This window comes from Canis lupus, chromosome 3 (genome assembly GCF_003254725.2).
Source record: "Canis lupus dingo isolate Sandy chromosome 3, ASM325472v2, whole genome shotgun sequence".
Lineage (NCBI taxonomy): Eukaryota > Metazoa > Chordata > Mammalia > Carnivora > Canidae > Canis > Canis lupus.
Genome location: NC_064245.1, coordinates 87261408 through 87405586, shown reverse-complemented (window position 1 = coordinate 87405586; position 144179 = coordinate 87261408). Strand labels below are relative to the sequence as shown.

At 40.1% G+C, this 144179-nt stretch overlaps 1 protein-coding gene and 1 pseudogene across 1 annotated transcript; one reads left to right on the top strand and one right to left on the bottom strand.

Moving 5' to 3' along the window:
• Positions 1–27878: 27878 nt before the first annotated feature.
• On the top strand, positions 27879–139093 carry LOC112653664 (cytosolic beta-glucosidase). The gene is made up of 5 exons (XM_035714671.2): positions 27879–28029; positions 66112–66339; positions 76857–77653; positions 78376–78499; positions 138113–139093. The coding sequence occupies exons 1-5, from the start codon at positions 27888–27890 to the stop codon at positions 138313–138315; spliced, it is 1494 nt and encodes a 497-aa protein (XP_035570564.1). The 5' UTR covers positions 27879–27887; the 3' UTR covers positions 138316–139093.
• On the bottom strand, positions 42699–44709 carry LOC112654164 (tRNA-dihydrouridine(16/17) synthase [NAD(P)(+)]-like; annotated as a pseudogene).
• Positions 139094–144179: the final 5086 nt, after the last annotated feature.

Genomic DNA, 144179 nt, shown 5'->3' with positions numbered 1-144179 from the left:
ATTACTCAATACGAGTGTACAATTCAGTGATTTTTAATAAATTCACAGAGTTGTGCAACCATCACCATAATCTGGCTTTTGAACATTTCCATCAACCCCAATAATTCCCTTGTGTCTTCTTGCAGCCACTCACTGTCCCAACCCTAGTCCCAGGCAACCATTAATGTGTTTTCTGTCTCTGAATTTGCTTTTCAGGTAATTCCATTTACCTCCTACAATATATGTGGTCATTTGTGTCTACTTCCTTCATGAAGCATAATGTCTTTGAGGCTCATCCATGTTGTAGTCTGTAAAAATAACCCATTTCTTTTTATGACTGACTAGCCTTCCATTGTATGGATGTACCACCTTTTGTTCATCTGTTTATCAGTTGATGGATACTTGCATTGTTTCCAGCTTTGGACAATTATGAATATTGCCACGGTGGTCATTCTCATCTTAGGGTGGACATAAGTTTTTATTTCTCTCAAGTAAATACCTACGAATGCTGGGTAGTATGGCAGGTTTATATTTAGCTTTTTAAGAAACTACCATATTGATTTCCAAAGTTTTCAAACTGTTCTCTCACCAGCAAAATGTAAGAGATCCAGTTTTTTCCATATCCTGGCTAATGTTTGGTATAGTGCTTTGGTCTACAGCCATTTCTAGCTGCAGCATAGTAGTATCTCATTTGGTTTCAATTTGCCTTTTCCCTAATGATTACTGATGTTGAACATCTTTTTATGTCCTTATCACACACGTGTATATTTATCTTTGTATTCACTCAAATTTTTTGTCCTTATTTATTACTTATTTATTTACTTATGTATTTATTTATTTTAAAGACTTTATTGGGGCACCTGGGTGGCTCAGTCATTTGGGCCTTCAGCTCAGGTCATGATCTGGGGGTCCTGGGGTTGAGCCTGCCTCAGGGTCTCTGTTCAGTGGGGAGTCTGCTTCTCCCTCTCTTAAATCCTTAAAAATAGATATTATTTATGCATTTCAGGGAGAGAGAAAAAGTCTGTGAGGGACGCCTGGGTGTCTGCCTTTGGCTCAGGGTGTGATCTCGGGTCCGGGGATCAAGTCCCACATTGGGCTCCTTGTGAGGAGCATGATTCTCCCTCTGCCTGTGTCTCTGCCAATCTCTCTCTCTCTGTTTCTCTCATGAATAAATAAATAAAATCTTTAAAAAAAAAGTGTGTAAGCAGGGTGGGGCAAAGAAAGAGGGAGAAAGAGTCTCCAGCAGACTCCACACTGGGTGTAGAGCCTGATATGAACAAGATCACAACCTAAACCAAAACCAAGATTTTGGTGGCTCAACGCACTGAGCCACCCAGGACACCCTCTTTGTTCATTTTTAAAATTGGGTTTGAATTCTTACTGAATTTAAAAATTCTTTTTATATCCTGGATACAAGCTCGTTTTTTTCTTTTTTAAAGATTTTTTTTAAAATCCATTTATGAGACACACAGAAAGAGAGAGAGAGAGAGAGGCAGAGACACAGGCAGAGAGAGAAGCAGGCTCCATGCAAGGAGCCCAATGTGGGACTCGATCCCAGGACTCGATCCCAGGTCTCCAGGATCACACTCTGGGCCGAAGGCAGGCGCTGAGCCGCTGAGCCACCCAGAGATTCCCCTGGATACAAGCTCTTTATCAGACTTTAGTTACAAATATTTTACCCCAGTTTGTGTTACCTTTTAATATTGAACTGTATGTTGTGAAGAGTGAAAGATTTTAATTTTGATGAAATTTATAAAAATATCCACTTTGTCAAATTTTTATTTTACAGATTTTGCTTTTGGTGCAATATCTAAGAAATACTCATCTAATCCAAGGTCACAAAGATCACCTTCTCTGTTTCATTCTAGAAGTTTTGTCATCTCACATCTGACATTTTGGTTGTGTTCTATCTTGAGTTACCTTTTATACACGGTGCGAAGTGTGAATCAAAGCCTATATTCTTGGCATATGAATATCCAATTGTCTTCACACTTTCCTTTCTCTATTGTTTTGCCTTGGAGTCTTTGCCAAAACCAATTGACCATAATTGTGAGGGTTTAAGTCTTTATTTGTTACATTTAATCTTCTTTCTGTTACATCAAAAACTCTGTGCGTTTTCCTGCATTATACACAGTTTCAGGATTGCAATACGAATATGACCAATACCAAAATGATTTTCTGTCCATTTTTGAAAGTGATGTTCTGAAAAGCTGACTGGAAGCTCTGGACAAGAGTGGAGCATCTCAGGTGTGCTCTTCTCTTTGGTGTGACGTTGCTGGACTGTCACTGAGGAACCTCTCTAATGCCATATCTACGGGTCCTCCTTCTTGGGTTTCTGTTTCTCTGTGAAGGGATTCTCCAGTAGTCAGCCAGTGAGAAGTTCTGGAAACCAAAAAGAGAAAAGGACTGTACCTTGACTGCATTTCCCTGTGGTCTCCCTTTTCTGTATTGCACATCCTCTTTAATTGAGTCTTGGGTCCCTGGGTCTTATGTCCCTCTCAGGATCTCTCCATAGACTAAGTAGCCATTCCTTAGCTGCAGAAGGAGAAGGATAATTTCCCTGCGGTTTAATAGGTCAAATTGGAGATGTGCTGGAGCCAGCTTGAACCAGTTTTCAGTAGATGACTGTGCTTTCTTACCCTAAGTCTGTGTCCAGCATTGTTCTATTCGTTAGTCATGGTATTTATGTGGAGGTATTTACACCATGGAAATTGGCAAAACAGCTTTTTGTGGGGTGGTTAGGGAGGTGGGGACCATCATACTATTGGCTCCTGCCATATTAGACAGATCTTCAATAAACTCTCCAGTTTTTAACCCCCTTGACAACCTCACTTTTAGATTTTGGGATTCCGGGGACCACATCAACTTGCTTCTGGGCTGCCTCTCCTGTGTTTCTCTGTTATGCTAAGTCTGTTACTACTTGATCATCTGACTTCTATCTTTTCAAAATGTGTTGCTCTTTTCCCATTTTCTTTAGTTTTGTGAGTTTATCCCTAAATTGTTATTTTAATAGAATATTTAAAAGAAGCATGGATTGAGTGCAAAGTAAACACATACTCATGGCACCATATTTAATTGTAAGTCTCCTTTTGGTTTAAAATGTTCTCTTTGATTCACTGAACACATGCAAATATATATAGATGACTTGCCTCATCTCTTTGCTCCCTTGGATCTACCCTGTAGACATTAAAAATGGGCTTAAAAGCAGTCATTTTGTGTTTTAGTGAAGGACACTGAAGAAAGATGTAATGAAATGGGCTTCTTATGTTTAAAAGAACAAAATATAACATACTGACAGGATATACTCCAAGATGAGAAATCCTAACTACCTCTGTGAGTGGGATTTTTCTTATTTTTCTTTTTGCTTCTCTATTCTTTCTAATATATCTACAATTCTTCTCCTTCTTCTTCTTCTTCTTCTTCTTCTTCTTCTTCTTCTTCTTCTTCTTCTTCTTCTTTTAGAAATAGAGAAAAGGAGGGGCGCCTACCTGGCTCAGGTTGGTGGAGTGTGTGACTCTTGATCTCAGAGTTGTGCGGTCAAGCTCCACATTGGGTGCAGAGATTACTTAAAAATAAAATCTCAAAAAAAAAAAAAAAAAAGAAAGAAAGAAGAGAAAAGTAAAGCTATTTAAAGTTGACTAAAACACATACACACACCTGATTCGGCACCATAGCACAAATACACAGGCGAAAGAAACCTAAAACTGTTAACTTAGAATTATTTGGGGATTTACTGAGTTCAGAAAAGCAGATGTGACATTAGAACCTAACTTGATTCTACTAGTCTAATTCTAAGTCATATTATGTATTTCTATCCTGTCCCTTCATTTCTCAAACATATGTACTCTGGGGTTTCTAAAAGCGGAAGGTTGTTAGATGAATGGGGGCAGCAGGTTGTAAACTGTTGTCCCTTTCAGGTTCGCATATCTCTGAGTAAATTGAGGTAAACATTGTTGTTCTGCTTCAGCAAGTGAGCTACTCCAAAAAAGGTTAAGCACATGTGCACAGGAACACAAAAGCTTTCAACTTACCATTGTAAACACCTAGGGTGGCAATACCATTTCCCCTTTTGCTGTAAAAGTGTGGGAGTTTGGAACTCAGGACCTTGTTTCTTATCCTGAAGTAAAATTAGGAAGAAAAACAAAATGAAAAGGACTTTGTAGTTCCTGGTAATTCCAGTTTCTTAGCTCTTGTCCCTCCCATGGACGCCCAGTGTTTTCACTAAAGTAGTTTTCTAGGCATTCCCTGCTGCTCTGGTTCTGTGAATAGCCAGCCTGACAGCTTTCTCCTGACTTGCTAGTATTAACAGCATTTAGTTAGAGTACATTTGAATTGACCAGAGAACGGATGGCCAGAGTCCATTTGAGTAAACAGCTTCCAAAATGCTGCCGAAGATATAAAACCCAGGCAGAGGAACAGGTAGGATTTGTGGACATCAAAGAATATGGATCTATGTGTCAGCTGTCCCTAGAGGATCCCTAGAGGATCTCCTCCTGAGATCTCCCCAGGAGACTAGTTGTTGACGTCCTTTCTTGACTTCACTCCTGAGGCCAAATGCCACCACTGGCTAGAAGGGAAGGGTGTTTGGAGGGGTCAGACAGTCTGCCGAGGACTCCACAAGCTAAGAGCTTGACTTAAGGTCAGATGGTTGGTTAAAAGTAGTATATCTCTTGTTTAAATGAGAGGTGGTTGGGGCTGGTTACTTTTGTCTCAGTAGATCTCTAAGGAGAGAAAAATTAATTCGCAGAACCTAAGCAAGGGAACTAAGCTCCATGTGCTATGATTAGGGTCTAAGGCGTGGGTGGTCCAGCAAGAGAAAAGGTAAGCGGAGAGGCTACATGATTGAATGGAGGACCTCCCGGCTCCGAGTGGACACTCCAAACTTACTAGAATCACAGCTCACATGGGGTGAGTGGAACGACAACGCACACTTGTGTTGTGATTACTAACATAAAAGGCATCAATATGGGGCACCTGGCTCAGGGCCTGACTCAGGTCCTCATCTCAGGGTTGTGAGATTGAGCTCCAAGTTGGGCTCTTCACTCAGCACCGAGTCAGCAGCACCCAGGCAGCTTAAGACTTTCACTCTTCCTCTGCCCCTCTTCCCTTAAATAAATAAATAAATAAATAAATAAATAAATAAATAAATAAATAAATAAATAAATAAATAAATCTTAAAAAAAAAAAAGCAGCATCAATATAAAGACTGTGTTATAGCAATGAGCAGCTGTCCTCTGCGGTTTGATATCTAAGGGCTCCCTTTAAAGGCTCCCAATCTTAATCTTTTCTTTTTTCCTCTGAGCTTTTAATATTTTCTCAAAAGTCAATCTTAATCGAACCTCTTAATCAGGCTAGCTTCTCTTCTTTGAAATTACTTCCCTTTGACAATATCTTAATAGTAACTAAGGCATCCATGCAGAAAATTAGAAATGCATTGCCCGCCCACCTCTCATCATCTTCATCCCCCACACAGCAAGTGGGCCCTGTTGGCTGGAGCCCAGGGCTTTTCAGAGAAGCGGGGAGATGCCTTTGGAAAGAAGAACTCTCCGAGCAGTCACTACACCTTACATCTTACAATCTACCTCTTCTTCCTCCTCCTCCTCTTCCTTCCTTTTCTTCTTCATCACAAATATGTATGAAGAAGCTACTAGATAAGAGATCCTATATTAGGTTTTAGGAAGAGATACAGAAATCAGAGCAAGATACTGTTTCTGTTCCAAAGAAATACTCAGTCTGGTTCAGGAGCTGCTAAGACAGAGTAATTACAGATTCAGGATTTGGAGTCGGAAAAACTGAGTTCCAATCCTGCTTCTTAATGTTTTGGCTATAGGTCCTTGGGCAAATCTTACTGTATCTTCAGAGTTGTGAGATGTGGTTAACAATACCTTTCTCATACAGTTGTCCTGTGAAGACTAAATGACACAAAACAGTGTATGATACATATTAAGCACTTCAAAATATTGACTGTTTTTAGGGGAGCGAAGGTAAAGATACAAACCATTTAAATAGTTGAGCATAAAATGAACATGATATTAATGAAATATGATGAAAATAAAAGCCCACAAGAATCACTTAAGAAAAACGTAAAGACACACAATAGCATAAATCCTATGACATTGGTAACTTTTTTTGGAATTTAGTAACGCTTAGAGTTCAAAAAATTCAAAACTAAATTTAGTATCCTAAAAGCTTTTCCAATGAAAGTCAATAATAATAATAATGATGATGATGCTTCATTTCTCTATTGTTAACACCAAAACTCACCATCATCTTTAATGTTGCCCTATTTGAGGTGAATGGACAGATTAAATGTCCAAGATAATGTGGATGCTGGAAAAGACATTAGAATCTGGCAAAAAGTGTAACAGGTCAGACTGACACCCATGAAGTGAGCAAGAAGCAGTCAGGAGATGTCTTTCTTGTAAAACTTGGTGTTGAAATTATATATGTGATATGCAATGCACAGAATACAGGGGAATCAGAATATCCTGTTCATAATGGAAAACAGTGGCCTAGAATAAGAATATGTCATGTTTTCAGCCTTAAGCCAAGAGCCAATGAGTTCTGATTCTAATCAGCAGTTTCTCTTTATTCCTCACTTAACTTAAAAACATTAGCTCTGAATACCAGGTACTCTTGGAAGGAAGGGAACATGCCACATATTTCGTCATCTTTCCATGGAATCCAACAAGGTGTTGAGCAACTTAGAATCCTAGAAGCAATCTTAGAGAACACTTAGTCCAAGAAAATCCAGGTTAGTCCAAAAAAAAAATAGGAAAAAAAATCCCAGAAGAATGTAAGATGCAACATTCTTTGGTTTGACCCATAGAGAGTCTGCTAATAGATAATTTGATAGATTATCGCAGTGCATAAAAATAAATTTTGACAATTGGCCCAGGCATATTTTCCAGCATATTTAAAAGTAAAAATGGAATCTCTTTTATCTGTATCCTGCAGCTCAATTCACAGGGACTCAGGGAAATGATGAAATTAAGTTTTTTGTTCAGCCCACCTGGGAATGGGATCTCAGATCTGAAATAATCTCATCAAGTCAATAGTCATAATATTTGCTAATATCTATATAGTACCTTATAGTTTGCTCATTTCTTAAAAAAATCCATTTATTTTGTGTCTGTTGTGTTCTGCATTTAGCTACTAGTGTTAAAATAAATAATAAATGTCATATGTTGAGAAGTTCCTCTGTCATACTTTTTTTCTGAATTTACTCTTTATATGCATTGTATCCTTAAAACAACCTGCCCATATAGCTAATATTACCTGCATATTACAGGAGTGAAATTGAGACATAGAGATGAAAGATCTCATTCAATGACCCACCACTCTTAAGTAACAGCTGATAGAACCAGGTGTGTGTTTGTCAGGCTTTAAGACTCCCATGCTCCATGGTATCTGACTTCCAGGGGCTCCTGGTACAAAGGGAACATCAATACAAAAGCAGTTGTGGTATATTATAATAGAACCTAGCATACAGTAATGTGAAAATATTTCTGATATTTATTCTCCAAATGTGCCATGTGCTTTGTTTACCATACTGCAAATTCTCAAGACTTTGTAATCTGCTCTGGTAGTTTCTCCCCAACACTAATATTCTCTCTCTCAGTCTGTTTTTATTTTTAAGAGTTTATATTTTTAAGTAATCTCTTTACCCAATGTGGGTCTCAAACCCACAATCCTGAGGTCAAGAGTTGCATGCTCTATCAACTGAGCCAGCCAGGCACCCCTCTTTTTCTATTTTTGGTGAAGGAACTGGAGTTTAGAGTAGGTTTAACAGACTTAATAAAAATAATCAGAATGATAAGTGATTAAGCTAGGATTCAAACACAGGGTTGTCAGGTGTCAAAAACTATATACCTTCCACTGGCCCATGAAGTGCTCAGAGTCTGTTGGGTGCTATGAGATATTAGGAAGCGTTTAACTACCTCTGCCTGGGAGAGCTATTACTGATAAGGTAACACTTGGACTGTGGTTTGCATGATTAGAAGTCCACTAAGTGAACAAGATGCTGGAGGGCATCTCAGATTGTAGAGCCAGTATGGGCAAAACACGCCTGGGAGAGAAGAGCAGAATGGTGTGGGGGAGAGAAAGTCATTCGCCATGGTTGTTGAGATGCAGTGGCATGTCAGATGAGCTCTGATTTCCCACAATGTTATTAATAAAGCACCAGCATTGTTCAGAGAAGGAAGAAAATAATGTTGACCCCAGGGAAATTAGGTAAGATCTCACAGGAATGACATTTAAATCTTGAAGGATGAATGAGGAGAGGATTGGGCAGATGAAGACAGAGAAGGAAAAGCATTCTAAATGGCAGGAATAGCATTAGAGAAGGAATAAATAAATACCCAGTCTGTGGATAGGAATCGTGAGTAATCATTCACTTTGAGGAGACTCAGGGAAATAAGATTGGAAAAGAAATGCTTTACTAAATCTGGGAAAACCTTGACTTCCAGGAGAAGGAATTTTATTTTACTTGTAGGAAACTTTGATGAAAAGATATAATCAAAACTGTGCTTTAAGGGGGTCCTGGGGGGCTCAATTGGTTGAGCTTCTGGACTCTTGGTTTTGGCTCAGGTCATGATCTCAAGGTCCTGGGATCAAGCCCCACATGGCTCTCCACACTCAGTGGGGAGTCTGCTTGGAGGTTCTCTCCCTCTGTCCCACCTACCTCTCTCTACCTCCCCACCCTCAAATAAATAAAATCTTAAAAAAAAAACAAAAAAACAAAAAAGGGGCTTTAAGACATTGCCAGTTAATACAGAATTAGTTTCTAAGATTTTATTTATTTATTTATTTATTAAATTTTTTAAAGAAGATTTTATTTATCCATTTGAGAGATTAGAGAGAGAGAGAGAAAGAGAGAGAGAGCATGAGCTGGGAGGTGGGGAGAGGGAGATGCGGGGCTCTATCCCAGGACCTTGAGATCATGTCCTGAGCCAAAATCGAGTCCAGAAGTTCAACCAACTGAGCCATCCAGGAGCCCCAATTTATAAGACTTTAATAAAAACTATAGTCAGATTAATTTTGGTAAGAACCCTAAGATAAATAACCAAACTGACATTTATATCATGTTTTTCATTTTACAACAGGTTTCAGCTAAGAATTCATTAGATTGTTCAACATTCAAGGCAAGCAGATGAGGTATCTTGAAGAAAGAGATTTTCAAAGATGTTCCCAAGTGCACCCTGTTCTTACAGGATGCCTTCAGATCTTTGGATTGCAGGCTCAATATTTCCTGAGTATCCTCACAGTAGGGCCTGGAATTTTACATTTCTTTGTTTTCTTCTTTAGACCATCTTGTTCTTCTTCCCACAATGAAACAGATGTCTGTTTCAGCATGAGTGATAATAGCTAACATTAATGATTATTATATATCAGGCACAGTCCTAAATGTTCCCAATGAATAACATATATTAATGGTAACGATTATCCAAAGTGGGTACCATTACATTTCACAGATAAAGGAATTGAGGCATAGTTTGCTTCGAGTTCTTGCAGCTGTAAGTGACAGAGCTTGGATCTGAACTCATGACGTAGGGCATGAACATGTGACCTTGTAACTGCCACACTCCACCATTTTCTTGAGACCAAAAGCTGTTTTGGAGTTTGGTTTAATATAAATGCAAAATAAGCAGCCTTTTCAAGACAACAGAATTATTTTTTGGCCTGACCAGATATCTGTAATAACACTTTGTAAAAGCAACCACAGTATAAATCTATATGTGATCCATTTGAAAGCAGCAATTCAAATTTACAGGTGTTAAAATGACCTTTGTAGCATTCCGATCCCCTTATGAACATCTCTAGTTGACCTAGAGTTGAGCCAGTGGAGAAAGCAGGTTGAAGTCAATGAGATCAACTTGCATTGGTTTTACAGGCTGTAAGCCAGTGTCTTAAATTCCTCATTTATAAAATAAGACAAACAGAAATACTCTCTCGGAACCAATATTCCCTTTTTCTTGGTTCTTTGCTTTCTCTTTACATGGTTGTATCAATAGGTACACCCACCCACTGATGTGATATTTGCCAGAGGCATCAGATCTAGCCTGTTGAAACATTTTCCTATGTACTTATTATGCACATCATCAACAGGTCACAAATCAGGAGGTCTTAGGGTCTGATGTCGTCCACCAACAGAAAATTAAATTTTGCTGATGGAATACATTTGAGCCACGCCTGAGTGATGATCTATCTAATATGATTTTAAAAAGATAAAGGGAGACGAATGACCAAGATGATATATGCAAGTGGATTTGAAAAAAAAAAAAATGTGTCAGATCTCGGAAATCTGGGAAAAGCAGCAGTCTGGGTTTTTGTGTGTGTTCGTGTGTTTTCCTGTTTGTTTTGTATTAGAAAAACTTTATCCCTTTCCATCCAATCCTTTTTCCCTTACTTGCCTACTTTACTCAAGAAAACAACCAGAGTGCAAGTTCAGGTCCATTGAAGATATCAAAATAGTTAAGACAGGTCAGTTTGTACTCAAGAAGCTTAAAATCCACCCTTGGAGAGAGACTCCAAGCCCCCGCTATACAAAGGAAGAAGTCTCTGGGAGGTAGAGCTTTTTAAATGAAGGTGTTACCCGTCCAGGAAGTCAGAAGTCAGAGCTCCAAACAAAGATGATTTCTGCAACAGCTGGTGTCCCATAAAAAAAAAGGGAGGATGGCCTTCTGGGGCTTTTGTCTCCAGTGACTACCAAACTGTAAATCAGAACAGTTCCCACACTCCACAGGGCTTTTCTTTCATCTATCAACATGAATACACAATCCTACCCCAGGGGCTAAACCTCCTCCTTTTTAGGCATCATTTGTCTAGAACAGCCTAAATTTTGCCTAAATGGAAAATGATGATATTTGAGGAATTCAGTTTCATGGAATAAGTGGTCGGGGCTTCTAGGCTTGTCTTTTTGCCCAAGGGTGAAGAGCTAAAATCACACATTGGAGATTAGCTTCGAGTGTCATGATTTGGGTTAAGGCCAATAGGTCTTATTGTCAGATAAATCCCCATGCCGCTCTTCCCCAGCTTTGAATTGAGCAAATTGCTAAACCTTGATAACCGTCCATTTCTAAGACTTTAAGAAGAGTAAGACTTCTTGGCCTTGAAGATTGTAGAGAGGAACTACGTTGACTTGGCAATGTGGTTAAGATAATGCCTGGTCTACACCTGTTGATTCTCTTCACCAGTCTCCCCAAATACCTACTTTCACCATGAAAAATGGGAAACATTTTAAGACATAGTGAAGCAGTTATTGTGATCTGAGCATGGGGAACACAGTCCCATATGTGTGGCCAATAGTCATGGAAAGAATAACATGTCTATGTGTCTGCTTTTTGGACATTTCTTTTTCTCAGACATCTGAAGTTTATCTGTGAACTATTTACATTTATGGTAGGGGTTTGTGAAGAGAGAAAGGAGAGGAGAGGTAAAGAGTCGATCCTCCGCTTGGAAAACCCACCGCATTCTCCTACCCAGACTGGACCTTGTAGTACAGGTTTCTAGAATCAGGCTGTGTTCTGGAATGTGAAACCCAGGCTGAAGTAGAAAGCTCAAATGTTAGAGCTGATTGTTCTGACTTAGGGAAGCATGTCGTTTTTCCTCCCTGTTAAAGGCAAGTTACCTCACTATCTTCAAAAAGTATTATTCTCATCTACATAAATTAAAATTAACCCAACTAAGTTCTTTGACCTTTTTTTTTTTTTTTTGAATGATTTAAATTGCAGGAAGATTTTTTAAAAAAGCATTTTGTGGACTTTTTTTTTTTTTTTTTTTTTTAAGTGTAGTGTTGATCCAACAAAATGGAGCCAACTGCCAGAATTCTGGTTGTATGTTCACCCTGGAAAGAAACATTTGTCCAAAATACACCAAGCTCTTGAAACAACCCTCCTGGTTCAACGCTTTCTAGTCAGGGTGCTACCAGTTCATTTCGAGTGTGCTCCATGGTCATGAGTTTCTTTTATTCTCGTGTGTAAAACCCAGTGCCAAGCACTTGTCGACACGTATTTCTAGGTGTGTCCCTCCAATTGCAATTTTTTACTTTTATACATAGGAGAGCGGGGGAAAGAGTAGAGAGGGTTATTAACAAAACAAAACATAGATCCAAGAGATGTTGGCTGGGAGTGGAATTTTCATGATCATTTTGGTTATTGTTAGATACATGCCTGTTGAAAAGTGGAACTACCAAGTAAAGATAAGTGCTTGTAAAAAGCTAAAAAAAAAAAAAATCAAAGCAATTTTGGGAAAAGCTCTTCTAGGACATGGGCTCTGTAGTAGAAATGTGTTCTGCCTTTTATAAGAATAATCACTGGACCTTCAAATGGAATGAAAATGCTGGAAAGACACAGCACTTGGAATGGAAAAGCCTGGACTTGAGTTCTGGCTTTGCTGACTTATCACAGTGCTTTTCCAGGCAATGCTCTGGCTCTCTTCTTCATTTATAAATGATTGCTCCTTACCAAATGACCTTTAATATTATTTCTAGCTCCAAAGACTCTATGACCTTACCCAAGGATTCCTCTCCAAATTCCATGAATAGAGCCTTTTCAGTTTTATGTTTTATGATGCTGAATGAAGGTCTTGCTTCCACTTGACCGCTGTGGAAAAAGAGGAGAGAGATTTGGAAGGGGACTGTGTGCAGTTAACTGCTCTACCATGTGGCACAAAGAACAGCTGTACTCCAAGCATGCCTGTTTCCTAAAAAAATAAGATGTTCTGAAGTGGACAAAAAAAAGACCAAAGAGTAGAAGGGCAAGAGCCTCTGGAATGTTAGCTTTATTTAGCCCCAAATGATTGGCAGCCAGTTGTGACATTATTACTCAATGCGTCTATGTTGTCATTCAAAACAGTTGTTGCAAGTGCTCAGGAGAGAACAGTAGGCCTGTGTAGCTCTGTTTTTTCCCGTTTTCTGGTGGGGGCGGAGTGGAATGCACACACAGCTTGCTTTGAAGAGTGCTGGTGGTTAGAATCAGGGTCTGTCCTTGGTCAGTAGAATTCATCTACTCCTCATGTGGTCTCGTTTTAAGGAAAATGCTTTCCCCCTTCTGATATATAATGTATACTTACTGGGAACATACCATAACCTCGACGGCAAGACATAACCCCATTTTTGGCAATGTAGGAAATGTATCTTGTAAGAAATACATCAATAAGAAGCCAAAGGGGGACGGGAGGTAAGAAACACAGATGTAGGCATATGGAAATAGGCACTGGAGAAGTCAAGGAACCTTGCAACGTCTACAGATTCTTTCTACTTACCACACTTCCTCAGGGGCTCCGCTCACCATTTCAGAGGAATGAAAGCACTGTTGACATCCAAAAGCTAAAGTAAGGTCCTGAGAGAAGGCAATCTTTTTCTATTTCTTAGGGAAGAAAAGAATCACAGTGCACACCAGGATAATGATTTTGGAAGCTCAGTTAATTGTGAAGGTGAGGCTGATCCAGCTTGTGGTTAGATACAAAGGAAATATTGTTCACTTCCCATAAGTGATTTCCCATATGTAAAGTGGGGCTGATCCTAGCAGGTGACTTCAGAGATGTGGAAACATTTAACCACATATGAATAAATCTTGCAAACACTTGAAAAAAAAATGCAAAGTATAACCTTTAAAGCAAAATCGTGGCTGTCACATTTTGAGACTGAAAGCTCTAAAAACGGAGCTTTTTATACCAAACCACAAAGGCCAGGGACCTGTGGTTTTATTGGATTTCTCATCCCAAGAAAATATTTACACTTGGAGGAAATGATGCGTTTTTAACTATAAAAGCCAAACATAGCATATTTATGAAGAATATTGCAAATAAAAATGTTTTTTTTTCCTTAGGCTGGCAAGGTTGACAGCTCTGTTTAAGGAACAGAAAAGTTAGTAAAATACAGATTCTAGTTGTCTTTTTTTAAAAGATTTTATTCATTTATTTGAGAGAGAGAGAGAGAGTGAGCAAGCATAAGGCAGGGGGTGGTGGGTGGGGGAAGAGGGAAAGGGAGAGAGAAGAGTCTCTTCACTGAGCAGGGACCCCCATGGCCTTGGGGCTCGATCCCTGGGCCCCAGGATCACGACCTGACCCGAAGGCAGATGCTTAACGGATTGAGCCCCAGATTCTAGTTCTTTTAAACGGGTGGAGCTTTTATTCTTAGTAGGATGTATATGAGTGATGGCCATGAAGGAGAAAGACCTTTGGTGAGTGTCCTGCTTTCACTGCCAAAAAATCCCAGGCACTAGAGTTTTTGGAAACTTAGATAAATGTGTTGAGAAGAAGAGAAAAGAAGAGCATAAGAGAGAATGAGGGAAAAAAAAATTAACATAGATATAGTTCAATAGACCAGAGGCAAAAGGAAATAAATTAACATTGTAGGGAAATAAAGGCATTAGGGGGAAATTTAACAATGTTTGCTATTCAGTCATTGAGAATCCTTTTTTTTTTTTTTTTTAAGTTACTTATTTAGGGGTCGATCGGTTTGGGAAAAACCCAACCCAAACTAAATATTTGGCTCATGTATTAGCCATTATACCATAAAATAAAAGTCCTTATTTTTAACTGAAGCCTCCAGGCTCCTAAATAACAGAAATAAAACAAAATCTGGGTAAAGTGATCTAGAAATGGATGGAACAAGACACGCTGGTATTTTGTCCTAACAAAAGTAATATCCACATGCACTAAAGTGAAAGGGGCCAAGTCTCATCCATCCTTAATACTCTGTATTTCTTTGCTCATTTTTATAGTTTCTGATTGCCTCTTTAAAAAAATATGAGGCCAACCTCATGACAAAATTACATAAAGAACTTCTTACACTGTCAGGATTTTTATCAGCTTATGCTGACAAGACATATCTATGTTGGTCTCTGGCCCCTGTTCCTGACACAGAGCTCCTAAAGTCCTTGTAACTTCCAAGGTTACAGGAGCATCTTTTCTTTTAGCCAGGGGACCTTTGGTAGGTCCCCGAGTGGGGCTGGTCACAAGAAAGACCAAGCCATAGCGGGGTGGGGGGTGGGGGGGTGGGGTTGGAACTTTCAGCTTCATCCCCCCATTCTCCAGAGAGGGTGAAGGGGCTAGAACTGTAGTTAATAACTGATCATACCTCCATGAGGAAGCCTCCATAAAAATCCTAATTGTGGGAGGTTCAAAGAGCTTCCGGGTTGGTGAACACATCCAAGCTGGGAGATGGAGCATCTCAACTCCATGGGGACAGAAGGTCCCGCGCTCGGGACTCTACTAGACTTTTTGGCCTGGGTATCTCTGCATGTGGCCGTGCATCTGTGTCCTTTATCACATCCTTTATTATACAGCAAACTGATAAACACACGTGAGCGTCTCCCTGAGTTCTGGGAGCTGTTCTTACAAATTATCTAACAAGGAGTGGGGGGTGGGAACCCTGACTTCTAGCTGGTTGGCTCAGAAGTACAGGTGACAACGTGGGACTTTTAACTGTCCTCTGAACTACTATTGAGCATGTAACTTGTGGTATCTGATGCAAAGTCTAAGTGGATAGTGTCAAAACTGAGCTGAGTTGTAGGACCGCCTGCTGGTGTTGAACTGGTCAGTGTGGGGGGAAAAAAAAAACCCACACGTCTGGCATCAGAAGTATTGTGAGTGCAAGGGGCACCTGGCTGGCTCAATCAGAAGAGCATGTGATTCTTGATCTCAGAGCCATGAGTTAAAGCTCCAGGCTGTAGGTAGAGCTTACTTAAAAAAAAAAAAAAAAAAAAAAAAAAAAAAAGTATGGTGAGTATAAGAATATGGATAACTATATTTTTCCTGGACAGTTAAGATTTATAATCATAGTTTGTTGGATGACACTGGGTCTCAGTTGAAATAACAAATGGCAAAAAGCCACAAGTCCAGCAAAAGAGGGGGCACCTCACACTGCACACTGGAAAGAATTAGCAGGATGCATTTTTCCACCCACATGTGACTTCTGTTCTGACTCCATTCCTTTGTTGGATTTGCCTAAATAAGAGCAGGTACTTGTAAAAGTGGGAGAACCCGTGTCAGAGGAGCGGTGTCTCCTGAGAGCAGCCATTCACAAGTGTGAGCCTGGGCAAAGCACTGCTCCCTTACCCCCCATAACTGTCTGCTTTAACACTTTCTCTGTCTCCCACCTGTGCCCCTTCCACTGCCGAGTCACACTGACTTAGGGAATTGACTGCTTTTAGACGTTCTAGTCGGCGGCCAAGAATCCCGGCCCAAACTTACAACAGGACTGTTTTTGAAGGAGCGTATCCGGTCTGGGCCTGGTCCTCTTCCCAGGGCTTCCCCTGTAACGTCTCATTTGATCTGCAACAGCAAGCCCGTGAACTAAGAAGGACGATCCCTCCCTTGCAGGAGAGCTGTTGTTCAGAGAGGTCAAGAAATGCATTCAGAGGGGTGCCTGGCTGGCTCACTCAGTGGAGTGTGCAAGTCTTCATCCCAAGGTTGTGGATAAGAGTCCCACATTGGGTGTAGAGACTGCTTAAAAAGAAAAAAAGAGAAATAATAAAACAAGGAAATGCCCCCAAGCTTACATCTAAGGAACAGCCATGCTGTGTGTCTCATGGGGCCCGTTGGTTGACCCCCAAGCCAGAGGCCTCTTACAGTTGCTAGTCTAGAAAACAGATATCACCTGTAGTTTAAAAATACTCCATATTCTAATTTCCTTTCTAATAAAAATGGTGAAGGCTAAGCCCATCGATGTCTTCCTTTCTGTTAGAGTACCTGTAAGACGGAGGGGGAGTGATCACTTGTGCGTGGGTTGAAAATGGGGGAAAATGATGAGCTAAGAGAGCACTTCCCCAGTTTTCAAACTTTGGGTACTGCCTTTAAATTTTTGCTGTAGCCTTGTAATACCTGTATTACTACTTACTTTATCTTGACTTATTTATTTTTTTTAAACCAGAAAAGGATTTATAAATGTATTTATATCATGGTGGCATATGGAAAACTACTGTCATGTGTTATAAATAAGAGGTACCAAGAAATATGCATAATGACAATATAGCAATTTTACTGTTTTAGCTTCCTCTGTTCTTGGATTTCCCCCTCAGTTTCTAACCACCCCCTCCCCCCCTTCTTCAGTCTTCTTCCCTTGTCTCCCTTGAGGCCAGAGGACAGGGGTGTCCTGCTTGAGTTCTGTGAAGAGTGTCCTCAGGACAAAAACCTTTAAAAATAGATCACACTCTGGTTCACTTCCCTTCTTTCACGGTTTAAATCTTCCCCAGTATCTTCCCCACTTTTGTATTATCTTCAGGTGTCTTTGGTGTTATATTTAGAGTTTACAATTGAAATTGGTAACAGGATAATTCAGATACGAGCTACTCTGCCGTTCTCAGAAGCTGGAACTTCTGTTTTCTATCGCAGTTGTAATTAGATTTTTGTGGGTTTTTGTTGTGTGTGTGTGTGTGTATAATGTCTGTCTTTTCAAAGAAACTCTAAGCACATGAACTGAATGTGATAAAAAGAGGTTTTTCAGGAAAAATTCTCATCTGTCACAAGCTTCTTCATGCTGACTTTAGCTGCCTTGGCATATTTTAATGACCTCCCTTTGACTTCAGGAATAATATCAACGTGTTGCTCATGTTTTATACATTTTGATTGTTATATAGGGAGATTGCAACGCAAGAGATCATTAGGATACAACCCCATAAAATGCACCCATGAAATGGGAATAATCTTTTCTAATTGTTGAAAATGAACGGAGTATATTTTAGCTCTAAATGTTATGAAACAAAACAGACGTTGAGGGCTGATGTGGTGCCGTGCGGTATTGTTCGATGCAGGGATTCCCAAACAAAGGGAAGGTGTACAATACATTCTTGGACAGTACAGTACAGTCTTGCCTGGGTGGGACGGGGAGGAGGAGCTCCTGGCTTGGGCAGAGGCTGAGAGATGCCCCATACCATGAGTAGCCCAGATTGGGCTGGTGGACTTTTTATGCCAGCTGCCTTAAGACAGAGAAGCTTCATAGAGAGCTTTTCTGGTGGAGGGCTCTGAGGAGCATCCTTATTGTCTGCTACATGAGCCTAAATCCTAAGAAATATTGTCCGTTGTTGGGATGGGAGTGGCAATAATACACTTAGGGAAACTATTGGTAACTCCCTACTTAGTCTTTGAGTCTTCCCTTAGTACCTTGGGGTAAAGATGGGATGCCATTAAAACAAAGTTGTGGAGCTTTAATTAGTAGATTGGAAGGTGATTCAAACCCTGACACTGTGTTGATTGGATTGGTTTGCCACTTTCTTCCTAGGGTTTAGTACACTGCCTTACTCATGGCAAATACTCGTCATTCATTTGGCAAATAGCTTGATGAATTTAGGGAAAAAATATACCAAATGAGCCTCTCATTCCTAACTTGCCTGAGTAAGGTAACCTCTACTCCTGAAAAGTTATAAACTGTTCAAAAAGTCAGACAACTAAATACACTTTATTTTTTTTTTAAATACACTTTAAAATAAAATGCCATGAGTGTACGATAAGGAGTGGACCAGGTCCACTGGGAGCATGGTGCAGGCACCTAGCTTGTTCTGGGGAGTATGTCCTTCGAAAAGTAACCTTAAGTTGGTCGATGGAAGAGAAGTGAGAGGAGCCCAGATAAAGGGAGAAAGATGTTCTAGGTAGAGGAAGCAGCGTTTGTTAAGAATTAGTGTTGAGAAAGAGATGGAACATGGTAGATTGGTTTGCTTTTTTTTCTTTTTTTTTAATATGTGTATTTTTTTATTGGAGTTCGATTGGCCAACAAATAGCATAACACCCAGTGCTCATCCCGTCTAGTGCCCCCCTCAGTGCCCGTCACCCAGTCACCCCCACCCCCCACCCACCTCCCTTTCTACCACCCCTTGTTTGTTTCCCAGAGTCAGGAGTCTCTCATGTTCTGTCTCCCTCTCTAATTTTTCCCACTCGTTTTGTTCTCCTTTCTGCTATGATCCCTCTCACTATTTTTATATTCCCCAAATGAATGAGACCATATGTTTGTCCTTCTCCAATTGACTTATTTCACTCAGCATAATCCCCTCCAGTTCCATCCACATCGAAGCAAATGGTGAGTATTCGTCGTTTCTAATGGCTGAGGAATATCCCACTGTATACATAGACCACAGCTTCTTTATCCATCATCTGTCGATGGACACCGAGGCTCCTTCCACAGTTTGACTATTGTGGACATCGCTGCCATAAACATCGGGGTGCAGGTGTCCAGGCGTTTCATTGCATCTGTATCTTTCATTTGCATCTGTATCCAGTGCAATTGCTGGGTCGTAGGGCGGATCTATTTTTAACTCTTTGAGGAACCTCCACACAGTTTTCCAGAGTGGCTGCACCAGTTCACATTCCCACCAACAGTGCAAGAGGGTTCCCTTTTCTCCGCAATTGAGGGCCCATTTCTGGGTTCTGTATTCTGTTCCATTGATCTATGTGTCTGTTTTTGTGCCAGTAAAAGGCAGAAAAAACTTAGAAGAGCTTATGAGAAGAGCACTGGTGTGGATGCAAATGGAAGGGAGGCAGGAACCAGATCATTGCAGGCTTCATACAGGTCAAGAAGTTTGAACTTCAGGGGCAGGCAACAATCTGAACAATTTGCATTTTAGAAAGATGGCTCAGAAAAAAAAAATAAAGAATGATGGCTCAGACTGTAGTAAAATCTGTCAAGTGAGTACAGAATTGGACATTGGGAGTTAGTATATTTGAAACTTCATAGGCTTGAGGGGATTTCTATGGATGCTGTATAGAGAAGAGGCCACAAGGACGAAAGGTGAATAGACATGTGTAAGACACGTCAAGGAGTGGAATCAATGATATTTGGAGGTGGGCTGCACATGGCAGGAAGTAGGAGGAGGACAAGAGAAGGGTTCAGAATGGTGTCCAGGCTATGCAGTGGTCTTTGAGGAAGGACCCAAGAGACAAAAGTCTGGGTAGGAGCTCCTAGATCATCACATGGTATACAGAAGGCAGTGCTTGCTCTTCCAATACAGGTCATGGAAAACAATTTTTTGATGCCTGAAATTGTTCCTTTCACTCTGGTTTTACATTTTATTTGGCTTGATTCCACCCTTTTACGCTTCCTTTTCAGATTGTGGGCATCCAATGCTGTATTCACTGTGGGAAGAAAATGCTTTTGAAGTTCTAAACCCAATCCCTGAAGCAAGATTAACAATCAAAGATACTTTCAAATGTGCAAATGCTCACGGGACTTAGGTGAATTAGCTATAGTCTAGTCTGGAGTCAGAGGGCACACCTGTGCATGTCCACAAACCGTTCAGAAGGAAAACCAGTTCGTGGTCTGTAGCAAGACATTTGAACCTGAATGGTCTGTTTCTGACATTGAACACAAGGGTCAGGACTGAGAAGTACCTTCCCTCAGTTCTGCTCCTAGGCCATGAGAGACAACAAATACCCACCATTTGCTTCAACGTGGATGGAACTGGAGGGTGTTATGCTGAGCGAAGTAAGTTAATCGAAGGACAAACATTACATGGTCTCATTCATTTGGGGAATATCAGAAAAGGAGACAGAACATGAGCGACACCTAACTCTGGGAAACAAAAAGGGGTGGTGGAAGGAGAGGTGGGCAGGGGACGGGGTGACTGGGTGACGGGCCCTGAGGCAGGCACTAGACAGGATGAGCACGGGGTGTTATGCTATATGTTGGCCAATCGAATCTCCAGTAAAAAAATATACAAAAAAAATTTTGCTCCTAGGCACCTCACTTGCTGTACCCCAATTCCAAGCTCAGTTTATCACTTCTCCAAATGATCCATAGGTTTATAAATGGAGTTTAGATGGCATTGGTGGAGGAGTCTTTTAGGAGGATAATCCGAGTGGCTAAATCCAAATTTGTGTAACAATAATTCTGGTGAGTCTGAAACGTCCGTGAGGGAGACAGAATCATGGGCAGCTGCACCGTGAATAATGTTCTGAAGTGTGCGGCTCCTGGAATCTGGTGTTGTAGCTGTGGGTATTTGCTGGAAGCCTTTTTATTATTATTATTTTTTATTTTTTTTTTTTACAGTTCAAAAGCAGCATTTATTTTGGTTTTCAATTCTCTGAGGCCCCAGGACCTTTTAAAAGTCCTCGCTGTTGGTCCTGTGCTCGGTGTCCATTGATCCTGCTCCAGCCCCTGCAGTAGCTGAGGCGCAGGTGGTGATGTGCGGGCACCTGCGGCGGGAGGCGGTCAGGGCCTGCAGGCAGCAGCCCTGGGACCAAGCGCCCCGGCCCAGGCTCCGGGAACGTGGGGCGCGGCCAGGGGGGCTCAGGGTGCTTGTCCTTGACCCCCCGCTCGATGTCCAGGTAGGGCATTCCTGGCTGCACCACGACTGCCTTCACCAACTGCTTTATCGAGCTTTTCTAAGGAGTGAAAAGCATCTGACGGTGGGACTTTGGTGGAAAAGAAATCAAGGTAAGCAAGACCCTGCCCACTGGTCGTGTGGCTTGGGCGACCCAGGAGACCCCAACTCCTGACTGTCATCTCTCCTCCACCTGTCGACGCCTCTCCACCAGGAGCAGGTGCGGCCCAGTCTTGGGTGGCTTTAAACAGCATCGCTACCACCTGTGTAAAAGCCACCCTGACGTGCTTTTTGAGAAACAGTAATGGGAAGTGACGTGCGACCGAGCTGAGGTAGGCGCTTGTCCCCACTAAGTTAAGGACTTTTTTTTCAGCCTAAAGCAGGCCTGAACCCATTGCTTTTAGATAAAAATGTACGTGATGCTGTATTATATAGAAAAAGTTTAAAATCCTGTAATTTAGCACAGCAAAAAGTGTCAAAAAGTATCTTTTTGAGCTCTGACTTTTTACAGTAGCGTAGGAGAAAAGGTGACCCATTGTTTACAGACGGCGTCCTGTGGTTGGGCCATTTTTAGGGGAAAAGTTCATTAAGTCCTGCTTAATGTCCACGCGCCTTCCAAGAAAAATGTGGTGAATTCTGTTTCGGGTTGACTCTCCTCCTCCTCCTAAAATTGGCAAAGCTGTTTTTTGTGTTTTCTCTTCTGATGCAGTGTTTTGTGTGTGTGTGTGTGTGTGTGTGTGTGTGTGTTTAACACCGATTGAAACATTTCATCTGTGGTTCCTGCCTCGTTTCTTTCTGGGGGTTTGTCAATCAGAGTTCGCTAACACTGGCTCCTGAGAACTAAAGGTCTTTCGATTTCTATTATCTTTTTAATCCCAGGGCATTTATTTCCTTTGTCATATACACTTGGTGTCCTTTACCAAGTGGTGAATTCAACTTAAAAAAAAGAAAAAAAAAACCCACAAATAAATAAAAATAAAATAAAAAATAAAAAAACCTCAAGGGTTCTCTCTGCTTCTTCTGCCTTTTATTATTAGAGCTTCTAAGCTCAAAGGTTGAACTTTGAGTGGTATTGGGTGTTTTTTTGTGATTACCTGTATGACATCATTAGTACCAGCCTGTCAACACTACAGTGGGACAGAGCATCTTTCTGTTTGTTTTGGAAATGACTCAACAGTAATCCTTAATTATAAAACAGTATGACTTTTTGAAATATTGATTGATGCACTGCTGTTGTTTTATATTGCATTCATGCTAAATCTTACAGAGTGTATGGCCTTCAATAAATAAATGCAAATAATGTAATTGAATCCCACTTCAGCGTGCCATTAATTATCTCACATATATCTTCATTTCCAGGCTGGTGATGTGAGCCAACATTCATGACACCTAGAAAAAATATCCAGTAAAGTTCCTTTATTTGGAGGGGATTTATGATGTGTACTCACACATATGAATCATGTGCGTATACACACATCTACTCTCCATATATCTATGTCTGTGCTCACTCATAGACGTCTACATCAAACCACATGCGTGGATAAATATAAACACATGCACATATATATTACACATATATACACATGTGCATATATATGCACGTATATGCAGAGATAGACATAGGCTCACACACACACTGCAAATAGATATGTGTACTGTGCATGAATCTTTTGGTTGCAAGTCATAGGAAACCCAACCCAAACAGGCCTAAACCATAAAGGCAATTTATTGGTTCTCAAAGGTACGACTCCTTCCATCTTTCTTCCATATCCCAAAGGTAGTCCTCTTTATGTTTTTGAAATGGCTGCCCAAGACTGACATATTTAAATGTAGCAGGAAGTGTCTATGGAAGAGTGAAAAAGCTTCTTTCTCAGAACCCCTAAAAGTACATTTTCTCATGTCTTACTTGTTTGATTGGATTTCAAGCCCACCTTTAATCCAATCCTTTAGCCAGCGAGAGTTGTGAAGATGCCTAAAATCAATCCCTAGAGCTGGTGGATTAGTGCGTGGGGTGCAGTGTCTGCTCTTCCAGAAACCTGTGGGCTACATAGGGGAAAGCAGATAGTCAAAGGAAAATCAGATTCTGTTACCAACAGGAGCCTGAGAGTTGATTGAGTCCTGGGTGGTCCAGATTAACAAATGCCCCTATGCCCGGTCTCCCACACTCGTGTGTTCACACATCACGGTGGTCAGGAATCTCACAATCCAAGATTCCTTTTATAGTGGATTTACTTTCTGGACTTCATGTTTTGACAGATTCTATCTACTAAGGAAACTGAGAGCATTGTTATAACAAATTCATTTTTGCATTTTCATGCATGAGAAACTGGTATTATCACAATGAGTTCATATAATTCCAGGCTAAAGTAATAAAATTGAGCTTTTAGAAAGACTGGGAGACCTGATAGGAAGTAAATGTACAATTGCAATTAGAATAATTGAAATATTAAAAACAGCTTGATGACTCTCAGGAATCAAGGGCTCTGTTTGGGAAGCACTTTTGTAAAATGTGCCTCTTCAGGTCAAGTTTTGACTAGATCTTTCTTGACAAATGCAGAAAATCAAGATGAATAATCCATTGCACAAACAACCTGGGGTGGATTTGCCCTTTGGTACCTCACAACAGCTCCACCCCCTTCACTTTCCCTGTCACTGCCTTTTCCCTCCAGTGATGTGATGATACTACCAAAGACTCTCCCTGCTAGAAGAAAAAAATACCTTCACATAATTAGACTTTTTCCTTGGACCTTTTTAAAAAAAATTTTTAACATAGTCACTATTCAGAAAGTGTGATTATCAGCAACTCTCTAATATCAGTGGTTTAGCAAAATAAATATTTATTTTTCATTCATATGAACAGTCCAGAGAAGTTTGCTCATGGAGTCTGTATGGGCCCTGCTCCATGCTGTGATATGGGGAACCAGGCTCCTTCCATCTCAGGAGCCCCTACAGCCTCAGAGTTTTCTAGTGGAGCCTGTGTATCTGATCAGAGAACGAAGAGAAAATGATGACATCTGGATGAAACCCAGGTGATTGTGTGGGCAGGTCTCAGCAACCTGGCCTAGAAGTGGTGCTCATTATTTCTGCCCACATTCCATGGGTCAAAGACATAGTCCTCTGGCCTCATGTAACTGTAAGGGATCTGACATGGCCTGATTGTGGTCTGAGTGTGTTCCCAGATGGAAAAAGATTTGGCTAATGCAGAGGAGTCTTTGTTGTAGACAGAAAGATGCTGATTTAGAACCTTACTTTTCTCCTGACACAGGTACACAGGAACATTTTGAAAGCCAGGGTTTTTGAATTTCAGCATTTTAAAGCAAGAGGATCATAACAAATGAGCTGAATCTTTATTGAAGAACAGCTTGTTTCACAATTAACAAAAAAAGAAGAGTTTCTACAAGATGTATTTTTACCCCAGAGATCACTGCATACAGCCTCTTGGTACTCCTAGGACTTCTGGTGACAGCATACATTATGGTAGCCATTACGTGAGTAACCATAATGCAAGTAACCAATTTCCATCCAGTTGGAAGGTAGACAGAAGTCGGTGGCTCTCATGAACAGCAGGTTCGGAGTTCTATCCTGAAGCTCTTCCCTGGGAAGTTAGCAGGATCTCAAAGGAATTACTGTGTGGTTTTGAGGAGGGAATTGGACCAAGGTCTCAGATTTATGCCCATAGAGAGGGATTTCTGTGTCTCAAGAGCAAAGAGTAAGTGGATTTGAAGGACCCACGGCAGCTTTGGATAGTGGACATCTTGGCACTAACGAAGATGGGCCAAAACTGAGAGATGGAAGAAAGGAGACCCTAAACATCTTTAAAATAAAATTTGATCTTTACATGATCTAAGTTTTCTTGAATGGCCCTAGAATGGAGTGGAGGGGACCCACATTATATGACAAATTAAATTATTAGCCAGTTTGCTAGACAGGGCTATAAAATCAGAATTCTTTTTGTATAAAGAAAATAAATAATTCTTACTCAAGGTTGTGTGTGGCTGCATATTTACAGGTCTTGCATCCATTAGGACTTCAGTGCAGAGAATGTTAGTAGGGTGAGCTCTCTGTAAGGGCAGAAGAATACAGAGGGATTGTGGGTAGCAAAGCAAGGTACTAGAAGAGAGAAAGGAAGAGAGTTCTAAGAAAATCATGGTTCTTAAAGTGTGGTCCATGGACCCCTGGGATCCTTGAGACTCTTTTGGAAGTGCAGAAGGTCAAAACTACTTTCATAAATAGAAAGACATGATTTTCCCATTTTATTATTGTCTCTATGAATGTACAGTGAAGTTCTATGGAGACAACGAAGAATAAGAAGCAGATATGAACATCCAGCTGTTTTCTCTTAAACCAGGCATAAAGGGATTTGCAAAAATGTAAAACAGTCTTCCCACTAAACATTTTTTATTTTGGATTATACGATTTTTTTTTCATAAAATATGTTATTTATGTTCCCTGCTTTCTATTGCTATGTTAAATCAAGTCATCAGTAATTTTTTTTAAAGTCTCAGTTTTAATTTCCAAAACTGTAAATATTGACAAACATAATCCAGATTTTAAAAAGTTCCTCAGGGGCCTCAATTATTTTTAAGAATGTAAAGAGGTCCTGACATCAAGTTGCTTCAGAATGCTGTTGTAGAGAATCATATCAGGGGTGAGAAAAATTAAATTCTTCCATTTGTGGTCAAGTAAACTCAGAGGCTGTGGAGTGCTGAGAAAGTAGATTGTTCCTTCTGGAGAAAAATCCTTAGAAGATCAGTAGCAATTAGCCAGAGGTTGTAGAGGTTGTTGGGATAACTAAATGTTCAGAACACTTCATACGTCAACGTGTAAACCTAAAATAATTGCAATACTGCCATCTAGTGTTTCATAATGAAAATATTTTAATATTTATTTATTTTTCATTCAATTTATGATGATGGCTTCAGAACCGAATGACTATAGAGACTCATCTGAATAGTATGCCCTGTAATTTTTTGTGTGGGTTTATTTCACCAAACATGTAGCTTTAAATATTTGAAGTGTCTTCTCTCATTTCTTTCTATATTTGACCTCTTCTTCTTTCTTCTTAGGGTTAGGATAATGGACAGGTTAGGATTCCCATCTAGTTATACCCCGTTCCAATCTTGTGTTCCTGTCATTACACAGGGTAGGAGGATTTAAACACTGTCGTAGGGGGGACTGAATTAGTAACTTTCCCCATTGTGATTTTGCCTAACTCCTCTCTCCACTGGCATTAAAAAAAAATCTTAATTTTGCCTTATTTTTTAAGGTTTTTACTTTCATTTTAGTTAGTATTCAGTGTTATATTAGTTTCAGGATCCATTTTAGTTGCATAGAAAAGCTGCAAAGGTAATACAGAGCATTCCCACGTACCCCCCACCCAGTTTCCCCTATGGCCAACATTCTGCATTACTGTGGTACCTATACTGAGTGCCTGACGCAACGGAGGAAGAGTCCCACATCAAGGCTCACGGCTGTGAGGTTTCAGAAATAGAAGCTTGGAAAGCAGGGAAAGTGGGCTGGGGCACAAAACAGGTTATATATAAAAGGTTAGGACTTGGATTGTCATCAGACTTCTCAGTAGCCACATCAGAAGCCAGAAGGGCATGAACCAAAGCCTTCAGAATTCGGAGTGAAATTACTTCCGTCAGAGAATCCCATAGTAGTCAAGCTACATATCAAGTGTGACATTAGAATAAAGACAATTCTAGAAACACAGAGATTCCACAGAGTTACTTCTCACGTCCCCTTTATCAGAAAGTCATTCAAGGATCTGCTTCTCTAAAAGGAAGAGACAAAGAGGAAGAAAGCACAAAGGAGAGGTGACGGAGGTCGCAGATTATGTAACTCTGTGCTGGCCTGAAAAACAGTGCAGGATGAGCAAGGGAAACAGAAGCGTGTGCATATCGGAGATGTAGAGCTCTATCAGAGTGTTTGGGGATGAATTAGGGATAGGTATATAGAAAATTCAATATAAAAACCAGACAGTTGATTAATCCCAGAGAAAATAGAAGGTTGCATGTAAGCATGGTCTATTCTTAAACGGCTCAACTTTGAGCCATACATAGTGGTAGTAATGTAAATACCGAATATTTATTTAAACAAAAAAAGGGAACCTCATCATGTTGAGGGAGGAGGAGAGACAACAGGAGGGAAGGGAAGAGAGGGAGCAAGAGAAGGGAGACGAGAGAGTGAGTTATATCTTCTACCTCTATATCCAGAATTTGATAGCTATCATCTAAAATTAAAAAAAAAATTAAGAAGCAGTAACCTGAGGTTATTATTTAAATAACATGGGAGAAAACTTTAGAAGAAATAGTTGCAAATGGTTACCTCTGAGGAGTGGGGATTAGGAATTGGGAGGAACCGGTTAAGGGAAAATTCTAGAAGGATTATGTGACTTTTAAAAAACAAGGTCCATGTATTTTATTAAAATGGATGATATTAGATAAATGGGTGCCCGGCCCAAGCACCCAGGCCGGTCCAGCTCTGTTAAGAATCAGGGAGTGCCCGGAGAAGAAAGTGGAAATGCTCTCCTTTACAAAAGTGTCTTGGATTTATATTAAGGCCATGGCCAGTCAAGTGTGATCATTTAATCTGGCTCCCTTCTTGTTTGCGTACGTATTTGTATTCCAGACTTTGGTCAGGGTGAGTCCAATGACTGTTTACTGGGCTCCTCTGAATAAAGGACACACAAGTCCCCATTTGGCAGAGTGTTCCGGCTGGCCACCTTCTGACAGCATGGCTTTCCCGGCAGGATTTGGATGGGGGGCATCCACTGCAGCTTATCAAGTGGAAGGTAGGAGAAGCTCCTTCTCTTTCTCGAGGGCTGGGAGGAAAATGACTTCTGGTGGGCTCTGTATGCCTAGGGGAGAGGGTGAGGGCCAGGAGGCAAAAGGAAAAGAAGGAAGGGGATCAACGAGTCCATAAACTGTACAAGTGAAACTGTCACTTTACACAGAAGAGGCTCAGCTTCCCTCGTCCCTTTCTTACCCAAGGGTGGTGGTGGTGAGGGCTTGGCGACCAAACCGCCCCTCTAGTTTCCGTCAGTTCAAGTTTATCTGAGACATCGGCTTACATCAGACTAGCTGCTTTCGTCATTGGTTTCTTGAACACATTTGCCTCAATTCCCCCAACAAAAAAAATATAATTTCCCTAATGGATGGAAATATATTGGGTAAATCTCTTCAAGGAATCCAAGAGACTTGATTGGAGGATGTTCATCCACTGAGAGAGGTGTCCTGTTCTATTTCTGGTGGCCACAAATCAGAGCCCCATCTCATGTGCCACCCTATCTCCTGGGCCGCTGAGAGGTACGGGGAAGAACCGCAAGATGACGGAGAGCGCCCTGGAGTCAGAAGTCTGGGTTTGGTCTCGATCCTACTATACGTGAGCATGAGCGTGAGAATCCATCATCCTCCCCACGTCTCAGCTTCTTCATCTGTAAAATAGGAAAATTTGGCTTTCCCAAAACATATATGTTTCCCACCTAATGAATTAAGGGTTGTTAATGCCTATAATGGGAACAATATTTGGTTAAATTTTTGATTAACCTTATTTGGTTAAATAAATGTGGGAAGCCCTGGCTGTAAACAAAACTAAGAGAGTTTCTTGCAGTAGTTTCCTAGAGCTGCTGTAGCAACTCACATATAGTGAGAGGTTTATTTTCTCATTGTTCCTGGGGCCAGAACAAGCCACTTGACTCCCTAGACTTGGTGCGCATCTCAACTTTTTACTAGTTCGGTGCGACTTTGGGCAAGTTACTCAATTACTCAACCTCTCTGTGCTTTCTTATCTGTAAGATGGGGATAATCATGGGACCTACATTATAGTGGCTGTGGGGTTTAAATAAGATGATGTGTATCAAATGCTTGGTGCTTAGTGAGTGCTCAATGCATGGCATTTGTACTGAGGGGGCCATAAAAGGATTTCTGAGGATGACTCTATAGAATTCAGCTGTTAACTTGGCATAAATCTACAATTAGTTATAGAAGATAATATTGTGGGTTTCAGGTACCAGTTCCCAGTCCCATTCACTCAGCACCCTGGGATACCCTTACTGGTCCAATCTGACCTCCTTTCTTCATGGGTTGCCCTTCCTCCTCCTTCTCCACCTCCTCCTCCTCCTTCCCTTCTTCTCCTTTTCCTCTTCTTCTTTCTTCTTCTCCTTCTTCTCCTTCTTCTTCTTCTTCTTCTTCTTCTTCTTCTTATTCTTCTTCTTCTTCTTCTTCTTCTTCTTCTTCTTCTTCTTCTTCTTCTTCTTCTTCTTTCTTCGATTTTATTTATTTATTCATGAGAGGCACAGAGACACAGGCAGAGGGAGAAGCAGGCTCCATGCAGGGAGCCCGATGCAGGGCCCTGGCCAAAGTGTCTGCCTCACTCAACCACTGAGACACCCAGGTGCCCGGCCACACTTGTTCTATCAGATTGTTTCACGCTCTTCTGCACCAGGCTTGCTGCAGCCTTATTTTAAGATTTTTATTTGTGACCTCTAACCTGCTCTTGCGCTGTTAACTCTCTCTCAGCAGCTTGGAAGTGAGGAGACTTGATCTGACATGTCTCCTCTCTTTGTCAAGTCACAGAAATTTTTTATGTCCACTGTTCTCCACCCAGGAGCTCTTACCTACTCTTTTGTGCTGGGTTTGAATGCTAGGTCAAGCACTTACTAACTAAATGACCTTGGACAAATAGCTTAAGCCTCAGTTTCCTTATTTGTAAAATCAGGAAAATGATGGTGCCCACTCTGTAGGTCTGTTCTGGAGATTACAGAGGTTAGTATGCGTAACCAGAGCAGCATAGTGCCCGGCACAGTAACAGCAACAATAATACTAGTGTGGCTGGCTATATATCCAGGCTATAGTCTCTCCTACTGTGTTACTGACGGGAGAGTGACATTGTCTGCTCCACGTAGTGGGAATGATCATCTCCTCTTTGTTCTGCATGTTCGAATATATTCCCTCTTTGCTCGTCTGGACTGGTTCTACCAGCAGCTGGTGGGAGAGTTACCATTTAGCTACCCCTCCACTGTTGTGCAGATCACATACGCAGGCTGTCAGTGGCTTTGTCAAATCAGTGTGGCCAGGGATTTAAAAGCTGAGGTCATTCTGTCACTTTTTGATTTTGAGAATCTCTGAACTTTTAGTTTGCCCTGGCTCTGAAAGTCTACAGAACCATCAGAAGTCACATACACTCAGCAGCACTGAGGACTGAACATGGATTGTATTTGCGAACACACTCCCCCCCCGCCCCCCCCAAAAAATGAACCCAAAACCCAAATCTAACAGTTTGGTGATTTATTATAAAGCATCTTCATGTATATCTTTCCACTGGTTTCCAAAACACAGTTGTCTGTGTACGTTTCTTTGTTTTCATGTATCCTCTAGAGAGCCTTGATAGATAACTAGCAAAATCTCCACCTCCCCACTGCCCTGCATACCCAAGCTTTACTCCTACACAGAAATGGAGATATTTTGGCTCTGTGACTTGGAGTAGAAGGCACTGTCAATTCCCTGCAGGTGAATGATGGCAAGGGCTGATGGAAAGGGGCAGGACAGGATTTTTATGATCATTGGGCCTCCTAATATATTGATTGTTTGGTTGCATATTTCACCAGACCCATGGTTCTTCCTTTTTCCTGTCCTGTTCATATCCCTTCTACTTCCATTCTGGCTACTTCCCTGTTCATGGTTTTTAAGAAGAGTTTAATGAAATGTTTATTATGTAAGAGTTGGCTGTGCGGTGCTTTGAGCCTTTTGGAGGAAAGCACAGTATAAATCTAATAAATAAATAATAAACAAGTGATATAAGCAGGAGGAAAATTATGTGTTTTAGGTGAGTTGTAAAGAACGTTGTAAAATGTATTTGTTAGATGAAGAGGCAGGGGAAAAAATGTAGATAACCATCGTCTTACAGAGGTGAGTCTTACACAATATTTTAAATGACAAATGCGGTTCTCTGAGTTTTAACCCTTTGTGAAGCCACGTTTGCCTGTTTTTGGCTGGAGGGGATGTGAAACCGAAAACAGCAGGTAGCTCAGTAGCATTTTGTTTACTTCCTTGGTAGGCCACGGAGGAGCTATGAAAATGACATTTAGGACCCAATTCTACAGCTCTTATGAGCTTATAACTCCCAGTGATTTCAGGGAAGGCTCTTAAGGGGTGAACATGCTCTGTAAAATCCCACAAATCCTAAGCAAAGTCTAAACTACTCCATTAACACTTCCTGGTGGGATCTGAGTTTGTGGTTCTTAGGGAGGCAAAGACCTCAGTTTTATGAGTGCCATTATCAAACTTTGATGCCACACTAGATACCAATATAATGTTTGGATTTTTTTTTTTTTTAATGTTTGGATTTTGACTTTGGCTTTGTGTTGGCAGAAATTGAGGCTGGGCTCCAACTCTGGCCTTCTGTTTGCCTCTGTATGCCAAAGATGGAATCCTATAGTTAAGGAACTTGGAGTTATTTTTGCATTTAAAAAGTCGGACAGTAAACAAGGCTGCAGATTAGTTGGTTTTAGATCCCATTCGTGGTGATTTCTAGTCAGACTATTTTTTCTCTAGTCCCTTTTAAAAACTCATAATCTACACAAACCTGAGCTGGAGGCACATTTCATCTGCCTGCTTTAGATGTCAGCACAGGCCATATATTTCTTTAGGTCACTTCCTGTTTGTGTTCTCCATTCCAGCAACTTGGCCTGTGTATCTTGGTTCCTGTTTTCTGCTAAATCCCTTAGATTCAACATTCCATTTTGGGATGACTGCCTATGGAAGTCTTCTTGAACAGGACTCAGCAGATAGATCTACTCATAGTCTGGACCACCTGGGGAAGAAGAAGAGGAAAATAGACTAAAGCATCAATCATCGTTCATTTTGTGGTGTGCAAGGAGAAAGGAAGAAGAGAAGGAAGCATGTATCCATGGAATTTTTGTAGCTTAAAGGTTGATATGACAAAAAAACACCTTTATTTCTTTCTCCCAGGTTCATATTTGTGGTCCAGAAAAATCTCAGTGATTGCCCCCTTTAAGTTTTTATTTAAATTTCAGTTAGCTAACATATAAGGCAATAGTAGTCTCAGGTGTACAAGATAGTGATTCAATCCATCCACACAGCAGGTACACTCCTTAATCCCAACACCTATTTAATCCATCTCCCTTTTTGACTCTGTCATGGAATTATATAGGCATCATTTAGAGTATGGGCTTAGGCAGGAATGATACTCAAATATTCATCAACTCATTTTCACTACCCAAGCAGATACCAAGAGTAAACAATGGATGTAGGCTAGACTGGCACTTGCATTGACTAGTGAGACAGAGTGTCAGCCATAAACAACTGGTATGGGACCATTAAGACCATGAAGAGCAGAGCTCAGCTCTAAACAACTGATATTGACCAGGCTGGGACCCATGGGAACCAATCGGAGTGGGTGCCAGCTGCAAACAAGCATTTGGACCACATTGACATGTACTGATTGGATTTAGCCTTGGGCTTATGAGTGGGACACATCTGGAATATATCCGACTCCAGACTACTGGAGAACTAAATCAGTTAACTTCCCTAAGACTCAGATTTCTCCTCCTTCTCCTCCTCCTCCTCCAACTCCTCCTCCTCCTCCTTCTTCTTCTTCCTTAAGATTTATTTATTTATTTAAGAGAGAGAGAGAGAGAGAGAGAGGGAGCACGTGAGCAAGTGTGCACATGCATGCACAAGTAGGGGAAGGGGCAGAGGGAGAGGCTCTTTAAGTAGACTCTCTGCTGAGCACTGAGCCTGATGGAGGGCTCTATCTCATGAAATCATGAGATCGCGACCTGAGCTGAATCAAAGCTGAAACCTGAGCTGAAATCATGAAATCATGACCTGAGCTGAAACCAAGAGTTGGACACTTAACTGACTGAGCCACTCAGGCACCACACCCCTGTAGAATTTCTAATGCTTATCTCTTTTTATTGGAATTTCTTTGGGTGAATACGGGAGAAATTTTTATTATATGTTATGCTTCTTTGGATCTGGTTGATGCCTCAACTTTTTCTTCCACATTACTAATTTGGACTTTAGCTTCATTCATTCTGTTTTTCAACTCCAATATTGAATATTTAATTGTGGCAATCATATTTTTAGTTTCTCAAATTTATTCTTTGATTGCTTCATTTTCAGGAAGCCGTGTTTTGTTTTCTGGATGTAATCATGCCTCAAATCTTTTTAAGAATGCTAGCTTAAAAAATTAAGCTCTCTTTCTTTCTCTTTCTCTCTATCTTTCTTTATTATTTTGAGATATTGGGGTTATTTGCTTATTTGGGACCTTATCTTTCATGCTGTTTGTTTTTGTCCAAAGTCTGGTGATCCTTGAGAGCCTGTTCATATTTATGAATGAAAGAGTATGTCGATATCAGTATCTGAGTTAAGTTGTTTTTTTAAAATTAAAGAGTTCTATTTAACTGAAACAGGGTCACCTTTATAAGAAGCAGGGTTCTATATAAGTTAGTGGGACCTATTGGCAATCTTTTCATAAAAGACTATATCTGAGGGGAAAGAGCCAAGATTTGGAGCTCAAGAGCTGCCAGATTTCAAGGATTTTAAGGAAGAATATTTTTGTTTGGTTTTTTATTAAGTCTAATTTTTCAATTTTATTGAAATCTAATTGACATACAGTATAAGTTTAAGGTGTACAGCGTAATGATTTGACTTACACATACTGAGAAAGGATCACCCATTATCTCATATAGATACCCACCATTCCCCTAAAAAAAAAAGGTCTTTTTCTTATGATGAGAAATTTTAGGATCTACTCTCCTAGTGACTTGCAAATGCACCATACAGCAGAGTTAGCTATAGTCGTCACGTCATCCACTGTGTCTCAGTACTTAATTATCTCATACCTGGTAGTTTGTGCCTGTTGAACACCTTCCTCCAACCCCCAATGCCCCATCCTTTGCTTCTGATAGGCACAAATCTAAACTCCTTTCCTGTGAGTTTTGTTTGTTTAAGATTCCACATAAGTGAGATCATCTAGTGTTTGTCTTTCTCTAATTGTTTCTTGTTACTTTTATTTCTCCTGTCCCTATTCCTCTTCAAGTTCATATTAGGTTGAGTTTGTTCAACTTCTCTTGGCCATTTCAGTACCATTGATAAGGAGGTTTCCTACCACATCTCTCACTTTTATTAGACATTTCTTAGGATTTCAACATGGGCTAAGGGGGTACCAACTGTTCTGTTTATGGGGGAAAGGAACCAATGAAGCCAGCAGTATGACAGATAATACTTTAATTAATTATCTGAGGCCTGGTCTTCTCTCTGCATTGGTTAAACCAGAGATTCCCCAGAGGATGACCTCTTAATCCTTACCAGTCATCAAACTTTAAGTTTGTCTTGTAATTCTTTGCTTTAGTTTCTCAGACAATTCTATTTTCTTTCTATTATCTGGAAATACTTTAATAAATGTGGTACTCTATTGGGACAGGTTTTTTTTTTTTTTCTTTTGTTTTCAGTTCAGCTGTGGATTTTCTTTTTATTTACTCTCATTTCAATGGGGTTGTAAGGGATAGAAATTAAATAGGTATACCCCATCCCCCATCTTGAACTTGAAATCTATTAACATGAGTTAATATACAGTAGCACCTCATAAACCATGAAGCATTGTTCCAAGTTAACAAGTGAATTTCCCTCTTCTTCTCCTTACCATTATCATTTTCCTCATTATCACTAACACAACCAACCTCTGAACCAATGTCTAGTCTTGTGCTTTTTAGATAGAAGATGAAATAACATGGAATTGATGGAATTTTAGACAATGTAACAGGAGAAAGTGAAATATTCAAGTAATGTGAGAAAAGTGGTTGACGAGGAATGCTATGACCTACACGTGCCCCATGTCCAGGTATCTGTTTCTGAGGTCAGCTGCTCTAAGCCATTTGCACTTTTCATCATTTATTATCTCCCTTTATTCTCAACACACAGACTCTTCATGTATCAAATTTTCTAGTATTTCCATTGGCTTCATGGACAGTGCTGAAAGTTACCCACCACCATCACTACTGGCCTGTGTGGATTATTTATGGATAAGTGTCTGCCTACTTGTGTATTATTTTGTATCAGCAGGATTCTGGATATAGATGCCTATCATATATGCTTAGAAAAAAATTTGATCGTATTATGAAAGTAATACAGATAATTGTAGAACACTTAAAATGTATAAATAAGCAAGAAATTTAAAAAATCATTCAGAGAGCTATTTTCAAATTTTGAGTATACATTTCCAGTCTTTTGCATATATCCACAGACTTTCGTGCACATACACCCTTTTATATTTTTCGCCCTAATAAGAATGTTCTATAAATGGTTTTGGCTTTTTTATGACACTTAACAACTCTCTTAGTAAGCTATAACATGTCTGCATCTTCTATCTTAATCCTGTGCTTTTTCTCTCTTATCTGTCTTTCTCATGGATGTTGCATGGAAAGCTAAATGTGAGTCAATATATTTAACCTGGAAAAATAAGAAAAAAATTGCTGTGCCTCAATCATTTTTTTGGAGTATGGGTTCTATATATTAGCCTACATATTTGTACATGAGTTTTGTTTTGTTACCACCAAATTCATCAGTTAAGATGGGACATTTGTTTCTTTGGATGAGTATGTGCCAGCATTGTACTGGAAAATAAAAATCATTACTTGTGCTCTTCCTTCCTAGGCCTGCCCATCTGGTAGGGTTGCTTTCCAGGTAAGTTCACTGGTACACAAGGTCAAGTGGTTCTTTAAAAATTATTAGGCCATCACACAGTGCCCAAGTCAGCACTCTGGGACTCATGCTAGACTCTTCCTCTTCCTCTCTCCTTCATTTAACCAATTATTATTATTATTATTTTTATATCTCCTCTTAGCCCCTTGGTTACACTTTTTTCTCCATTACTATCTTTCCTTTAGTTCTGAGACTCACTGGCTCTTGTCTTCTTGAAATATTCTTCCCTCCTTTATACTCCTCCAATCTCTCCAGGATGTTGCTTATAGTGTGGTCTGTTAAAATCCTGACCACATCGTTCCATTTCTTGAGAGATAGCAAGAACTCTGAAATCAAACAGGCCAGGTTTGAATCCTGACTCTACCACTTATCAGTTCTATGATCTTGGGAGATCCCTGAGCTTTGCCATCTCGGTTTCCTCATTTGTAAAATGGGAACAACAGTAATAGTTGTTGCAAACATTAAATGTGTTTATTAACATCAAATGCTTAGAGCAGTCCTGGGCAAACTGTGTTCAGTAAATTTTAACATTGATTAGAAACATTTTTATTGTCTTCCTACCTTCTCTAGAATAATTTCTGAACTCTTGGCATGGCATGAAAAAGCTCTTTGTAATTTCACCTCTGACTACATCCCGAGCTTCACCTCTTGCTTCTTCATTTGTATCTTGTTCTTTGACCAAGATAAAGCACATGTCATTCTTTAAATGTGCCATGACCTTCATGTCCTGCTGCACACACTGTTCCCTCTGCTTGGGTGCACACCTGACTGCTGGCATGAGCAGAGGCCAACAGGGGACAAAGATCCAGGCCTCCCAACTTCCAAGCTGGAGCTTTTGCTACTCCAACATACTGCTTTGTTCATCTTCATCCTTTATACCCCTCTTCCGAGTATGTTACCACGAACTTGGTAGAGGAGTAGAGGCGGGGGAGTGAAGTGAGGCAAAGGGAACACCTAAAAGAGGTTTTTAGTGTACATGAAAAATCGATTCTTATAGTAACTGTTTGAAACAACCTGCCTTTGTACCTGGGAGGCATTTGGGCATAACTCCATGCTTCTAAAGATGACTACAATCCTGAGAGGTGTTGATAGGGATACTGTAGCTGTGTGTTGGTGTTTTGGATGGCATAGGTAGTCAACATTGGTAGTAGCTGGGGCCCTATTGTTTTCCTTCTGTTCTGCTACCTGGGCCTCTGCCTTGAAGTGCCCTAAACCAGCTGAGCACATCTATATTGGCTTTGGATCTTTCTCAAGGTGCCTGTTCTTCCTTTCATTAGTGTGGATAATCAGAGTTTGATTGTAAAGTATGCCCGGGCCAAATACAAGGGCTTTTAAAATTGTCTGCTGTTTTAGATTATCCAGGCCACTGATCCCCCTTCCTTAGCATGGATAATTGAGAGTGGACTGGGCTGAAGAATGTTAAGCAGAACCAATTGACAAAATAAATGAGATTTTAAAAATCCTTTACATTTTAATAATAGAAAAAAAAAACAAGCTAGGTTTTCTTTTCTTTTTTTTTTCTTTCTTAACCTAAAAGGGCCTATTTTATATTTTGAAACTGTAAATTTATTTACTTTTACATTGATTCAAAATAGGAAAAATATTTTCTGTGATGTACCCATATAAAACCTATTTAAAATGTATACTAATTATAATAGGCACTTAATGGAGCTAGAGGAAAATTGAAAATATAGACAAGAGGTTGGACAGTTTCAGAGTCAATGTCAAATCTTCTTATAACTGTGTTTATGTTTCAACTAGGTAGCAAGTAGAGGGTGGTAGTCACTTCAAATATTGAAAATCTCTCTCTTGATAGTGGAGGCTATAATTCTTTGCCCCTAATGAGCAATAATCATGTAGAGAAGGGCATTTTTTGGATGTATGTATAAGATTAACAGGGTTCTGATCCCTGTCTGAATGTCTGTGCTCATTCACTTCTCATTTTCATCTTTTCCCATGTGCCTCTGAATGCAGAGAGAAAGGTATTTACGTGTCACTTGACTGGGAATTTAGAGGACATTTTCTCCAAGGAACAATGCTGTAAATAGGGGTAGGTGTCACTGAATACCCTTCAGGTGTGTAATGAGATAAATAGATTTTGGGGGTTGCTTGGGAATTTGGAATGTAATATAAGAGGCAATGGTGAGTTTCTGGGCAAGTGACTCATAAACAAGGTTTTTGAAACATTACCCATTCTTATGTTGGGAATTGCCAAGCTAAGGTTTAAAGTCTCCCGCAACACCCATGAATAATCATTTAAATACAGGCTTTGAGACTTGGGGGGAAAAGTGCATTATTTACTCTAAAGACAATAATCTTCCTTTGGAGTCATTGTAGTCTATCATACAGATGCATACTTGGGGATCTTTGAAAGAGCAACATTTTCTCTTGATGATCCATTACTTCATATGTCCTAGAAATTATTATTCGGGTCTAGATTGCAGGCACAGGTTAGAGATGCACATCAACCACTCTGTAACAGAGTGTGGGATACTAAGGCTCTTTCACACAGTGAAACATGACAAGGGGCTTTGGCCATTGCCTACTTTGCGTGAAGAACAAGATACGGAAATGGGGGTGATGGAGAATCTAATGTATCCTTTGGTTCCTCGCAATGCTGAGAACTTGGCAAATGTTGGTACACAATAAATTCTCATTGTTAGAATGATTTGCTGAAGGGAGAACCAAGGGCTTCTCAGTAGAGATATTGTACAGCTGAGGCCAAACATTTGCCAGGATCACCCCAGTACACTCCCTGCGACTCAAATAAAGACAAGGTGCAGCCATACTAAAACTGTGATGAAGTTGGCTTGATTTTGGATAATGTCTTTGGAGAGAAATTGTGCCAGAAGAGTCAGAAAAGATCTGTTTCCATGATGAGCTGGAAGACATGGCTCCTTCACATGAGTTAATAATTAAATTAAATTTAATGAATATTTATTTGAATTGCTGCTATGTAGTCCATCCCAGTTAGACATTTATTCACTGTGGCATTGGAGCCTGGAAATGTAAAAAGCAAATAAAATGATCATTCAAATCCAACATTCTAGTGAGAGAGAGAAGCATATGCAGAACTGTGACATCATGTGACAACCTAATAGTAGATCAAACAAGATGCTAGTGGAACATTGGTGGGAAGGGTGGGGACACAAGAATAAAATGGGATGGACTTGATGGGTATCTAAGTTTTAATGAGAAATTTGTTTCATTTTGCTTTGCTTTGTTTTGTTTTCAGGGATAGACACTAGGAAGGGCATATCAGCAGGGGAAACATTTTGAGCCAAGGCTCGGAAGTATGAATATTTATGTAGTTTTTGTGGAACAGTATAGTCACACCTAGTAAAGTAGGTAAATGGTTTAGGATTCTCATATTTTAAATCTATTAGAATTACCTAGCATTCTTGTTAAAATGTAGATTTGGGGGCTTCACGTGAGGCTATATAATACCACTATTTATAGATAGGGCCCAGGAAGTTACTTTTTTTTTTTAATAAGCGTTCTCTATGATGGCTCATGCTTTGAGGAAGGCTGCCACAGTCTGTTTTCTGATGATAGGGTGAATGGCAGGACCTGAAGTTAGAAAGGTAGGACAGGTCCATGTCATGATATATATAAGGTACCAGGCTAAGGAGTTGGTGTTAGGATCATATGCAATAGGTTCTTGGTAGCCATAAAATATTCTTAAGCAGTAGGAATAATGTGATTAGGTTTGTATGTTAGAAGGGGTTTTGACTGCAGTGTGGAGGATGAACTGGGGGGCGGGAAGGAGACATGGGAGCTAGGGAGCAGTTTTTAGGCTCTTACGGGAGATGAGGCAGGTGATGATGAAGGCCTACATTCGGGTGGAGGGGTCAATGCAGGAGAAAGCATAAAGAGACATCACTGAGGGAGAATTGAAAGGATGTGTTCATGAATATAATGCAGGGAAGGAGGGAAATAGAAGGATGACTAAGGTGACCCTTGTCATTATAGTTTAAGTGACCAGCTGGCTGATGGCACTATGAATAGGAACACAGTACACTGGAGAAAGAGCAGATTTGGAGTTGGTGGTGGTAAAAGTGGGATAGGTTCAACGTGGGCTTGAGATTCCCCTAGGTTATTTACTTATTTATTTGACGGGGAGAGAATGAGAGAGAGAGAGAGAGTGCACAAGCTGGGGAAGGGAGGCAGAGGGAGAGGGAGAAGCAGATTCCCTGCTAAGCAAGGAGCCCAACTCAGGACTCAAACCCAAGACCCTGAGCCCTAGGCAGACGCTTAACTGACTGAGCCACCCAGGTGCCCCCTGCCCTCCTTAGGGTATTTAAATGGGTGACTGGAAATTCCTATCTCCTTTTCAGGTTAGATTTGCTGGTAGTTACCAGCATCTAGTCGATAGTTGAAGTCACGATGGGTGAGAGTGCTTGAAATAAGGTCATAGAGGGAGGTGAAAAGAGGAACAAGGGGTTGCAAAGTCTAGACTGAGCACTGTGGAAGAACTCAGGAGACTCAGAGGGACCGCCACATGAAACTGACATCCTTTCAGGACGTCACACTGACTAGAGAGAATTCTAGAAACCTTCTAATCCAATGGTTTCAAAATATAATTTTTTTAAAGCAGCAGAACTAGGAAAATCTAACTCAGAATTCTGACAAGAGAGATACTGATGGAGCGTCTCTGGTTGAAGGAAAGGTCGGCAGACTTTGCCTGTCCATCCAGCATTTCTTTCTTTAGTGCTTCTTCCCCAAGTAGCAACTCTGGATTCCATGCTGGGGAACATGGTTTTTCAAACATCTTATAGAAGAGAAGATGTTTTTCAAACATCTTATAGAGAGATGGCTTGATATGATCAATGTTGCACAACTCATTAGTGACAGAGGGCAAGCATGATGGGATAAGGTCCACGAGAAACAGGGCAGCAAAAGACAATGTGGGATTCATGGCCAAAATGAGTGGTGCAGACGATATGGGTGTCCAGGCAGGGGGTTGACATTCTGCCTTGTGATATTCAGGGAAGGAGTTGCAGAGGTAGTAGATTTTTTGGAGGCTCAGAAAACATTTAGGGGTTTAGTTTCTTGCCCATTTAAAAGTCAGAGCTTAAAGTTTGTGCTGGGCTGGAGAAAGAAAGTGAGTCTTTCCAACTTCTAGAAAATTGAGGCAATTGTTATGTATGTGACATCATCATTATTGCTCAGACCCTATTCCAATTCCATAGAAGTGGAAATTTAACGAGGGGACAAGCTGAAGAGTCAGAGTGAAGGACAACAGTAGCTTTCCTTTCCATGCAGAAGGGACTTTGGGAGAGGCAGCTTATTTGGGGGGGCAATGTCTCGGTAACTTGTCTTGAGGGTGTATTTGCAAGGCAAACATGCTCTCCTTACTAGAAGGCATATTTCTTTCAGAAGGCTATTTTGGGGCGTTCACCAGTGGGATACCCCTTTACACTGACAGTTGACATACTGTGGAAACGTAGCTGCCACAGTCTTTAACATGAAAGGTCCAGAAAACTCTGTACTCAAGGGAGTTGTTTTGAGACATCAGCAGAAATCTGCCGAGACTGAAGACTGACCCAGGGATTCCTGGGGGACCTTGAGGAAAGTCAATTAGTTTATGAGTCAAAGAAACCTCAAATTATTCTAAAAGGCGTTTGTGCCATCAGAAAGTTCCGTTCTTGAATTAGCAAGCTGCTACGAGTTCCAAGTGGTGTTCTTTCTTAAAAAGAAGCTTATGAGGTATAAATCTTTTGAAGTACATTTTTTGTACCAATTGTTTCATTTAGAAAAAAGCCCATTAGTTTGTTATTAAATGGTCTATTTAATAGTGTCAATAAATTCTAAAATTGGAGACTGGGTATTGTTATTTTGGATGTTTTAATGGTCCCAATTGTTTAAGTTATTTGGCTTAGAGTCATTTGCTTGACCTTTGCTTGTTTTAAGGGCTTGGAAAAACTCCCCCAACTCCCCAGGGTTGATGTAGTGGTTCTTCATATATGTGCTACAAATATGAAAAATATTTATAAGTTAACTAACAGTGTTTGAATGATTGAGTCAGGTCTACACAACCAAAGTAAAATAGGTAACCATGCAAATGCTAAAGTAATCAAAAAGTTTAAATAAAAATTCAATTTCTTACCAAAAACGGCTTAACTTAATACATTATTATTTTGAGTTTAATTGTAATACTTATCTAGAAAAAGGGCTGGAAGGTTATACTAAAAATTATACTAAAATATTAATATATAGAAGTAGCATGATATAGTTGTTACTGGCACCAATACCTCTTCACTTTACTGGCTGAGGAAGAGTACCCGTTCATATTTGACTTTCACAAGCAATGTGGGCTTGTTTTTGCTATTGAACCTCTTTAAGAGTCACTTCCCTTGGGGCGCCTGGGTGGCTCAGTGGTTGAGCATCAGGTCATGATCCTGGGGTCCTGGGATTGAGTCCCACATCGGGCTCCCTGCATGGAGCCTGCTTCTCCCTCTGCCCGTGTCTCTGCCTCTCTCTGTGTGTCTCTCATGAATAAATATATAAAATCTTTTTTTTTTTTAAAGATTTACTTCCCTTAAGTGGGTAATATCTATCTTTTGGAGGTTATTGGGAATAGTGCATGAAATAATTTAGGCCACTCCTTAGCACATGGTCTGGCTTTTTTTTTTTTCAAGATTTATTTATTTTTGAGGGGAAAGGGGCAGAGCGCGAGGGAGAGAGAAACCCAAGCAGACTCTGGGTTGAGTGTAGAGTCTGATGGAGGCTTGATTTCACAACCCTGAGATCATGATCTGATCTGAAACCAAGAGTATAGTACTTAACCGACTGAGCTACCCAGACCCCTCAAAGGCCTGGCATTTTTAAAAGAATGCAAAAGATGTTAATCCTTATCATTATGTCAACTACCATCAACACCACCATCATCACTGACACCACCATCATGGCCATCAGATGGCATGTTAGACTGGGTCGTCCAGGAAGCAGTAGCCAGGATGGCGTTGAGTGCGCAAGAAGTTTATTCTTCATGACAGAAACAAGTGAGAGCAAGAGAGGCTGGGATGCAGGTCTGATGAGTGAAGGAGAGAGGGAAGGAAGAAGGAAGCTTGAGTGAAGCATTTAGACTGCAGGTCAGCTCAAGGGAAAGCTCAGCCAAGTCTTCAGGGAAGTCAAAAGTTGACTGTTGGGAAGTCCCACGTCTTCCAGGTACAGACTTGTCACAGTAGGGTCACCACATTCAGCATTGCCTGGGGTCAGTCGGGGAAGTGTGGCCGCAGCGTGTACTCCAGCACCTGTGGTGGATTTCAGGGCTCAGAGCTGGGGCCCTGCAGTCATCTATGCTCCCCGAGGTTGGGGGTTTGCAAATGTGTTGGCAATGACCGTCGTAGTTGTGAGTCATTTAAAAAATCTTTTTTTTTTTTTCTGGTATTTTTTTCATCTTTGAAAGCATTTATTGCTCACTTCTGAACACACATATTGCAAGGAGGGGGCAGGTCCAGCCTGGGAGCCTGCTCCCTGGTGCAGCATTTCTGAGCTCCCAGTGGAGGCGAGGGGAAGACCAGCCCATCCTTCTATGTTGAGTAGCAGGAGGATCCCTGAGTAAAGGCCTTTCTTTAAGTGGGATGTGTCGAGGTCTCAGCAGCAGTCCTAAGGCCTAGTTGGGTGGGGTGTGGGGCTCCAGCTGCCCTTCAGGTCAGAGCATTGGCCGTGACCTCGGGAAAGCTGCCCCGGCTCCCCAGATCTTGCAGGCTGAGGCTCTGCAGCTGGGACTGGGCCCCCTTTCAGGCCAGAGGCAGCTCCAATTTGGTTTTAAAAAGCAATCCGTGACCTGGGCAGTTTGCAGCATCTCTGAAAGCTCGCTTCTCGCAGCGGCCCCGACTTGGGTTGGACACACATGTGTCACTCTTTCGGTTTCCACACTGATCACACTTTGTGCATTTGGGCTTCAGCCAGGGATCTTGTGGGAGTGCCTCAGCTGCTGCTGCTTTTTCTTGGCTAGAACGTCTGTGTCACCCTCCTCCTCCAGGGCCGGCTTGCTGCAGGCACCCGCCCCCCCTTCTCCTTGCTCCCTCCCCTGGGCCCTGGCTTCTCTCCCTCCTTCTGCTTGGATATGTCCTCCTGACACCGCAGCTCTAGCTCCTGGTTCGTGGCCACAATATCCTCCAGGGGCTTCACTCTGGCGGCTCTTCTGGAAGCTGCTAATTCACCTGCAGCTGGAAGAGGTGGGCCTGGACATGGGACAAGGGGCAGGGTGCTGCCCCGCACGGCCAGGCGCTCCTTGGCCAGCTCCCGGGGCAGGGCTGCGGCCCTCAGACAGGGTGAGGCTGTGCAGGTTGCCCTCGGCCCTCCTGACCTGTACCGACGGGGAATGTTCCAAACACGGCACCTGACGTGCTCCCGGGATGCCGAGCCGGGGAAGGGCCCCTCTGCACCTTGGTGCACCCGTGCACCGTCAGCGGGCAGCCAGCCCCCGGCGTCCGGGCGTGCTGCACGGTCTGGCCAGACTCTGGAATGACCCAGACGGGCCCGCAGCATCGTCCTCCGTCCTCCGTAGCAGGTGCCCCCGCCCCCGCAGGAAGGCACCCTACTGACCTGGGCCGCCCGTCATCCTGGGCAGCCCGCCCTGGGGTCGCGGGCGTCACCGCAGTCCTGACCCCTCCCCGTGAGGTTCCCCCCGCACGGTGGGCATCGCGGACGAAGCCCTGGGCTTGCAGCAGGCGGTGGAGCAGAGCTGGGCCCCTGCAGCCTCCGCGCCAGCTCGGGGGGGGGGGGGAACACCCCATGGGCTGCACCCAGTGGCGAGCACCCCCGCCGCCACCCCAAGGTGCGGCTCCAGAACCCGAAGCCCTGCAGCTTGGGCATCGCCTGCACACGGAGCCCTTGGCGAACCTGCCCCAGCGGAACCCCAGAGGGGCATCCCGGCCCCAGGGGCTACGGGGCTTGGGAGGGTGCAGCCCGTGCACCGAGCTCGGCGATCACCCGGAGCACAGCTCCGCCCTCCCCCCCCGAGGGAGCACCTGGGGGTCGGGCACGTAGACCCTGAGGTCCCCCGGGATAGTGCCCGAGACCGAGGGCGCACCTGCGGGTCGGCACGTCAGTGACCCTGAGGTCCCCCCGGGATAGTCCCTGAAGCCCCCGGAGCACCCGCGCCCGCCCCGCCCCCACCGAGGGCGCACCTGGGGGTCGGGCACGTACCCTGAGGTCCCCGGGATAGTGGGATAGTCCCCAAAGCGGCCGGAGCACCTGCGCCCTGCCTCCCCCCGACCCCCGAGGATGCACCTGGGGGTCAGCAGGTCAGGGATCCTGAGGTCCCCGGGATAGTCCCCGAAGCGGCCGGAGCACCTGCGCCCGAGTCTCCCCCACCCTAAGGGCGCACTTGGGTGTCGGCACGTCAGGGACCCCGAGGTCCCCCAGGATAGTCCCCGAAGCCGCCGGAGCACCTGCACCCGCCCCGCCCTCCATCCCGAGGGTGCACCTGGGAGTCGGGCAGGTCAGGGACCCCGAGGTCCCCCGGAGATGGTCCCCAAACCAGCCGAAGCACCTGCGCCCGGGTCGCTCCTCCCGGACCAGCGCGCGCCCCGGGGGCTCCGTGCGGGGGATGCAGGCAGGTGCCTCCACCCCACGGTTCACCAGTGGCAGGTGACACGCCTGCCTGCTTCTAACTCAAGAAGGTGTGAAATAAGGACTTCAGAGCTTGGGTAACCGAGCAGGGTTAGAGACCTGCCCCAGCCTCCCGGTGGCTCCCGGCCTCTTCCCTTCGCTGCTGCGGTATTTTGTCTGGGGCCTTGCCGTGAAAAGTTCTGCTGTGGAGCTCCAACTTCAGTTTCTATTTAGAGACCTGATTTGATTAAAGACTGAGAGTTTTTAAGTGTTCGTAACAGGATTCAATTAAAATAGGTCATTCTAGGGGCTCTGAAAATGGGAACTGGCCTTGGGCAAATTAGAACAAAAGTTATAAAATTCAATGGGATGCATCACAACATTTAACATCTTTAAGGAGGACGTTTTGCCTAATAGATTCAATTTAGAAATATTTAGTGTAGGTCATCAGCTTAAGCACCTAAAAAATGTGTTTATTTTTTCTTTTTTAATTTTTTCCCCCCTCTCCCTTTAGTTATAGCTAGGATCAGGACACCTGGACTCTAATCTACAAAATAAACAATTTGTGGTGGGACCTTGAAGAAAGTCAATTAGTTTCTGTGACTTTACCAGTAGGTTAAAAAGGAGATTGTAATATTGGTGAATAATGTGCTTAGAGATGTTTGCATAAAAGATGCTTTGTCATTGTAAAGTATTATTGAATATTTATGGTCTACCAGACTGAGCCAAATGGCCCAGAGGAAAAAACAGTCAGATTTATGTAAACCTTGTTCAGTGTCCCAGATACTTCAGGGTGGGTGCTCTATATATGAATGAATAAATAAATGGAATAAACATTATTCTACATTTTGAAGGTACATCAATATTATCTGGGGTGTTAGCCAATGTGCCTGACCTATGACATTGAAAGGAAGTGTCTGCCTCCAGGTAACTATGTTGATCTCATAAATATTTTTAAAGCCAGAGGCATCGCTGGCAAGTCATGTTTTCTTAGAGTTTTGTACCTGCAAATAAAGGTAAATTATATCTTTACCTAAAACCTACAAGAAATGATTGTCTCTCACCCACAGGGTCGCTCTGAGAATTCTCAGACGGAAATTGCACATCTTATACATACTTCTTTGTTCCCCTTTTCTTTTAAAGAGTGTTTTACTCACGGTCCGTATAGTAGTTTTCTTCCACTTTATGTGAGAAATCTGAGCCTCAAAAAAATCATAATAAAAACAGTAGCCACAGCCCAAGGACTTAATGGATCTTACCAAGCCACACGATGCAGATGTATTGGGACATAAATAGGTGATAAGAGAGAAGCAGCACAGAAGCATTGTGTTTGGAGCGGGTCACTGCTTAATCCGGATGGGTTCAGCACGAAGATTCATGAAACGTGACAGTGGGCCAGGAGGAGCTTGCTGTGACATTTCAGATGCCCTTCCTCTTCCAATTAACCATTTCAAGTGTATAACAAAACCTAGATCCCATACAGATTGCGTGAGACCCGGCGATACCAAGTGCAGCCCTGTCTGGGAGGGGATGGATGACTCTGCTCTCCTCAGGCAATGGACTATGACTCAGTAATACCTCCAGTTGGGCTTTTAATTTCTGTGATACATTGGTCCTGAAGAGCATCTGTCTAAAAGAGAAAAACTGTAGCAGAGCTGCTTTATGACATATCCTGTCATCAGATGTATTTGGGTATATTGAATGGGTCTAAATATACCTTAGCAAGTCTAATGAGATGTTTGAAACCATGAAAACCACATGTAAAAAAAGCTTGGTATCACAGGAACAATAGGAATAATAAAAATCACAATAATAGCTGCCTTTTAAAATATTTTATTTATTATTTTAAAGAGAGAGAGAGTGTGTGCAAAAGGTGACGGGTGTGTGTGTGTGGGGTGGGGGGGGGGGATGTGCGGAGGAGCAGAGGGAGAGAATCCCAAGCAGGCTCCATGCTGAGTGAAGAGTCAGACAGGGAGGGGGATGATGTGTGGGTTTGGGGCTTGATCTCATGACCCTGAGATCATGACCTGAGTGGAAACCAAGAGTTGGATGCTTAACCAACTGAGCCCCCCAGGTGCCCCAATAGCTGCCTTTTTAAACAACCACTATTTACCACCATGCCAGACATTTTACAGACTTCCCATATAATTATCCCCTCTTTACAGATGAGGACACAGACTCTAAGAAGTAAAGCTATCCAGAGTGAATTAGTGTGTGGGAGTTCTGAATTTTTTTTTTAATTATAGAAATTAATTTTAAACTCTAAAAAAAAAAAATCTTTTAATCTAAAAAAGAAACCCACAACCCAAATTCCTGCCGAGGCAAGTTGTCAGGAATTCTGACCCTATTAGTTGGTGGGCTCAGGAATGTTTAGGGTACTAATATCTGGACACGACCCACCACTCTTTAGCTTAGCCTCTCCAAGTCTGCTCACCCCTAGCCCTTCTCACTTGTCTGGGAAATGGGAACCAGGATTGAAACCCAGAGTCATGCCTCAGTATCTGTAGCATTATGTGACCCATAAATATTTGTTGGTATGATAAAAGCCTCAGCTGACTCTGAAGCCAGTGATTTTCATTAGTCAAGGAAAAGATGCCATTAGCCCATTTTCACGAATACCAGATTTATAGAGGTGTTCTAGAAAACATACATTAAAATGGAATTATTTAAAATAAGACATTTGTATTTAACTGGCAATCGGAATCAATTTACCTGGTGCAATTCATAGAGTAGATTTAGGAAGCACCCCCTCCTTTTCTGTTTAGTTCTGTTGGACAATGAAAATCTGATTGGTGATTGATAGGAAAATAATGAAAAGCAAATTGGTGTTCATAAAATTTCTGAGTGGATCTGCTACTGGAAGCAGGCCAGACCAACCCATAGGGGTTGAGGTTTTTAGGGGTATTTTTATGTCTGCCATGATGTCACTAGGGAGTTATAGATTAATAGCATAATAGCATGGCGCTCTTTATGATTTTCACGTAGCAGAGGGAGGAAAGAGTTAAAGGATTTAAGTGTTGCAAAGGGTATTTCTTCTAGGCAGGAGAGGTTTGAATGTAGGGCACCTTTTGCATTTTAAGCGCGGATGTCTGATCCCTTGTCCCACAGTTATGTAATAAAATAACTTTATTATTATTTTTAAAGGGAAACAGAAAAAAAAGGCCACTGGGAAAAATACCTGCCCCTGGGAGACAGCTTTTACAGTGCATGTTGTTCAGGAGCCACTTCTTCCTGCCCCAAAGTTCTGGAACAGAATGCCCTTCTCAAGGTGCTGAGAGTCCAGAGCGACGACTGAGTCCAGGCATCAGAGGAACCGTGCGGACAGGATGCACTGCACAGCCAGCAGGCTTGGGGGGCGTCCCTGGCCCCAAAAAGCCAATGCAGCCAGGCAGTCAGCCAGTCCAGAGTAGGGAATCTGGAGGAGCCCAGCAAGACAAGGTGGGCCCCTAAGAAGACTGGATACTCCGAGGTCTCTTCTGAGGAGAGACAGTGTAGGCTGGAGCACTGGGTTCAAAAACCATTTATTAACAACAAGTATACGCTGCCTCCCAGAGCATCATTCCCAAGTGCATCAACTCCCCTAATACATCCTATAAGTTTTCTCAACAACACCATCTAGTAGGAAGACCCAGGGGGTATTATGACTTCTGCAGACGAGGCAGCGGAGACACAGAGAGTTTGGGTGAATTGCCTGAGGTCACAGAGGTAGCGAGGCGTAGACATAAATTGATATGCTTATAGGAAATGTGAACAAGAGCGCAGTCTGTTCAGTGATGCTGGGCTTACAGTCTCACTTTTATCTGTTACCTATGCTCTCCTCCAAATCCTCAAACTCAAGGAAACCGCAGGCTCCTCCAGTTTAAGAGGGGAGGGTGATATCGGTGGTGTAGAGTATGGCATGAGGTTCAAGACATGGTCCAATACTTTGGAATCTGAAGGAGTTGGAGAAAACAGCCCAAGTGGGAAGGTCACCCTGACCTCCTCCTTCCCCCGCCCCCGGAAAGAGGTCCTAAAGCACCCATGTGAGAGGTGCCTTCACTATACCTGGACTAAAGGAGCATCCTTATCTCTGAAGACAGAAGGACACCGAGCAGAATCGGAGAAAAACAGGCCTTGCCAAGTGTCCCCCAATATCTTCCCCTTACCTTATGCGGCCTATCATATTCCTCCACAACTAGTCCACTCTTCACCAAACTGGCATAAAAACACTCAGGCTTAACCATTTCTTCAGGTCTTTCATTTCCTCACGAAGGCCCCCAGGGCATATAAGGCTGAAATAAATCTGCATGCTTTTGGCAATATTTATCTGTCTTGGTCAGTTTAATTTTTAGCCCCAGCCGGGGACCCTACGAGAGTCCAGGAAAACTTTTTTCCTTCTCTACACATGTAGAGGGCTCGGCAAAGTGCCTGTCCCATCGCAAGGCCAAATAAATGATAGATATTCTTATTATCATGATGCTTTTTTTTCAGTATACTCTTCCATCCTTCCAAATGGGGCTCAGATTAGCATAGTGGCAATCAGAAGCTGAAGCCAGTTTAGATTAGTGCGATGCTCTGATGGATGAAGAGAAGAGTAGAGATTTTTCTCCAAAGACAGAGAAAAGTGGCTTTCACTAGATAGTGTGTTTCGACGCACGGATGGCTGAATGCAAAGAGACCTAATTGAAAGATATGAGAATAATCATAGCAGAATAGCAGAGGCAGAAGCAGTTAAGACAAAAAGCCGCACATGTTAAACAGGACGAAAGTCCATGAAAAAGGGAGTCTGGGAAGCCTGTGTGGCGAAACGCCTTAGGATCGTCAGAAAACGACGACACGACAGGTGCAGAGTTGAAGCCCAAGGGTCGAGGCCCCCAACCGGGACTGAACTACTTCCTTTCGCTATTTATTTCTGGGAAAATTTATCACATCCCTGGATTCCTAAATGAGTGGAGAAGCTATATCCACATTCTCGCTATTCATTTCACGGTGCCGCCCACAAATAGGACACTCAGGCCACGCTCTGAAAGGTTGCCTGTTTTCCTTCCCGCCGCTGTGCCTTCACAGGTGGTGGGGGTGGCTCTTCTCTCGCTCTTGGAAGGCAGCACAGTGGGCTCCGGGGGCTCAGGGCCCCTTGTGTGCGGGGTATTTTCCTTTGCCTGTGCAGAGCTACCCTCCACCGCCTCGCCTCTGGGCCCCGGGGAGTCACCCCGCATTGCTGCCGTTGTCCTTTGACTCGCTTTGGATTTGATCAAGGGCAGGTGTTGGCAGGAGATGGGAGGGTCCGGTGGGAGGAGAGAGAAGCCGGGCTATTCAGTCTCCTGGTGCCTGCCCTGCTGGGTGGCCCTGAGCCACAGGCCTCGTCGGCCAGGCCACCCTTGGCAGGTGGCTTCTCTTGACAGGCCCCGGGAACTGATCCTGTACCTGCCCCTCCGGGGGTGCTGATGCCTTCCTGCTGTTGCAAGCCCAGGGGTGCCGCAGCATCCCTCATTGGGTCTCTCCAAACCCGGCTCACCCCACTGCAAAGAGCCCTTTATGAAGCCCGCCTCAACTTCCCAGTTTGAGTGCAATCTGTTTCCTGCCGGGACCCCGGCTCATACCCACGGCCACTCCCCGTCACAGAGCACAGTCCCACTTGGGTGTTTAGAATAATGAGACCAAGAAATAGCTAAACCCCAAATATGATTGAGGGCTCAGTGCTGTTGTCTCTGGATGTCTCAGTGCTGTTGGAGGAGACGGTTGGCCAATCGTCTTTCTTTCCTTGCTTCTCTTATTTCTGCGTATTTACTGAGGCCTCTGACCTGGCCGAGCCTGGTTGACCCCGTTTGAGGCGAGATAATAAAAAAGAACATTCTTAAGGTGGTTTCAGGACACCTGACTCTGGCAGGTATATAGGACGGAGACTTCTTCTGCTGCACATGCCTCCGAGTACCCCGGATGCCCCCGAAGCTGTGTGCTCCTGCTCACCCCTTGCTCTCTCCAGCGCTTCACCTCCCTCCATCTGTCCAGGGGAAGTCGCTTGTAAAGCATTTAGCTGCATCAAAGAGGTTCGTTTTCAGGTTTCTGCCTTTTCTTAACATAGTTTTAATAACACATTTTTTCCCCCTTAAAAATCATTCTGCTTTCATCTTCTGTTTATTAGATTTACTTAGAATTTCAAAAAAAAAATTTAAAAAAATCCAAGTGGGTAGATGGACATTCTTTTCTTCTTAATCTTCCTCTCCCCTCTCCCTTTATTTTCTCTTCCATTCTTTTCTTCTTTTTTTGCGTTCAATTGTCAGAGAATGTAGCCTGCGTGAGTTCTTTCTTTTTAATAAATTTATTTTTTATTGGTGTTCAATTTGCCAACATAAAGAATAACTACCCAGTGCTCATCCCATCAAGTGCCCCCCTCATCCCATCAAGTGCCCGTCACCCAGTCACCCCCACCCCCCTGCCCACCTCCCTTCCACCACCCCTTGCTCGTTTCCCAGAGTCAGGAGTCTCTCATATTCTGTCTCCCTTTCTGACATTTCCCACTCATGTTTTCTCCTTTCCCCTTTATTCCCTTTCACTATTTTTTTATATTCCCCAAACGAATGAGACCATATAATGTTTGTTCTATAAAGAACTTATTAAACTCAACAGCAAAGAAACAAACAATCCAATCATGAAATGGGCCTGCGTGAGTTCTAATATCTGTGAATACTTCAAGGTGGTTGAAAATAATTTTCTGTAGTTGAGTAACAATCTCTGTCTCTCGTGTGCCTGTGTGTATCATACCTCCATGTGTACCTATATGTAGAAAGTCATACAGGGACATCCGTCCATAGGAGCATAAGCTTATAAACTATGTTCATCAAATTCTCTCTTTCTCTGCCATTTTCCAAGAGAGTCTCTCCTGCGTTAATGGAGTTTTCAGTATACCCCTGCATTTATCTCTAATATCTCTAATATTATATTTCAAGACTCTATTGTCAGATGCACAGAAGTTCATAATTGCTATAGGGTTTTGGTGGGCTGTCACTTTTATTAATGTGAGAATATTGCCCTGTCCCATGTAATGCTTTTTCCTTATATTCATTTTATATATTATTTCCTAAAGTTTCATTTACTTAACTCATCTCTACACCCCATGCGGGGCTCAAACCCAAGACCCTGAGATCAAGAGTTGCATGATTTTCCGAGGAACCAACCAGATAACCTTCATCTTTATATAATATCAATATTGCTGAGTCCATGTTATTTTTACCAGGATTTACATGGCAGATATATTTTCCTCTTCACCTTTACTGTATTCAAACAGGACTATTTAGTGGGTTTCTGATTACCAAGATTTCAGCTTTTATTTTTTTTGCCATATTATTGTTTTATATTTTCTAACCTGATAATTTCCTTTTGCTTTCCCCCTCCTCTTTTCCAACCCCCCCCCCCACTGCCATTTTATTTTTCTTTACTCTTTTTCCCACTGAGCGTGGTGTTCATTTCTTGGTTTTGTGTGTGGCTGCCCTGCGCGTGGCAGGTCCTCATTGTTGGCCCTGCCACTAAATATCAGAGCAGCCTCGTTTCTGGGATGATGGAAAGCACTTGCACCTTCTCACATACCACTCCTAACCTCGAAACAGTGTCGACTTTGGTCTGTAATTTCCTTTCTCTTGTGGTCATCTTTATTTTTCTGACTTAATTTTTAATTTTATCTTAGTAACATGTACATGGTTTAAAAACTCAAATAGTACTGCAAGGATTATAACACCCAACAACAGAGAAAGACCTTTTATGTCACTTCTCTCAACTTATTATAGTTCCCTTAAACCAACATATGTGGTCTTTTCACCATCTTTTTCTAGTATCTACTTCTATATTTCTAAGCAGCATGCATATATGGTCATTATTTGGTACCTAGTTGAAAATACAGCATATTGATTTCCCATTTTGTAAGATGAGATTTTTTTTTTTTTTTTTTTTTTTTTTAGCCTGCTCTAGCACCATACTCATGAAGCAAACTCTTTCGTCACCATTTTTTCCACTTGGTTATTTAACAAATTTTGTTTAAAATCTTTGCTGTTTTTACAATCACTGTTTTATGTAAGAATTGTGCACGATTGAGCCATCTAATGTCCTATGATTGAGTTTTTCTTGTACAGTTTTTGTTTTGCTTGGGAGTTAATAATTGTCTCTTGGTGGTGGCTTCCATTCTAGGATCCTTTCACTAATTCATCCCCGTGCTGTCGGCAGAAATGTAAATTGTTTCTTGATATGTTTAAACACATAGGATGCTTTGTCAGTTTCTCTCTTTCTTTTTTTTTTTTTTATTCTCGGAGATATCTTTTCTGGAACCTTCTATCCTCCTGTGACACGATATTGAAATGCGTTTCCAACAGTATAGTGGCTTTCCCTGTTATTTTGGAGGCTCTGTCCTCTCTGAATTAGCTTTGGACACAGAAGCTGTTAGTAGATCAGGGAATCTTGGCTTACCATAACCTCAAAGTTCCACGTAGAATAGTTATGTCTAATACATTTGAATGTTAATTGCAAAAATAAACATTTTTGTCTGAAAGTACGCCAGGTCGTAACTTATAAATGGCAATTGCTTGAATTTCTAGCCACATTTAATTTCTTAAATCATTTACAAGCATTAAAATAACTTCTGCATATTTCTGTGAAGCGACGAGATAGCAAACATCAATATTTATATTTATACTAAACACACCTCACAGAAACTATTTTACTCAGCACATACTACAGGCAACCCCCCACTTCCCTAAAGTTCATGTTATGCCGCTTATCTGCAGTAGTATGCTAATGGCTTTATTCATAAAAGCCAAGTGGCATAGTGCAAACCTTAGGAAAGCAGGGGGTACCCTTCGCTTTATGCCATTTCAGGTAATGAAAGGTTTCCTAGGAACGCTCTCCTCTGAGAGAGCCGAAAAATCTTATTTCCAAACAGTCTTCGTGGTACTGGAGAGACACAGACAAGAGTGAAACCTGGTCCCTGCCTGGACGGAGCTCCAAGTGTGAAGGAGGCAAAGATATTTTTAAAGATGACTCAACACTATATGTTAATTGTACTGAGTGTGCATCCAGAAGGGCGCGCTTCTGATGGGGAGTCGGGGAATATTTCCAAAAAGAGGTGTTGTGGTAGTGCTTTTTTGGGGGGTTGTTGAAGGAAGAGTACACACACACATACACACACGCTCACATACTTATTTACTTCTTATTTGACGTGATTTCCTTTATGCAGAGGACTGAGGTCTACATAGATCTATGTCCTCTCCAACGGCATTGTCACAGCAAAAATGACAGTGACACGGCTCCACGTGTATTGATGACTCCCAATTCCAGCAGCTGAGGGCCCCACAGACCAAGTCATGCAAGCCTGGACACCAGATCTTCATCACAGGCAAGTTTGCAAACATCTTTGGTTAGAGTCATTCCTATGTATGCTCTACCGTATCAAGAGCAGGCCACAGAGGGAAGGGAAAAGAGCAAATGGTCACTTTTTGTGTGATTGTTGTTAGTGTTTGTTGTGTTGAGTCTAGAAGAGAAGAAAAGGACACTTGTTGAGCGCACACCTTCTACCATGTACCTTGCTCGCACCTTTGCTTTGGCTCAGTCGATTTTTACTAGAACCCCACAGAGCAGGTCTCATCCTCCCACTTCATATGTACAGAGAAGTGAAGTGAGGGGCAGAGACGGGATTTGAACTTACCTGTTCCTGGATCGAGAGCTTGTGCTATTTCCATAATACTTTTCAGTCTTGGAATCTTTGATTTTAGGCTGGTACGTAATATCGATATTTTACATTTTTTAAAAGATTTTATTTATTTATTCTTGACAGACAGAAAGAGAGGCAGAGACACAGGCCAGGGAGAAGCAGGCTCCATGCAGGGAGCTCGATGTGGGACTCGATCCCCGGAACTTGGGGACCACGACCTGGGCTGAAGGCAGGTGCCAAACTGCTGAACCACCCAGGCGTCCCTGTATTTTACATTTTTGTGGGAATCCCTCCCCAGGTCCTAACATGGTAAGGACTTCAGAGACTATTTTATTTTCTTTCAAATTATTAAAAAATAAAATCTAGAAACCTATCGTTTCCTACCAAAAATATTGCAATCACCTGCCAGCGGGGTCCTTGGGTCCCTAGTACCTTCTTCCTGCAAGTCAGCCTGAGCATTGCCACTGAATATGCATTTGCTTTTCCCCTTATCAGGTCCACTGTGACAACTCTTACTCATTTTTCGACGCCTGCCTTAAAATGTTTCTCTTGGGCAAGTCTATCTAACTCCCAATGACAAAAGTAACTCAATGCTTTCTTCTTGATTCCCCCATAGTGTTTTCAAATGATCTTAATTCAGCTCTTCTCTGGTGCAGCCTAAGAATTTATTTGTCTGACAGCAACTGGGTTGTGAGTTTTACATGTTTTGGATATTTTATAAATGGAAATATATCATGTATTTTTTTTCCTGCAATTTGCTTTCTGCGTCTCAATATTATATTTGGGAGAGTATGCATGTTGATCTGAATAGACGTAGTTCATTTATTCTTACTCCTGTATAGTCTTCACTATATGACTCTTCTCTAGGTTATTTATTCATTTATTGATTAATTGTTCTGCCAAAGGAAATTTGGCCTGTTTCCTATGGGGTTTTTGTTGTTGTTTGTTGTAGTCATGGATATATATGCCTCCTGGTTTGCATTTGTAGAAACAGGATATATGGTGCTATGTGAATTATTGGGTTTTGGTTTATGCGCTTCTTCAACTTTACAAAATATTTCCGTATTGCTCTCTTACTAGCAGTGGATAAACATTGCTGCCATGCGACAATCTCTCTAATGCTGGATATCGCCCAATTTTTAAATTTGTACCAACTGTGTGGGTGTAGAATGGTATCTCATTGTGGTTTTCATTTGCATTTTCCAGATTTTTAATGATCTCTTACATTTTTTTGAATGTTTACTAGCCATGTGTTTCTCCTTCTGTGAAGGAACTGTTTACATCTTTCGTCCATTTTTCTATAGTCTTGTTGGTCTTTTTAATTGAAATACTCTAATAAAAGTGGATTTTTCTAGGTTTTGCAGTTCTATTAGGTTTTGCTTCTTGTATTTTGGATCTCTATCATTAGGTGCATAAACATTTAGGATTGTTAAGTCTTCTTGATAAATTGACCCCTTTAATTTTATGAAATGACTTTTCATATCCCCAGTAATATTCTTGCTCTGAAATCTACATGGGTATTCATATAGCCACTCTAGGTTTTTTTTTGTTTGTTTGTTTTGTTTTGTTTTGTTTTTTGTTTTTTGTTTTTTTTTTTGCCACTCTAGTTTTGTTGGATTAAAATTAGCATGGTATATGTCTGTTTTTTCTTCCTGACACTTTTAACCTTCTTTTGTCTTTACATTTAAAGTGGATTTCTTATAGGCAGTATATAGTTGAGTCTGATGTTTTTATTTAATCTGATAATCTCTGTCTTTCAGTTGTTTAGACTCATTCACATTTAATGGTATTGATATGGTTGGGTTTAAATCTAGCATCTTGCTATTTATTTTCTATTTTTTCTGTCTTTTATTTTCATTTCCCTCTTTTTCTTTCTCAGATAACTTATTTTTAATGACTACTATATATTCTTTGCTGACTTACTAATTGTAATTCTTTGTTTTATTATTTTAGTGCTTCCTGTAGGTTTTATAGTATATATTTTTAACTTGCTACAGTCTCCCTTCAAGTGGTATTATAATGCTTATCATGCATAGCTAAAGACTCTTACAATATACTTTTATTTCTCCTTTCCTTGCCTTTGTGTGCTGTTGCCATACATTTTATGCCTACATATGTTATAAACTTTATGCTACATACTGTATTTCTTTAGCCAATAAATTATCTATGGAGATTTGAATAATGAAAACAAATTCTTATGTATTTACCCATGTAATGACCATTTCTGGTGTTCTTTCCATTGTGTAGATCCATACTTCCATCTGGTATCCATTGCTGTCTACCTGAATGACTTTCTTTAATGTATTGAGGATTTGCGGGTGATGAATTCTTTGAGCTTTTGTATGTCTGGACAAGTATTTAGCCTTCATTTTTGCAATATATTTTTACTAGTATAAAATTTTAGTTACACAGATTTTTGTCCCTTTCATTTTTTTTCAAAGATGTTACTCCATTGTCTTCTTGCTTGCATTGTTTTTGACAACAAATCCACAGTATTCTTATCTTTGTTCCTGTAGACATTATATATCTTTTTCCTCTGGCAGCTTTTAAGATATTTCTTATGACTGGTTTTGAGCAATTTAATTATGCTTTGGCATAGTTTTTTTCATTTGTCTTGTGCTTGAGGCTCACTGATCTGGGATTTCTACGTTTATTGTTTTCATTAAATTAAAAAATAATTTCAGTCATCATTTCTTCAGAAAATGTGTTTGTCCCCTCCTTTGTTCACTCCTTTGGAGATTCTGATTATACGTATATTAAGCTAATTGAAGTCGTCTCAGAGGTCACTGATCCTTTGTTTACATTTTGAGTCTTTTTTTTTCCCTCATGTTGCATTTTAGAGAGTTTCTATTGCTATGTCTTCAAGTACACCAATTGTTTCTTCTACAATGTTTCATCTGCTGTTAATCCCATCTGGTGTATTTTTGGTCTCAGGCATTGTAGTTTTTATCTCTTGAAGTTCAATTTAGATTTAAAAAAAATTTTTTTCCATGTCTCTATAGACACTTGCAACTGTGTTTATGAGTGAGATTAGCTTCTAATTTTTTCTTTCATGTAGTGTTATTTTCTGGTTTTGGAACTAGGATATTTTAGCTACATAAATTGAGAAATTCTAAAAAAATTTTTTTTTGGAATAATCTACACAACAGTGGACTTTTTTTGTGTGTATTTGTTTGCTTTTAAATGTTTGTTAAAACTCAGTATTATAACCAACTGGCATGGCATTTTCTTTGTGGAACATTTTAACTACTGATTTAATTTTGAAATTGTTAAAAGATCTTTCAGATTTTTGAGTTTTCCTTGAACCAATTTTGTTAAGGCTAATTTCCTAAAATGTGTCATTTCTAAATAATTTTTCAAACATATTTTAATAAGGTTTTAAGAATAATATACCATTTCATCACTATAATCTCTGCAGTTTCTTTTAAATTTTTTTTTTTTTTATTTATTTATGATAGTCACACAGAGAGAGAGAGAGAGAGAGAGGCAGAGACACAGGCAGAGGGAGAAGCAGGCTCCATGCACCGGGAGCCTGACGTGGGATTCGATCCCGGGTCTCCAGGATCGCGCCCTGGGCCAAAGGCAGGCGCTAAACCGCTGCGCCACCCAGGGATCCCAATCTCTGCAGTTTCTATAGCTCTATTCCCCTTTGCATTACTAATACTTATTTTTATCTTCTCTCATTTAAAAAATTATTTTGCAGGAGTTTTTCTATTTAATTAGACTTTTCTAAAAGCCACTTTTTTTGCCTCTGTTAATCCTCTCTATCCTGCTTTGTTTTCTGTTTTATTGTTTCTGATATTACCTTATTTTTTCTATTTATTTGTCTCCGTTCTCCTGATTTGCTCCTTCTCCTCCTTCTTTTCTTCCTCCTCTTTCTCTCTCTGCTTTACACTTTTAAATGAGATACTTAGCACATTAACTCTGAGGCTTGGTTCTTTTCTCATACATGAATTGAGGCTTTCTCTCTAAATACCACTTAAACCCCATACCATAATGTTTTCATATTTATCTTTCTGTTACAAAGTTTTTAATATTTTCTGATGACCATCATTATGCCTTCTTTGAATCTTAAGTTATTCAGATGTACCTACCTTTTTAGATTTCTAAACATTGGAAGTTTCTTTTTTTTTAGATTTTATTTATTTGATAGAGAGAGAGAGAGCACAAGTGGAGGTGGAGCAGAGGAAGAGAGAGAAGCAGACTCCTTGCTGATTTCTCACTTTTGTGCCTATATGTTGTTTTGGTCCAGTATTTTAGTTATTCTTTTTAATCCTCATAAAATATACATTTTGTTATCCTTTTATATGTTAAGACCTTGTTTAGGTTATCCATATATTTATTAATGTATTTATCATCCTCTTTCTTCTAATGTTTCATTTAATATTATTTCTTAAATTAATGTTCATGCTAATTAAAGCTTATATAATAAAATAATTTAAAGAATCAAAATGAAACTGTTTTAGAGACCATTAATCTCTGGTACCCTTCCATGTTCCTCTCTCTAGAGGAAACTCCTTTAACTCTTTAGTTAATCCTTTTGGCACTGACTACTATATTTTAAACAAGTTTATGCTACTAGTTCTTGGTTTTAGTCCTGTTGTAGGCATAATCCATTGACTTCTCACTGTGAAAAGTGAGGATTTACCATTTTGTCCACTTTCTTTCCTTCTACCTTCCCACTTTCACTGACCCCATGGACAATTCCAATACCATAAAAATTGGGGAGTTACTGCTAACTTGGTATAGAGTTGCAGTTTTGCAAGATGAAAAGAGTTCTGGAGATGATATGGTGATGGTCCCACAACAGCATGAGTGTACTTAATGTCACTGAACTGTACACTTGGAAGTAGTTAAGATGGTTAGTCTTATGTGTGTTTTACCACAATTAAAAAAATACTATTGTCAGAGCACATACTGCAATGTTTATAGATTGAATGAAGGAGCATGGGTAGTTACAGATGAAACAAGATTTGCACCATGTTGAAAACTGGTAAAGCAGAGCCAAGGGTACACAGGGCTTTGCTGTATTATTCTGTCTACTTTTGTGCATGTTGACAATTCCATAATAAATTTTTAAAAATTTGAGAGAGAGATAATGGAGGGAGGGCAAAGATGGGGGGAGAGAGAGAATCTCCCACAGACTCCACACAGTGTAGAGCCCAGGATGAGTGGGGCTTCATCTCATGACCCTGAGATTCATGGCCTGAGCCAAAATCAAGAGTTGCCTGCTTAACCAACTGAGCCACCCAAGTGCCCCCCATGACAATTTTCACAATTAAAAATATCATACTAGAAACTCTATCAGTTTAATCTTCTTGAAGAACTATTTCCTATAGCCTGTGATGTACTTACATTGGCTGGTTAGTCCCTAGGTTTGCTGCACAGCTGTATCCTTGGAGGTCTCCTTTTGCCATTGCCTGGAGATTCCCTTTCTTGATTTTTTTTTTTTTCCTGCTGAATTCCTGTTTTCCTGGATCCTAGATTTTATCTTTCATGGTTTACATGATTGTTGTAGTGAAACTTATCCTCCTATAATATCCAATGAAAAGAAATTTTTTTCTCAGTATTCAATGAGATCTCATATGTCTGATAATATCTTTTTTTTTTTTTAATTCTCACAATTAATGGTTGGAAGGCTGGATTGTTGTTGCAAATATTGAGGAGTCATTTCCCCCTTCCACCCAACTTTGTGTCAAGTTGGTTGCTTTGTTGTCTCTTTCTCAGGTAGAGTTTGTTGCTTGTTTATTCTTGCACAGAGTGTGGAGTCCTTGCATTGCAAGCCTGATATAAGCATGTTCAGGTAGGCTTCCCATCTTTGGTAAGCTTTAGACTTTATCTCCCTTCTGCTTTGTCCCACAGGCCATTAAAATGGCAGCTCACATCATCTGGGTTTGGCAGATGGTCTCAGGAAAAAACCCTGCATCACTACTCATTTGTGCCTCTGAATTACCTCTCTCACTTTGTTTTTGAGTTACCTATCATCCTACTAGATCAATGACACATTTAAAAATGTAGTTCCTATATCTCATCCAGCAGTTGTAGTTGTTTGAAGGATAGCTTAGGGGTATGTAGTCCATGTGGGAATAGTAGTCTAGCTCCTCATAAAGGTCGATCATGGGGCACCTGGGTGGCTCAGTGGTTGAGCATTTGCCTTTTGCTCAGGGTGTGATTCAGGGGTCCTAGAATCAAGTCCCACATCAGGCTTCCCGCAGGGAGCCTGCTTCTCTCTCTGTCTATGTCTTTGCCTCTGTGTGTCTCTCATGAATAAATAAATAAAATCTTTAAAAAATAAAAAAAAATAAAGGACAATCATACTTTTAGAATATGGACCTAATAGCATCTAGAGAAAATCTCTAATGAACAAGTAACTTATTGATAGCACTAATTCACCAAATTTACACTAAAGTACACTAAAGTACTAAAAGTACTAACGAGTCACTGTATTTTATATCAAAATATCAATTATGATGGCTAATTTTAATTCAAATTTTACTTTCTTGGGGAAACAATGTTGATTAGATAAGTTCTGTTGAGCTAGTATACATGTAGAATGAGCTGTTCTACAGAAGTATGTTTTCCTGCTAGCTGACATTTACCTTTTAAACTTGTCATAACTTGTTTTAGGCACTTTTAATGGAATGTTTTCCAAAAGGTATAATAAATGATGTTATGCACATCATAGGCTTCATAAACTGAGTAGTATGGGCATCAGTTGACTCTTCCTTCATCACTCTAAAAGTAACGTAGTTCATTGGAAGGACTTGGACTTCAACATCACACAGATCTGGAAACACATCTTGGCTTCGCTGCTAACGGACAGTGTGCTCTTACACAAGTCACCTATCAGTGGTTGGGGAAGCCAGCTTATACAGGTTCACCAGTACATATTGTTAAGCTTTCAGTAATTTTGTGACCTGATTCTTTTTTTTTTTTTTTAAGATTTTTATTTATTTATTTAGAGAGAGCATGTGTGAGTGGGGTGAGGAGCTGAGGGAGAGTAAAAGACCATCTCAAGCAAACTCTGCTCTGAGCAAGGAGCCAATGCGGGTCTCGATCTCACAACCCTAAGATTGTGAATGGAATCAAAATCAAGGGTAAGACACTTAACGGACTGAGCCACCCAGGTGCCCCTTGTGAGCTGATTCTTCAACATATCCATTATTAAAAATTAAATTATAGAAACTTAGTATATCATTTATATTAAAATCAAAGGTAATAAATGCTCAAAATAATTACTTCCTTATAATTTTATTAAACTTTATTATTCCCTATCTCCTTATAAATAATCCAAGGTCACTGAGGTTATTCTTCTATCTGTATACTATGTAATGGTGTGCTACTGTTCATCTTTTCCCCACTCAGCCTTTAGTGCTATCCTATAGGTTGCTTGAAATTGTAGAAAATGGCAAGTGATGCAAGTCAGTATTTTATTGTTATTTTGTTGATTGTCAAGACCTAAGAAAGTGATAGAGAAAATGTTAATAATGCAGAATAAAATTAAAAGTGTAGGGGATCCCTGGGTGGCTCAGTGGTTCAGCGCCTGCCTTTGGCCCAGGGCATGATCCTGGAGTCCCGGGATCGAGTCCCACATTGGGCTCCCTGCATAGAGCCTGCTTCTCCCTCCTCCTGTGTCTCTGCCTCTCTCTCTCTCTATGTCTATCATGAATAAATAAATAAAATCTTTTTAAAAAAAGTGTGTCATGTCTATAGGATTACATTGTGAGTAGAACAAACATTTGAGGAAATATTCTTCTAGTTCAGTGAAGATGTAGTTCATGTCATTGGTGAACAAGTGAAATTCTAGTACACTATTATTGTTTTCCTTTTATATTGCCTGTTATTTTAAGCAAAAATATTGACTAACATTCACATGAGTACTACGCTCATTTGTCAGGTTGCAACCATAGGTTGGCTACCAATATAAAGATTTGGTAAAAATGTAAAAGAGTTCTGAGAATGAGTTGGCCATATGGAATTTATAGTAAAGAGTATTGCATATTATTTTGAAATTGTGTGTTACACATCTTTTATGTCAATAAAATTTCTAATAAACATATGTATACATATTTTTATTTTTTTAAATTTTTTTTTAGTAACCCCTATTCTATGCCCGAAGTGGGGATTTAACTCATGACCCCAAGATCATGACTTGCATGCTCTACCAACCGAGCCAGCCTGGTGCCCCTACATTTTTAAACGTATAGCCAGTTAATATTTTCTAGAACACCATTGCTTAAGCCTTCTGATATTAAGCTTCTTCATATATTTAATCGATTATCTGATACTATAAGCACCATACTTGACTAAAATTGTATTTTAATATTTATGCCTCTTTCTTTCTAAGATTGAATGTCAGTATTCTTTTTTCCCCAAACTTCCAAATCCTATATATAGACATAAACTGAGAGCCATTGGAATGTATATAATCTTTTGCCTCTAAATTATGACTCCAGAGTATGATAATTTTTAATAGGTATGATTTCTTTGTATACATACTTAGTATCCAACTTGATTTCAACTGCCATTTTTGCTTTTGTCAGAGCTCTTCCTTTTACCAGTCTCTCCTGTCTCCCCACGGTCCCCTCCCATAATTTACAGCCTATACTGACCTTTTTTTTTGGTCTGAAAACGAATACCTAATTCTGCTTAAATTGTCCACAAAATATGAGTAACTAGTTGCTAAATGAGGACCTAAAAGACTTTACTGTAATTGTTTTAGTTTACTCTATCTGTGGCTTTCTTTCTTACATAAAAATCATTATGAAATATTTTAGGCATATCAAAAGGGTTATGAATAATATAATAAACATCTCTCCATATGCCCTTAACCCAGTTTAAAGAATAAGATATAAAAGGTACAAACTCCTCTCTGGTTCCATTAGCCCTTTTTCTCCCTAAATGTAACCACTAGCCTGAACTGATCATTTCCAGGCATGCTGTATGCTTATCTCATATGTATATATTCAGAATACATATGGATTGTTTTACATATTCAAAAATATACAAAACATGATGAACATATTGTGTATATTCTTTAAAAAATAAGTAGATTTTATATTTTAGAGTAATTTTAAGCTTGCAGAAAAATTGAACAGAAAGTACTGAGAGTTTCCATATACCTTATTCCCCCAGTTTCCTCTACTGGTAATGTCTTGCTTTACTGCGAGACAATTATTACAACTGATGAATGGATATCAATATATTATTAAATAAAGTTCATACTTTATAGGCTTTGATAAATGTACCTACCATTACAGTATCATGTAGAATAATTTTATTGCCTTAAAAACCTAAATTCCACCCATTTATCTCTCTATGCATTCTTTTGAATCTCAATTTTTTTGGTTGTATAGCTTTTTTGTTTTGAGGCTGAGTCCATTTGGAGCCCTATAACAAAACATCATAAACTGGATGCCTTATAAATGACAAATATTTATTTCTCACAATTCTGGAGGCTCTAAGTCTGAGGTGAGAGTGCTGGCATGGCTCGGTGAGGGCTCTCTTCTGCATCACAGACTTTTGTGTGTTCACATGGCACGAAGGAGTGGGGAATTCTGTGGGGTCTCTTTTATAAGGGGCTACCTGATTCTTGAGGCCTCCACCCTCCTGACTTCAGCACCTCCCAAAGACCCCGCCTTCTCAAACCAGGCCATTGGCATTAGGATTTCAACATAACTTTTGGGGGGGATACAAACATTCAGACTGTAGCAGAGGGTTATTGATGCTCCAGTTCTTTTCCTTTAACTGCTCATTAGTGTTTCTTCTGTACAATTATACCTCAAATTAATTATCTGTTCTACTGTTGGTAGAACATAGGTTGTTTCCAGGAGTCTGTTATTACAGACATCTCTGCCTCAATGATCTCATATAATCTCTTTGTGAAAATGCATGAGCATTTCTCCAGGATGTGTACCTAGAAGTGAAATGAGGGAGTCATGAGATTTTTCAAATTACTCCGTTATACCATAAGATGGATTCTAACTACGTTTTAAACGAGATTTCTGTGTGTACAAATATTCCACATGTAATGTAATTTCTACTTTCTGTTCTTCTAATGTGCAACAGTCTCTTTCCTGTGGGCTTATTTGGATCCTAGCTTCTCTTTTTTCTATTTTATTCCCACTCCCACCTCCCAGCAATTCACCTTGATGACCCAATTTTTCCTTTAGGTGTCCGTCTGAAAGCCATTTTTCTAAGAGATCTGAGACTCTAGCCCACATCTGGATAAATGCCCCTCCTTGGTTTTCTGGCAAGGCTTGTACTTCGGCTGTTTTGCAATTGCCCATAGCTAAGTTCTCCAAGGACAGGAAGCGCAGCAGAGCGCACTGTGCTATCTTCTGTGCTCAGCGTAGAGCCTGACACGTAACAGTTGTGGAATTAATGGAGGCATGAATGAATGAAGGTAGGACACTAATATCATGTCAACAATGGCAGAAACTCGTGCCCTCCCCACAATAATTGACTGGACCATTGCAGGCTCCATTGTTGGCTAACAGGAGACTAGAGTTCAAGTGTAGAGGGCCAGGGACAAGGTCCTGAGACTCTGACAGGCACCCCAAGGGCAAGGCTTGTCAGTCATGGCCAGGAGGAGATATTTTCAACTCAGACATTCATAAGCTGGGGCCTGCCTCTGTTTACCAGCTGGGAAATCTTCAGAAAATGAACCATGAAAGCCTGCTATGCGGCAGCACTATGCAATAATTTTTCATTTGCCACCAGTCAGCTTCAGGGATCAAGGACAGCTAAACACATAACTCGCTCATGCATGTTATTTTAAAGGCATATTTTAAAGTTATAAATATGGTACATTGAGTTAATGAGGTATGTTCTTTTGGCGACAAATATTTACATTCCACATATGCCTCTTGATGTCAAGAGTGTAACTGTTTCATTTTCTTCTTTTTCTCAGGAGGCTGGGATGCAGATGGAAAAGGCCCTAGTGTCTGGGACACATTCACCCATCAGGGAGGAGAGAGAGTTTTCAAGAACCAGACTGGCGATGTAGCTTGTGGCAGCTACACTCTGTGGGAGGAAGATTTGAAATGTATCAAACAGCTTGGATTGACTCATTACCGCTTCTCTCTTTCCTGGTCACGTCTGTTACCTGATGGGACGACAGGTTTCATCAACCAGAAAGGCAAGTGTTTCTTAAAAATAGAAGGTTGCAGCTTTAATTCAAGGTTATTGCTGCAGTCTGGCATAATTAATCCAGTATGCTATTCTGCAGTGGAGCTTTGAAATTGCACGTTTTTAGGGTGATTATAGGATGAATTTTTTGAAATGGGTTTGCATGAGCTCTCTTAGTAATATTCTGTTTTCCCTTAACTGGAGATATTTGTTGGGAAGGGACAAATAGGTGGGTAGGAAAGGGGGTGGGAATAATAAGTGTTTCATTTGTGGAAGATATTCTTGAGTATTAACCTAAAGGTAAATCTCCAAAACTTATGTATTGAGCTATTTTCAGTTGCAGTATGCTGCGAAGAGTTATGAAAAGCCCTGGAGAACTGGAGAAGATTTCGAGTGTTTCAACTGGAGCTGAGTTAGTGGAGCAAATTAAGTAGCACACAGAGATGAGCACCAAAGCATCTGGAGTCTGCTTAATTTGGGATTAAGGGCCAGCTACATCACTTACTATCTGTGGAAGCATCCCTTATGCATTTTTTTCTGCCTCAGTTTCCCCACAAGTAGAAAGGAATACTCTAATAGTTCCTAGTTCAGAGAGTTGCTGGAAAATTAAATGAAATAATCTTTGTAAACCGCTTTATACAGTAGCTGGTATATCATAAAAGCTTTCAAAAAGTGTTAGCTATTATTCTTATTAAGCTTTGCCATTAAAAGGACTACTGCCCTCTTTGTGTTATTTATGAGGCATTTTATATACATTTTCTCTAATCCCCATAATCAGTGAGAAAGGTATAATCAATCACATTTTACAGTGGTGCATATCCAAATCCAGATATTTTGTAAATAGTATATTTGGAATTTAAGCCTAACACCTGGCTAGTTCCTTCCACACAACAGGGTTGGCAAACTATGACCTGAGAGCCAAATTTGGCCTGCTTCCTAATTTTGTAAATAAAGCTCTATTGCAGCAGAGCTGTGCCCATTCATTACATATAGTCTGTGGTTGCTTTCCCACCACAATGGTAGAACTGAGTAGTTGGGGCAGAGATCATAGGGCTTGCAGAGCCTACAATATTTACTACCTGGTACTTTACAAGAAGTTTTGTGACCCCCATACTACAACTTAAGGGCTTCTTAATAAAGAACCTTTATTGCTTCTTTGTTCTGGAAAATATTTCACACTACTCCTACGGTTGGGACTAGGTGAGGCAAGTGATACGTCTAAGGTGCAAAATTTAAAGAAATGTTGGCTCTCAGGGTCTCAGAAGTGCAAGATGGGCACTTGCAGCCTCCTGAGTGAAGGCGCCTGCTTGCCCCACCCTACTTTCAGCTGTGGTGCCTTCAATGATCCTCGGGGGTTCTATTTGAATAAGTTGTCGGATTTCCTTCATAGTAAGAACAATCTGTGATAACAACTACTAGGTGGGCTTGTGTACTTGCTAGGCTCATTTTATGTAAGTTGAGGTGACCTGAACATTGGGAACTGCAGCTGCAACCTATGTCTCTCCCAAGATAGGGACAACACAAGGGTAGCAGGTCCATTGCTCGATTCCAAAGACAGTAACTCCCTTGACTAACTGCTCTTGGCTGAATGTCTACTTTCTTGACATCACTGGCCAGGGTTTTTTGTATTGTTTTGTTTTGGTTTTTGTTTTGTTTTGTTTTCTCTTGTTTTGTTTTTTCCTGACTTTGAACAGAATTTAATTTGTTGTAAAGTTTAAAAGTGAACTAATAATTTTCTGCTTTGCTCATTCGTCATCTGTAACCTTCTCTTTTCTCAGGCACCATCACATCCCCAAGGACTAAAACCTAAGAGTAATCTTAGTTGCTGGGTCTACTTATTTTCACTCATTTTCTGTCCTTTAATCCCTTGGACAAAATGCTGCCCCAGCAACTTGCCTAAAGCTTTGTCTCAGTTGTGTTGGCTTGCATCATCTCCTGCTAAAAACAAAGCAAGATTAAAAAATAATAATAGTATTTATTTATTTGAGGAGGGGAGGGGATGAAGGAGAGGAAGAGGGAAAATAATCCCAAGCTGACTTCCTGCCGAGCACAGATCCCAAAGCAGTACTTGATCTCATGACCTCGAGATCATGACTTGAGCCAAAATCAACAGCCTGTCACTCAACTGACTGAGCCACCCAAGCACTCCTATAACATTTTTTTAGTCATCTTAAGCCTCAACTGCTGAACCACCCAGGTTTCCTAACTTATTTATTTTATAATTGGAAGATTTACCTCTTAATTCTCTTTATCTATTTTGCTCATCCTCACTCCTCCATCCTCTCTAGCAACTATCAGCTTGTTCTCTATACCTATAGATATCTATATCTTTGTATCTCTATATCTATATCTATATCTATATCTATGGAACTGTTTCCATTTTGTCTTGTTTGCTCATTTGTTTCCTAGATTCTGCATGTAAGTGAAGTCATACAGAAATTGCCTCTGACTTATTTCACTTAGCATATTACCCTCTAGGTCCATCTATGTTATTGCAAATAGCTAGATTCCATTCTTTCTTATGGCTGATCAATATTCCATTATATATACACAGACACATGTACACACACATGCATACACACATAAACCACATCTTTATCCATTCGTCCATCAATGGACATTTAGGTAGCTTTCATATCTTGGCTATTACAAATAATGCTGCAATGAACACAGAGGTTCATATGTCTTTTCAAATTAGTGTTTTTGTTTTCTTCAGGTAAATATCTAGAAGCAGAATTTTTGGATCATATGACAGTTCTATTTTATTTTTTTTGAAGAACCTGCATACTGTTTTCTATAGTGGCTACACCAATTTACATTACTACTAACACTGCATGAGGGTTCCCGTTTCTCCACATACTCACTAACACTTGTTATTTCTTGATAATAGCCATTCTGACAGGTGTGAGGTGATACCTCATTGTGGTTTTGATTTGCATCTCCCTGATGGTTAGTGACATTGAGCATTTTTTCATGTGCCTGTTGGCCATCTGTATGTCTTTTTTGGAAAAATGTCTATACAGGTTCCCTGCCTATTTTTAAATCAGATTGCGTTTTGATATTGAGTTTTATGGGTTCTTTATATATTTTGGATGTTAAACCCTTCTGAAACTTTTTTTTTTTAATCTCAAGTGATTTCATTTGGTAAGAATATTTACATACTTTACTGCAGGAATATTAAGGGACAGTGACCCAGACCCACTGGGAGTGTTAATATATGTTATTTGCTCTGTATTTCCTTTCTAAAAATCCAGAAATTCTGACCACATTTGTCCCCAAGATTTTCAGATAGGGGATTACCATACCACTATGTCAATATATGAAACTATTTAAAATGAACTTGAGATATACAGAAGTTCATGGAGCACTCTGTAGATCAGTAATCCAGGAGCAGGGCAGCGGAAAAGATGAGGGTGGTGGTGGTGAGACTGGAGATAATGGGACCACTTGAATGATGTAGGGAGATCACTTATCTACATCTCATGTGGGGATCATGTGCCCCAGCGCTGAGCTCTTCATGTTTGGCCCCAGCTTTTGTAAAGTCATAACTCATTAATATTACAGACTTTTCCATGAACAAGAGGGCATGGGAGGTGCTTCCAGTAGGCAAGATTTCAATATGGGGTTGTTCACTCTTGTGCAGTGATCTGTTGAAGCAACTGGAACTGTTTTAACTTAGAAAGGCCATCATTTGTTTTTTCTGTTTAAGCATTTTCTCAAAGAGCATGTAAAGAATTGGGAAACCCATGTCACTATCCTTTACAAGGCACCTCCATTTTTTTGTATTCAACTCCCTATTTTAAAGTGTGATTAGAGGACATTTGGAAACTTGTAAAATCTTATGTTCCCAAACTGGAAGAATATTTTATGAAGTGGAATTGTTCCACAGCCTTTCTCTTTCAAATGTCAAGTTTTCAAGATTTAACAAGAAGAGATTGAGCTGGCAACTGAAATCACATATTTCTGCAATTCTCAACTGTTCAAGTGAATTTTCATATCTGCCACAAATGCAAGTTTCAGATGATTAGTAGGGACCCAAGTATTGGAAATAAAAAAAAAGAATGTTTATGCAGAATTTCTTATTCACTTTAGTATTTAAAATATGAGCACAGTTAGCAGGAATGGTAAAGTAAATAACCAAAGAAACATTTACTAACCTCCTACTCCATATTGAACAGTGTTGTTAGGCTGAATAATGGCTCCCCAAAGATGTTCATCCTAATTCTTAGAAACTGTAAATATGTTTTCTGACATGGTAAAAGGGACGTTAGAGCTGTCATTATATTAAAAATCTTGAGATGGGGAGATTATCCTGGATTATCTGGGTGGTCCCAGAGTAATAACATGAACCCTTACAAGAGGGAGGCAAGGGGATCGGAACCAGAGAGAAGATATAGGAACTGAAGGAGGTCAGAGAGAAGAGGTACACTGTTGGCTTTGAAGGTAAAGAAAGGGGCCATGAGCCAAGGAATGCACGCAGCCTCTGGAAGCTGGAAGAGGCAAAGAAATGGGTTCTCCGGGGCAGCCCCGGTGGCGCAGCAGTTTAGTGCCGCCTGCAGCCCAGGGTGTGATCCTGGAGACCCTGGATCGAGTCCCACGTCAGGCTCTCTGCATAGAGCCTGCTTCTACCTCTGCCTGTGTCTCTGACTCTCATTCTCTCTCTGTGTCTCTATGAATAAATAAATAAAAAATTAAAAAAAAAAAAGAAATGGGTTCTCCTTGAGAGCCTCCAGAAGGAATTTAGCCCTCCTGACATGTTGATTTTGGTTCATCGAGAATCATTTTGGATATCCAATGCCTAGAACTATAAGATGATGAATTTGTGTTGGTTTAAGCCACTAAGTTTGTGGTACTTTGTTATAGCAGCAATTGGAGACTAATGCAGGCAGTGTGCTAAGAGAATGTAGGGCAATTAAAGAAATTAACTGGTGGAATGAGTCTAGAGGAGAGTGACCTCGTTATCATGTGTGATAGATGGTAGGCACTTGACCAAAATTAATTCTACATTAAGACATTTTTAGTTTGACTAGCAAGATTCCTGTTTAGTAATTTTCTGTACTGAGACATCATCTGTGCAAGTCCTAGCCATGCCCTCTTCTAAGGGAATTTCCCTATTTCTTTGTTCTACATAAACCTGCTTCACTCCCGGCCATAGCTGACTGAACAAGGGAAAGACCTCTTTCCTTGTAGACGTATTATTGGGTAACCTAATGGAAAAGGAGAATCTTGCTCAATTGTCTTCACCTCTCAGGGATGTTTGGAATCAAGGAGTTGAGAATCTGAGTTGGTTGGTGTTGGAACCAGGACTATAAGGTAGCTTTGCAAATGGGATGCCATTTTGAGATCATAGCGAATTGGATGCTAAGGAGATGGGTTCTGGGAGAAGGAAAGGAATCAAGTAGATGTGTTGAATGAAATTGAATGAGTGAGACAAGCTTTCTGGAGAGGCAAACACTTTCTCGGCCTCCAGTTTCAATTCCCTTGAGTTTCAGTTGTAATTTTCCATCATTGGGTATCTGATAGCTCTCTATCATTTTGAATAATGCCCATGTATCCCACACTGACTAGCCACCTGCCCCTCATGCTACCTTTATAGTTGAGTTAATCAAAGTGGGTTACTTGTCTCTATATCTAAAAGACCTTTAACTCAAATTTGCTTTATAAGTCTAAAGATGAAACAAGATGGAATGGGCTTGATTAAATCAGAAAAAAAAAAAAAGGTAGTATGTATGAAAGAAGGCTGTGGGAGTCTTAATGGTTAATCAGTTATGCCCTAAATATCCAGAAGCAAAACAGGGTCCAAATATCCTGTCAAAGTTTCAAGATCCCTAGATTGGTAACAAATGATCATTTAAAAATATATATTTGTTCAGAGAATTAGTTACTACTGAATTGTGCTGATAAAGCTAGAGAAGTCTTTCATGGTTTGTTCTCATTTTTTACTCAAAATGGTCATGAGGTGTCACTACTAATATGCCCTTTTTGCTGAGAAGGAAACTCAGGTGTAGACAGACCAAGTGATTTATCCACAAGTCCACGATTCTTTGGTGGAACTGTTTGACTCTGGAGCTCTGCTCTTAAAAATCTTACTTCACCGCTTCATGGGAAACTTGCGTTACAGCACCAAACCAGAAGTGCTCTGTACAAACCAGAAGCACTCAGTTCTGGGATGTTAAATATTAATTATGCAATGCTCTGTTGCTCTGCCAGGCTGATGAGTGAGAAAAAAATCTTATTTAAAAAATTTTAAATCTTCAATTCAACTAAAGATTATCATGTGTTTGAATTACATTGATTGCTATCATTAATGATTGTGCCATATCTAATGATGCTTACAAGAGACAAATCATTGATTCCTCCAAAAATGAAAAAAAAAGGGGGGGAGGGGATCCGATATTATGAATCAGCTCCAAAATAGGTGATTGTGAAGACCTGTAAAATAGAGTCACCATGTTTCTGGTTCTGAAACATTCATGGGACGTGGAATGTCATGGTAGGACAGGGTCAGTCTTTGTAGTGAGATGGGCTGAGTTAAGGGGCTTAAATGTTGGTAGTGCCATATGACAACCATATGACAACGTTATCACTTAAGTCTGGTATTCACTCTCTTTGAATATTGGTTTTCTTAGATGCTTAGTGAGGATTAGAATGCCGACTTTTAGGGCTTAGGGCTAAGATTAAACAAAATGTGTGACATTTGGTATGTATAGTATGAATGCAATAAATAAAAGCTGATATTATTTTTATATTCAGAGCCAATGGAAGGAATTGGTTATGAAAATCTTAACACAGGGCAGCCCAGGTGGCTCAGTGGTTTAGCGTCTCCTGCAGCCCAGGGCCTGATCCTGGAGACCCGGTATCGGGTCCCGCGCTGGGCGCCCTGTGTGGAGCCTGCTTCTGCCTCTGCCTGTGTCTCTGCCTCTCTCTCTCTCTCTCTCTCTCTCTGTGTGTGTGTGTGTGTGTGTCTCGTGAATAAATAAATAAAATCTTAAAAAAAAAAAAAGAAAATCTTAACACATACCAATTCCCAACTGATTCCATCATACCATCTTTGGGTATTGCATTTTACAGGTGAAGATATGTGGGCTTACAGAGGCCCAGGGATGGGATTGTGGGATGTTCTTTTATTGCAAGAGATAAGAAAAACTATACATTTTGGTGAATATATTAGTATTCTATTGCTGCTGCAACAAATTTACCACAAGCTTAGCTGCTTAAAAATAGCATAAATTTTATAACTGAAAATAATATAACATTGTATATTAATTATATTTTAATAAAACCCCACAAATGTATTACCTTAGAGTCATCAAGGCCAGAAGTCTGACATGGGTCTCTGTAGGCTAAAATTAAGGTGCCTCCATGGTCGCATTTTTTTCCACAGGATCTAGAAGACAGTCTTTCTTGGCTCATTCAGATTGCTGGAAGAACTCAGTTTCTTGTGCTTGTAGGACTGAAGTCCTATTTCCTTGATCGGTATGAACTGAGGGCAATTTTAAGTTTCTAGAAGCCACCTGCATTCCTTGGCAAGTGGCTTCCTTCTTCTGTCTTTAAAGTTGGCAATAGTGGGTTGAGTCCTTCTTATGCTACTACCCTCTCCTACTCCTTCTTCTATTATTGTATCTTTCTGATCCTCTCTGCTCTAATCATTCATTTCTAGGGTGTAGTTAGTTTGGGCCCATCTGAATCATCTAGAAATCTTCCCATCTTAAGATCCTTAACCCTAATCACATATGCAAATCCTTTTTGCTATGTAAAGTAACATATTCACATGTTTCATGGATTAGGGCATGACATCTTTTTGGAGCTAGGGTATTCCATCAAGTGAGTAATGGCATACAAATGGGTCTTCCAAGTATGGAGTTATTATGCATGATTCACATTATGTTCTGGTTTGCAAAACAAGTGAACTGTTGTTAAAAATATCCACTCTTACAGACAGATAGGTAGACAACACATGGCCTTGCATAATTTGGTGTCTGTTTACCCCTCACCACTCTTATTCTTTCTCTGCTCAGCTATACATTCTCATTATACTGAACTTACAGTTCCCAGACAGAACTATACTTGGCTAAATTACAATATAAATGCAAACAATAGCCAGTCCATATATGATAATAAAACTCCAACCCACAAAAAAAATCTGGGAAACCCAACCACAACCTCTGCAGAGATTGGCCCAGAATAGTCAGAACTTGGTCAATGTCTGCCAACTTTTCTGTTTCTATTGTTGTTGTTGTTGTTGGTGGTGGTGGTGGTGGTGGTGGTGGTGGTGGTTCATTCTCTTGCTCCCTGCTTCCAACTTAGGACCAACCAAAGAAAAGCAAATAAGTGGCCCAAAGTAATTGCTTAGGATGCCCCATTTCTAGTTAGCCTACCTCCCACCTCCCTGTGCCAACAACTTTCGATCAGAAGGTAACTGAACCTTCTCCTTCCCCTCCTTTTTGTCACTCTAAAGCTTTCCCTCTTCCTTGACAGTCTTTGAGTATCTGTCAAATGCAAGCGGTGATGGCTGACTCCCTTGCTACAGCAAACTGAATAAATAGGCTGCTCACAATTGAGTGGTATTTATTTCCACACCCCCTTTATTCTTTCACATATTTGTTTCTCTTTGTTCTCTTTTTGGATCACTTGTTCTTCCTTGCCTTATGTGAGTAATTTATATTCATCATTTGAGTGTCAGCTTAGATGTCACTAATGACAACAATAACAATAATTATTAAAATGATAGCTAACCTGTACTGAGCCCTTACCTTATGCCAAGAGCTATTCTAACCATTTTCAATTTATCAACTCTTTAAACCCTTGCAATACATTATTGAAGTAGGTTTCTATTATTGTCAAAAATTTTACAGAGAAAGATAACTCAGAGAGATAGAGTAACTTGCCTAAGGTCACTGAAATAGGTGAAGGAATTGGGATAGAATTGTGGTAGCCTGTTGCCCTATTTTACTTTTGAAATCATGATGGTGTATTGCTTTCAAAATAAGTTTTCAAATGTCCTCAGTTTGGAATGGGTACTCCTTATCATATGCTTGAAAGGTATTTAATTTGTCTTTATCAATAACACTGTATTATAATTGTTTACAAATTTATCTATAATCCCTACTAAAATTGAAGCTACCTTAGACCCAGAACAGTATTATCTTACATACGTTTGTATGTCCAGCATATAGTAGCCTATCTATACATGTGTATTTAAGGGATGAACAAATTAATGATTGAATGAATAAATTTAAAAATCTGAATTATTTTTTTAATTGGAGGATACTAAGTTAAAAACAGAAAAAGGGACCCTGCTTCTAGACAAACTTTGAAAGCAACACAATTCTACATATGAATGTACAGTTATTATCCAGGAAACAATCTCAAAACAGGACAACTTCCTCTCCTGAGCTTAAGTTTCTTCCATAATCTTTTTTTTTTTTTAAAGATTTTATTTATTTATTCATAGAGACACAGAGAGAGAATGAGAGGCAGAGACACAGGCAGAGGGAGAAGCAGGCTCCATGCAGAGAGCCTGACGTGGGACTCGATCCAGGGTCTCCAGGATCAGGCCCCAGGCTGCAGGCGGCACTAAACCGCTGCGCCACCGAGGCTGCCCAGTTTCTTCCATAATCTTAAACATAAAATCACAGGAAGCACTAATACTGGTTTCTCCCCAGAAGGTGTCTTCCAATTAGGAGCCATTATTAGGTTGGACTCTACATCTTCCTGGCATTGGGTTCTGAGGCAGAGTATTTCTAACTTAATAACATTCTTCTGAACTCTACCACAATCCTAAAAATCTCCCCGCTCCACCACCATACTTACAGTGCTAGAAAATTAGCTGAGAGCCAGGGGTGGCTAGGTATTCTCTTTGACTATGTCAGCATTTTAGAGCAAAGTCCCCAACCATGTTCCATAACATGCCAAGCCTCTGGCCAACTGCCCTTATAATCCACATTCTGGGAGCTCTTATTCACGCTCAGTGGGTCTGCTTTTTAGACTTGAAAGACTGATATATCTGGAGAAGCACTGAGGCAGTCATCTGGTTCAATTCCTTTACTTTATATTTAATACCACTGAGAACCATTCATTCATTCAACAAATATTTATTGAGTATCTACTGAATTTCTGGTTTTGATACTGGATTTGGGGGATCCAGAAGTGAATTAGATAAGGCCCCAGCTATTATGAGGCTTATATTCTTAATGAGGTTAAGACACAAATCAAGCTAAGAAACAATTTCATTCAGTGTGGCCATAACACAGAGTTGTGTGGTAGCAATTTGCCCAAATGTATCCCTTTTAGAACATATGTCTTCTACATCTTCCATCACACCCCTGACTTTCTGATCAGCCATTCTTCCTTGGCAGCCTTAATGTTTCCTCTCAAACTTTAACTGATTATATGTAGGAAGTAACAAACCTTATTTTGGATTAAAATTGTTAAGGAAATTATTCCTGATCCTCTCTTCTCTTTACTTATTGTTGATGTTCTAAAAATAAGTTTTCTTCTCATGCTTCATTTTTGTTTTTCTCTTAGGAATTGACTATTACAACAAGATCATTGATGATTTGTTAGCTAATGGAGTCATGCCCATAGTGACCCTCTACCACTTTGACTTGCCTCAGGCCTTAGAAAACAAAGGAGGTTGGTTGTCAGAGGCAATCGTTGAATCCTTTGACAAATATGCCCGGTTTTGCTTCAGTACTTTTGGAGATCGAGTCAAGCAGTGGATTACCATAAATGAGCCTAATATTTTTGCCCTGCTGGCATATGATCTTGGTATATTTCCTCCTGGCATACCTCACATCGGAACCGGAGGTTATCAGGCAGCTCATAATTTGATTAAAGCTCACGCCAGATCCTGGCACAGCTATAATTCCTTATTCCGAAGAGAGCAGAAGGGCATGGTGTCCCTAGCAATTTTTGCTCCCTGGGTGGAACCAGCAGATCCCAACTCAGTGTCTGACCAGGAAGCTGCTAAAAGAGCCATAGCTTTCTCCTTGGATTTCTTTGCTAAACCCATATTTACTGATGGTGATTATCCGGAAGTTGTCAAGTCCCAGATTGCCTTCATGAGTAAAAAGCAAGGCTATCCATCATCAAGGCTTCCAGAATTTACAGAAGAAGAGAAGAGAATGATTAAAGGCACTGCTGATTTCTTTGCTCTGAATTATTATACAACTTGCTTAGTCAAGTACCAGGAGAATAAGAAAGGAGAACTGGGTTTTCTCCAGGATGTGGAGATTGAAATTTTTCCAGATCCATCTTGGATAAGTTTGGGTTGGATCTACATGGTACCATGGGGAATACGTAAACTACTGAAATACATTAAGGTAAAACACAGTGTTTCTGTTCATGTATGCCGAAGTATGGGAAGACAGACATATGTGTGAACTTGGAAAAAGAACGGTTTTAGGCAGTAGGTTATACTTTTGTTGGCTTGGGAAGAGAGATTAGGATTTAAGTTGGTGAGGAGTTAACTAGCTGATAAGAGGCTTCAATACCATGGTTAAAGTTGAGATTCTCTGTTAAAGTCAGTTGTGGTCATAGGAATAGCTTGGGCATATTTTTCAGGCTGATGTCACAATTATAATTGTTAAAAAAAGCATATTAAGGGTTGAAATCGTTGGATCCTTTTTGGGCCTCTGTTATGCTGGATGGAGTCCAGGTAGCTAAAATTAAAATTTTAAGTTAATGATTTTTAGGACCCTTGCTGTGGGGGGATAGAGAGTGTAGCTGTTGGTGGGACCAAAGGGTTAAAGAGTAGTGACAATCAGCAGATGCTGATGGAAGAAAGATATTTCTGTCTTCTCATTATGATAAGAGTCATTTGACTGTCTTCATGGACATTTGCACAGTTTTGATTTTCCATTGTTAGTCATAAAAGGTCAGTGCGTGGAAAATTAAGTTAATAGGGTCAGTGCAATTTGATGAAAACTAGTTTTGGGTTGTAGCTTAGAGAAGATAGAGGGTAATGCACCTGATTTTATGAGTCTTTTTTTTTTTTTTTCTTTTTACATCTGTTTGGAATAAAACTTCTGCTCTCTTGTTTCAGGACACATATAATAACCCTGTAATTTACATCACTGAGAATGGGTTTTCCCAGGGTGACCCTGCATCTCTTGATGACACTCAGCGCTGGGAGTATTTCAGACAGACATTTCAGGAACTGTTCAAAGGTACCATTTGAAATGATGGAAGATCAATTGTGCAAACTTAATATAATTTTCCCATGTGCCTATTTGCATTCAGCAAAGACCAATGATTTTGAAAGCTGAAATTCATGTAAATCAGTGTAAAGCCATGTAATTAAGAGAGAAGAGAAAAAGTATTTAGGAAAGAGGAAGGTGAGGATTTGGGCCTAGCTTCAACCTCCCCAAATTTAATCAAGTAAAAGCGACCGTCTTCAGTATTTTGTGACTCCTGGGTGAAGGTGACATGAACAGAAGGGGTAGTGGCTGCTGAAAGAGAACATTAGTTATTATAAAAAGATTAGCACTGACCAACTACATCATGCCTATTTGCATATTTTTTTATATCCTAACTACCAAGAAATGAATTGACAGAATTTTTAAAGGACCAAACATTAAAATGGCTTTGGTTGAGTTTCGGCCTCAAATGAGTCTTCCATCACTATGTGTTTCCTTTAAGCTGTAACCAAACAGCCCCATTTAAGAACAGGTTTTTGTCACATAGAATCTGTGAATTTTATTTCAAGACAATATTATTATTCTAGCAACTGTTCTTTCTCCATGGAATTCTCTTCATATTTGAAAACAAATGTGAAGGAATAATCTCCAACTGGTAACACACATTTCTACACCAGTTAATTTCCCCATTTCAGCATCTACTTGGAACACTGTTGCGTCGTAAATTTAATTTCTCCTCCCTATAAAGGAATCATATCAGAGAAACAAAATCCAATGTAAAATGAGTCTTTCAATTTCCTTTTTTACTATGATAGGCACACTTCTCTCTATCATTCTATTTGAAAGGTCCTAGAATTATTCTCTCCAAAATTAGTAATATACTGAAATCAGCCAGAAAGAATTCTAGAAAGTGACACAAACTGGTCTCTTTCCAAAACCTAAAATATATTGTCCTTAGCCCCTCACTCAGGCGTGGAGTTTATTGGCAGAGGGCAATTGGATTCCTACGATTTGATCCAATTGAAATAATTCTTTTGTATTACATGCAAAACAAATTATTTCTCTAGGTAAGAATTCACTTTCTGATTAAAACAACAACAACAACAACAACAACAACAACAGGAAATGTCTAGTTTTCTGAGATTCCACTCCTCTTTCTCCCTGTAAATGTAAACCCTATTTAGAGTTAATCCATTCCTCCCAGAGGAAAGTAAGCTGGTTACCAACAGGCAGATTTATGGATGGTATGAGGACCACAAATGACTTGTCCGAAATTGTTCTGTGTATTTTTGGGAAAAGGGAGAAAAATAGAAATTGGCTTTCTTCATTTCCAGCTTGGTGCTCCGTTTACTGCTAACATATAGGGGCATTTCATTGCTCTTTGAAATAGTTTCAAGTACTTTAATATAGTCCCTTAGATCTTTAACGCTAAAAACGTGGTAGTAGACCCACAAACTAAGACAACTTAAAGATAGAAAAGTAATTGAAAGTGAGAGTGGAAAATGTGAGAAGATTTGGGTTTCTGAAGGGCAGAGAAGGAGAATAGGATTAGAAACAAAATTCTGTTTTTCTACTTATTGAATTTCAATTGTGTCTTTAAACAGATGGAAAAAATACCGTGCACTTAAGACATTAATTGTTCACAGTATGCATGTTCTCTTCTGACTTTTAACATTAGGTGATCTATATTTATTGTAATTAATACATAGTATTATATTTACTTCGCTTTTTAAAGAGATGTAGCCTTTCAAATGTGCAGAAATCTACTTCTTGACAAGAGAAAAATACGTTTCTCTCTTCTAGAGTGGGTATAGTGATAGCTATTTCTTACATATTGTTGTAGACACCGATTATTTAATCTGTTGTGAAACTCTTTTCTGGTAATTACTCCCTTTTCTCTATGAAATATCCACCTCAGGCTTACCACAGCGACAGCTGCGTCAGTAGAATAACATCCCCCTCCTCCTAACACAGAATTGATTGATTTAAATGTAGGCACATGATATGACCTAGGCCAATCCCTGTTCTTCCCTGAGATTTAGAATTTGGGCCAGTTGCTTTGTCTCTTAGTCTAGGTTGGGCAGGGGAATGTAGCTTTGTGAGCCGTTGGTCCTATGTCCTGCCATGGAAGCTAAGGAGTAGTATGAAGGGTTGCTGCAGGTGCATCGAGGAAGTGGAGGCAAGAAATAGGAAGAGCTTCAGGTGATGCTTGAGCCTATAATTCCAGTTTTTTCCTCAGACCCAGATGCATGCATGCTCTTGAGAGACATTACTTTTGCTCATAATTAAGTGCTCTTTCTGCTTCACCTGAATCTGATTGGTTTTCTTTCACTTGGAGTGTGAACACTCCAGAGTGTTAACTGATGGTGACATAACACTTCATTTTCTAAACAGTGAGGTGAGGCCATTGCTCTTATTATACAGATGAGAAAACTGAGTTTCAAAGAGGCTAGCTAAGTCATTTGTTCAAGATCACAAAGTTAATAAGAAATACTTCCTGGAACCAAGCAGAATATATGCGTCTTTACTGCTACTACCACTATTTTGGTGTTTGATGAGGTCTGTGAGTTCAGGGCTTTTGGACTCAGAGTGGTTGCTTGTTGTACCACACAGAACCTTTTGCTCACCTTTGGTACTCTGAACTTGCATAGATTCTTGAAATCTGCAGGAGCCAACAAGTCCTATGACCTTTTGGACAAAGCTCAGACTGCCCTCTCCTCCCCTAATCCTGCCTCTCGTCAGGGGAGTGGAGCTTAATTTACTAATCAATGTCCTGAGACTCCTTTGAGGTAGTGCTGAAGATGTAGATTGGCAAGAACTTTACTAGTAAGAAGCACCCTGTGAGTGATTAAAAATAATAACAGGCCAAGGAAGACATTCATGGGAAGTGCTGCAGGTGAGAGCCCGCCTGAACCCAGGGAGTCAGATAGATGATGGCTTTGTGATCCCCACAAACAAAACCCTCTCTCCAACATCACACGTATGGACAGGCACATAATGACACTATAGTTGGATCAATGACATCTGCCTGGAGGTCTTACTGATCTCTACAGAGAAAAACCCACGGCAATTAATTGAGCAGTAAAAAGTAAGCTAATGTTTTTATTTCCTTTTGGGAAAGGGGGAAAAAAAAGAAAAATGTCATTTCAAGAAAAAAAAAAAGAAAGAAATCAACTAATGCCTTTTTAATCATTGTGTTATTTAAATAGATTGTGTTTTAATTAATATAGATACAGATTAAAGAAAAGCAACACAGTAGAGATACAGAAAACTTGCAAGAACATATAACCAGGCTTATATTTCAGCTCTGCAAGTGATTCGATGAGGGACCTTTGGCAAATCGTTCAACCTCCCAAACTCTCAGTTTGTTCATCTATAAAGATGGATTAACGCTTTTCCTGACAAGGTTGTTGGAAAGATTCCATTTAATGAGCTCATGTGTAATCACCCCCAACCAGCAACTGCCTGGCACACAGTAGGCTCTCAACCAATGCTATTAATTATTATCATTACAAAATGTGTACTCTTAAGAATACATTGATCACCCCAAGTTATTTAACTTTTTATTTTAAAAATGTTATGCTAAGACTTTTTTTTTAAATTTTCCACCAAGTATTTAAGTTATAGCACAATATTCCCTTATACCTGCAGGCTTCTCCATCATTCTTTTTGGGGAACCCCTTAATGAATGTTGCACCGTAGGCCATCTGGCTCTCTACAGTTGACTTCTGTGGAGTAGAAAGCAGCAACGGCCTCCGTCCATTCATTATTTCCATCAGGAGTGTTGCCAGATTAGGTGAAAAATTAAATCATTGGCAGCAGAAATAACCACCCAGCACCTGGGGGGCTGCAATTGCCCTGCCACATGAATTTTTGCATAGGTTCAGAAAGCAGTGATCTTCAAAGAGTTAAGCTTTTCTCACATCGTAGGAATCTCTATTATATTCATAGAATTTGACCAGTCCTTCGTCAGGAAAGTTGAAGTTCACACGTACACACACACACAAGTGGATGCCTCAGGAGTCAGAATGTTGCTGAGGAAGGGTGTGGAGCAGGGGCGGTTACTCCCGAGGGGTAGCACTCCGGCCGTGACCCCAATTCTCCTTAAAGGCGATTTGAGCCTATGTTCCACCCGTTCCTCACCTGCCTGAGGATGTGCCCAGCACAGGCCTGCGTTTTACTTTCCTCAGCCTGGAATGCCATGGTCTCTGCCTCCTTCCTGGCCCACATCCCGTTGTTTGGAGTACAGGAGCTTGCGGGAAGCCAGACAAGACCTGGGTTTGAGACCTGGTTCTGGCTGCTCACAAGCTCAATAATTTTGGGATGATTCTTAAACAAACAACACTTCTGCCATCTAATCTTTAAAATAGGGATAATGAGAACATCTGTCTTCTAAAGAGTGGTGAAAAATGAACAAGGCGATGCCAATAAAGCCTAAACACAAAGTCTAGAACATTACAAAGGATTCTGTAAATGGTGGCTAAGTTTGGAGCAGGGCCATGGACCCTCTGAGTGCTGGAGCTATGCCTGATTCATGATTATATCTTCAGCCCTGACTCCCATTAATGCTGTGTAGTAGGTGTTCTACACATTTGTTGAATTTGGACGCGTCTATCGGAGAAGAGTTGGCCAATGGGTAATGAGATATAAATGATTAAATAATTGGGAACTGTATTTTCTTTCCCTAAAGAAATATACCCCATAGAGAGGGGGGAAAAAAAAAAAAAAGCAGACTTCTGGAAAGTTTCTGAGCCAGCCCAACTTTCCCGTCAGATCCATGCCTGAGTTAGCACAGCAGTAGATGATTGCAGAGAAGGTTTGTTAATGACCAGCTTTAGGCTTTTAATGACAAAACCCCTCAGCAAGATGTCATCGAAGTTATTGAAGACTTCACTGAGAGTGGTGAAGCTGATGCATTGTAACAAGAAGGTTATAAATCTTGCAGCTCGGGTATACCAGCAAGACAAGATGCTGAGCACAGAATCGTCCTGCTGTTGTCTGTCAGCATCCGCCCTCCTTTCCCTCTTCTCCTTCCCACGGAGAGCCAGTAAAGGAGAAATACATCCATTTCCCGAAGTAGCAGAGGCCTGGCAGCCACCTGCCTGGGCCAATTTCAGATCACAGAGGCCCATTTAACTGGACAAAATGTGTTAAAGCACCTGTGTTTTTCTCAATGGGCATTTAAAAAATCCTAAGAATTAAGGAAAGATCTCAAAGGTTAATCCATTGACCTTTTAGAAAAACTAACCGATTAAAAATCCATTGCAAGCGCTGAATAGAGACCCAGGTACCTGCATCTAGAGTTCCACTCCCTACCTATCGAGTTATTGCTTCTCAAGGCCAATCTCTGTCCGCTTAGCCCCAATGAAGCAGCTCATCTCATAGCTCTTGGTCTTGGATGCATGTGGGGTAGGACCTCAGATCCACGTGGCACTCTTGCTCTTGGCTGGACTGCATGAGGGCGACTCGAGGTCAGAATAGAGAGGAAAGAACAAGGTTTGAAGGCCGTGCATAAGAATTGTTCGCGTGCGATAGTGTACAGGCCTGTGGAATTTGAAAAGTCGCAAAGAAAACACTTTTCAATACGTTTGTGTTCCACCAACCTCCACACGCAGACCACACACAAACTCAGACAGCCAGAGGTTACCGGGATTACAGGGTTCACCTTAGACAGACGCCAGATGACCTTCTCCTATTTTGTTTCTTCCCTACTTACCTTTACCTTCTATTCTCCATATAAAGCCTGACGGGGTCAAACGTCTTGGGCTTGAAGAGTGAAGACAGACACCAAAGCCCATTCTAGTGACATGCCTTCGGGTGAGCGCCCATGGGGACCCTGAATGTCATCCTGTTCACCAGTTAAGTGGAACCAATGCTAATCACTGGTTTGCCTAACCCAAAGTCAGTGGTGAAATAAAATGAGATGATTTATGTCCCTATGTGCCCTGAATACGTTAAAATATTAGACGTTATATTTCTATTGATGTATTAACTTTACACTTGTAAGGACATCTCTCACTCTGGCCCAAATCCATCATCTGGACCTCAGCATTCTCCATTGCAAAGAGAAGGGACTGATATTCATTATCCAGTTGCTTTCAATATCTGCCAATCCCAGATTCTGCGGTTTGACTTTCCTGCACATTTCTAAACTGCTGTGATGGTGTGATTGGTTTAGGGGTTTTAGAGAACAGGTACTATGACCAAATGACTGGTGTAGAGCCTGGTGACGCTCAGAATCCCACACACCGTACATGCACACACACACGCAGGCGGTGGTTGTTAAGCTGCTTGGCCAGGCTTACCCGGGTGAGGCACATGTTGATATAATTAGGGACGTACACCGTTTAGCAGACACACCGTCCTGGAAACAGAGAACCTGGGGCATCCGCTTCATGGGAATAGCCTTCCTGGAGCAGCTCAATCACCCACCCGATAATCTGCCTGTGTGCCCTGTGACCAAAATCCACTCTTTACCTTCTCCCTCAGTAGCGTTCCAACACTTCTGCTGTCCCCTGCAGAGGGACATTTCTCTGTGCTTCTTTTTAATTCAGTTTCACCTGCTCTGAGGGGATAATTTCTTAAGGTTCCCCACTACCTGAGGCCCTCAGTGAATTTTAAGACTACTATAAAGTCTTTTAAGAAAGTATTCAGACTTTTTTTTAGATATTTTATTTATTTATTCACGAGAGACACAGAGAGAGAGGCAGAGACACAGGCAGAGGGAGAATCAGGCTCCTTGCAGGGAGCCCCATGTGGGACTCGATCCCAGGACCCCGGGATCACGACCTGAGCCGAAGGCAGACGCTCAACCACTGAGCCACCCAGATAACCCCCAAAATATTCAGATTATCTCAAACTTAACCTCTCCATTTTTTTATGACAATCTGTCCAGTAATTTTTGTGTGACGTTACAGCAAATAGAAACTCAGTTTTATTCATATAACTGTAAAAGCAACCTGTAAAATAATTGAAGCATAATTTATCTGGAGAAAATCTACTTTTCCAAAATGAAGAGTAGACTCAGTGGAATCTTGAAAAAGGTGAAAAAAGAGGAAGGATTTGACAATGAGTTTTATTTTTTAAATTATTTTTTAAAGATATTATTTATTTATTCATGAGAGAGAGACAGAGACAGAGACAGAGACACAGAGACACAGGCAGAGGGAGAAGCAGGCTCCATGCAGGGAGCCTGATGTGGGACTCGATCCCAGGACTCCAGGATCAGGCCCTGGGCCTAAGGTGGCGCTAAACCTCTGAGCCACCCAGGGATTCCCTGACAATGACTTTTAAAGGAGATATATTTGACATACAATGTTTTGTAAGTTTGAAGTGTACAACATGTTAATTTGATATATTTATATATTGCAATAGGATTACCACCCTAATGTTAGCTATTACGTTCCATAATTATTTCTTTTTTTGTGGTGGGAACAACTGAGATTTAGTTTCTTAGCAACTTCAAAGTTTATAATACAGCATTGTTGGCTATAATCACTATGATGTGCATTAGCTCTCCAGAACTTATTTATTTTTACTTCCCATTTTGTGCCTTTAAAGAACATAGCCCCATTTCCCTCAGCCCCCAGCCACCAGTGACCACCATTCTATTTTGTCTTTATGAGTTTGGCCTTTTTTGATTCCACATATAAGTGATATTATACAGTAGTTATCTTTCCCTGTCTGATTTATATCATGTAGCATAATGCCCTTAGGTTCCATCTTTGTTGTTGAAGATGAGTATTTGCCTTTTTCTTGCAGAATAGTATTTCATATATATATATATATATATATATATATATACACACACACACACACACATATACATGCACACACATAAACCTACCCCACATACCATTTATCCATTCATCTGGTGGTAAACCCTTAGACTGTGTCCATATCTGAGGTCATTGTGAATAATGCTGCAATAAACATAGGAGTGCATATCTCTTGGCTATCATCAAGAAGGTAAGAGATAAGAGTTGGCGAAGATGTAGAGATAAAGGAAAGCACTGCTGGAAGGAATGTAAATTGGCTCAGCCATTATGGAAAACAGTAGGGAGGTTCCCCAAAAATCACAAATAGAACTAACATACGATCAAGCAGTTCCTCTTCTGGGTAAATATCCAAAGGAAATAACAACATGGGTTTGAAGAGATAATGATTCTTTTTTTTTTAACATGTTTCAGGAGAGAGGGATGGTGAAATATTCAGGTGATGAGAGAGCTGTTGGAATTGAGAGAAGATGAATGTCTCAGGTTTTTCCTTGGGCCAAGGTGGAGTGGTCCTCAAGCGTCTGCTTACATCAGCCCTTATTCCCTGATCTCCTAAGTAACCTGATTACTACTCGGCCTCCTAGTTAGCCTGAGAATTACAAGCCACTGCTTTGGAACAAGGCTAGTAAGGTTTATCTCAGTGTGATTGGCAGGGGTGTCAATGAAGTTATTAATGGTGTAAATAAAGATCCTACCGGACACCCGAGGGGGGCTCATGGAAAGGATAGGGAGAAGTCGATGGCCAGATGTCAGCCATTGCTACCCAGGAAACTTAACATGAGTTTCCCAGTGCTTGGAAAGGAATATTCCCCATTATAAATTAATACATTGACATTTATGTTTTGCAAATCAAGGTCTTATGAGTTCATCAGTGGGGATTAGCTCTGGGTGCACTAAAGATATGAGTGTTTGGATTTGCAGTGTTGGTAATTAGGCTGTAAGTGCTAATCTCACAGTTTTATAGCTTTCCTCTCTGTGGTCTTATCTTCTATTTATAACTCTGACATTACTTATGCTGGTCAGTCGCTCTGTAGTGACATAAATATCGCGTCTGTCAGCTCTCCCAGATTCGTAATTGGGTGAGTAACTGGTTAACCACATCCTACAGTATTTTTTCAATAGCAAGCCTGCCACTGCGTAGAAAAAAAATCAGCAATATTATGAATACGGACATTAAAAATTGGCGCCAAAACTGATTTATGGGCTCCTTGTGCAATTGCGGGGCCTTGTTGTTGCAAGTAAGCACATGTTGAATAAGACAATTGAATAGATGGGAGTTGACAGATACTTTGAGTCTTGAAGGCCCATTATATAATCCTTGGAAGTAAGGGAGAAAACCATCTTCAGAAGAGATGGAGATTATTAAAACATACAAGAGCTCATAGGCAGGATCACTGTGTATAAAGATTTTATTTACTGTTTTTTAATGACATAATTCTTACCAGAATTAAATTTTGGAGTTTTAAGCTATATACTTAAAATTTAGTAGCTGGTCAGTAAATGGGTAATGGTTGATTAGGAAACAGAGTGTAAATAATAGAAGGAAAACTGAATCACTCCTGGGGATTTTAATAAAATAATTAGATTTATACACTATTTTGCTTTAAAAAAAAAGAAATGGTGGATTGTTTTTGCTATTATGAGATAATTTTCATGCTTTGGTATTTATGCATAGGTACTAATTATACCCTTTGGATACTAAATTTGGTTTTGCTCTGACAACAATTGAAATACATGCCAAAGGTTTTTAAACTCTTTGTATAAATACACTTAACTCCTCCGTGCCTCAATTTCTTCATTAGAAAAAGGAAAAGGTTGAACTAGCTATTCTTTGAGATCCTTCCAGTTTAAGAATTTTGTGACCCTCTAAATATCCTTTCGACTCAGATATGTCAAGGATCATATTTTATTAGAACTCTTGATAATTTGTTAGGCTATAAAATTAAATCTAAGGAATTATAATTAATATCCTTTTTTTTTTTTTACTTTCTTCACTCTTCTTATTTAGCTACTTAATGTGAAATGTGAACACCTTTCTTAGCTGAACATAAAATAAGATAAAATAAGACCTTGCTCTTCAATGAAGTGTTTCTATTGATATTGATTCAGTTTCCAGGTAACAGTTTCTTGACCTTCAATCTGGGTGTTTCCTCTTCTATTCACTCATACCGAAAATGAACCTTACTTTTCCTCCCCCGAGAAAGTTATCCCTTGGAGATCAGAGTCAGAAGGGTCACCTCAGATTCAAGTTCAACAAAGTTATTGCAGAAGAACATAACATATCAGGGAGGAAACAGATGAACAAATCAGTCCAGAGTGTTAGTATAAAATCCCCAGCTGAACAAGTCCAGGGCAGTTACAATCACGAGCAGTGGAATCACCTTTCACGACATGATCATAGCCAACCCTACCTAATCTATCAAGTTTTAAGACAGTTAAGTATGATTTCCAAGCTTCACCATACATGCATAATTTAATTCAGTTAGGCAGTGCAGTGATTTTCACTTTCCTTAAATTTGAGTTGAGCGTGAATTTTTTTTTTTTTTTTTTTGGAGTGTGAAACTTTTGTGTTTGGGTGAGCTCCTGAATTAGAACGAAGACTCGGGTTGCAACCATTTTCAAAATTACCTTCCCACCATAATTCTGCAGACAGACTTTGTAGCTGGGAAGTCTCCTCTTCTATTTGGAACTTTTGAGCACAGAGTTTACTTCAATCAGGGTCTTTTTTTTTTTTTTTTTTTTTTCTTTCCCCCAAGTTACTGTTTAGGTAGGATTTTTCTTCAACACAATGAAAATATCAGCCTGGTGCTGGAGATGAAAGTAGTTTCTTTCAGAATAGAAAGAAATTCTTAAGGCTTATCTGGAAATGCTCTGTGCAGAGGAGGGGGAGGGAGACCTGTCTCCCTGAATAGGGTCATCTCAGCAACAGCAAAGTCTCCTGTGTGTGAATGAGATTAGCTAATGAAACAGTATCATGGCCTGAGATTATTTTGTACCATTCTAAAGTTCAGCCACATTTCCCCCCTTGTTTGTGAAATTCCATTATAGGAATCACTGCCTGCTTTAGAGATAAGTGAAACCATTATGGGTGGAGGAAGAAAAGGCATTTGAACCTTGAAGAATTTTAATTGGCGCTGGTGAGTGAAGGTGAACAAGAAACCATAAATGTTTCAAGTGAAAACATTAATGAGCTTGGGACTAAACGTAGATGATGAGAGGCAGGATGCATCACATCTGTGATGAAATAACTTTTTTCTCCCCTAACAAGTGGAATTCACTTCTTTAGTAGATTTAAACTGCCTAAATTCTTCAATAATCTTAAATGGCCACATTGTTTCATGAGTAATAATCTAGTCAAATACGTTTTATAGTTAAAAATAAGCCAAATATCACAAAAAATTATTTTACTGGATAAAATGGGGGTACATGAGTGTACATTAAGTGTATATACCTTTATTGGTGCATCATTTTGTTCTGTGGCTGAGACCACGCTGGCTTAGCCTCTTAAAATATTTTTCTTCCAAAGATGTTCAGCCTATGTTGTTGATCCCTTGAATGAACAGTTGGCCTTTCATTTAGAAAGAAACTTCAAAAATATTTCATGGCCAAAGCTTGCTGCCCTCGTGAATATATGATAATAATATCAAGAGTGACTCGGAAATATTCTTCAGCACTCCTAAAAGAACAAACAGCATGACCCATTGTAAGGTTTGTACAGACAGGCAGCATATTTTATGAATACTTCTACACAACAAGGATTTGCTTATTTGACACAGTGAAAGAGCATATTCTTTAAAGACAGATAGTTCTGCATTCAAAACCTGGTTCTGACACCCTTTCATGCTGTGTGACCTTGGACGAGTTATTCTGACGCTATGAATATCAGTTTGTCATTTGTGAAATTTTATTTTTGGTGAGGATTAATGACATACTTCATATCCCAGAAAAATGCCTAGCACATAAATCCCCCAAATGATAACTATTGCAGTGAATTCTTTGTTAACCAGGATTTTAGAAAAACTGTGACTTCCTGCACAGTCATCAAGCGCTGATAATTTATGCTTCTCTTGATGACCCTGAAATGCATTCTGAATAATTAGAGAAAGATTAAATTATAATCAGTTTAGTTTCAGTGTTAAGTGTATTTTAATTTATTCTCATTCTTTAAAAATTTGTAATCCTTCTGCATGTGGTAACAATTAACAAAAAATATTTGATTAGCTGGAGCACTCCACTTCCTGACTGTCAGACTAATAAAGAGTTTATTGTATATTGTTGGAGTTCAAACTCTGCCCTGCAGATAAACTGGGCATTTGCCGGATGGATTCGCTTCACACTGGTCTGATCTCCATTCTTAGACCTACTGTGTTGACCTCTTGCCTGTTGGAAATTCTAGAATTAATCCGTAAATATCCTTAAACAATATACAAGGGACTGTTTGCATTTCTTTTTTTCTTTTTTTTATCACAAGGTCATGATGCTGGTCATCCCATCTGATTTTGTGCAGATGAGTAACTAAATCTCACCCTGAGCGTTGTCTGTTCTTTTCCGACAGATATCTAGAGATGGACATCACAACTGACATTAGTAATCAATCTATCTTGGTGTTTCATCAACCTTTACTCTTCTCCAATCATGTTTTAGACTTATTTTCATTGGGCTTTTTAGGCCGTATAACCTTCCTGATGAAAACTTCACTATGCATTTTATCATTTCTGTGGTCCTTTGAACTTCCCACATTTTCTCCCAATAATCCCCTCCTCCACCTTGCCCCACAGAAGGTCATATGCTGCTTTAAAGGATGGCCTAGCAACTGACTTGAGTTAAACATAGTGTCTCCAAAAAATTAACACTTTTACTGTCGTTTTTTGATATCTTAAAAAAGTTCATTTTCAGGCAAGTAGATTGATTTTAGATTGATCAACCATAGGACATGGTATTCATTGGTTTGCCTCTGTCTGGGCCCATTCTGCCTGCCTTTAAATTCCTGCCTTGCCCCCAAATCCCTCCTCTAACAGGATAGTCTCTTTGATAATGTCCTTCATATCCCGGACAACTTCCTCAGTACTCACTCCATAATAATAGCAACAGTGTCGGTAGAAGGGGACTAATTGGTTTCTTTAAAAGGAGAGGCAGCCCAAGGGAAAAACAGCCGGCGAAGGTTTCATTTTGCTTTCCAAGACCAGGCAAGTCTTGGCCCTGGTGTGAAGGCAGGATTGGCTAGGATGCTCCCGTCAAAATGGTGGGAGTCCTCCTTGGTAACACCAGGGCGGGGTCTATATAAGGACAGGAAGCCTGGGTGCGTAGCCAGAAAGCAACCATTAGCATTCTACTGCAGTCCTGTGATTTATCCGAGACTCAGCTCACTAGGTGGCTGTCGCTCAGTTGATAAGGTAGTTTCATGTTATTGCTACCATGTGTAATTTCCCCACAAAGTGGCTTTTTCTCATTAGATAGACATATTAAAAGCCAGCGACTCAATGGCATCAGCATCACTGCTTCTTCAGCTACACAAACTTATATCTATTTAGCTACCACAAACGTGTGTCATGATTGACAAGCCATATTTGCATTAGAGGGCTATTTTGGGTCTTTTGGGAACCATGACTTTGAACTTTGGTATATCAGAATGGTCAGTTGCAATATTTTATTTCATAGGCTTCTTGAACAAAAGTGTGACATTTCCCTAAGTGTGGTATAAGACCATTTGGCAGAACAAGTGAATACAATATATGTTAATACAAATCTCATGCTAAAACTTAAGAACATTCATAAAACTGAAGTTTAAATGTCTTTACTAGCTTTCCATACTGATACATCATTAGTCACAGAAATGTCATATTAAATATTTGTGTTGGTCAGTAGTTGAAGGGTGTTTATATGATGTATCTTATGTTTCTGACTTTCGAAATTCCTAATGCCGTATTCTCTTATAAATATGCGTAACTGCATTTACCTGAAGACCTTTATTACTTTCCTTTGATTTAAGGGAGATTTGCTTCTTGAAAAAACGATCTTCTTTTCGTGTTTCTATTTTTTAAAATATTTTTCGATTGACACAAACAGTGTTAACTCTGGTAGTGAGAATAATGGTAGGAAGGACTGTTAAGAAATGCCAGTTGAAACTTGTTGAGAAGTATTAATTTTTGTCAATTATTGAAGATTAGCCATTTTATTATATTCAGGCTCTAGATAAAAAAGAAATACCAGCCAGTAAAGCTGAAGAAGGAGAGGAAAGGGGGGAATGCAAACATTCTGACCATAGATTGTTGACCTAAAGCTTGGAAACTAGCTCGTAGTGTCCTGGCATCCAGGTCAAAGGGGACGCACCATTAGTCACATCTGTCATTTCAAGTTTTGTGCTCTGCGGAGCCTTAGGTTCCATGGAGATATCTTTGGGGACTGTTAGTTTGCATATAGGGAGGGTGAGAAAGTGGGGCTCCAGGGCACCTCAGCTTTTATTGGTTGTATGTATTAGGAATCCATCAAAATTTTCATTTGAAAGGAAGGCTCTCATGCTAAAAAAAGAAAAATTGGAAAGCCGGTGAATAACAGGGATCTCATTATCAGAGGGGAAGCAACATAGTAGCTCCTTTGGGGAAATGAAGCTTAACTGCCTTTCTCTTTCACTTAAAAAAAAGTTATTTCAAACATACAGGAAAATACAGGTACCCATATAACTGTGGCCCAGATTTAACAAATGTTCATATTTTTCCACATGCATTTTACATTCAAAGGATAAATATAATAAATAAAATTGACCCTGGTGAAACTCCTTTGTGCCCTTCCTCTCCAAATCTCCTTTGTTCCGTCCCTGAGCTTAGATAAACTCGATCCTGAAGTTGATGTGTGTCCGCTTGTGCGCTAGATCCACATCTTACTACAAATGTGTGTATCCATACCCCATTTGTGTATTGTTTTGTGCATTATCCATTTGCATAATGATGTTACACTATACAAATCCATTTTCAACTATATATTTAAGGTTTGCCCACGTTGATACTTGTAGCTTTAATTCATTCTTTTTAGTGGATCTATGCTATACTGATACGTGAACAAACCACATTTATTTATTCATTCTCCTGTTGACAGACATTTGAGTCCAGACGATGAACATTTTTTTCACTTTTACACATAGTGTAGTACCGAATATCCTTGAGTAGCTCATTTCGAAAGGCGCTTCTTACATGGCTGTTTATGAAGCAGGCCATCAGCTAGCCCACTTGGTGTCTTTAATCCATTTAGAATGAGGCTCTCTTTCCTTCCAACACTTTCCATTTTCTGGGAAATGATCGTAAAGACTAAGCAAATCCCTTTATTTCAAGGGTGTCTTCCATACTTGTGCAAAGTAAAACTTGCATGATCATAGCAGTCACCTGCACGTAGGCGATGCAAAGTAAGACAACACACAGGATATAAAGAGTTTGGGTGAATGAGTGTGCTTGACAGGTTAGCAGCTGAATCTAAATAAGATTGGTGCTTAGTGTTTACACGAGATCTTTCCAGCTAAAGGCATGGTCTGGGAAAAACTGTATCTTCTTGAGAGAGAATTTGCTGCAAATGAAGAACACAGGGAAGCTGTTTAAGGCTTCTTTTCTTTTCCAGGTCACAGAGGACGAGTGGCAGGGTCAAGTGATATTGTATAGAGGTGTCACTTCTCCGTTTTCCCCTTTCCAGAACCCTGCCCTCAAACCCCTCCCAGGTAGACACACAGACAGCACAGGCTCCTACCAGGCTTCACCTGGTACCTCCACAATATGCTACTAGAGAAGGCAAGCTGTCCAGGGAAGGCATGCATGTTTTTCCTCTGGGAAAGGAAGTTTGACTTGTCTTGGGCTGAGGTGCATGCTGTGAGCTCCCACTGAGGCTGGCTCTACACGCCAATACGTTGAAATGCATTTGTGGGATGTTTCTTTGGTACTCACCAGGTGGCTTTGCTAGATAGGAAAAGAACCCTGCAAGAAGCAGTGCAATGTCCCCTCTGTGGTTCATGGGAGTTTTGTAGGGGACAAACTCTGCCCTGCTTTTGAAATATTAAAAACATATTATTTGCTTTGCAAAGTCCTTGCAGGTAGATGTTGCATGAGACAGTCTAGCAGGAGACTCTCTGAGGTGCCTAACGTTCTCATCTTCTTGACCCTGTCCCAGGCAACAGTTTAATCAATGATTTGGGTAAAGAGTTGAGGGAATGCGTTTCCAATTTGCAGATGACAAAAAGCTCATTAGGAGAAAGAGCAAAAAAAACAAGCTTGCTGCTACTTTTATGGTGGTTTGTTCATTTTCATCAAACAGGTCTTAGCTTAAATTTCACCTCCTCATAGAGGATCTCCCTGAGGATCTGCCTAATGTATGACCTTCATTTCCAATCAGTTTTTACCTGTTTTCTTTATCCAAAATTGTATTTCTTAGTTGTTTAATGGTTTCCTGACACATCTCCATAGACTCTAAGCTTGATGAGAGAAGGGACCATGCTTCCCTGATCATTTCTGGCACCCCAGGACATAGCATAGCTCCCGGTACATAATAGGAACTTAATAAATTTTTGTTGATTAAGTGAAAGTCATGGGAATCATTGAAGAATATTAGGCATGGAAGTGACATGATAGGATTCTTAGTTCAGAAATGGAATTTGGAAGAAGTCAAGACCAGAAACTTGGTATACATTATTGAATATGCTTTATAGAAGGAAACATATATGTTGTAAGTTGTTCGAAAACTTGCCTTGCATGCATTCACGGTGTTAAATTTCCTGATTATAAGATATAAGAGCGTCACTCTTAACTTTGCCTTGAATATTATCTTCCATCCTTGACACCATTGAGTATTAACATTAATATTAACAATCTAAATCCTACCCAGAAGATAATGTCTAGGATGATCTCACAACAAGGTGAGAGAGAGGGCTTTTAGTTTTTGTTAAAATTGTTAAAGAACTATCAGGTATAAGACTAAAAAGATTCATTCTGTGTTGTTAGGGAGGGCAAAACTCAGGCCAGTGGGGGCCCATTACATGAAAGCAAGTTTCAGTTTAGCATGAGACAGAGCTTTCTAACAATTAGTGGGGCTGAATAAGGGAATGGATGTCCTCAGGAGATCATTAGATACTTGTCAATAGATGGCATGGAAGCAGATGCCAGATGCCCATCTGTCAAAGACGCTGTTGAGAGGATGTCTGCCCCATGTGGGAGGGTCATTCCACAAGTGTGTGCAATCGCCTAATATTTATTGAGAACCCACAGTGCACTTGTTCCGTGGAGGATACAGAAATATATAAGGCACAGCTGCTGTCTGGACATGATCACCTTCCAATCCTAAATTCTATGAATTCCAGGAAGTTTTAACCAAGGCCCTAATGTAATTCTCACGTCCTCCACATTCAAGCAGACTGAAATTATGAAGTCCCCAAACATGGCCAACCTACTATTAACATGTAGTCTTAGGCTCAGCAGTATGGACATGGTGCAGAATACAACTTCATAGCCACGTCCGACTTTTGTCCCCCAAGTCAAACTCTGGCTTTGTTTTTATGACATAAAAGATTCTAGAATATGAAAGTGAGTTTCTTTTCTTTGGTTCACTTCTGGGTTTGAAAGTTAATATGAGTTCTGACCTCAGGATGTCATGCACTGGCTTTATTTAATCAAACTTTGTTGAGATTAATATTTTTGCATTAGAATTGGATCTCTGTGGGGCACCTGGGGGGCTCAGCGGTTGAGCATCTGCCTTTGGCTCAGGTGGTGATCCCAGGGTCCTGGGATCGAGTCCCATATCGGGCTCCCTGCAGGGAACACGCTTCTCCCTCTGCCTGTGTCTCTGCACCCCCCCCCGTGTGTCTCTCATTAATAAATAAATAAAATCTTTAAATAAAATTGTGTCTCTGTGACTCCAACTGATGACAAAAACATGAATTATAAAGTAGAGACTTTATGGAAATATAAGTAAGCACACTTAATACTTTAAAGTCAAATCTGCCCCAATCGATCACAAAGTGTTTGACTTGGAAACCTCCTTCCACACATAGAGAACATTAATAAATAAATGTCTGGATGGAGCCATTTTGGGGTTAGATTTGGATATCATATTAATGACCTAACATTTTGGTCTGAATTCTTATGGCTTCTGTCAATGACATGAAGTTGGCTGTCACATGGATATGCCCTCTCTCTTTTTCACACACTTCAGTAACAGGAGCGTTGGAACCTCATTAATGTAGGTAATATCTGCTGTAGTCACTGATCCACATGCTATCACAGTGATCTGAGAGATTAGTATGCTTCCTTAGGCTACTTAACAGAACATTGGGAACCTCCTTGACCCTGAGCATATTTACAGGCCCAGATATTTAATATTAGATTGCATACTATATTAGTAAATATACAGGACCCTTGAATAGTCCTTTAAAAATATTCCTTTGATGTATAGTCTGGGGACTTAGTTATTTCCTCCGCTGGCTGAAGTCTCTTTGTATGTGCTTACTTTTCATTTGTTGGCCTTAAAATTAATCCAGATTACAGTTATGTTCTCCAAAAGTTGCTCAGATTACTGTATTCTGAGTAAAGGGTATAGTACAGAAGGTGCTCTTGAGGGAGACAAGCCATTCCTCCCTAAGCCTAAGCCTAAGCCGTTGCTTTGAAGTTACCAAGAATCATATGCCAGCAGGGCCTAGAGTGTCCATTTGGTTTTGTATGCAAGCATTTTTAAAAGATCTTAGCTGGAAAAGCAAAAAAATAAATAAATAAATAAAATTAGGGAAATGAAAATATTAAAATTGAAGTTTGCATATTCTCACCAGGTAGAAAACATTGCTCCTGCATCACTCTTTTTTTCTTTTTCTTTTAAGATTTTATTTATTATTTGAGAGACAGAGAGAGAGAGAGCAAGAGAAAGAGACAGAACAGGAGTGATGGGAGGGGCAAAGGTAGAGGAAGAAACAGACTCCCCACTGAGTGGCGAGCCAGCTGAGGCTCCATCCCAGGACCCTGAGATCAGGACCCAAGCTGAAGATAAATGCTTCACCAACTGAGCCACCCAGGCACCCTTATATCACTCCTTTTTAATACTCTATTTTTTGCTCTCCTTTGAGCAAAGATTTGGAGCACTGTGTCTTAATCTTGCCTGCAACACTGGGAAGACTTAACAAATACTGACACCTGGATTCCACCTCCAGTGAAAAAAAATTTTTTTCATTAATATCCCTCGTTTCATATAGTGATTCTAATTTATTTTTTCCTACTTTATTGAGATGTAATTGACAAATAACATTGTATAATTATATAATTGTATAATTGTAAAGTGTACGATTGTATAATTGTAAATTGTAAAGTGTATAATTGTAAAGGTGATGATTAGATGTATGTATATATTATGAAATGATCACCACAACAGGGTTAATTAAGACCTCCATCAACTCATGTAATTACTTTTTTTTTTTTCAGTGAGAACATTTAAGTTCTACTCCTAGGAACTTTCAAGTATGTGATACAGTATGGTTTACTGTGATCGCCAAGCTATACATTAGATCCCTAGAACTTATTCATCTTGTAACTACAAGCTTGTGCCCTCTGACCAACATCTTCCCATTCCCCTCACTCTGCATGGCCTAACAATCACCATTCTATTGTTTCAATGAATTTGACTTTCTTTTAGATTCTACATATAAGTGAGATCATACAGTACTTGTTTTCCCCTGTCTGACTTATCTCACTTAGCATAATGCCCTCAAATCCATCCATGCTGGTGCAGTTGGCAGGGTTTCATTTCTTCTCAGAGCTGAATGATACTTCGTTGTCTACGCACACCACACCTTCTTTATCCATTCATCTATAGATAGACACTTAGTTCGTTTCCATGCGTCTGCTGTTGTGAATAATGCTGCAATGGACAAGAAAATACAGAACAGAGATTCTAATTTAAGTGTCTGGGCTGTGCCCTGGGCATTAGGGATTTTACAATTTCCCCAAGATTCTAATGTACAGATAATGCTGAGAACCACTGATATGTATATCTTGAAATATTCTATAGGAATATAAGAATTGGGAAAATTAGATATATGTGCTTACACTGGCAGCTTATCTAAAATCATGATAAATCTTTGTAGAATGCTTATCTTAATTTTAATTTAATTTAGTTTATTTATTTTATTAAAGAATATCTTTTAGGCCCAGCTTCTGTTTATGTTCTTAGGATACAGTTCTAGATGGAATATTACTAGGTGAGCATTATGTTCTTAACGTGTTTAGTTTTATATTTTAAATTTGATTTCTAGAAATTAACTATTTTTTCCTTAATTCTTGTTAGGATATACATTTAGTCACATCTTCACTAAGACTGAGTGTTATCTTTAAAACACACACATACATGCAACACACACTTTGCTAATTTGACATGAGATCTATCTATCATCTATTCACATGTGTGCTTTTCTTTTCATTTATATTAAATTAATTTCAGAGAAGACCAAATATTTTATTACCAGTTATTTGAATTTCTTCAGTGAGGTGTCTTTTCATGTTATTTGAACATTCTGTAGTAGATTTCATGTTTAGCGTGTGTTTTAAGAAAATAATGGCCATTATAATAAATGAATGTCATTTTCCCTAGCAATCCCCCCAGAACCAATACTGAAAAGTCTTCAATTTTCTTTATATCTTTAATATCTAACCCATTCATTATAATCTTAGATGTAGTTTTACAGATTTTTAAAAGCTAAAATGAAATTTTGAGGTGTCATTAGGTAAATGACATCATATGGAGCCGTCTAAAGGATGATGAAGTGAGGAGAGACAGGGGCTCTGATTCCATGAAGCATGGTTTAAAAGCTAGAGTTTAGAGCTTTTTCCTTTCCTCTTCATGCTAATAGAACACTTTGCTATCTTTTCACCATAACTTTATTTGCCTTCAATGTCGGTGAATCAAGTGGCATATCCATAGCTGCCTACTGCTGCAGGGATACATACGTTATGGAAAACCATTATAAATTTAGTCATGATGATGAAGAAAAATATGGTGCTTGTTACATTCTAATTAAACCCAAAGTTGTTTTTGTGAGTCCTTAAATCTAAGGCCAAATTTTGCTTTAATCTCACAGACATATCCCAAATCAGAGGCAGATAGAACTATATTGCATTATCTTTCTCTGGCTATACATGATTTATGTCCTGTCTGGGTGAAAATATTTCAGATGTTTTTGCTATTCACATGATTTTGCTATGTGATAAATTGAAGGTGTGATATTACAAACCAGGATTTGGAACAAGAAAGACCATGAAACTTACAGTTTCTATTCACATGCAGGATACTTTTTAGTTGTCACTGAATTTTTTCATCAATAATCAAGATGTCTTTGTATAAAAGATGTAAAAATGCTTCAGTTTTCTGGAATATGACAATTTTCCAAACCTCCTTTTTATTTCCCTTGCTTATTTTATGAATATGGCCTTTAGATGTGTCTTTTCCATTTCCTCATTTACCCTTCTAAGTTCACTGCTATTTTTTTTTTCTACCCTTAATGCCCTTTCTATTTCAAAATGGGAAAGTATAAGGCTTGAGGCTCAATTCAGCCTGGCTTGGAATAGCTTTGTGTAAATAAGAGAATTGTGTTTTATGCTATTCAATCTTAAGGAGTAAAAATGACTTTCACTTTAGTGAAAAGGAGCATCACCATGTTTTAAAATTATAGGCTTTTAGGGCTGAGAGGAACCCTGGAAATCATTGAGTCCATCCTTCTTGTTTTATGGATTAGAAGTGATCCTGCAATCATTCTGTCATAGGCAAACTGCTCCTTGTCCTCATGGGCAGACTTCATATATTCCGCCCACCTTACGTCCTCAGAGGAAGTTGAACCAGAGGTAGACTAAAATATAGCAGTTAGGAGTAGAAGTTTGAGGTTAGACTGATATGAGTTCAAACCAATTCTCTTTCAGCTACTAGATCCTGAGCAAGTCATTTTACTTGGTTGAGCTTTAGTTTTCCTTCAGTAAATTGGGCTAATTGTATCAACCACAAGTCATTATGAGGACTGAGTCGTGTCATGTTTGTTGAATATTTAGTTCAGTGCCTGGTACAAAGTGAGTATAAGAAATGGAACTTGCTTTTATTAATATCTTTCTTCTCATCCATCTCCTTGTCTAGATTGTGAGTTCAGTGAGCCTGAACTCCTGTTCATCCTCTGTATGCCCTACGCCTTGGTACGGTATCTCATTCCATGACAACTCCATACTTACAATGCCTAGAGCCCAAAATCTTGGAGTTATTTTGTCTTTTCTCTTTCTTTCGTCACCCCTCTCTCTTTTATCTACAAATACCTAGCTGCAAAGTGTCATGATACTTTCCTGGACTAATGATGGAGGCTCTTAACTGGTTCCCCATTTCTCTTAGAGCAGCCAAAGTTATCCTCTTAAAACACAAGTCAGATTGTATAAATATCCTGCTTAGAGCTCTTTGATGGCTTTCCATTTCACACAGCATAATAGTGAAAACCTTTCTTTTACAAACTCTTGGATCTTTTCTGCTATTATTCTCTCTGCCTCATTCCACCCCAGCCATACTTGCCTTCTTGCTGTTCGTCAACACTCCAGGAACATGATTGTCTAGAGTGAAGATTTTTAAAGAAAGGTCATTGATAGCCCATCACATATTTTAGACTGTTTACTTGTTTTCATATAGGAATAGAAGTGACTAAAAACAAAATAACGTATTCAATTAGATAGATATGTAACAAAGGTGTTAAACTGGAGGAAAGTGACTCTTTAGGAATCTCGGCTGGAAAACCAATCAAGACACTCATGAGGTAGATATAAGGGTGCTTGTACTGAATTCACAGGACTTTGGTCCTAGTTAGCCCTCTTCTTCTTTAAATTTTATTATTTTTAGCTAACATGCATTTCACTTCTATTTTATTATCTGTGGTTTCTCTCTAGTCTGATGCACAGTTTGTCCTAATTTTCTGGGTGTTTATCTTGCTATGATTTTACTTAGCTGATCCCAGATGAACCATAGATTACCTATTACCAGAATCTCCACTCTCCATCATCCTTACATAGTTTCCTCTTGGGCAGCTCTGCCTGAATGTGGCTTGAGCTCAGTACAACTGGCCCAGAGTAAAGCGTGCAAATATATCAAAACATGTCTAAAATAATTCTTGTGATTGAACATTACATTTACTGTTGGGTCACCCATCAGCCAGGACAAAAAAGGAAAGTACTATGGGCTGTATAACTTTCCTTACCCAATAAAAGGATACATGCCAGTTCTTCAAGAAGCAAAGCAGTATAATCTTCTGAGACCAAAATTAACACAAGACTGTCTGTGACATTATCAGAAACTTACTCTGTGTCATGTAAAACTGAGAACTCATGTTGAGGTGACAACTTATTAAAATTAGTGTTTCACTTTATCTATATTGAAATTTGATATGAAGTCTTAGGATCATTTTAATAAGGAAATGGAAAACTCATCAGGGCAATTATAATTTGTTTACAAATTAGAGCATTTTATCTTCAAAATGCAATAAAAAAATTCTACACTTTTTGGTGGAGAGGGACATAGACTGGAATTGGCTATATTTTCAAATTTAATTTGCTTAATAACAATCGTGAGTGCAAAAGAAGGCTTTTTGTGGATATGGTGATAACTTTGATGCTCTTTAGGGACCATTGTGGTGCAGTGGAAAGAAACTAAGATTTGAACCAAGAATCCTGAGTCCTATTTTTGTCAAAAACGTGTGACCATAAAGGAGTCGCTTGACTTCTTTGAGACTTTGTCATCACATAAAATGAGGACTCACTACAGCTCTTAAATTCTGTATGGGTTTTGACTTTTGACTACCTTGGATGAAGTAGCCCTTAAATTGCAACATAGAAAGGTCTCTCCCAAGCTTCTAATTAAAGGGGAGGCTAATCTTCTGCAACGAAGTTGACTTTGCTGACCACCCTGCATTGTGGTTGCAGTTCGAAGGCATGAGCAAAAGGGATGATGCCTAGAGAGTCCATCAGGACAGCTGGGTAAGTTCCCTCAGAGGACGTTACCCTGGACTGCGTTACCAGCGTTACCTGGACGTTACCCTGGCTCTGCTCTTCAGCTGTGCTTGTTCAGGAAATGAAGTGTTGTCACCATTCCCAGAGTAGATCAGTTTCTCATGTAATAGACACATATCTAGCAACAAAAGACACTGATATGTAAACCCAAATGCCAATTTATTAATTTATGACTTGAAATACAATTGTCAATGACATAAGATATTTGTAGCAATTAATCAACACATTCTCTTTCTGGAAGAAAGCTGTTAAGTGAAACAAAAAAAAGCTTAAAAGCTGGGTATGGGATCAAGGCACCTCAAGGACTAAGAGCATCTTGCAGCCTGATGCACCCAGCTCTAATAATGGCATTCCTCCAAGGGAGGCCACAAAAACTCCTAGTTGTCTAGGGCATCTAGTTCCGGGATGTGGTGAGCACACATTCTGTCCAGAATTCTGTCCAATTCTTATGTTTTCATGGCTGAACTTCTTTATCTTGTCCTTAGGTGTAACTACACCTTCATTTGGGCTCTGGTCAGCTTTGTTCTGTACTGGGGGAGATGGTGTTGCTTAAGAGTGTCTCTGCAGTTGTCTGCTATCACCCATTTTTATATGGGAAGGCTCTTCTAACTCACTGAGCACTGGGCCTGCCTTTTCTTTCCTTGTGTTCCACCCACATCATACAGCTTGATTCTCCCTCCTGTGTGTTTTGGCAGTAACAAAAGGAATTCTCTCCGGGATCTGCATTCCCAGGGTGTGAGCTATCTCCAGGCCTAAATGCTAGGGGAGGGAAGAGGAGGATTAGAAGGATGGAGGTGGAGCAAAGTGTGAGAGGAGTGGCTACTCTCAAAGCCAAATCCTTTGTCTTTGCTTTGTCCTTGCTGGGCTCCAGCCACAGGGAATAAATGTTTGGTATTTAGCAACGCTCACATTAGTCTGGGACTCTTTTTGTGCAGACCATGAATATTTCCCCCCCTCAGGGAAAACAGGATTCTCAAGAGTAAAATGAATTATCTACTTGGCTAATTAGCTAGGATATAACAAAATTCTCGGGAGGATCATCCCATCTGAGAATTTCTATAATGTATGCTTATTTTTGCAGAATCTATCTCTTTTCATTCTGTAGCCTGCCTGTCCTACAGCTCATTCCTCCCAAAGAAGGCAAAGTTGTCAAGTAGGCAAAAACCTCTTTAAAAAACCTCCTCCTCTTTCTTGTACCTCTCTGCTTTTCTCCTCTTTTCTCTGCCTCGTAACTTCTGATACTCCAGGGTGACCTAAGGCATTCAGTCCCCTCAGGTTGTCCCAGTTCTTGCATATGCCTCCTCTACTAACTCTCACTTCAGGGGGTTTTCATCTCACCCTGGTTGGGTGCCACCGCCCAGCACCCTCCCATGTTAACATCCTCTGCATATTCTTCTTCTCTTTGTCTTGTAGACAAAGAGATGCCACACTTGACCTTCAGTAGATAAACCAGTATCCCGATAAAGTATTCAAAACCTAAAATGGTTTTATAACTTACTCTTTGCTAGTGGGCATGTGGTAGCATTTCTAACATTGTCCCATCTTTCCTTCCCGAAATTCATTTGGTTCCCATTTCAGCCACCTAATTTCAGCAAGAATGGGTCCATGCTTAGCTTCAGAGAGGAGGTCTAATTAGTTCAAGTCAATCGGAGACACTCTGAAGCACAGAAAAGGGTATAACCTAATTAGAGATAAAGAGATGCAAGAAGACATTTGTTGGTATTGCCACAAAGATTGTTTTCCTCCCTCCCATTGGTGCTATGAAAGAAGACACTTGGGTCTTCCTCCCGTTGTATAGGAAAGGGAAGTCTGAGACTCTGGCCCTGTGTTACATTCACGGGGGGTGGGGGGGTTGGGGGGGGCGGGGAGAGCCTTGAGCTTCAGGGTCTCTGAGGGAATCCTGAGACTGATGCAGATATCAGAAGACAGAACAGACGGAGGGAACCTGGATCCTTGGATGAGATCATTTGAGCTGCCGGGTCAAACCTTACCTTAAGCCAATTGTCTCTCAACTTTTCATTACCTAGGTCTATAAATTCCCTTTATTGTTTAGGTCTGGATCTTCATTAGTCACAAAAGAAAGAATCTTAGAAAATGCTTTGTTGTAATTTTAAAAGGTTTAGTGGAATATAGTAATCCCATAACACAAAGATTCATTTTTATTGATGGAATTGCATGCATTGTAACAGACTTTATAGGATCCCTCTGCTCATAATATGTAGGTTATATAAAGGTTAGCTCTGACCACAAGGAAAAAATACCATAAAGCATATGTTCATCAGCCCCTATATACAAGTATACACCAAAATTACTAATTTTTGTCTTTGAGAAGACCCTACCTCATATGAGAGTCTTACCTCTCGATCCATATTTATGTAATACCCATATTATCCACAGCTATAACTGAACCCAAGTCCATCTGTCTGAAACACAGCAAAGCCCTCACTGAGACATCAGATGCATAGCAAGGAAACTGTTTATTTGAGAGGCAGCCAAATGAGAAGATAGGAGGGCAAGCCTTAAATCTGCATCCCCCCCTGAAGTGGGGGAGAAAAAGGTTTTTATAACTATAGGAATTGAGATTACATCCATCTTGAAAAAGGCTAGGGAAATTTAAGATTATTCTTCATGGAAGTTGGAGAGCATGTGCATTGGGCAGGTATGTATGTAACATTCATCCCATGTTTACTTTAGGGTGGAGACAACATCACAAGGAGGCAAAATTCAGCCCCTGAAGTCAGGAGGTTATTTTAGGACAAGCAGAAGGGGCTATGGGCATGTTCCTAGACCTGGTACAAACTGAATGGGGTCTTCAGAGTGCAGAGCCTTGCTTGTTTCTAGGCTGGAACCACATGAGTTGAACTTGAGTCCAGGTTTTGTTAGTGGGGCCTGCAAAGGCGCTATAGCTGATGAGGGGGAAACGGTTCTCTGAAGAAGCAACTTTAAAGTTTCTGCAAAAAAATAAAAAAAAAAATAAAAAAATAAAGTTTCTGCAAGTTTCAACCTCATGAACCCTATGGGGCACAGTTTCACAACAGATGATTAGCAATAGTGTGGAGTAGTGGATACCTAGATTTTAGAAGAATAAAATTCTCTCATTTGATGTGTTACCTAATCCCTTCTAAAAAGCTGTCCCCACATTTGTGTAAAAGGAACCATACCAACTTTCACAAAATTGTTTGGCAATTAATTAAATGAAACCATGTGCAAAAAGTGTGCCCTGGCATGGGAGTGTGGCCTGTGCCTGATGCTCCGAGCTCACTCTGAAAGCAATGTTTCCCAATATATACGTACATCAAATCATTACATTGTATATCTCAAAGTTACACAACATTATATTGTCAATTATAGGTCAGTAAAGCTGGGGAAAAGTGGCATTTCCTTCTACCCAAAACAGCACCAGAGTCTAGTTGAGTGATGAAGGTTGTGGAATTAGAGTTGGATTGCCTAGCTTCAAACCCTAGTCACTCTGCTTCTGGGATTTTTTTTTTTTTTTAAGATTTTATTTATTTATTCATGAGAGACACACAGAGGCAGAGACACAGACAGAGGGAGAAGCAGGCTTCATGCAGGGATCCTGTTGTGGGATTTGATCCCAGGACCCCAGGATCATGACCTGAGCCAAAGGCAGATGCTCAACCACTGAGCCACCCAGGTATCCTCCTGCTTCTGGGATTAATGGACAAGGACAAGATAATTACACCATTTCTTCCTCAGTTTCTTCATCTATAAAATGAGGATAATAATAGCACTTTCTGGGGATCCCTGGGTGGCACTCTGGGGGGGTACAGTATGGCTGGAAAGGCATAGATGAGGGAAAAGGAGTCCTTGAGAAAGAGAAGAAATCTGTGTGGACAGATCGCATAGGGCAGGGCAGGCCTTCAATGATATTGGCTTCTACCTGGACTACGGTGGAAGGATTTGTGCAGATGTGCGTTCTCAGCGAACCGCTGGATACTCCAGTTGGAAGAGATTTAGGTTGTGTCTTAGTCCATCAGGACTGTCACACCACAGACTGGGCGACTTCAACAGCAGAAATTTTTTTTTTTCTTACATTTCTGGAGGCCAACATCCAAGATCAAAGTGCTTAGCAGGGTTAATATCTTGTGAGGCATTTTGCCTTGGTGTCCGGATAGCTGCTTCTTGCTGTGTGCTCACATAGCCTTTCCCCTGGGTGCATGGGGGAGAGAAAATGAGAGAGAGGTCTCTGGTGTCTCTTCCTCCTCTTAGAGGAGGGGCACCAGTCTTCTTGGATTAGGGCCTCACCCTTACCAGCTCATGTGACCTTAATTACCTCCGTGAAGACTCTATTTCTGAATACAGTCACAGGTGACAGCTTCGACGTAAGAATTTGGTGGCGAGGAGGGTGGGGGGCAAAATCTAGTCCATAACTACCATTGGACGGTTAATTTTATGCATTAACTTGGTAGGCTGTGGTGGCCAGAAATTTGATCAAATATCAATCTAGATGTCACCGTGAAGATATCTTTTACTTGTGATTAACGTAAGCAGACTTTGAGTAAAGCAGATTACCTTCTATAACTGTGCGTGGCGTTAATCCAATAAATTGGAAGCATTAAAAGAAAAAGATTGAGGTCCTTCAAAAGGGAATAAATCTGCCTCCAGACGGACTTTGGACTTGAGCTGCAATGTTAACTCTTTCTTGGGCTCCTGGCCCTCTAGGCCTTGTATTTCCTAGTTCCCACAGTTATGCAAGGTGATTTATTGATTCTGTCTCTCTCCAGCCTCCTGCATTGGTTCTGTATCTCTGCTTCAGGTGTACCCTGACGAATATAGGTAGCAGGGTGGGATTAGGGGCATAAATCAGACAGCCGTTGTAGTGGTTCATCTAGAGGTCAAGTGAGATGTTTAGAACATTACGCTTTTAAGAGTTAAATTGCAGTGTGCCTATGATATTATAATTTGGGTTATTTGCATCTTCTCTATAAGATATTACATAATATTCATACTATATTCTACAAAAGAACTTGGATCCCAACATGAAAGAAACAAAACTGCCCTTTTTTACCAAATGTGGCATATATGGGCTTATAGATATTTTGTTTTGAACTTTGTCCTTTTTTGGGAAGTTTTAAAGGTATAAAAAATTTAGTAGACTGTGCTTACAGCTGAGAATTACACACTGAGCTCATAGTAGGTATTTGATTCATATTACATAATACATAAATGGTGGGAGAAAACACTGGCTAGAAGGAGACTTTGGGGGACTCTCGGCATAATAAGGACTGGTATGTTGTTTCTCCCAGGTAGTGGGGGATCTAGTTTATTTTGACGTTGTGAGTTCCCCCAACATATGTCATTCAATCTCTTTCTAGTTCCTGTATTCATGGTAAATTTATTCTTCGAGTAATTGTGCTGCAAAAACTTTAGAGCTGGGACGCCTGGGTGGCTCAGTGGTTGAGTCAAGGTGTGATCCTGGAGTCCCGGGATCGAGTCCCACATCGGGAGCCTGCTTCTCTCTCTGCCTGTGTCTCTGCCTCTGTCTCTCTCTCTCTCTCTCTCTCTCTGTATCTTTCATGAATAAATAAAATATTTAAAAAAAAAAAAAACCCTTAGAGCTTAATTTTTTTTAGGAAGGAGCTCCATTATTCCTTGTAGTAAGAATTTGCACTAGCAGCCTCTCCTAAGACTGGATTTCTCACTTTAAAAAATGTGGGTGAAATAGAGACAGGATGCAGACTGGCGGTTGCCAGGGACTGAGAGGAGGGAAGAGTGAAGAACCACTGAATCACAGATAGGCGGTTTCCAATGATGAAAATGTTTTGAAACTAGATAGAGGTACTGGTTACACAACATTGTAAATGAACTAAATGTGTGTTCGCTTCAAAGTGGTTAAGTCTACGTGATGTCAGGTTCACCTCAACAGAAAGAAGTGGGGATGAAAAGAGCATCCACCTCATCGGGTTATATGGAGACTTCTGGCCGTTAAGTGCTTAGCACCATGGCTGATACTTAGCACAGGGCAACCAGTCAAAGCCATTCTCGTCTTCTTCCTCTTCCCCTTCCCCTTCCTCTTCCTCTTCCTCTTCTTCTTCTCTTTCCTCTTCATCATCATTGTTGTTAGCACTGTCATAGCCATTCTAGAACCAATTCCTCCTCAGATAAAAATGCTAACCTGTATTGCTGTCACCCAAAGGGGAATACTGGGAGGTGAGGCTAGGAGATTAGGTTGGGATTAGTTTACGCCAACTGAAGAGATCCAGAATGCATTTAGCAGGCAGCAGAGAAGCCCTGGAGATGCTTGAGCTGGACAGTGAAGTGAGTCATCCTGTGCTTTGAATCAATTAGCCTTGGAACCGTGTGGAGGGGATGAGGCTGAAAGAGGGGGACATAGTTAGCAAGTTTCTCTCAACAGGGTCCTTAGATTGCACTTTCTTATTTCCTCCTCAATCACCTTGGATTTGGCTGGCTACATAGCAAACACTTAATAAATACTTGTAGATTAGTTATTTTACACTTGTTTAATGCCTTCCTTTGAAGTACTTCCAGTTGAGATTACTTCTACAAATCACATAATGCAAGATAAAATGCCCTATATATCTGTCAGTTTTCTCTAAGACTGTTTTCTAAGTATTATATGTGCTCGGTTCATGGACTGGGTGTTCAGTTGCTGGAAAAATAGAAATCACCCCATTAGTCATACCTCTGCAAATTTCACATTTTATATTCCAAGTTTTGTGGCGGGTGATATTTAAAGCCTATTTTTTGCTGGCTATTGTATCACTACAACTGTATATTGCTCGTGGACATTTTGTGATCTCAGATCTAAGGAAAATGATGATGTTCCATTTGTTATCACTTTGAGGGAAGCACAGAAAGACCTTACAGTGAGAAACACAGCTTAATTAGCACGTTGGTGATTTATATTACCCAGTGTGAAATCTCCACTGGCACCAAAGGAAGGATCAAAACAAAAGGCATCTTTTGGATTTAATTTTTTTTTTCTGTCTTACTCAGAATTCGCAACCTTATTTCCATGTCTCTAATCTGCAAAACCCACAATGTAATTTCATTGTCTGTCTCAAAGTTATCACATTTCACAATATCAGGGAAAGATACACAGCTGCTTATTGATTAATCTCTGTGGACAAATGTCTCCTGCACCGTCTTGTGTACAGGTGTATACCTTGATTGATGTAATTCAAAGGCTCTTCAGCATCACAGGGTTTTGGAACCTGAAGGGACTGTGGAAATTTTTAAGTTATACCTTTGTTATATATCGATTGAGAGAATCCTAATACAAATCAGAAAACTTTAAAAAAAAGTCAGAAAACGTTTACACTGATTTATATTTGATTTGGCATATTACTTGCATATGTTATAATAACAATATTGGTATATCTATGAATTTACTTAAGTAAATTCTTCAATTTGTAGACCATAAGTATCAGACATATATCTTTCAGATATATAAAAAAAAATGTGACAGAAACTGGTTTTGGTTACAAAAACAAAAAAAAAACAAAACAATAACAGAAATAAGGAAATTTATTTGCTTAAGTGATGAATTCAAGGATAGTTCTTTAAATTAATTGGACTTAGTGGTTTAAAGAGATCTATTTCTTCTCCATATCTTGCTTCTACTTTCCTGTGGATTTTCTTCAACTCTCAGACTCTCTTTGTGATGGTTGCTGGAACATTTGGGCTTCTATCTTCTAGGATCAAGATCAGAGGGAAGAGACTAACTTCTTATTACTTCTCCAGGCAATGCTTAACTTAGCTCTGATTAGACAACTTGAATCAGGAGTTGATTCCTTGAACCCATCACTGTGACTTTAGGAAAATACTGATTGACAGAAATAGTATTTGTGTCAACACCTGGATTCTTGGAATCTGGAAAGTCCCAACCAAACTATGTATTCTGGGTGTGGGCAATATGATTTCTCCATAAAAGTTGGAGTGTTCTTACCAGTGTTTGGTGGGATGTTAATAGGTGGGCAAAACTGACAGATGACCATGAAATTTCACAAGTGGGCTCCAGGGTACATTGCAGCAATAAAAGGAGGGGAGGTAGGTGTAATATTATGAGGAACCCCTCTCCAGAGGACTGTAAATCCACATATTAGGAACACTTTCGACATCCCCGCTCCTCCAGGAGGGTATAATCTCTAAAAATGACTTATTCATTGAATCATGGTTAAAAAGGCAGAGGCAGCCTAGAACCATTCTAATGTTTTTACCATAGATGATAATTCTCAGGTTAATCATATCTATGATTTAAAAAATAGTCTATTTTCGAAAGTATTATTTTTGCCTTTTCAAAAACCTGGAAAACCCCCAAGTGCAAGTGAATATGACTTTATGAGAGACCTATTAAAATTTTCCATTGAATTGTTTTGAATTTAATTCTGTAAAAGGTGAATATATATAAGCTCTATTTAATCATTCTCTCTTGATAACATTTTTAAAATTTAAATGTAGAATATTTTCACTGAGGTGTTTTCACAACTTAAACTATATGTAGAAAAGCGTATTGTAAGTTCCTCAGTGAGATATCCCTAAATGATAATATTATCACATAAAAAGCAACAGTTTTAGGGTAAGGGGCTTTTCAAGATTTCTCAAAGTCCTTTAGTCTGCCTTTGTTTAGCAATTGGTTGTCACTCTTTCTTCTGTGTAGCAGGTCACCAAAGAGTTACCTCTAATGGGTGCTCATGGGAGGGCGGTCTTCATCCTTGCCCTGCATAGTATACTGGTCCAGGAGACCTGACTCAGTCCTGACCTCTTCCTGCCAGCTTCAGCCCACACCATGGGTGGATCACTCACTCTGTGGCCTCTTCCTGCAGGGTCCCCTCATTCACTAAGTGACTTTTTTGGAAGTGCTTACGTCCATCTCTCTTCTGGCACTGGTCCACCCAGAGGAGCTTTCTCTATCTTTGCTTTGGTAAACCGTGTGAGTGCAGGCTGCCCCAAACCACTGCCTATCATACTCCTGCCATTCTTCTCTTGCCCTTGATCCCACGTTTGCAACACTGGGCACTCTGAGGATCCTACTGCTCAGCACTTCTGGCAAGAAATGATCATGTCCCTGACTTAGCAGAGGTAGGGAGGACATTTGGGTCCCCTTCATATTACAGAAAGAGGTGATGGAGAGGTTTCAGAAGAGAGGATGCTTGCTGCTCTACACACTCATAAAGTGACCTCTCCCCTCCTGGTTCTGCTTTTATCTACTGGGTTGGGTGGAGGTGTTGGTAGTGGCTGCCGTGGTGGGTGATCAACTGAGGTCTTAAATGAAACAAGCTCTGTGGGGCAGTGGCTGCTACCAGCTAGTGGCAATTTTCTAAAGTACCCTTTGCTTTCTCCCTAGTGCTTCACCCTTTCCACATCAGAAAGGTCAGACTATGCCACTTTTTTGCTCAGAACACTCTAACGGCTTTCCGTCTTTCTCTGAATGTGCTCCAAAGTCCCTACTGTGGCCCACAAGACCCTGCCTGATGTGGTCCCCACATCCCACTCACTCCTGCTCCTCTACTCTTCTTCTACTCATTCAAATCCATCCTGGCCTTCATGTTGTTTCCGGTTTTCCGGTTCAAGTTGTTTCACTACTTGCTGCTTCCCCTGCCTGAAATGCTTAGATTATAGATTCTCAAGACTTGCTCCCTTTCTCTTGTAAATCTTGTCTCAAATGTCACTTCATCAGTGAGGCCTGCCTTGACCATTCTACATAAAATAGCATCTTCTGACAATCTTGACTCTCACCCTGATTCCTGATTTCCTTTTCTTTATATCAGCCACCAATACCTGATATATACATGTCTGTACTTGTTTATTGACACCCCCCCGCCCCGAAACTTTCTCTGCTTGGTTCATTGTTATACTCCAGCAGCCAAGGCCATGCCTGATACTTGGTAGCTTTCCGTAAATATTTGTTGACTTAATAAGTGCATGTGTGATGAATTAATTAGGATGCATATGGTAAAATCAAAGCAAAACAAAGAAACTCACTTTGATGTTTCAGATGACTGATTTCAACTAAGTGCAAATTTCAAATCTCCAGCTGAAAAGCCAACCCTTCTCTTAATTTTGACACAATACTTTTGACTGTTTTCATTTTCATGGAGAACAACCAGGTACCTGCACAAACCCTGAGAAGCCCCACAGGCATTTGGCACCGTGTTAGTTCATTTCTTCTTTGCCAGAGGGAAACCTTTTTGCATTCCACATTTCCATTCCCACACCCTCATGTGATGGAAGCTGTAAGACCAGACTAGGTTACTGGTAAGGCCTCTTTTTGCTCTAAAATGTGCACCTTATGCATTTCTTTTTCTTCCATCCCACTTTGTATGCACGTTAGAGCAGACGCTGTTCCTTTTTGCCTCATCTGTATTGTTCATCTGCTCATAACTTGTAGATGAGGCTATTGTGGTACATGATTTGGAAGACTGGTCTTGACTATGTCTTTCAAATATGAGCTAATGGTGACTGCAGAGGCTGCTAATTCAGGAATATGATTCAGGTAGTATGGATGATGCAGTTATTGTTCAGGTTAAGGCTCTACTTGAGGCTATCAGTTTTCATCTGTAGAGCTCTGTGGAGTTTAGAGCTCTGAAACCCATTAAAGATGGTTTCTCTCCCATTAGCCAAATACATTTCCTAAGGTGATTTCACAATTAGTCTCCAAAGCACTGTTGACAGGGAACAACAGGACAGGGCTTTTTCTATAAACATTTCTCACCAGAATTTTTCAGACTCTCATTCTTGGCATAGGATTTTAGTCCCATTTTTGCCTAAAATCAATACAGTTAAATTTGTCTGGTAAGATTATTTGTGTGTGTATTTTTTTTCTCCATTTAATTCATGTAGGGTGGAAGAAAAAGGATTTTGTGGTTAGATTGACAGAATGTTTGTGTTAAGTACATTTCCAGTGAAGAATAGAACAAAAACAAAAGCCCCTACTTGGAAGAAAGTTTGTTTAGAACTGGAATTAACCTGTCTTGAACATGATAAATGCCATACTTTTCAAAGGTTTGTTATAGAATTGATTTCTTTCCATATGATTCTGGTGGTTTAATATGATTGGCATAGCAAAAAAATTGCTATTTGATGTGGGAAAAGTTATTTTTAATGCACAGGACTGTAGGTGTAAATTTTATTTGTGTTAATAATACTGAATAAACTGCATTTATGTGTTGAGTTTATTTCTGGCTACTGTACTTCTACGTAATTTGATTGTCCAGTGTTCAGACACAGATTTAAATCTTTATGCAGCTGGGAATTAGCAAGTCACATTGTATTTGCTTCTGCTTGTGAAATCAGGAAAATGACCATGCTAAGGAAAGGAAGCTATTTCATGATTTTCTTTTAAGTACAAAGTTATTTCCATTGAAGCCTGATAATGAAGACTAACTTTTCACCTAAGTCTGTCTGAATGACAGGTCTGCAGGTTCTGACTTTTCTACTCATCTGTTACCTATGCTTAACAAAAAATATGACACATTTTTTTCTTATTTTTCCTTTAAACAAATTTGTATATTGTTTTTATGGTTTTAAAATCAACTGTAAAAAGATTAAATAGAATTATTGGCTTTTACCACATTATGAGGTAATTTTTTCCAATATTTACCTTGAAAACTATAATTTTTAATAAAGGTACTCAAACTCTTAAAATGGCTGCTGGGTTAATGTTGTTTCAATAATGCCACACACATTATCTTCATGTATACTAAGACGAACTTAACATTTAGCAGACAATAAGATTATTTGATGAAGTTTGTTTAGCTTCAATGACAATTACAGTTAATTTAGGCAGAGATTTAATTTAGTTTTTAGAGTCTGTTCTAGTTCTTAGGCTAACTGTTGGCCAGCTCCAGGGGAGTTACGACCATGAAAACTTTAGTATTCATCTGCTTTAGCTTTGTGTTGAAGTCCTCATAACATAAACAACTATGATTCATGAATAGAGTAAGTTTTTGCCTTACTTTATTTTATTACTATTTTGCCCTATGGGCTTGACTGTATATATGTTTAATTTGACACCAAATCATGAGTAGAGATTAAATTCATTGGAAATTTTTAATCTTGAAGAATTAAGTATTCATAGGTAGTAACACACCAGTATTCATTCCAGCGGGTTGTTATCAGAAATGGCAATTTACTCAAGGACATTGATAATAAACAAATATCTATTTAATGTTTCGATGGTACCAGGAGGCATGTAGGTGCATGGAACCTATCTTCAAGGAGCATGAAATAAAATTGTTGAGATAATTAGTGCTTAGGTATATGAAAAGTCACTTAGTGACACCGGAATGCAAACTGATAATAAATTATATCTTAATTGTCAAATAAGGAGTATAGCAGACATCACAGATACCCTGAATAAATATATTTACTCAAACTTGAGTAATCAAAGTTGAGTAAATTTATACTGGTTTCTCTCACCTTTTTATATTACATTCTTTGGAATAAGGTGGTCGTTCCACATAAATAAGCAAGGTCAGTAAGCAATACCAGATAATGTTTATGGACTAATTCCTATGTGCTGGGCACAGGTGTATGACTTCAGCTTAGCCCCCCAAATCCCATGAAGTAGGCCCTGTAATCCTCCTTTCGCATATGAGAAAACTGAGGCCGGAACAACTTGCTGATGTCCACATAGCTGGTAGGTACCAGAGCTTAGATGCTGTGGCTGTACCATTATGCCATTGTGCCCTCTAGGACCCCTGGTTCTGAGGTGCACCAGAGAGAGGAATCTGGCCACAGAGAGCTAGCTTCTCACTGCAAATTTACTTTTACAGGGCTCCAATTAGTACACAGAAAGAGCTCATTTACTAAACGGGCTCTGAGTAATTGGCTAATGGGCTTTTGGTGAGTAGTGTCCTCTGGAGGGCTGTTTCCACAGCCTGATGCATTGGGCAGTCAAGCCTGAGGTTGTTTATCCCGCTCCAGGACAGCTCAGCCCAGCACACTAACGCTGTTAGAAAATGGTTCCCTATTGAAAACTCAAACTGGATCAACAGCAGAGCCTGGCTTTAGTTTTCCAAAGGCAACACTAGCTGCCCAGCAAGGAGGTCCTGGATATCCTCGCCTGTAAACTCAGGGAATTGGGGTTGAGGGGAAAATGGTTCTCATCTTTCATATATGGGTTAAAACAGTGAGGACCTGGATCCGGATTTTTTTCCCTAGAACCCAGGCTCTGAAAGAAACCTGATGTGTGGTGAAGAATGCAAAGGGGTCGAGTCATTGACCTACGGCTATGTGGCTCTGCTTGCCAAGGCATTGGATCCGCCCCATAGGGGAAATGGTGACAGGTATATCCCAACTGATGCAGCTTACTGCTGGCACCTCTTTGTGTCCCATTTGTTTCAGAAGTAAAATGGAAACAACAATACCCACTGGGCGTGGTTGTGGTGAGGAGTCACTAGATTGATAAATATAAAGTTCTTGGAAGAAAACCTTGGTGTTCAACACACATTAGCTATCATGATTATTATTATGCTAATATTATTACACATGTCAGATTACATAGTGGAAAGAAAATGGGATTTAGAAAGGGTTAAAGTTCTAGTTCTTCCCTCTACTACTTGTGTGAACTTGAACAAGTCACTTGTCCTCTCTGCTCAGGGCTCCCAACTGAGATGATTATTGCCCTCATAGGGTTGTTTAAAGGAATAATAAAAATCATATCTGTCCATTTAGTTTGTAAACTGTAAAGTCCCTTGTTCATTGTCATTATTAATGCCCCCAACCCGATCCTTCTGTTGAAGCCTCTCTCTTATTAACGCAATGGACACAACTATAAATGTGGGAGTCATATTACTCTTCTTCCCAATTAGTTGGCTGTAAGATTTTATTCTTAATATCTCTAGCATCTGGTTCCTCCTTATCCCATGGCAACTGTTCTAACTACAAGGCTGTAGCAGCCTCCTAACTGGCCTCTCTGACTCCAGTCTCTGGTCTGTTGGAAGAATGATTGTTCTAAAATGCAAACTCAGTCTTCTTATTCCCCTTCTGAAAACCCCCCAGTGGTTTCTCATTGCCTTCAGCATCAAATTCCAATTTATTAGCCTATGGGAAGGAAGGTCTCCCATGACATGGCTTTTCACACACTTCCTCAGGGTTACTCTTGCCCTTTTGCCTTTATCAATGCTTGTGTCATATTAAATTAGATATAGTTCTCAGAACATGTCCTTTTCTTTTTTCTTGTGCTTTCTGGCCCTTTCTTCCTCATTATCGTCTACCTGCCCTTTAAGATTATTCTAGCATTATCTACACTAAATAAGGTCTGATGTCTCTTTTCGCCAATACCCTTGCTGAGTCAGGAGTTTTTCTTGTGTGCCCCATGACACGTTGTGTTTGTTCTGATTGCATTGTTTCATAACTACTCCTTTATGTATCTTTTTTCTTTGTAAGGCAGAGGAACCCTTCGGGACTTTGTTCTCATCCTGCTTGTTTCTGTATTTTTGGTGGCTTGAAAAAATTGTTGGTTGAATGAAAGAATAAATATGACATTCAACACAAAATTGTAAAAATATCCAATAAAAATAAGATGATGTAGTTGTCCTTCCAGAATCATTTCCAAGTTGCTAATCCACTCCACTCTACCAGAGGTTTATAAAGGAGACCATATTTGAGATGTATTATCATATGCATGACCTTGGACAAACAGCCTCCATGAGTCTCATTTTTTTTCGGCTTTAAGATGAGAATAAGAGTAACTACCTTGTTTTTGCAAAGGGCAAAAGAAATATGCATATAAAACTCTTATATGCATGTAAATATTGCTTGGTATCCAGTAAACACCCAGTAAATGTGAATTACTACTGTCTTGTTAGCTTCAAAATAGGAGTAAATTCACCCTATCTTTCATTCAAGAAAGTTGTTCTTTTGAGTTGTGTGGGAGAGGTGGTCTGTAGCTTTTCTAGACCACAGTGAGGTAGCTTATAAAAGAAAGGATTCATTACAATTCAAATAAAGTCAATATTTATCAAGAAAAATAATGGAGTTCAAAGAATATAGAGTTCTACCATAAGCTGAAGGAAAAACAAGAATCAGTTGATTCCATTTTCTCTTTGAATGATGGTTTCCTCCGCCTGTAGTTCATAGTAAAACAAAAACTTTTCAATTCTCTACTCTCCCTTTCTGCTGACACCTCTTAGGAATATTTTTGTCTTTTTAATACTCAAGCCAGAAAAGATTAACTGATATATGACAGACAGTGAGGTCAAATAAAAAGAGACACTGGTTGGACCTGCACCTGTCAGTGACATGCTCAGTGTCAGGATACCCATCCGGAATTCCTTTGACCCTTCAGGTGCTGTGCCACCTACATGGCTGTGATCAACAGTCTTTCAAAGCACAGGTAAAACAGAGGAAGAAAAAAATGACTGTTCTCTACCACCTGAGCAGGGGTGTCAGGAAGATGATTTAGGAAGAGGGAAAAATAGGATGTTGGAAAGAGCATGGACTTTGGTGGCAGGCTGCTGGGTCTTCCTCCTTTCTCTGTCCCCTGTCCTCTCGTTCACCTTGAACACACTTCACTTTCTGTGAACTTTATTTTATTTATCCATATAATGGACATAACAGCATCAGTCTTGAAGGGTTGTTGTGAACAACATGTTTTTTAGCAATATATCATAGCTGTCTCTTTTTCTGTGTGCCTGGGCAGTATCAGGTACCATCTTTGGTAATCCTCTGCTGTTCTCCTTGAATCTAAAAAAGGCTTGAAAGATAATGCCCTGGCTACACACTGTGATTCATTGTCGAGAGCCTGGAGATAAAAACAGTTTAGGGACACTGTTGATTATAGTAAGTAAATGTTTCTCTGCCTTCCTCCCTCCCTTCCTCTCTCCCTCTCTTTTTCTGCTCCTCCCTTCTTCCCATTTCCTCTCTCTCTCTCTCTTTTTGCCTCCTTGCTCCTCTATTCCCCCGTTCCTCCCTCTCTTCCTTCTGTGCTTCTCTTTTGTTCCTTCAGTGTACTTGTGAAATAATCTGTGGTCAAAAAAATGCTCATCTTCTTGCATATTACCGATGGCATCATCAGTACCTCTAGGAAGCAGCAGTGACTTTTTTTCAGATATTTCTAGGTCTACATGTAATTTCAGAGTCAAAGTCTTTATTTCATCTACCATTATTGGTCCTACATTCTTGAAAGCTGAGTATGATATAATCCTTCTATGATACAATCCAAAATCTCTTTTGATGCAAGACTATGGGTGCAAGGGGAATAAAAGAGGATCTTAGCAGTAAGACTCAGCCACTCCATCACACTGCATAATGATTAGGCTAAGCTATCTTATGTAAAATCCACTTCTAAATCCTAAAATATACCATTGTGTATGGTTTGGGGGTAGAGTAATGTAAGAAGTCCAAATTTCTTCTTATTCTTCTTCTTCTTTTTTTTTTTTTTTTTTTAGAAGTCCAAATTTCAAGTAGACTCTTAGTTTGGAGAGAAGCTTAGAAGGATTCTAGTACCAAGAGACCTGTAAAGGTCATCGATCCTAAACCCATCACTGGATGATGTGAATGATCTCAGGAACAATGTCTTGTTAATGCACAAGCTGATTAGAGGTAAGGATAGAAACAGCACTCGTGGCCCCAAACTGTATCACGCTGCTTGTAGCCTTGGGACAGGCTATTAGAATTGACATATGGGCAGAGTTCCCACACTCCGGCTTATGCCTTCTCTTACTTAACTAGCTAGTGAATTATTACCTTTCAAGTTTTGATTCAAATGCCCATTTCCCTGGAAAGCTGTACCTGAACTTCCCATGAGAGTTAAGTCACCCCATTTCGGTTCCTCTAGTGTCTTTTTGTATTTCCAAGCCAGTTCTTTTTGAGTCCGTCTTCCCAATGAGACCATAAACTCCTGAGGGCAGAAACTATGTGCTATTTTTCTCTGAATCACCACATCTAGCTTAGAGTCTGGCACATCATTGCTGCTCAGCGAACATTTGTTGAGTGAATAATGAAAAGACTGCACTTCTCAAATGTTTGGACCGGATGTACAGTCATGGAGCTCACTGGTAAAGGGAAACTGTTCATGCCCCTCCCACCCCTGCCATTGCTGATGGATGAAGCCCAGCCTAAACTCATGTCAAATGCTCTCCTGTCTTTGCAGGGCTGCATGATTGAGCTGCTGCTTTTTCCTTTCAGGCAGACTGGAAGGTTCTATATGCAATAATGTTGGAGTACCTAAAATTTAGGAGGAGAGATATTTCATGGCCCTCATGCTGAGGTCTATAAGGAGTTTTATTTTCTGAATAAGTATTGATCGCAGCTTACAAAATACTGCAAACCTATATAATTAAAAAGAATGAGACCAGTCATTGGTGGGCAGTGCATAGCTAAAGTGTAAGAGAAGACAAATTCTTCAGGTGCCTGTGATTTTATAATTGTACTTGCTTGGGAAGCTTATTAAAGCTTTGCAGGTGCAATGTTTCATCACAGAGTAGTGAACCTTTGAAAGATATGCATAATAAACAGAGTTTGAAATATGTTTTTATTCCAGGCCATATGGTCCTGTCTGGAGCTTTCCTGGATCTTTGGGTCAGTTCATTGTTGAAAGATGGGCTTGCAAGGATCCACCTCTCAGAGCAGCTGTCAGAGCCCTATCAGAACGAATCTGCTTTTGCATGATTATTTATTTTATGTGGCTCTCTGAAATGAGCCCAGCCTTGCTCAGTAGCTGAAATGTGCTGAGCAAAGTCTCTTCCCTGAACAGCTTGTGGCCACATCACCAAGCAGTGTCCTTCCTTGTCCTTAAGAAGCAGACTAGCGAGACTTGTACAATAGGCCAGGACAGGCAGTCTGGGTGAGGTGTACCCACCTGGGCTTGAACTTGGTGCCAGAAAAATGAAAACTTACACAGTAGCATTTTAAAGAGATGCTGTTGTTTTTTCTTTTCAACTTTCTATTACTCACTCCCCTGTATCTCTTGACTCTCAGCCATTATAGTGGCCACTATTGCAAGCACTTGAAGTGTTTTTGTGGTGTTATTGTGGTGAGGATAATGCTAACACTTGCTTCCTCTCCTTTTGTCATTAGCAAAAGGTGGCATTGACTCCTTTGAAAATGGCTTTTTAAGGGGCATTTAATATAATTTATTCAATGTTTATTATATATGTATAGGAATTCCAGTAACTGGCAAGAGACCCGGTCCTTGTGATCACAGGAAAATATTTTAGATGCAAACTGATCAGTGAGTTAATCAGTTTGGAAGAAGATATTTCTTTGTCTATATTTGGACAAGATGAATTTGGAGTTGAATTTTATTACTGTGGTCAAGAAAATAATCTTGCCTTCTTGAGAACTCTATTCTTATTCTTCTATTGATAACATTATATTCAGTATTCTATATCCATTTGTGTAGCATTTGTTCATTTAAGCAATATTCATTAAACACCTACCCTTCACCAGGATAAGATCCATGTGTTTAATGCCCTCATGGAGTTTAGAGTCTGGAGTAGAAGCCAGAACATGAACAAATAGTTAGTTCCATGTCTTATTGATGTTGCAAAAGGGAAGTTAAGGATATTGACTGAATGCACAAATCAGAGAAACTATGTGGGGGCATTTCTCTTCTATTTTACTACTTGACCTTGAGGTAAGGTCTACATCAGATTTTCCTCTCCTATATGAGAATCACTCTACCTAATAACTTGCATATAGTAAATACTTAATAAAGTGTTTTGTGGATATAAGGGAGGAATGAAAGAAAGATGCTAAGAAGGAAGTATTAATATTAGTCTATATGTTCAGAATTCAGTTTGACAAAATATAGTTCTAAAGCCCTAAATCAGTTTTAGAGCAAAACTACAATTTTTTTTTTTTTTGGTCCTCACATGCAGTTATACTACTTTTATTCAGCCATAGTGCTTCTTTCTCCACTTCTAGAGCCAGAGAACCAGAACCTAGTCTTTATTTGATATTTCTATCTGGGGCACCAGCTACTTTCTTTGAGGGCTATTCTTCGTTGACTATAGTTTTTAGAGATGAGCTATTTCTATAGACAAATAGATCCATATTCTTATGGACTAAAAAAAAGTGATAGTTATTCCAAAGTGTGTACTTCAGGCCTATACATAAGGGCCTAAGATGGGAGATGTTTTCTCCTGGGGCTCTACTCTTGTGCCCTATGGGATTTCTGGGATCAAAGAGCCACCATTATAGGCTTATAACCATATCCAAGAGAGTGGAGTGACATTACTCAAGAGTGTTGAGAGCTCCTAGAGTTCTCAAGAAGGGAAAACACTCCAGAGGACTAGCCCAGACATGTGACCAAGAGCCAAATAAAGAATTCTTTAAGAAATATTGGGCATCAGAGGTGAAGTGTAGTAGCAGCAGCTGAGACAATGGAGAAGCTTTGGGGAAATGTCAGAGAGTAAGTGGCCAGTGGAAAGTGATGAGGAATCTCAGGTCTGAATGGATGGAAACTTGGACTCACCAGGTTGGGACTGGAAGCAGAGACTGGTTTCCCATGGAATAGGGACAGGCAGCAGTATAGTAACAGGGATTCAGGTGTTGGGTGTGGATCTGAAATCAATACTCATCGAAGTTTTGGTTGAAGATGCTATGATTCTAATACCAGATGGTAATAGCGAGATCAGAGTCTTATCAAGATCATATTAAGATGACTTCTTTTTCGTTTGTTCATTCCTTCCTTCTTTCCTCTTTCTTCCATATATCGTTCCCTCCTTCTCTTTTTCATTCCTACAACAAGTGTTTATTTAGCTTCTACTATGTGCTAAGTACTGTTCTCAGGATTGGGCATACTGAAAACAATAGAGGTCCCTTTTTCTCATGGGATTTTCAGTCTTCTGGGGAAGATAGACAATAAAAAAATAAATAAATACATGAATAAGACCTTTTCACTTAGTGATAAGGGCCACAGAGAAAATAGTAGAGGATTAAATGAGAGAATGGTGTAGTTGGGAACAAATCTTTAAATTGGGGCGTCAGAAAAGATAGCTTATGGAGATGAATTTAAATTAAGCCTGTTAACAATAAAGAGTCATACAGTGAGGACCTAGAGGAGTGATCCAGGCAGAATGAAAGTCAGGGTAAAAGGCATAAAATGGAAAATTGTTCAGCACATTTCAAGAAGAGAAAGAAGCCCAATGTGTCTTGGGCAGCGGAGGTGGAAGACAGCAAGGAGAAGGCAGAGAGGAGTCAGCCAGGTCCCAGATCATATAGAGCCTTAAAGGTCATATAAGGACGTCAAATTTTGCACTAGGTCACATAGGAAACCATTGAGTGGAGGAGTTAAATCAGGAAAGACATAAGCTAAATTGATTTTTCAAAGATTTACAATTTCTGGCTAAATTGTGTGCAAGAGTTGTGGCAGGTAACCAGTAAGGAAGCTACTGTGGGTAGTGCAGAGGGATAGAGAGAGGTGGGTGGAGGCAGAGCCAGTTACAGATTGGCAGTGGGAGAGAATAAGGCAAAAGAGAATCAAGCACGACTTCTAGGTGCTTGACGGGAAGATTTAGATAGACGGTGCCCTTTGCTAGGACTAGAGAAGCTGGTGGGGGGGAGTTTTGTGGAACGGGTTAAAAATCAAGAGTTCTATTTTATACATGTTAAATGGTATTTATTTAAAATTTTAAAATTAGTTTTTAAATTTCAAATTTAAAACTCATAAATTTAAAATGTACCATTTTAACCATTTTCAGGCATACAGGTAAGTGGGATTGAGTACATTCATGTTGCGCAACCATCACTTGCATCGTCTCTACAACTTCTTCATCTCCCCAAAACCAAAACTGTGCCCCAAACTCCCCATTGCCTCCGCTCCTCCATCTCTGGTAACTATGATCCTACTTTGGCTCTGTGAATTTGACATTCTAGGTACCTCTTCTAAGTCGAATCATACAATACGCGTCTTCTATGTTTAGCTTATTTCACTTAGCATAGTGCCTTCAAGGTTCATCCATATCGTAGAACGTATCAAGACTTTATTCCATTTTAAAACCAAATAGTATTCCGTTGTAGGCATCTGGCACATTTTGTTTAGCCATTCATCTAGTGATGGACATTTGGGTTATTTCCATCTTTTGACTATTGTGACTAATCCTGCTTTGAACAATATTGTACAAATATATATGTTAAAATTTAAAATGTCATTTTGACTGAAAGGGGAGCAGTTAATTAGTCAACTATATAGAGATTTTGCAGCTAAGGGAGATGCCAGAGCTGGACATATAAATTTTGGAGTCATTGTATGATATTTGACCGGAGGCCTCATGACCTAAATTGGGTGATGGCCCTCAATTCTCTCCAGAATTTTAGTGAACTAGGCTGAATCATATGGCGTAGTCTTTTGCCTAGGATGAGATAGGTTAGAGGTAGTCTAAAGCCCAGGGTTAAAACAAGCCGAAAAGGCCAAAATTTTTCCTAAACCCACTTTAGGATCTCTGAACTTATCCTTCTAATAAGATAAAAACCAGCACAACTATATCAAACCCTAGGAGATAGGGCCAAAACAACAGATAGTAGGAGAAGGTACTTTCCCCCTGCCGTCCCTCCCCGCCCTCACCTGAACCTGCCTCTGTCTTGGGCCTATGCAAACCAAGAAGCTCTGGGCCTATTGACAAGTAGGAAGAAGAGAGACTCAATAAAGTATGTGCCTTGGCAAAGTGTGTTCCAAGGGGAAAGAACCCCTGCCATCTTAACCACTCTGACGTCAAGAGTGCATGAAAGAGAGATGCCTACCGATGCAGGTCACAACTTCATAATCTGACCCCCTTTAAAACTATCATCCCAGCAAGACCTGGACCAATTACTGTGCTCTAAATTAAGTGCTACTCTTTCTCGCTAGGGGCAAGTTTTTTGGTTTTGATCCTGAATTTTTCCTGTAGTGACAGAAGGGGATTCGGAAAAGGGGGAGAAGCCTTGAGAATTTTCCCAACATCAGAAGCACTAGATTTTTGCTCTTAGGGTATTGATGTTATAGGTGCTTCCCTACATCCACTCACTTTATGCTTTTCACATGGTCTGCCTATGTGCTTCTCCTAGTGGCTTTGACCCTTGCATATCACCGACAGTCTTAGATTTACAATCTTTCCATGCTATTCTGATAGAAGGACTGTGGGCTTTGAAGTCAGACAGGCTTCGTGTCCATTTCCAAATTCTCTCCCTTTAGCTGTGTGACTGGTCAAATTACACCCACAGAAAGTGTCATCTATGGTTGCATCGGGTCAAGGATATGGAATATTTCTGGCCCTCCTCCTCCTCAATTTCCCTTTCCAGCTTATTTTTAAATGTTGGAATACCATAAGCCTTGCATAAATATCTTTTCTTCCTCTTTTGAATTGAGTTCGACAACCATGATTTCAGTGACCTCCTCTACATGATGACTCTGAAATTTACATTTCCATTCCAGACTCTACTTTGAGCTTTTTCAAAAATTTTTTTTAAACTTTTATTTATTTATGATAGGCACACAGTGAGAGAGAGAGAGAGGCAGAGACACAGGCAGAGGGAGAAGCAGGCTCCATGCACTGGGAGCCCGACGTGGGATTCGATCCCGGGTCTCCAGGACCGCGCCCTGGGCCAAAGGCAGGCGCCAAACCGCTGTGCCACCCAGGGATCCCTACTTTGAGCTTTTTCAACTCTTCATTTGGAGATCAAAAAAAAAAAAAAAAAAAAAAGAAGCCTAAAGTTATCATAACCAAAGCTTGATTCATTATCTTCTATGCCTTTCTCCCAAAACTTCTCTATGCCTAGTATTCCCTAACTCAGAGACTGATAATGATATCCATTAAATTGTGTTATCTTTGCTTCCTTATCTCCTTCACTACTGATCTCCAGTGAATTGTTCTATCCAGTTGATTTTATCCAAATATCTATTTAATCCATCTGATCCTCTCTTGTCTTCACTTATACCACCCCAGACCAAGCTCCCATCATCTCCCTCATGATTTACTGCAATCACTCCTAAATACTGTCCTGGATTCCCTTCTTGGTACACTTAAATTTATTCTCTACAGAGGTCACAGTAATCTTCTAAAAATGCAAATTAGCTAAAGTTACTCCCTTGCTTAAACTCCCTCAATGACTTTTAATGTGGTTGGGATAAAGATCAAAATCCTTAAAATCTTTAGAAGGACCCGCATGTCCCCTGCCTTATGTCTCTCTCCACAAGTCTTTTTTTCCCCCCTTACGCTTTTTTGAGATATAATAAAAACATAGCCTTGTGTAAGTTTAAGGTGTGTAGTGTATTTATTTGATACATTTATACATGTGAAATGATTCCCACTGTAGCATTACCTAACACCCTCCATCACCTTCTATATCTATCCTTTTTTTGTGATGGTACCATGTAAAATCTACTCTCATAGCAACCGTCAAGTCTGTTATATAGTATGATTATCAAACTGTTAACTATAGACACCAAACAGTACATTAGATCCCCAGAACTTATTCATCTTATAACTGAGAGTTTGTACCCTTTGAACAACCTCTCCCCATTTCCCTCAGCCCCAGCCCTTGGTAACCACCATTCTACTCTCCATTTCTATGAGTTCTTGGTAAGTCTTTATTATCCACTGAACCTGCCTTGTTGGAGTTCCTTAAATATGCCGTGAACTTTCCCATGTCTGATTTTTCACATATATGGTTCATTTTTCCTGGGTTGCTCTTGCCTGTGTTCATCTAGCTAAGTGGACATCTGTCATGTTTTCTGGCTGCCTAGTGCTTGTAGAACACCCTTGCTACATTTGAAGAGTGTCCAGGTTTAGGAGTTTTGCCTAGCCGAAGTAGAGAATGACATTCCTCAGGTTTTGTCAGAGCAAAGGCACACACATGTGATCTAGGCTCTGCCAATCAGACTTATCCATGTGAGAATACAACCTGAAGGTGAACAACTTGAGAAAGGTAGAACCTGTTGTGCTGGTGAGGACAGCGGCATAGGCAATCAGCTTTTATAAGGTCCAGCTTCTGCTTCAGAAGTGGCGGCTGCTGTGCTTGCAGGAAAGTTGGGCCTGGGCAGCCATGAGCTGTAGGACTTAGTGCCTGTTGGGTCGTTGACAGTTAAGGAAAAAAAAAAAAAAAAAAAAACAGTTAAGGAAGCTTCTTCCATCCACCAGTTCTGTGTCGTGCTTTTGGGCACTGGTCCTGAAAGCTTTGTTTGAGCCTACTTCTCCAACTTGACCCTTCTATGCTTCATCAATCAAGGTCAGCTTCTGTTACAATTAAGAGAGAACCTGGCTGATGGCAATAGGTAACCCCATTGAATGCTTAGCTTTCAGCTCTAGTTTGCTCCAGGGAACTGCCCACCTTTTGTTCTCCCACCCTTCCTGACTGGACCAGATCTTCCATTGCAGTGTGAGTCAGGACACGGTATAGCGCTGTGGCTCTGCACGCAGCCTCTGTTGTTATCTTGCTTGGGTTCCAACTCCAGTTCTCTCACTTACTGCATGAATTTCGTAAATGTTACCTCACTTCTCTGTGCATCAATTCCCTTCCCTGTAAAATGGGAACAATGATAATATCTAACTCCCAGGTTTACAGGTAAAGAGGAAACGAGTGAAAGCATACACGAAATGCTTGGATCAGTACCTAAATGCTCAATAAATGTGAGCTGCTATGCCGTTCTTTCTCACAGCTCCCATGTCTTTCCTTCCATAATACTCTTCACAGATTGCAATTAAAGGCTCACAGGGTGGTAATTGGATTAAGATAAGGGAAGGGAGAAGAAATGTGTGGGAAATATCAGAAAGGGAGACAGAACGTAAAGACTGCTAACTCTGGGAAACGAACTAGGGGTGGTAGAAGGGGAGGAGGGCGGGGGGTGGGAGTGAATGGGTGACGGGCACTGGGTGTTATTCTGTATGTTAGTAAATTGAACACCAATAAAAAAAAAATAAAGTATAAAAAAAAAAAAAAAAAAGAAAAAAAAAAAAAAAAAAAAGATATGTCTTCCAGTCTTCCACATGCGCTGTTAAGCTCTACAAAAGGAGGGGTTGTTTATTTTGCTCTCCATTATATTCCCAATTGCTAGCGCAATATGTATTTATTTAATAAGTGTAGGGTGGATGTTGTCTCAGGATCTGGGAAAGGCTGAGTGATGCAGTCCCCCTCCCAGCACACCGAGCGAGGCAGGGAGCCTTCAGTAGCACCTGGAGCTCCCAGCAGCCTCACCCTAAGGTCCTTGTCCTTAGTGATTTATTCTTCGTGACCGACAGCTGACCCTTTCCTACAGAGCACAAGCCCTGGCCCAGATGCTGCTCTTTCCCTTGACGCCCTGATTTCTCTGGTTCTCAGCACTGAGCATTTTTTGCTGACTCTACCCTCTGAAAGCTGTTTGAAGCCAGATGGGAGGCAGAGAGAAAACAGGTTTCATTCATCGCCCTTACAGACACTGAGAGGAGTAACAACAACCATACCGGCGAGTAGAATATGTTGTGTTTAGTATAAACTTGGTATCATTCATAGAGCTTTATATGTATTAATTTATTTAATACTGCAGCCATAGGGAAAAGATACTATTGCCCCCATTTTACAGAAGGGGAAAGTAAACCCCAGAAGGAAAGTAAGAAAGGGAGAAAGGAAGAGGGGAAAGAGAAGGAAACGGGGAAGGAAGGAAGGTTTTCTGGTAGAAGAGAGTTTCACGTGCTCAGAACTTTGGTTTTCATAGGAGCTTCTCTATTTTTTAAAAATTTTTTTTTATTGGAGCTCAATTTGCCAACATTTAGCATAACACCCAGTGCTCATCCTGCCAAGTGCCCCCCTCAGTGCCCATCACCCAGTCAGCTTCTCTATTTCACAGAGGTAACTGTGAAAGTAATATCGATGAAGACATTATAGAAGGGGACACTGAATGGGCACCTCCTCTCAGATCAGCTTTATAATTAAGTAAAAATACATATTTTTATACCTTTCAACTGCTTGCTATTTGCAAGGTCCCCTCCCCCCCAATCTAATGTACGTAATAGGAACAATACAGATAATTAAGAAATCTTTACAGCTTATTTCTGGTTAATTGGCATTTTCCTATAAAATATTTAAAACTTAGCCTTTGGTTTTCAGACTGTTTTCAGAGAGTCATAGATTTTGCTACTAGAAGTTCCCATGTACAGGGGGGCCTCCTGTGTTGGGATTATTTGGACATTTTCACAGATGCTGTCCAGCCACTGATACTCACCTGGAATGGGGTGGGGGGAATTATTGTGCATTTTCTATGTTTAGATCTTCCTGATGTCGTTCTATTTTATTTTATTTTATTTTATTTTCCAAAGATACGGAAAGGCAGTTGGTGTGCCAGTTCCCTTGCAGGCACTGCTACCCAGCTAAAGCTGTCCTCCAATTGTAATGCTCTGTGCAATTCAACCAAGCTCAGAGAAACACATTTGCAAGGTTGGTGTGTGGGGCAATTGCCAGAAAATCTGCTTCAAACTGTGTCCTGGGAAGGATTTCTTTCTCTTTGACAGGCCTTGAGGAAAGATTCTCACAAGCCCTCAGCAAAATCAGGTGGGTGGTTTGGGACTTGGAGCCCAGTTGGCAACTACTCTACAGGAGTATGGTGCATGATCTGTGGCTGCTGTAACAAATTACTACAAACTTGGTGGCTCAAAACAACAGAAATTTATTGTCTCACAGTTCTGGAGGCCAAAAATCTGAAATTAAAGTGCCAGCAGGATTGGTTCCTTCTGGAGGCTCTGAGAGAGAAGCTATGCCATGCCTGTCTACGAGCTTCTGGTGGCTGTCTTGGCATGCCTTGGCTTACAGACATATCACTCCAATCTCTGCCTCTCTTCACGTTGCCTTCTTCCCTGCGTGTCTTCTCCCCTTTTCTTCTCTTCTAAGGACATTGGTCATTGCATTTAGGACTCACATTATCTGGGATGATCTCATCTTGAGATTTTTTTTTTTAAGTTTTATTTAACTAATCTCCATAGTCATTGTGGGGCTCCAACTCATGACCTGGATATCAAGAGTCAGATGCTCTTTGGACTGAGGTAGCCAGGCGCCCCTCTTATCTTGAGATCCTTAACTGTATTTGCAAAGTCCCTTTTTCCAAATAAGGGCACAGTCACAAGTTTTGGATGGACAGATCTTTACAGGGAGCCACCAATCAAGCAATTACACTCGGTGAATTGAAAAGATTTCTCATGATCCATTGGGGTAATATGAGGCTTTGATTAAACAGTGGATGACAGGCATGTGGCATTCCTGAGCTTGCAGGCTTCCCACCTTCATCTGTCCATGGTCCCTATTTCTGAAAGGTGGTGAAGCCTGGCCTGCTGTGTCTCTTGGCCTAGGGCTTCTCTGGCTATGAGTGTTAACAGGCTAAGGAAGTCGTCTACATTTATAACCTCAAGAGAGATGCCTTTGTGTTCAAAACGTTGCAGTAGACTCTTGGAGCTTATCCTAGGCTTAGTAGTCTCAAACTTGAGTATAAAAATCACTCAGGTCGTTTATTAAAAAAAAAGAAATTCTCCGATCTCAATCTAGTTTACTAAGAGCTGCCATAACAAAATGCCACAGATCGGGTGGCTTAAACAACGGTGATTTATTTTCTTGAAGTTCTGGAAGCTAGAAGTGTAAGATTGAGGGGTCAGCAAGTTTGGTTTCTCCTGAGGTTTCTCTCTTTGCCTTTCAGATAACCAATTTCTCACTATGTCCTCACTGGTCTTTCTTCTGGGTGCACACACAGCTCTGGTGACTTCCGTCTTCTTAGAAGGACACCCTTCCATTGGATTAGGGTCTGCCCTAACAACTTACTACCTCTTAAAAGACTTGATGTCCAAATAAAGTCATATGCTGAGGTGCTAGGGAATGGGTCTTCAACATATGTATTGGGTGGGCCGTAATTTAGCTCATAACACAACCCAAGAGATTCTGGTCTTAGTAGATTTGGGGTGAGGCTAATACACTTTTTTTTTTTTTTTCAGATATACCCTGGGTAATTCCCAGTGGTTCGGTGGTCAGAGTCAACACTTTGAGAAACAGTGCCCTGCTGGATTAGTAATCATATTGATGTTTTTTTGGCTCCATGTCTTTATATCAGCCTGATTCTTCTATATACAACATATTCAACAATAAGTTAATGCAAATAGAAAATACTCCATGACCCTCAGAGACACCCCTAAGACTGCTCTACAACTCCTGTGTTTGTCTTTGATCCATTCCCCTTCCATTTCAGTGACTGAATCTGAGCTTGTTTTGCATCCTGCCTTTTGTACTTGTTATATTACATTGACTTAGCCACATGCTACTTAAGGATTTTGACTCAAACCCACTCTTTTAGGTTTTCTTTTTTTTTTTTTTTTCCATATCTGGGATTGGATTTGCTGCTCAAAAAGTAAATCCCATGATGCACTGGCTCAACTAACATCTCACAAGCTCAAGAGCTTAGACACCTGAAACTCAGTGCCGTAGGGTTCTCAGGGCTGCTTCTCAGGACTCAGAGAGGCAGGAAGCCAGGCAAGGCCTTCAAGCAAGATGTCACCCTAGAGAAAAGAAAGGAATTTTCTAACTGATGTAAAGAGCTCTGTCCTCAGATTTATATAGTCTGTGCCTCTCCCTTCGTCCTTATACTTTCTTAGACTAAAAGGTTTGTCCTCATGACTCCTCTTCCTCTTTTACATTGTCGCAGATGCTCACTTAAACCCAGTTTCAACTTCATCGAAATATCTGGGTTGTTGGGGAGAGGGCACATCAAAGTATAGTTTAACTTTGGATTCCGTATTCTGCTAATAGAGGGGCCAGAGAGGAAGATGATAGAAACCCACATGGGTGAGATACTGTGCTGGGGCCATGCTTATCCCACTTAATCTTTACAGCAGCCCTATGAGGAGCTATGACTGTCCCCATTGCACTCAGGAGAAACTCCAAGCTCCATCAACTACTAACTGCTGCATCTGGGATTCTAAGTGTTAGTTTCCTTTCCCAAATATGCCACATCACTTTTTTTTAAAGATTTTATTTATTTATTCATGAGAGAGAGAGAGAGAGAGAGAGAGAGAGGCAGAGACACAGGCAGAGAGTGCAAAAGGCAGTAGCAGGCTCCATTCAGGGAGCGTGACATGGGACTTGATCCTGGGTCTCCAGGGTCACACCCTGGGCTGAAGGCGGCGCTAAACCACTGAGCCACCCGGGCTGCCCAACCACATCATTTTTAATAGATTCCTGAACCTTGAAGATATTTCAGTTTATCTCTATGATATAAACATAATGACATGGATATTTTAGAGTCTGTCTGACACTTCTAATAACTGAGCTCTTGTGGGTTTGTGTACGGTGTCTATTGATTTTGCTGATTTTCTAATTGTCATCGTTTTTCCCATGACTTTCTGGTTATATTTGTTTTAAGATTTTATTCATTTGAGAGAGAAAGAGAGAGAGAGCAGATGTCTGTGTGTAGGTTGTGGGGGGAAGGAGGGGCAGAGGGAGAGGGAGAAGCAAACTCCCCACTGAATGTGGAGCCTGCCATGGGGCTCGATCCCAGGACCTTGAGATCATGACCTGAACCAAAGTCAGATGCTTAACTGACTGAGCCACCAGATGCCCCTGTTTCTGTTTGTTGATTCTGCCAATTTTCTAATTATCACTGTTTTCCCATGCCTTTCTGGTTATAATTAATTATGTGCTGATTATACCTAAAAATATTTGTGGTAATAATTGAAGGGTTGGAATAGAGGTATCTCCTCCCAAAATATATTTGAATGTTGTACCTTTCAGGGGTACTATCAATCTGAGATCACCTCTATCCAAGATCCAGACTTGACATTTTCTTTTCTTTTTTTTTTTTTAACATTTTATTTATTTATTTGACAGAGCACACGTAGGGAAAGGACAGAGGGAGAGAGAGAAGCAGGCTCCCCACTGAGCAGGGAGCCTGGTGTGGGACTTGATCCTAGGACCCTGGGATCATGACCTGAGCCAAATTCAGATGCCCAACTGAGCCACCCAGGTGCCCCTAGATTTGACATTTTCTGAGCCAAAAATGACCTGAGACTTTCTAATGACTGGTTTGTTTCTGGCTCACCCTTCCCCTGAGGGATTAGTCTTTTGGGGTCTTAGTTTCCTCTGTGTGGGGTCTCAGATTTCCTTCTCTGTATCTCTGGGCTTTGACACTTGACCCCACCCTAGAAAATTAGAAAAGATTCTGATTTCCTAAGATTGGAGAACTCCATGAGGTGAAAGCAGCTGCCGTGCCTATCAATTTTAATTTCTTCATCCTGCTCTGGCCTGGTAATTCTCTATGAAACTGTCAGCTTTTCATTGTTTTGAAGATTTGCTTTTAAAATTCTATCCAGCATGCTTACTTGTTTTCATTAGGAGGGCTTGCTCAAATAACGTAGCCTGCCATTACTGGAACACGGAAATCGAGATGCTAATATTTTTCCTTCTCACTCTTTCCCGGGGCTTTATCTCTGTCATTTTTCTTCTGTGGGGGGCTGCCTTTTGCACTGTCTGGAACCTTTCTACTGGTTCTCACCACGGTGGCCTGGGTCTGTGGATTAGCTGATTGACAGCTGAACAGTTGTGCCACATTCAGGGATGTCTTATAAAGTCTTAGGTAATCTTGAAAACAAAGACTATCTCTGTTTATAAACTGTTGGGAAATCCCACTGAAGCTGAGGGCCCAATTTTTAGCCGTGATGAACACGGGCATAATCACGGCGCTTCATAAACCAGTAATTTAAGAAGATTGTGCCCAGTAGCATGAGATAATGAGCTTCTAAGATAGGTGTGTGTGTGTGTGTGTGTGTGTGTGTAGTTAAGAATTTGGTTTTGCCCAAATAATGGCTTGGCCTTTGCCCTCAGCTTTTGGGAGGAAACCTGTGCCATGCGTGACCGAATGTCCTTGTTTAGGGTGGGGGGCTAGTAACATCAGAAAGACCAACCGTGTGATTGAAGTTGCGGGCGTTGGGTAACACAGTGTCACTTGACCTGGAGTCTGAGTTCATCTACAGGGACAGCCAATGAATCAAGCGTGACGATATAATGAAGTCCCAATAAAAACTCTGGACACTGAAGCTCAGGTGAGCAACTGATTGCCACTGCTCCGTGCACGTTGTCACATGTCCATCCCAGGCCTCCTAGGGGAGGGAGGAGGGGGGCTTCCTGTTGGAGCCCTTGAGTCTCTGAACGATCCATCTCTTCTTCTGGCTGATGTTGACTTGTATCCTCTGCCGTAATGAACCACAACTGTGAGTATACAGGGTTCAGTGAATTCTATTGAGTTCTAGCAAATTATTGAAACTGAGGGTGGTTTGGGGAATCCCTTGAACTTGTAGTTGTGTCACAAATGAGGGCGGTCTGATGAAAGACCATTCCCTCAACCTTCTCAGTTTGGGTAAAACAGGGCAGTGTGTGCATGTATGTGTATGTGTGTGTGCACGTGTGTTTAGTCCAATACTGGCACGGGGATCTCCTCGTTAGAACAGACTAAGACTTTAATGCATTAGCAAGTCTTAGGTATCTTTCTCTTTGCATCTTTTTATTCAGCTGCTGACTGTGAGGCCTTTTCCACCGGCTTTTTAAGTCCAAAACCAAACTTTGGCTCTGTGTGTTTGTCGTTTTATCCCGTGTGTGCTTTGTACCCATCCATAGTCCCTGTCAGTCTGTGTTTACTTTGCCAGCAATTCTGGTTTAAGAAAGAAAGTGAACTCACAGAAGTGATTTTTCCCTACTAAGATTTGGGACCTCATAAATCACACTGACAAGAAATGCGATGAGGGTCTCTTTCTGTTCTGGAGGAGATTGGAAGAGGAAAGGTATGCAGGGTCTAGCACGGTTTTGTAATTTTTCCCAGTGGTAGCACAATGAGGAGGATTCCAGCAGGCCAGCTCCTCAGCCCTAACCAGGTAATTCTCTATTTGAATGTTCCTACAATGAAAATGCAGAGACACCCACCAGTGTCACTCGGCAGTTTAGTACCTGCTGCTGAACTCCTGGCAGTTAACAATGAAATTGTCAGCGTTTCTCTTTTGTTCCCTTGCAAGCAGGCGAGGCACCGTTTTTATCCCCTGGTTGAGCACATGAATCAATCCTTTGTACATGTTCTGTGGGACTGTGCGTGTTTTCAGAAACTGTCTGGCTTTCTACCCGGCAGGCTTTCTTGTTGGGCAGTAGTTCTGCAGATGAGAAAAAACTATGCAGATTCTCACATGTCCCCAGACTGAATTCTAAGGCAGTCGAAGGACATGGTTATTTTCTGGCCTGGTATTTGGTTTAGGCTGTTTTAATTCTTAGGTGTAGGCCATGCAGAACTTAAATTAGTTATAAAATTATTTTATGATATTGATATTTTGCAGTTGTGGTTGACAGAGATAGGAAGAGACACAAATGGCAATGTGGGTGAGGAGAAGAAGGAATACCTATAAATGTTTTTAATTCCTACAAAACTTGATGTGCTTGAATGTTATATATTTCATTTTTCAACCATACTTTATTTAAAAAAGAGCCAATCTAGCTTGGTGTATCTTGTCTCAACGCCATTCATAAGGTGCTCTCTTAGGTACAGCACTCTGCATGCCACTATGCACAAAGGTAGAGGGGTTAGGGGCCAATTAACTTCTCAGGAACCTTTTGTCTATGGAGTATCCATAGTCAAAAAAAAAAATTCCAAGATGATTCAGAGTGTATATATGTGTCATAGTTTATGGGTATAGTTCCTTTAAGAGACTCCCAAAATACAGATTTACAAAGAAAAAGGTAAAGTAGATCTTGCTTTGCCAATGCTAGAGCGATTGAGAGGGTTGAGAGCGATCCTTAATATCATTAAATTTTGCTATGTCATACGAATGTTCATTTTCACCCAACTTTAGGAATATGTCTATCATGTAAAGGAAACTTGCCTTTTTATTTAATTTCTGCAGTAGGAAATAGATATTAGTCCATCCCATAAATAGAAGTTAATTATTCTCATTTTGAAAGAAATATTCAGTGCAACAATTCATGCAACCTTGGAGGGCTTTTTTTTTTCCGAACTTGAAATATTAAATTAAAATACTAATTAATAAATACTAATGCTAAAATAATATTTGTTAAAGTATTTAAAATACTAAAAAGTGAGTTGAATTCCCTGACTAACATGATGGAAATAAGTGTAAAACTACTCAGAAAATTCTCCACATTTTGACATCTTACGGTGGGCTTTGTGGTATCCACAAATGAAATTATATAGAATATTGTATATGTGCATATGTGTATTTAGAGAAGAAATGGCCCATCGTTTTGGCTCTTGGAGGGTTTAAACACCACTCTGAGTTTAGATGTTGAGCAGAGGGGATGCCATAACATTTTTATGCCTACTTAGTCTAAGATACATGTACAACCAGAGTTGTGTGTTGATCCATTCCATTTTAAGGTTTTATTTCCAGAATTATAAGACATGTCTCCATTTGGTCATAGGAACACAAGGTAATAGCTGGGACTGCCTTAGCCCAGTTATTATCACCTCTTCCAACTTACTAGTGGACTTTCTGGATTGTTTAGAGGTTGCACTTAGAAGCTGAGCAGTGTCTTTTTTTTTTTTTTTTTAAGGAATATTTTATTTTGTATTTATTTTTAAATTTTTGTTTTATTTAAATTCAGTTACTTAACATATAGTGTATTATCAGTTTCAGAGAGAGAGTTCACTGATTCATCAGTTGCATATAATGCCCAGTGCTCATTATATCATGTGCCCTCCTTCATACCCATCACCTAGTTACTCCATGCTGTCACCCACCTCTCCTCCAGCTACCCTGTTTGTTTCCTATACTTAAGAATCTCTTCTGGTTTGTCTCCCTCTCTACTCTTGTCTTATTTTATCTTTCCCTCCCTTTCCCTATAATCCTCTGTTTTCTTTCTTAAATTCCAAATGAGTGAAATATGATATTTGTCTTGCTCTGATTGACTTATTTTGCTTAGCATAATACCCTAGTTCCATCCATGTAATTGCAAATGGTAAGGTTCCATTTTTTTCATGGCTGAGTAATATTCTCGTGTGTGTGTGTGTGTGAATGTGTACACCATATCTTCTGTATCCTTTGGGGAGCAGGTCTCCCTTTAGATCACTGTATTTGTAGGCTTTGGGTGAATACCTAACAGTGCAATTACTGGGTCATGGGGTAGCTCTATTTTTCACTTTTCGAGGAACCTCCACACTGCTTTCCAGAGTCATTGTACCAGCTTGCATTCCCAACAATAGTGTAAGAGGGTTCTCCTTTCTCTGGATCCTCACCAACATTTATTGTTTCCTGACTTGGTAATTTTAGCCATTCTGACTGGTGTGAGGTGATATCTCATTGTGGCTTTCATTTGTATTTCCCTGATGCCAAGTGACATTGAACATTTTTCTATTGTCTGTTGACCATTTGTATGTCTTCTTTGGAGAAATAAATGTCTATTCATGTCTTCTGCCCATTTCTTAAACTAGATTATTTGCTTTTGAATGTTGAGTTTCTTTTTTTTTTTTTTTTGAATGTTGAGTTTCATAAGTTTTTTTATAGAGCTTGGATACTAGCCCTTTATCTGATAAGATGTTTACCAATATATTCTCCATTCCTATAGGTTGTCTTTTGGTTATGTTGACCATTTCTTTTGCTTTGCAAAAGTTTTTTATCTCGATGAAATCCCAACGGTTCATTTTTGCTTTTGTTTCTCTTGCACTTGGAGACGTGTCTAGGAAGAAGTTGCTGTGGCCAAAGTCGAATAGGTTGCTACCTGTGTTCTCCTCTAGGATTTTGATGGATTCCTGTCTCATATTTGGGTCTTTCATCCATTTAGAGTTTATTTTTGTGTATGGTATGAGAAAATCATCCAGTTTAATTCTTCTACATGTGGTTGTCCAATTTCCCAAATACCATTTTTGAAGAGACTGTCTTTTTTCCATTGGATATTCTTTCCTGTTTTGTTGAGGATTAGTTGACCATAGAGTTGAGGGTCCATTTCTAGCTTTTCTATTATGTTCCACTGTGTGTTTGTTTTTGTGCCAGTACCATACTGGCTTGATTATTACAGCTTTTTAATATAGCTTGAAGTCCAGAATTGTGATGCCACCAGCTTTGGTTTTCTTTTTCAACATTTCTCTAGCTATGCAGGGTGTTTTCTGGTTCCATACAAATTTTAGGGTCATTTATTCCAGCTCTGTGAAAAATGACAATGGCATTTTGATAGGGATTGTGTTGAATGTGTAGATTGCTCTGGATAGCATGGAAATTTTAACAATATTTGTTCTTCCAATCCATGGCATAGAGTGTTTTCCACAATTTCTTTCATAAGTGTTCTACAGTGTTCAGAGTACAGATCCTTTACTTTGGTGAGGTTTATTCCTGGGTATTTTATGGGTTTTGGAACAACTGTAAATGGGACAGATTCCTTAATTTCTTTCTTCTGTCTCATTGTTAGTGTATAGAAATGCAACTGATTCCTGTGCATTGATTTTATATCCTGCTACTTTGCTGAATTCCTGTATGAGTTCTAGCAATTTTGGGGTGGAGTCATTTAGATTTTCCACATAAAGTATCATGACATCTGCAAAGAGTGAGAGCTGAGCAGTGTCCTTAATGAATAATTTTAGGTACCAGGGACAAACTGTGTGTGTGTGTATCTGTATTTCTTTGTATATGAAAAGTAATAGATATTGAAAAATATATTTATTGAGTAAATAATAGATGAATAAAACATATATCAAATGAAGGAATGACCAAATAATTAGAATGGAATGTAATTTAACTTCATGAATGGAACCTCTCCTTGGTTAAAAGAGAAAATTGGAAAAGAGCACTGAGAGGTTTTTTTCTATGATCCCTGCAAGAGAAAGATACTTGCAATAGTTGCCAGTGATTTTGTATGTTCACAAAAAGCCTTCCCAGAGATGATAACTTTCCTCCTTTTTTTTCCTCATTTCTTTTCTCTCATTAAAAAAAAAAAATCAGCTATCCAACTTGATAAAGTCAATCTTAAAATATATTGTGCATGGACTCTTCTGGATAACTTTGAGTGGAACTATGGTTACAGTAAACGGTTTGGTCTCTTCCATGTTGATTTTGAGGATCCTGCTAGACCTCGAGTGCCTTACACATCAGCCAAGGAATATGCCAAGATCATCCAAAACAATGGACTAGAGGAGCATCTATAAAGGATGGCTGGCCCATGTCTCCTGGAGAAGAAGCCTCTGGTTTTGGAAAGGAAGTCTGCTTTGGTGATCCTTTAGACAATCTCAAATTGCCTTTGTAATCATCTCCTGCCAACTGATCCGTGATTATGAAGTCTGAATATGGAATGCCTGGGGATGTATTTAATGATGGCCTTTACTCTATTTGCATTTGGATCAATGAGGCTTTAAAAAAAAACAGAGTAGAAAACCACTGAAATTGATTTTTATATTAAGAAATCAAATGGATTTGGCAACTTCAATTTAAATCCTTAGAATTTTTCTAGAAAAAAATAATGCAAAATTTATAAAGATGGTTTGCTCATGATTTGCAGCTCTAACAGCAGGACCACTTATTATAAGAACACTTGTTTATGAGCCTAGTTTTTCTGGTTATGTCAGCTATTATTTGCTTTGTAGATCTATTTTCATGTGGTCCAAAAATTTTCTACTGTTTAGTATAAAAAAATCAGAATTAAAAGTTAGTAACATTATATAGTCATGCATTCTATTCAACAAAGGGATTAATTTATAACACATTTAACAACTGATTTGTTGATCTTTTGGCATATATTTTCTTTATGCATGAACAAGTACCTCTTTCTCTTGCCTGATGGATTATTTTTGAAAAATAATAAATTAATAAAACAAATTAGACTATGAATGGAAAAAAAAAAGTATTTGAGTTGATGTTTAGCAGAAACTGTACTCCTACTCCAGAATGACACCAAATGAAAGACAAAATAATAAACAGGGCATGTTTTCTACTTTTGGGTTTTTTTTTTTAAGTTTAGTATCTATAAGACCATTGATGACACCCATGAGATATATACATGGATTGAATGACCTACGTGAGTATAAGATGTCTATACATGTCTGAGATGAATATGGGGATGGATTGGTGTTGGACATTTTACCTAGCTTCCTCAGTTGGGGTTAGTAGTAGTAGATATAGGGGTTCCTCTGGATGTAAGGTGTCCACACTGGCAAACCTTTCACATATATCAAATTTGGACTCTCATCTCCATATTTGAGTAGTATTTATGCAACATTCATTTGTGTATTGTGGTTGAAGCTAAGAGGTATTATCACCTCCATTTTGCAGACTGAGAAACTGAGGATGCACTGATGATGTGAACTGTCCTCAATTCACATCTGTATTTGTTGCCAGGACAAAGAATTTCTTTGGCATCAGTTCTGGGCTCTGTCCAGCACACTGTAGGTCCAGGTGCCACAGAGGACTTTTCTCCTTCTCTTGAAGAAAGGAAAACAAAGAAACAAAGGTGTAGGGTTGCCTATGCAGGAGGAAGTGGGGATGTGTTTTTCTGTGTTCTCTTTCTGTTTCCCTGAGGAAACTACCCATACTATGCCATTCTCATAAGGCTTTTGGCCCCACGCAGACACGATGTCATTTTTAAAAAACACTGTGGTCAATTTCTAGATCGTTTTCATGTTCATAATCAGGGAATTATTTACAGCACGGAGCACTGTGTTAGTAACTTTGGACAGAGTGGAAAAGAAATGGTCATAGTAGTTCAATAAACGTGGATGCACTGGGGAAAATTATATTAAGATTAAAATGGTATACATAGGAAATTCTATTACATCTTTGCCACTGTTTTGTTATTTTTATTGTTCAATGAGACATTATCTCACAATTTGTGTTCATTTAAAAAGCACATTTCCAAATCTTATTTCATTCCTTTCCTATCCAGCCTGTCTTTTTCATTTTTACCATGTATCTTATTTACAATTTATGTGCCCTCTTTATATTATCTTGCAAGACAACTGAGTTTTCCTTTTAATTAGGATTTTGTTTTGAATATTACTTATCCTACAGGGCATATTTACAAGTTTTACAACAATACAAATGAGCACTGTATTTTCGTTACCAAAACCAGAAAATTAATATTCGTGCTGTAAATAAAATGATCTGTCACATTTGGTCTACCAGGTGAAATAAGCATTGGAGCTGCAGCGTGCCGGGGCTTCCTCACAGTGCAGTGGCTCTCTGCAGCTCTCAGCTGGATTTCAAGGGCCAGCTCCTCATCCCAGAAACGGATCAAACCAAGGGTATTTCCTCAATTAGTCCTGTAAATTAGAATTGTCATAAATTTAGGGGAAGAAAAAAGTCTCTACCACCCCAAATCTAACAGCTCCTGTAGTATTTTAATTAATGTTATTTTTAATTGCTCGTATTAGCATTTGAAAACAAGATTGATTGGCTTTTGCCTGTCAAGGAAACAGAACTCAGATTCTTTAAATGGAAAAACAGAGGAGTTGTTAATTATACTTAAAAATCCATAGATACTGCACTTAGATGTCCTGAAGGTCATCTGAGGCTTGTAAAGGACGTGTTTTATGTCTGTTTTATCTAAGGAGAAACTTGGATATCATCATGATGGATTGGGTCTACTTGTATTTCTTTTTCTTGACCTTCCTTCCTTGCTTTATTTTTTATTTTTTTTAATTTTAAGAGAATGTGAACACATGTTATTAACATTCTGGGCATCACTTTTAAAGAACTGTGGTATTTTTTGGGGGGAGAGGATAGTTTTTATTTTAGGGTAAGTTATTTCTGAATTGCTAAGGACGTACAGAAAATAACAGAAGCCCATTTTCATTTTGATGTGTAGGGCTTTAGTTTTATAACTCCTGTGAACACCAGCAGGAAATGTCCACCTAAGCCCTTTATTGAATGAGAAGGTACGAGTTCTCATTAAGAAACCCGTAAACTAAGAAGCTGGCAACCTTGGTATTTGGCAGTGGCATGCCAGTCAGGCTTTTGTGCTCTGGGAATTTGTGTTCGGCCGTAGCTTTTAATTATTTTTATGAACGAGGGAATAATGAATACATTTGTAATATATTGAAAAAATTCCCCAACACTGACTGACCAAAAAGTAGATTTATATGATAATCCTTAAACACCAATTCTATTGCTCAGTGCTAGGCAGAGAAAAAATAGAATACCGAGCTTCATTACTGAGAGAGCAGAATAAATCAAAGCTGATGGAATTAATACTGTTTAATTACTAGCAATACACCTTACCTGGAGAACACATATTCATCACGGATGACAATATTTTAGGCTCTAGTTGTCCTGGGAGGGATATAGTACTTAGCACAAAGCATGATGAGCCTTAAAGAATGAAATTAGAAGAAAATTTGACATAGAGACACTTTATGGTGGCCTTCATGAGGTGAGAATAAACCTTATTAATTGTGGCAGTGGTGAGATGGGGAGATGTTGTAGAAGTAGTGGGTTAGGGTCACGGGGAAGAGTGGTCCCTAATGGTGAGCGTTAATGAGTGTTTCTTGTAGAGGGTAAATGTGCTATTGTCCTAGGTTTTCCCAGCATCATCGGTGTCACCTGACACATGCCTGGCTTATGTGACCTTGCCTGAAAGGCCACTGGTACCTGGTATGAGGCAAATGTAATGTAATCATTGTCAATGCGGGTCCTGGAGCCAGTTCATCTGGATTTAAATCCTGGCTCTGACATTTACTAACCAAGCCACTTATTGACCGTCCCTGTGCCTCAGTTTTTCTATCTGTTATATGAGTTCCTTGTAAAACTCTTGCAAGACATAAGTAACCTGATAGATGTAACACATCGAGACAGTTCCCAGAACACAGTAAGGGCACAGTTAGTGTGAGCCATGGTTTTTAACTCTCCGACTTGTTCACACTGATCCTCCCACAATTTGTCAATTGCAGTTCAGGTTTTTCTTATTCTGGTTCTGCCTCCATGTCCTGTAGAGGTTTCTGCTCTGGTCAGTTGGGATTCACTGTCACTCCAATTTTCTCTTTCTCCAATTTTTGTGGCAGTGGTTTTCCTTGTGACCTCAATTCTGTGATTGATCTAAGAAGAATAGCTAATTTTCAGCTCATTCGGCTTTTTTCTTATTAGGAGAAGAGCAATAATTTCCAAGCTCCTTACATTGGGCCAGAAACAGGAACTTGCCATTATTTTTATAATCGTTAGAACTGAAATTAAAAAAAAAAAAAAAAAAAAAGAACTGAAGTTTTTCAGCAGCCCAATCAGTGCATATTTATCAAACTAAATTGCACGATAGGTTGTGGGAGTGCACAACTGCACCCAAGACAGGTCTTCTCCAAAGAAATTCAGTCTGGTTAGGAGACTAGAATGGAGACCTGAAGTGATAACAGATAATGGGAGGTGAATTGTCTAGACAGTAGGAGTAAGGTCAGCTCTCTGCTAGATGGGGTTGGGCAAATATGGCTTCATGGACAAAGGAAATAATATAATATTGAAAACAGGGGTGCTTGGCTGGTATAGTCGGAAGAGCATGCGACTCTTGATCTCGGGGTCCTGAGGTCAAGCCTCATGTTGGGTGTCAAGATTACTTATTTTTTTAATAATAAATTTATTTTTTATTGGTGTTCAATTTGCCATCATACAGAATAACACCCAGTGCTCATCCCGTCAAGTGCCCCCCTCAGTGCCCGTCACCCATTCACCCCCACCTCCCCACCCTCCTCCCCTTCCACCACCCCTAGTTCGTTTTCCAGAGTTAGCAGTCTTTATGTTCTGTCTCCCTTTCTGATATTTCCCACACATTTCTTCTCCCTGCCCTTATATTCCCTTTCACTACTATTTATATTCCCCAAGTGAATGAGAACATATAATGTTTGTCCTTCTCCGATTGACTCACTTCACTCAGCATAATACCCTCCAGGTCTATCCACGTTGAAGCAAATGGTGGGTATTTGTCATTTCTAATGGCTGAGGAATATTCCATTGTATACATAGACCACATCTTCTTTATCCATCATCTTTCGATGGACACCGAGGCTCCTCCCACAGTTTGGCTATCGTGGCCATTGCTGCTAGAAACATCGGGGTGCAGGTGTCCCGGCGTTTCATTGCATCTGTATCAGTGCAATTGCTGGGTCGTAGGGCAGGTCTATTTTTAACTCTTTGAGGAACCTCCACACAGGTTTCCAGAGTGGCTGCACCAGGTCACATTCCCACCAACAGTGTAAGAGGGTTCCCTTTTCTCCACATCCTCTCCAATATTTGTGGTTTCCTGCCTTGTTAATTTTCCCCATTCTCACTGATGTGAGGTGGGATCTCATTGTGGTTTTGATTTGTATTTCCCTGATGGCAAGTGATGCAGAGCATTTTCTCATGTGCATGTTGGCCATGTCTATGTCTTCGTCTGTGAGATTTCTGTTCATGTCTTTTGCCCATTTCATGATTGGATTGTTTGTTTCTTTGGTGTTGAGTTTAATAAGTTCTTTATAGATCTTGGAAACTAGCCCTTTATCTGATATATATTTGCAAATATCTTCTCCTATTCTGTAGGTTGTCTTTTAGTTTTGTTGACTGTATCCTTAAAATGTTAAAAAATATTCTAAAAAATATAATAATATAAATAATGTAAGTAGAGATACAGAAGTGGAAAACATGAAGCCTTAGGCATGGGAAGTAGTGCCCAGGCCCATTCACCTGAGGGAAGGGAGTGGGAAGATTGGACGTGGACAGTCTGATGTTCTTGGTCTTGGTTTTCTCTTAGAACAAGATGAAGATTTCTGAGCAGGGTGGGGAAGATTTAAAAGCAATCTGTTGAAAGATGGCAAAGAAAGTAGGATGTAGGAACCAGTTAGAAAGCTGCTTGTAGCAGAATATAGTTGCTGTGTGAAGGACTCTATTTAAGGTAGGAAGTGCATATATGAAAAGTTAATATATAATTATAATTAATGTATGAAAAGTACACAGGAACTTAAATGCAACATGGTCGCTTGGATCAGATCCTGGAACAGAAAAAGAGATTAGTGGAAAAACTGGGAAATTCACATAAAGTCTTCAGTTTAATTAATGGTGG

Coding starts and splice junctions, on each gene's coding strand:
- LOC112653664 (XM_035714671.2), top strand. CDS start 27,888: ATGACTGTTTACTGGGCTCCTCTGAATAAAGGACACACAAGTCCCCAT. Junction 77,654..78,375: donor AACTACTGAAATACATTAAG/GTAAAACACAGT, acceptor CTCTTGTTTCAG/GACACATATAATAACCCTGT. Junction 78,500..138,112: donor ATTTCAGGAACTGTTCAAAG/GTACCATTTGAA, acceptor AAAAAAAATCAG/CTATCCAACTTGATAAAGTC.